Here is a 144,179-nt window from a genome sequence, read left to right as displayed (position 1 = left end):
GTATATCCACCCCTCCTCTACCCCCCCCCTCCCCCTCTCAGCTTGTGATGTCCTTCACTCTGCTACAAACAGGCTACAGACACAACATCCACAGGCCCTCTTTCTCATCGCTGGTGACTTTAACCATGCCTCTCCATCTTCCACTCTGCCTACATTCACCCAGTATGTGACATGCCACACCAAAGACAATAAAACACTGGATTTATTTTTTGCCAACACTAAGAAGGCATATGACCTATCTCTTCTCCCTCCACCTAAGAAGATCAGACCAAAACCTGATTCACCTCCTACCTGTGTACAAGGCCCTGGTCTTGTCGGCAGCCAGCTGTCAAGTAAAGAGATGGTCTGATGAGGCTTGTGAAGCCTTGAAAGACTGCTTCAACACAACTATGTGGGATATACTCTGTGACGCTCATGGGGAGGACATTGGCAGTCTCACACATTGTATAACGGACTACATCAACGTCTGTGTGAAAAATGTCGTACCGACCAGGACTGTACAGTGTTTTCCCAACAATAAACCCTGGATTACTCCTGACATAGAGACTCTCTTAAGAAAAAAAGGAAGGTTTTGGGTTCAGGAAATAAAGCGGAGCTCAAGAATGTATAGAGGGAAGAAAAAAAACACTACAGGAGGAAGATGGAGGATCAACTGCAGCGTAAGAACATCAGGGAGGTCTGGAAAAGCCTTAAATCCATCTCAGGCCACAGAGAACCGAAACCTCAGACTGTGGGGGGCACAAAGTGGTCGAATGATCTGAATATTTTCTTCAACCGATTTGATGGATCATTTACCCCTCCCCTTGTCCAGTCCTCCCTGCTGCAGCAAACACCACTGTCTGCACCCCCTGGGGTTTGTCACACCCACACTATCACTTCCCCACCTACAACCTCCATCAAACAACCCCCCTCCTCCAACACACAGCCCCCCTCCACCAACCTGTCCTTCACAATAAACCAAGTGAGGCGTGAGCTAAGGGGGATCAAGAGGAGGCAAGCAGTGGGTCCCGATGGTCTCAGCTCTAGGCATTTTAAATCCTGTGCAGATCAGCTGTGCAGGATAATTGGACACATGCTCAACCTGAACCTGAAGGTAGGGAGGGTGCCACAGCTCTGGAAGAGATCCTGTGGTGCCTGTGCCAAAGACCCCGCATTCCAAGGATCTCAACCCTAACAAGCTGGTGGCACTTACATCTCTCCTTATGAAAAAGCTGGTCCTGGTCCATCTTCACCCCCTGGTGAGCCCATTCATGGAACCATTTCCGTTTGCAACCACCTAACACTGGGGTGGATGACGCCATCTTATACCTTCTCCACAAATCTCCGGCCCACCTGGAAAAGGCTGGAAGCACTGTAAGAATAATTTTATATGATTTCTCCAGCGCTTTCAGCACCATCCTGCCAACGCTCCTTAGTGACAAGTTGGAGGCAGACGGGGGTGGACCTCCACCTCACTGGATGGATATTGGACTACCTCACCAACCACACGCTTCTCCTCTACCGGTGAACATTCTAGGTACAGACAACAATATTATTCAATTATATAAGGACCTGGGTGAATAAACTGGATTGGACTGACAACACCACAGCACTTTACAAAAAAGCCCAGAGCAGACTGTATCTGCTTAGGAGACTCAGGTCTTTTGGGGTGCAGGGACATTTATGACTCTCTGGGGGCATCGGCCATTCTCTATAGAGTGGTCTGCTGGGGCTGTGGCATTGTGGTGGCAGACAGGAGAAAACTGGACAGGCTTATTAAGAAGGCCAGCTCTGTTCTTGATGCCCACTTGACGCCATGGAGGTGGTGGGAGACAGGAGGGTAGTGTCTAAATTATCCTCCATGATGGACGAGTCCTCCCACCCATGGATGTTGTAAGAAATAAAAATAATCAGTCAAGCTGGCTATGCTTTATGAGGATACAAATTATAATTGAATAGTATTGTGTGTTTAGTGTTTTTAGTGGAAGAGCACTGTGACAGCTTAGTCATGCAAAATGAGAAAAGGATACTGTTGTACGTGCAGAAACGACCTGGCAAATCTGGTAATATCTACAGCCATACTCGTTATGTTGTTATTTTGGTTCATAGATACCAAATATGACAGAGGAAGAAGGGAGGTTCAGGTGACTAAAACAAAGGGACAGATCACATTGTCATTTATTAGGGGAACCACAGGCACAGCCCTATTAGACCTATGCGACATAGTGCCATGCACCAACAAAGACAGAAGAGAGGATGTCATATACATGCGTCATGACCAACTCAGACAAGTGGTGTGGCATTTGGAAGTGTGCCATAGCTAACACAGGCTCAGATTGGGGAAATGTGGGATGTGAACCATATGATACAATGCACCTTACGATAACACGTAGGGACCTGAAATCCAGACTGAGTGTCGGTAGAAAGCAGGAAGGACGATGCCAGGAACGGAAATGTAATACTATATATGTGACGTTGAAGGATCCAAAACCAGAGGATGCAGGGACTTATGTTATGGGATTGTATGTTGAAGGGAAAGATACATTAGGACAGTTCATCATTCAAGTCACAGACCCATGGAGTAATAGTACACTGTCCACATCCATTAATGTACAGGTTGACGCAATGAACACAGGTATGGGTGTCCTGAAAGACTGTAAAGGGCCATTAGTAAAATATTTGAACCTAGAGGACTTTACCATTGAGGAAAGGTTGGAGATGGAAACTGGTTTCACACCCTCAGGTAACACGTGGCTCAAAATGATGAAATATACTGCTAGAACGCATAAAATGTCTGACTGTGTTATCTGTGCTAAAGCAAGACCTCATTTGGGGACAGTACCATTCCCACTCTCAACGGTGGACGACCCTGTTGGTTATAATTGTATGTTAAGTCTTTGCAGTGATATGACCGTGAAAAGTGATGTCTGCAGGACCCTGTCTCTCCTGTATCCCAGAGTGCGTGCAATACAACCGCCTCCAGGAGTGGTCGCCTACCCTGGTAACTATACTTGCATCACACAATCCAACAGCTCTACCATGAATGTGGGACACCTACCTAAGAAGTTTTGAATGTACACCTACAACACATCTTCGTTCGTTCCCAATGTCACACAGCCGATGTTTAACATTCAAAGCAATTGTGCTCTGCCATGCTTATGTCCGTGGCAGTGTTTCTGGGCATATTGGTGTGTTGTGGATGCTGTTGCATCCCTTGTTGTCGCTCTCTGGTGAACAGATGGATTGATGTGGCTCTGACCAAAAAAGAGCCCCAGAAAGATGCTCCTCCAGCCTACTCCATGCTATGCTATTTTAATCTTGCTTCTTCTTCCCCTAGTGCGGCCAATTGTTTACCAGTTTGAGGGCCATATAATCCTAAACTTAGTAGTATTCACACCTGAGGTGTGAAAAGGGGGATCTGTAAGAAATAAAAATAATCAGTCAAGCTGGCTATGCTTTATGAGCATACAAATTATAGTTGAATAGTATTGTGTGTTTTGTGTGTTTAGTGGAAGAGCACTGTGACAGCTTAGTCAGGCAAAATGAGAAAAGGATACTGTTGTACGTGCAGAAAGCAGCACTGTATGACGGTGGTCAGAAAGCAACAAGAGTGCAGCAACGAAGTTAATATCAGTTTGATATCAGTTTGACCATGAAAGTAAGTTACTTCTCAATCTGTGACGGACAACAGTGGCGCATTGTTCTTCTGACCATCAGCATAGTTAAAGTCTGTCTAACAACTTATGAAGAGGGCGTGTGCCAAAAGACTAGGACCAGTCTGTGCACCAACCAGGGGAGGCTAAGTCTAAACCACGGTACTCCTCCAACTTCTAATAAACAAATCAAAATGCACTTAGAGACTGATATATGAATTCATGTATAAGCCAGAAAAGTTCAGTCTGATGAGAGAAGCCTGTGTACCTGCTCAACTTGGACCCATGTACACGTTTATGCTCTTATGATTTTACTTAAATAAATACTTGTTAAACTTTTAAATCTTCTCCTTGCCTACTTAGTGGATTTTGAACCGCACAATGTATTAAGAGAACTGGATACAGTGGTCGGCGGGAAGCCCCGTACGTTCCAATGAGAGTGCTCAAAAGCGCATAAAGCAAACATGGAGCTCGGATCTTTCGCATTGTTGGCCCATGACGTCACGATGGACACGCGCACTAGCAACAATTTCTTTGTGTTGTCTTAGCAACCGGTAGCAACATGCTCGTTCGTGAGCTTCTCTCTCATGTCTCGCTTACAAGTGAACTCATGAACTCGCTGTTTTCATTGTCTAAAATATTCACTAACGTTAAACATTGTGTTTTCGTTGTTCCCGATCGTTTACATGCTTAGCTAAATAAATGAAAGATGTATTTAGCTAGACAACCAAGGAGATTTAATATTTATGTTGTGCTACTAGCTAGCTACTACTAGCTACTACTTTGTGTTTGGACTATTAATTGGGGAATCAGGAAGAGGCAAGCACTAGGGGTGGGTCTTGAAACAAAGTTCTATTAGGACCCGGTTCCAAAATTCTCAAAATTATTAAAACTGGTAAACCTTGATGCATTTATAGTTATCGTAAAATACCCTTTTCTCATCTGTTATTGTCACTTAACAGCAATCTAATGGTGAAATAAGTTATTATTGTTAAATGTTATTGTTATTACATTTTTAATAAATCATTTCAATTTCTTTTCTTCTACTGGTCTGAAAATTTGACAGATCTGGGACTCAAAACCGTGATCTGAACTGTGAGTTTTTTGATCCGTTACACCCCTAGTTCTGTTAAGATTAAGAATTTGTTGTCTCGTTTTTTACCAAATAATAGAAAAGTATTGATAATGGTATCGATAAAGACTTGGATCGTTAAACAGTCTCTAAAATGGTATCAATATCAATAAAAATTAACAATCCCCATCCCTAGCAAGCACAAACCATTTATGAAGTGGAGCATGTATTGGAAGCATGAATTTCACTTGTAAATGTATACAAATGCCTGTATGTATTGGACACATTTACATAGATCCCCACTACCCCTCAGCTTCCAAAAAATACCAGTATTGATAGATACATTTTTCTTACCTCCAACTTTTGCTTTTGGACCAGAAAGGCGTCCACAAACCCTCTGCACATCTGTGGATTGAGGGTCTCTTTCAAACGATTTAACAGTTGTAAATTCTGTCTTATACTGGCAGCACCCAATCTGAGGAAGGACCTCCGGTTAGCAGTCCATTTGCAGAACCATGGGAACATGTTGTATACCTGTCAAAATATAAATATTGCCTATATGTATACATTTTCATATTGAAATTTAACACACATTATAGAGATGTCAATCAACAATAACGACCCATACATATACTGGCCCTCATTTATGAAACGTGCGTACGACCTAAAACAGGTGTAGGACGGGTGTGTAGAACTCGTGTACGCAAGTTTTCAAGTCAGTGTGGACTTGCGGTGCAGCATATAATCAGTTTAACAGGAGAAGGAGAAGTCATCATTTGATCACTTATCAGCAATGGCAGATCTGGCTCTTTTAGAAGACCTCTATGCGCCGGTACAACAGTGCACACGTACGCACACTGGCCGCGGTGCAGCACTCTTTCGGATTGATTAAGGGCAGATGGCTCTGTCTTGCATCAGCGGGGGGGATCCTACTATGCACGGCAGAAAAAGTCTACAACATTGTTTTAGCCTGTGGGATTCTGCACAACATCCCCTAGGAAAACTGGGTGCCATAAATGTAGTGATGGAGCCAGATGACCAGAGGCCCCGGAGCAGGGTCCAGCACAGCCCCAACTGGAGGCTACACGAAGGAGACAGGATATTATTCCTCGCTTTTAAAAGGTATAGTGTTATGTTTGGCAATGATACTAAATACAGGAAACATGACGATGCACAACATTATTATTTATTCTTCAGATTTTTCGTTTCTCTTTTAAAGTGTCGTTAATGGCCACAAGTGAACGATGAAAAAAATATGAGTAAAATAAAAGACACTGCATAAACCCCGCTACTGTGTGTTTATTTAAATATAGGTTCACCATGTAGGCCTAAGAGTTTGCAAGATAATCCTGTATATTACTATTACTATAGACTATAGCATACATCACAGCTGTATAAATTAAATAAACTTCAGCTGGAGTCCGATTTACTAGGGCAACACTGCTGACAGCATCAGTGATCTCTTTCCATTCCACATTCTTTCTACAGCCTTTAATAACAGTTGGCTGACAAATAATACACACGTTAGTGCAAAGGAACCTGATATATCAAGGTTTTAATCTCCACCTCTGAAAAGTGCCGCTTCTTTGCCGGATTACTTGTCGCCATGTCGTAATTTGTAGGGGCGAGGCCTGAAAACCGAGAATATATAGGGGCGTGATATTTAAATTACGATCGTTTCCAGCCGCTGCATTTATGAATCACACGTGAAGCCTGTCGTTAGATGATTTCTGCGCTCATATCTGCGCTGGTTTCTACGTTAACTTGATAAATGAGGGCCACTGTACAATATATATAAATATATATATATATATATATATATATATATATATAGTACAGGCCAAAAGTTTGGACACACCTTCTCATTCAATGCGTTTCCTTTTTATTTTCATGACTATTTACATTGTAGATTCTCACTGAAGGCATCAAAACTATGAATGAACACATATGGAATTATGTACTTAACAAAAAAGTGTAAAATAAATGAAAACATGTCTTATATTTTAGATTCTTCAAAGTACTCACCCTTTGCTTTTTTTATTAACAAGGGGAAAAATTCCACTAATTAACCCTGACAAAGCACACCTGTGAAGGTAAAACCATTTCAGGTGACTACCTCATGAAGCTCATTGAGAGAACACCAAGGGTTTGCAGAGTTATCAAAAAAAAGCAAAGGGTGGCTACTTTGACCAATCTAAAATATAAGACATGTTTTCAGTTATTTCACACTTTTTTGTTAAGTACATAATTCCATATGTGTTCATTCATAGTTTTGATGCCTTCAGTGAGAATCTACAATGTAAATAGTCATGAAAATAAAGAAACACATTGAATGAGAAGGTGTGGGTAGCACTTTATAATAACTATCCATAATTCATCATTTATTAAGCATTAGTTAACTATTAGTTAATGGTTTGTTCATTATTACTTATTAATTGTTCATACATCGTTCATAATGAGTAAAGTATTTGTTCACACAGTTATGAATGGTTTGTTCATAGTAAACAAGCCTATTAGTTAATGGTTTGTTCATCATTATTAATTAATTGTTCTTACATAATTCATCATCAGTAAAGCATTTCTTCACATAGTTATAAATGGTTTGTTCATATTAAATAAGCCTATCTTGAAAAATATGTTTGTAAGTACATGATTTATACTTAACAAATAATGAAACAACCATTTGTAAATGAAATAATTTTCCCATTATAAACCAGTTACTAACTATTGCTAAATGCTTTGTTCATCATTTGTAAAGCACTGCTCCTATGTTACTTCTCATAAACAAAGCATTTGTATACACACTCATAAATGGTTTGTTCATAGTAAATAAGGCTCTCGAAAATTATGTTAAAAATAGAAGTTTGACACTTTCTAAGTATTGCAAAAACCATTAGTAAATTAAATAATTTTCCCTTTATAAACTATCTACAAACTAGTAGTAATTTATTTGTTTCTCATTTGTAAAGCATAGTTGTAAAATGTTTGTCAGTATATTTTTTAATAATTCCTACATGATGCATTAAACCTTTGGTAAATTAAGTAATTTTACCATTATCAACTAGGTACTCAGGAACGTAAAAGGTTGTTTAAAACTAGGAAGTTAATGATTAACAGACTATCTAGACCTACATTTGTTCATGTCTTAAATAAAATGTTATGATTTAGAAAAAGGCAAACAAGTAACATAATGGCTGTGTAACACATTGTTACAAATACTTACAAATAATAATCCACGATTAACTCATGAGTTACTACTGGTTAGTTAAGTATACTGTGTGAGCCGATCTAAAGTGAGTATTAGTTCTCTGCAAAGCATTTATAAATGAGTTCCTGCAAAGGCTAACAGACACTGACACACACATGTATTGCTCTATTTGGACATGCCTTCAGAAATATGCCTACGGATAGTTAGTGTTAATACATCTTTAACAAGCACTTACCAACACATCAATCCATGATTAACTCATGAGTTACTGCTGGTTAGTTGACTACATGATGTGAGCCCATCTAAAGTGAGGACTTGCTATGCTTTACAAATCATTTATAAATGAGTTGCAAATACAACAGAAAATAAAAGTAAAAAGTATTTGTAAACTCTTATTACGATGTAGTAAGAATGTACATTTATGAAATAGCTCGTGGGGGGGTTGATATCAGTGTGAATTTGGATCAGAACCAGAAAACTAGATTAGTTAAGAGCCAGAGAATAACAGATTGAGAAGTGTATAATATACAAATATAGCATACAATAAAACACAGGTATGAAAAATAACAACCAAAAATAATAAAGTGCTCTCATAAAAGAAACCCTTTTCAGTTCTATGAGCTCAATTGTGGGCCCCAACGTTGAACATCTCTGAACTCTTGTCATCAAAGAACAATTGAGCTCACTAGTGTTTTATCTGTATATGTGTATGCCATGTTTCTGTGTATATTAATACACTTCTCAAACTTGATCCTGGTTTCCTAGTCTCTTTATTGATGTTCAATTCTCTGGCTCTTAACAATCTAGTTTTCTACTGGTTCTGGTCCAAATTCACACTGATATCAACTACATAACACTACTACGAGCTATTTCATAAATGTACATTCTTACTACATCGTAATAAGGGTTACAAATACTTTTTTGACTTGTGTTTCTGTTGTATCTGCTAGCCTTTGCAACTCATTTATAAATGCTTTGTAAAGCATAGCAAGTCCTCACTTTAGATGGGCTCACATCATGTAGTCAACTAATCAGTAGTAACTCAAGAGTTAATCATGGATTGATGTGTTGGTAAGTGCTTGTTAAAGATGCATTAACACTAACTATCCGTAGGCATATTTCTGAAGGCATGTCCAAATAGAACAATACATGTGTGTGTCCAGGTTCTGTTAGCCTTTGGAACTCATTTATAAATGCTTTGTAAAGCATAGAAAGTACTCACTTTAGATGGGCTCACACAGTATACTTAACTAACCAGTAGTAACTCATGAGTTAATCATGGATTACATTATTGGTAAGTATTTGTAACAGATGTGTTAACACCCCAGCTATTAGTTTAGGCCTTTTTCTAAATCATAACATTTTATTTAAGACATGAACAAATGTAGGTCTAGATAGTCTGTTAATCATTAACTTCCTAGCTATAAACAACCGTTTACGTTCCTGAGTACTGTTAGAATATATTTGTGAGAGTAAGCTAACAGGTTTGTAGAGTTCATGATTTTGACTTGTTGTCTCGTTTCCCTGGGTTTTGAGAGGCCATCTGGTTTTACAATGATTTGACATTACAAAAGTAGGGTGAGATAATGCCTGAAATGAAAAGGTCTTCTCTGATCAAGGGGGGAACAGGCAACAAGGTCAAGGTTTTGTAAGCGCATGATGTGTGACACAAAGTATAGTGGAATGACCTGACTCTTGGAGAACTCCGTAAGTTTGAAGGAGATACAAAAACACAGAGGTTCAAATTCAACAATAGCAGCTTGTCTTTATGAGCTGAGAATGAGAAGTCGAGGTCATGTTTTTATACAATGTGTTACATATTGTTAGCCGGCTGTAGCCAGAAGATCTTGACTATATCCAACTGATAACAGCACCATGGATGAGGCAGAGAAAGTGAATAAAAAGTGAAGGTTCTGGGTTAGCCGGCATCAGATGCTGGGGGAAACTCTGTCTGTTTGCTAGGTTGTAGCAATAGGCTGTTTTGTCTTGAAGTAATCTGATCCGTATGCATACGCTTTTGTATTTTGCATTATCATTCACTAAAGCTTGTTATTAACTTTAACTGGACGAATCTTGAGTCTTATTTTGAATCCTGAGTCAATTTCTCTGATCTACCAGTAAACGAACACTATTCAGTGACCATAGAATTGGAATCAGATTAAGTCTGGCCTTTTTAGGGCCAGACTGGTCATCGGTCACATTTTAGAATACCAAATCTAACAGTACCTAGTTGATAATGGTAAAATTACTTAATTTACAAATGGTTAATGCATCATGTAGGAATTATTAAAAAATATACTGACAAACATTTTACATGGGCTTACTTACTATGGACCAACCATTTACTAACTGCATTTACAAATGCTTTACTGATTAGAATGAATGTAGGAACTATGCTTTACAAATGATAAACAAATAAATTACTACTAGTTTGTAGATAGTTATAAGGGAAAATTATTTAATTTACTAATGGTTGTTTCATTATTTGTTAAGTTTAAATCATGTACTTACAAACATATTTTTCAAGATAGGCTTATTTACTATGAACAAACCATGTATAACTATGTGAACAAATGCTTTACTGATGATGAATTATGTAAGAACAATTAATTAATAATGATGAACAAACCATTAACTAATAGGCTTGTTTACTATGAACAAACCATTTATAATTGTGTGAACAAATACTTTACTCATGATGAACTATGTATGAACAATTAATAAGTAATAATGAACAAACCATTAACTAATAGTTAACTAATGATTAATAAATGATGAATTATGGATAGTTATTATAAAGCTACCGGTGTGTCCAAACTTTTGGCCTGTACTATACATATATATATATATATATATATATACTATACTGAAATTAGAAGTTTCACAAATATGATAAAATACCTGTATTGAAGGGGAGCCCAAAAGTTGAAGACGTGCACTAATGGAATCTACCAGGGATGTAAACTCTGGATCATCATATTCAAATCTGCTGCCATAAATAATGGAGCAGATAATATTACAGACTGCATATTTTATCGGTAGGGTCGTATCAAAAGCTTCACCTGTAACAAAGGAAACAGGAAAACATTTAAATCTTGCTCACATAATAACTTTAGTTTTTTTTTTACAATCGCTAACATTCTTTTGTCCAATCTGTAGTCACATTTTCAAAACTCTTAACCCACTGCCAACATTGATCTATTCAGGCCATACCATTAACACAATTCATGTCATTTCCACAAAATATGCTGTCAATTAACCCTTTTCTAAAATGTTAAATTCTTCTTTACATACACGATTGCCCAATACCAAAATTATGGATCTTTCCAAACTGTTGCACACAAAACATCAAAATTGAAGACATAATATATATATATATATATATATATATACAGTACATGAAAATAAAGAAACACATTGAATGAGAAGGTGTGTCCAAACTTTTGGCCTGTACTGTAGTTTGTTGCCGAAAATGCACACATTTCACCCTCAAGCCAAGAATATAAGGTGGTTTAAAGTAAAAGGAAAGTTAATTACAAAAAACAATGGATTTCACATTGTAACTGGTGTATGCAGGTGGAACTAAAACATGAAAAGTAATACCGTTTTTTGTAATGTCAGCAACTGTTTGTATTTTATATTTTTAGTATTTATAAAGTTGTGCTATGATTGACTGATCTGCCCTTTTGGAAAAAAAAGTGTGCAAATGTTTTGACCGTATGATTTGATTTTCAGTCAGGTTTGTCATGTTTTGATAGAGTTAGTGTAGGAAGAGAATGGTTTTTTTTGCACTTTGAAATGTAGAGTTGATGTTTAATTAACAAAATGTAGTTTTGAGCAGAAAATGCACTATTTGGCTAATTGTGTGAAGTAGGTGGGTTGCTGTGTTAAGAGTTTTGAAAAAGTATCTTAAGTAGGCTATAGTTAAATGCTTGGTAGAAATTGAATAATAAATTGTAATAAGGTATTTAGACCTACCTTTGAATTTCTTAAGCACTCCAATGAGGTGTTCACATTCCTCAATGATTTTGTCCTCACTCGCCTTCTTGCCCATCCCAAAGTCTCTCAGGTTAGTCAAAGCAAAGCGCCTCATCTCTTTCCACGAATCACCATTGGACCATGTAATACCTGAATGGTTCAACAAAAATATATGTTAAATACAAAACGGAGGGTTGAAGGCTGTAAAAAAATGAGACAATGTTTGGGAAAATATTTTTTTATTTTCTTTCCTTACCATGTCCTTTTTCATATTCATGCATAATTTGCACTGGATCTCTTTCTCCGAACTCTTCAGCATGATTGACAAGTGCCCCCTTCACCGTCTTGTATCCTGCCAGGACCACCACTTTCTTTGGTCCCAAATAGACAGTGAACACTGATCCATATTTCTTGGAAAGCTGAGAACAGCAACATCATGTCAAGACACATACGGATATAAGACACACACAGGAAAAAGAAAACAAGATGAGAGACCTACCGGAGGAGCAGAAACAACAAACTACTTGACAAGAAAGCTAAGTTACTCTTACAGCACTTTCTCACCTTCACTAATGTGTGGTAGGGTCTCTTGAGGTCAAGTTGCAGCAGGTTCCCGAGTACTGGAAGCGGTCTTGGTCCTGGAGGTTCCTTCCTGTCCTCCTTGGAGCTGAAGCTGGAGGAGAAGACAAGGTAGAAGAGTAGCAGGAACACCAGAGCCCCCAACAGGGAGATAGAGCTGGAGGACTGGAGAAAGAAATCTAATATCCCCATGGCTTTAAAAAGGTGTCCTAAAATTCCTACTTCACAGACAAAATACGTTTCCTTCTGGAGCCTTTACTTCTGTGAGTGTTCTGTAAAGAGGGATGCCAAAACTAACCCTAAGTAAACCGCAGTAATCTCCCCACTCCCTGCTGTACTGTGATTGGTGCTTCCTTGTGGGAGTGAAAGTGAAGAAGTAGAAAGAAATTCTAATAGTAATTGTGAGTCACAAAGAAGAAGTGACACATTGCTCATCCCAGGAAGAAGCACACAACCTGTTTAACCCCCTCCCCTCCAGCATGAGGCTGCACAGCCTTAATGCTAGGACCACAAGGCTAAAGCGCAGCTTCTACTCAGAGGCGGTGAGGCTTGTGAACTCAAGGACTGTCAATTAAAATGTCTACTGTGTGCTGCTGCCATCCCTTTCCCCTAAAGAACTGTATGCATTTTATTGAACTGTATGTACTTTACCTTATAGACCGCTGATGCACTTTATGGACTGCTGATGCCCTGAAATACTTGTCGCTTTGATTGTTTTTAAAGAACTGATTTTATTTCTTATCCTATTTATTCTATATTTAAACCTTATTTTTGTAATCATAGGCTAAATAATTACTGCCACTGTCATATTGCTGGTCCTGAGAGCAAATTTTGTTCTCCGTGACAATAAAATTAAATTGAAAAAAAATTGAATTGAAAGATTTTTCTTTTCTCTTTAACACATATCAGTTCAGAGACTCTGACAGTGAAAAGCTGAGAAAGGACAGAGAAAAAGCCTCAAGATGGTTGAATTCAGAGGGATTAAAGTGTTTTTATTTCTAATAAAGATGCTTCAGTTTACAGGTAAGAGTACATATAAAATATAGAAATTCCAGAAACAAAAACTAACTTTACAAATGCTACAATTTTGCATACAGTCACTTTTATTTAAAGGAGACTCATTTTTAGGTTTATACTTGTATTTTGGGTTTCTACTAGAACATGTTTACATGCTTTAATATTTAAAAAAACACGTTATTTTACTCCTACTGTCTGTCTGAATATACCTGTATTCACTCTCTGTCTATAATGCTCCGTTTTAGTCTCTTTAAGCCCCTCGCCCCAAAAAAACTGTCTGCTCTGATTGGCTTGTGAAAGTAGATAGAGAGCGAGAGATACTGGGCGATGTATTGTAATGAGTCTGCATGTGTGATATATGAAGGGGAGCCAAATCTAAATGGGTTGTTTTGTTGTTTTCTGATGGAGCCAGCCGTCAAACAACTGACCGGGTCATCTTATTTCATAGTTTGTGGGTCGGTAGGCACTACTGATACCCAAATGTTTGTGAACAAGCACTCAAAAAGTGAGTTTCACAATGCCGATCAAACGGTTCCACGCGTACTGGAGATTACTGCGATTCGACGACCTGCTAGACGAGCCTCGGACAAACTGGGCCCCGACGTGACCGTGGATGAGCAGCTGGTCCCCTTTCGTGGATGTTATTCATTTGTTCTTAGTGTTGTTTAATTGTTGTCTTTTATTGTTTTATTATGTTATTGTTTTTTTTCTTCTATTTTTACTAAGCATAATTTCCCCCAATGCACTTGGGTTTATTCTTATTATTCTTATTAAAAAAAAACAACGTCAACGCCCCTTCCGCCAGTACATGCCCAGCAAGCCTGCGAGGTACGGCATCAAGTCGTGGGTGGCCTGCGACGCCGAGTCCAGCTACGCATGGAGGATGCAGGTCTACACGGGCAAGCCCGTCACCGGGGCCCCCGAGAATCAGGGTGCCAGGGTGGTGCTAGACGTGACCGAGGGGCTGAGGGGCCGCAACGTGACGTGCGACAACTTCTTCACCTCCTACGAACTGGCCCAGCGGCTCCACCTTGAGAGGGACCTCACCGTGGTCCACACTATGCGGAAAAACAAGCCCAAGCTGCCAACCGCGTTGCTCGCGACCAAGGGGAGGGAGGTCTTCTCGTCCAACTTCACCTTCATGTCAACGACTGCCCTGGTGTCTCTTCATCCCGAAGAGAAACAAGACTGTGCTGCTGCTGTGCACCCTGCACACCAAGGACGCGCGAGACAGCGACAGCAGGAACGTGAAACCCGAAATTATCTTCCACTACAACCACACCAAGGGAGGTGTGGACAACTGTAATTGTAATTCAACTGTAATTCGTGTAAAATGAACAGAATAGCAGCTTTTTCAGTTTAGTGTTAATGATTAGGATTTTTTTTTACTTGAGCCTGTCACGTAAAAATGTCTGTACACGTTGCTGATGTCACTGTAAGACTTTTTTGCTGCCGAAGCTAATGAAGCGTTTGTGAATATGAAACTGGCTTCCCCGACGCTATGACTGCCAGATCCCTAAAAACAGTTTATGCACCGTTGATGAGCACAAGAGCTGCGTGGCCCTGTGTTGCTGCAACACCACGGCGACAAAACTCCGTCCGGTCGCAAATTTCTCTGCTAAACTTGATTCTGCCACTCGAAGCATTAAATACGCCCTGTTCCACATTCTGTGTCACACATTTTGGGGGAACAGAATGAAAAACTCTATTTATCTGTGGCCAGGTACCTTAGATATTACTACTCTGTTAGATTGCAAAATGTCACTCTAACAGATGCACTGTTCTTAACCCTGATTTTCTTCTCCACACACCAGTTGACAGAGAGAAACAATGGTGTTGCAGAGCTACAGGTGGTACCATGACCTGACCTCTCTGACACACCTCTCACTAACCCTGATTTCATTTTTTTTAGGTTAACAGTTCTTCTTCCAGAGACTCTAGAAGTGGCCTAACCGTGTGGGCATCTCTGTTGTAGGTGTTTCTGATGCTATCCGATTTGGACCTCTGCCATCTCATCTCTCAGTACAAGCAGTAGAGCTCATTCTTCCTAACAGAAAGCTATCCAGCTTTTTCTTTCCTAAATTTTGCAAAGTTGACACATGGGTTAAAAACCAGGTGTAAAAAGTATGATTAGTATGATGGAAATCACAATGGTGAAACAACATAGGTTCACAAATGATTATTGTTTTTTTGGATCAAGACTACTGTCAGCCAGTGTAGGAGCCAAAGCCCTACTCACTGAAATAATTCCAAAATGGAGAATTAGAAGTATAGTGGTTTGCATTCAAAATGCAACATGCCTACATTTGACAAAAGCTCTGCTTATTGTACTGAGGTATAGAATGTGCACGCACAAGCGACTTAACCTGTCACCTTTTTGAGATTTTGTTTACAGCACCTCCACACATTGGACTTGGGTAAAGAGGACACCCACCAGACACACCACTGTGTGAGGACCAACTGGTAACGTATTATGTATTATGTAAAAGGCACAAATTCCTGATGACATGCTAACAAACACAATGAGAGCAGTAGAGCCACTCAGTGAGGTAATTGGTTAACCCTCACTGTAGACTAAGCTTACAGAGCAGCAAGGCCATAGCAACACACACACATAGTCAGAGATAAGAGAGAAACAGGAGTTGTGCATGTACAGTAAATGGTTCAGCAATGATTTGTGATATAGTTTTTGTCATAAATTATAGAATGTGATATGTTTCCCATATCAGGTAACAAATTGGATGAATAGATGTCAAATTAGAAGTACTTAGCTTTGTTCTATAGGCCTAAAAACTTTAATTTATAATGATTTTTAGAACTACCAGACAGCGAGTAGTATAACTTTGGGTTGCAAACTAAAGATAAAAAGAAAATAAACAACATATGTTTGTTTAATTCGTCTTAGTTTATTGGTTATATTGAAACCAATACAGGTTGATGTGAGATTTCAGCCTGAAAACAATTAATTTTAATATTGTACTTTTTTTTATTTTATTTTTTTTCAGTAAAGCTGCACTAAAGACTTTGGTTGTATTTTGATTTGCTATATCACAAATAGGTTAAAACTAAATTATTAAGTTGATGTTGAAAACATTTTCTTTTAAAAGAAATGATTCATTGAACTTGAAGGTTTATTCAGGTTTTGCTGTGTAACACAGGACAGTGTTAATGACTAAACCACTGAACAGATTATTTATATGTGCTGCGTTTTTTGAGTCATGAGCTTGTCATGCCTCAAATAGAAGGGATAACAATTCAGTCAGGAAAAGCTTAGAGGAAACAAGAGCTTTAGAGAGAAGTGCACTGGATGAGCGTCTATGAGAGACTGGCTCAGGTTACAGCAGGCGTGTCCAGCGAGGAGGAGTCTGCCACAAGACCTTCTGCTCTGAGCTTTCAGCACACCAACAAAAAAAACTTGAATTGACTCAAATGCCTAAAAGTTTAGAAAAAACAAGAAGTTGCCTTCCAGGCCAGTTCCTGCTGGTGCCAGAGAGCTAAATGTACTTTTGAATTAGGACAATGGGTTTCCTATTGATGGATTGTATAGGAGTTAAATTTAACAGTTACTTTCAATCGGAAGTCCATTATATTTGACCTACTTCTTGCTTTTATCTGAGGGAATTTCCCCAGTGGGGGCTAAATGAAATCTTTATGTCATATAGGTGATGAACAAACAGTTGGTTTTTGATTTCAAAGACAAAAGAGTTAGTAGCAGAGTTTTGTCAAATGCTTACAGAAGCTATTGTAATCTGACATATTTGGGTTATGAAGAATTAGTTTATGAAATATAATGTTTTATTGTCATCAAACTGCCCGACAAATATATAATTGATTAACACCAATGTAGCAATATTTTTGAATCAATGATGACATAGATCAAACTTTGAAAAGCAGTGTGTTTAAATGCTCCTTTTTACAGAGGCTCAGAACAGCCGAGAAGGGGACTTCACTCACACACCCACACACACACACACACACACACACACACACACACACACACACACACACACACACACACACACCCGAAACAATGGTAAAGATTGTTTCCTACGATTTGTCAAGTGCTAGTGGACAAACCTCTGACAATAAGAAGAAAACGGAAGACGCTATTTGCAAAAATATATGTAATCATAAAAGTAATTTGTGTATTGTGATTAAGTTGTAATCAAAAGAGTGGAGTGTAATGGCAAAATTGCACTTAAGCATAATTCCTTATATTTTCATGTTTTATTTCTACTTTAATTCATCCACGAATGCTGTGAAAGAGTCTATCACATTTTCCACATGTAGATTTTGATTCTAACTTTGTGAGACATCCAGTCTGGAACATTATGTGAGCACTGTTTGCCTGAACCGATAAAGGTACAAGGTCACCCTAGAAACTATCTCTAGTTTTCCCATGCCAGTTAAGATGTAACTGGGGGGTGAAAGTCATACAGGGAGGAGGAGGTGAGATGGCTCCAAGATGTCTCTTGTATTTCTCTGATTGTCTTCATGTGTATCAGATTGCATGTAAAAATTGTAGCGTCATAATAATCTAAGTGCGTGTGTGCTGTCACTCTGAAGATGCATAAAAGCCTGGTGTTCTGTTCACTCATTTGAGAAACTGACTCCACACTGGGCTGCGGCCTTTTGTGAAATCATGTTGATCCTATTTGCAAATATATCTTTTTTAATAAAATATAAAAACCCGACTTGGTTTTAGTCTCAGACTGTCTTATTTGTTTCAATTTACTAAACTCTTCCCCCTGCTGTAAAGGAAACTTCCACCACACAACCTAGACAAGGTCATTGGCACGTCCAGTTGCAGGAGGAAAACCGCGCGCTGGCCCCTCGCCGTCTTCCACAACATCCTCGATGTGTCCGCAACAACGCCTTCGTGATATGGAGAGAGCTCAGGCCCAAGTGGATGCGCGGCAAGCTGAATAGGAGGAGGGCGTTCCTCGAGCAGCTGGGAAGGGCGCAGGCAAGAGGAAGAGGAGTCAGCTCTGTCCAAAGAATAAGGACCGCAAAACACACACTGTGTGCTGTGGCTGCAAGAGATACATCTGCGGGAGCTGTACATGGGCCTACTGTCTGGAACGTGTGAGACCGTAGCCTCTTCGCTTGGATGACAGCATGGACGCGCTCACAGAAACACACACTAACTCCACTCAAGTAAAAAAAAAGAAAAAAGAATTGCATCAAACGCCAATAGGACATTTTAGACTTTTCATCTTTATAGTTTGAACAATTTTAGTGGCTTCACATCAATCAATACTTGCTGTAAAGAAGGATATGTATGTCATAATAATAATATTTATAATAGTTATTTATTATTATTATTATTATAATAGTGTTTTAGGTAAACAAGAAGAAATGACAATCAGCAATTTGCTTCAATATATGTTTTTATTGTATCTAGTAATTCATAGCATCACTGGAAAAAACTAAAGGTACATAACAGAATCAACGAATAGTGTGACTAATCCTGCCTCTCTACAGCATCATGTGACAGGTTTTCTTCATCACATTGGATGTCTGCATCATCTCTAAATACAAATGAAGGTTGCATTTCCATTACTTTCATCTTTATTACTTTCTACAGTGTTTTCACCAGACTGAAATCCATTCTGTTTTGAATGTGTCGCTAACCGTTTTGCCAGCAGCGTGTTAGCATTTCAACAAAGTGCTGTGTGTCCACAGTGTTTGCAGACTGTAGTTACAGTTTTGCCTGAGGCCTCTTGGAGGAGCCACACTTAAGTTTTAGTTTGTGGACTCCTTGCAAGGGAAACGGCCTCTAACGTGTTCCGTTTGAGCTTCAACTTTACTCTGCAAACAAAAGTGTATTGGGAGTTGCACCCTTCTCAGTGTCCTGCTTGGAAACTTGTCACTCATCTGGATTATGTCAACCTGGAATTGCCTCCAGCCTGAAAATAAAGAACTTTGCTATCAAAATGTGAAAAGGTGAAGTGAAAAACATGCAGTCGCTGCATCTATTTTGAGGCCCCCCTGTCAGAAGAAACAATGTCTACTCTAATGGGCTTGACCACGGCTGATAGTCCGTCCACGGTTTATCCGAGCACTGCTAAGGCATCAGACTGAAGGATGTGGCCTTGAATGTGGCTGTGGCCTCTAATGTGAAAAGGTTGAGAGTTGATTTTCACCCCTCTCTCAAAAAGAGTCTCACAACAGCACACAACACACACAAGCACACACACTAATGTAGCCAGGAGGCAGCTTTAGCATGCACGAACGAATGTAAACCTTACACACAGTGACACTATTATCCCCTGGCCTTGGATGCCAAAATGAGTACAAGGGAAAGTGTGTGTGTGTGTGTGTGTGTGTGTGTGTGTGTGTGTGTGTGTGTGTGTGTGTGTGTGTGTGTGTGTGTCTGACTGTCTAATGTGGAAATGTTGAGAGTTGATTTTCACCCCTCTCTCAACAAGAGTCTCAGGAGATGGAACATGGTGCTGCAGTGAGGAGCGCACGCTTCAAGAAGGGAACCCACCTACACACGCACACATACATGCACGCAAACACTAGGGCTCAGGTGTTTCTGGGACTTGCTTACACACTTACCATGTATTTGGGTGGCTTCATATGAATCAATACTCGCTGTAAAGAAGGATATGGGTGTTATAATAATAATAATATTTATAATAGATATTATTATTACTATTATTATTATTATTATTATAGTCTGACAATCAGCAGTTTGCTTCAATACTCAGGTCAAAGGTCATTTCAGCCTGTCAACATTTTGTCCCTGAGCTCTCTTCACACATTAGCCACAATTTCCACTAATTCCCTCTGAAGCAAATTACAATCAGAGGTGTTGACCAGTGAGACCAATCAGCACGGTCCTCAGAAACTGGCTGATAATGACCTCCAATCAGACAGCTCTGTTACAACTTGGAGACGGACAGACGCGCATTAGAAAATATGAGTTTTACAGATTGATTATAAAAAACTATATATAATAAACAAAATTATGTATTATTTTAGATAAACTACCCAGCAGTCAATTATATAAATTAATCACTGTGTGTATTGTCTGGCTGTGTTAGGAGTTTAGCACCGCCTAATTAGTTTAAAGAAATGCCATTAAACCAGAGCACGTGTTCCTCCCACCCCTGAATGCTATGTGGAGTAGCCAGACCCTCCTTCAGCACGCTTTGGAGGATGGTCTGGCAAAGTGAGACTACTGATAATATAATGCAGTTTGGTAACAAAAGTTGTAAAACTGTATTAATTGTATGTTTTTGGAACCGAAAACAAGATTCTAAATAAAGTTTCTGTCATGGACATAAATGTGAAGCCTTTTTGTAAAATATATTATGTTTTGTCAGATATAAACTAAAAAGTGTCGGTTCTTGGGCCTCTCCTATTTAATCTCTAAATGCACAACAAATGTTCAGACATTTAAGGAAATTAAAAGCTGAACGAGAGATGCTGATATGCTCCTCCTACAAACATTCAGCAAATTGCAAAAGAGAGACTTTGAGGACGTAACAGGAAGTAGATTCTTTATTTTTTAACCTGCATCTGTTCAGTGTCAAAAATTATGTAGGCTGAGCATCCGGCAACATAATATAAAACATATATAAACATAAATTTAGCAACTTACGAAAGTAAGTGTGAGTCACAAAGAGGAAGTGACACATTACTCATCCCAGGAAGAAGATTCTTCTTTCACATACACATGAGTTCAGAGCAGAGAATGTCTAATAAGGGGAGAACTTCCACTCTCGGGAAAATTCCGGGTTGGTACAATGGGGCTAATAGGGCGTGAGATAGGGAGTGAACAGGCCCTCCATAGACAGGCTCTGGTTCAGAGACTCTGACAGTGAAAAACTGAGAAAGGACAGAGAAAAAGCCTCCAATGGTTGAATTCAGATGGATTTAAAGTGTTTTTATTTCTAATAAAGATGCTTCAGGTACTACTTACAGGTAAGAGTACATATAAAATATAGAAATACCAGAAACTGTTATGGTTTCAGTATTTTGCCTTGTGTTTTGTGCTACTTCTTTGTAGTTTTCTGTGTTTCCTGTTTTTGTTGGTTATTCTGAATTGTGTATGTTTTGGTTAATTCCTGTGTTCTCTGTTCTCCCCTTGTGTTGTGTCAAGTTTCTGTGTTTAGTTGATTTCATGTTTCCTGTCTGTTTTTCCTGTTTCCTGTTTTATTTTGATAGTCTGGTTTTCTGTCTTGTCCAGTTTACTTGTCAGTTTGTATCCTTGCCCTGTTAGTTTGTGTCTTTATCTTGTCAAGTGATTTTTGGGATTTTCTAAGTCAGTGGATTTTCCCCTGTATTTTTCCAGTCTCTGAGCTGCCGCTTTTTGTTGTCATTAAACCTTCGAGCTCAAACCTGCAGCCTGCCTGCTTCTCTCTCTGCATTTGGGTCCTTTAATCCCCTGCACCCGTCACAAGAACAAAAACTAACTTTACAAATGTTAAAATTTTTCACACAGTGATTTTTATTTAAAGGAGACAGATTTTCAGGTTTATAGTTGGATTTCTACTAGAACATGTATACATGCTTTAATATAAAAAAAAATAAATAAAACTTATTTTACTCCTGTCTGTCTGTCTGTCTGTCTGTATATACCTGTATTCACTCTCCGTCTATAATGCTTTGTTTTAGCCCCTGTCTCTTTAAGCCCCTCTCCCCAAAAAAAAACACTCTGCTCTGATTGGCTTGTGAAAGTAGTTCTCAAGCTGTGGGTGGAGATACTCAGATGCTGGGCGACGTATTGTAATGAGTCTGCATGTGATATAAGAAGGGGAGCTAAATCTGAATGGTTTATCAAATCCCATGTTTTCTGATGGAGGCAGCCCGCAAACAACTGACCGGGTCATCTTATTTTCCATTGTTTGTGGGTCGGTAGGCACTCCAGATACCCAAATGTTTGTGGACAAGCACTGAAAAAGTGAGTTTTTGATAATATGCCCCCTTTAAGTAAGACAGCAGAATTTTGTGAAATTTGGAAAACAAAGGATGAAACACATTTGCAAACTCAAAATGCATCTTTGCCTCTGATCATAGGCAGCTGGAGGGCCACTGGAGGGCTCCATACTGGCTAGACTTTCTCTGAGACAAGTTCTACTTGACATGTCATTATCACCTTGGTTAAATGTTGAAAAGTATTTTTTGGGTGAATATTTAACCAAAACTACATTCTTTCCCTTAAAGTTAAAGCCCTTTGTTTTGCATACCCATTAACCCCAACCCCCTTCTTACGACTTTTTTTTGTGGTAAAGATAAAATGTCATGGACTGGAAAAAAACACTAGCAGTTGATATTATGAACACAGCAGTTATGTTTCTTTTGAGACACATTTGTCAAAAAACATGTCAAAACATACAGTATACATTTCATTTCTATTAGATTTGCAACAAAACGATTTGCAGCTTTGAGTTTGAAGCAGTTGGGAAGGGTGAACACCTCCAAGATTAATGCTGAGGTACTCTGTTAGAAAACTTTAGGCTGACAGAGAGTTACTGCCACAGATTTCCGATATCTTGGTTCTGTTTCTGTACCTCAAAATGTTAAGTCAAGTTACAACACAGCCTTTTTTGTAATAGTTGTTAGATGCTTGTGTTCTGCTGGCATACATAGTAAGCAGCTAATGAAGAAAGTCCAATGCTGGGACATGAGCGCTTCTAAAGCAAACATTAAACAAACAATGTATTAATTACATCACTGGTGTTGAACATTTTAATTATTTTTAAACTACTTTTTAAATTCTCAAGCCCTCCTCTTCCTCATGTACAGGGGCAGCACACAATTTGTGAGGTAAGGGTTCGAGGGCGAAGCGCACACGTGGAGTCAGATCCAGCTCATCCTCTGAAACTCCAGCAGGAGGAGTGAAACGAAAGTGCTGCAGGAGTGTGGTGAAGAAGATGAAGAGCTCCATCCTGGCCAGACTCTCTCCGGGACAAGCTCTAGGACCTGCAAGAGAGCGTGATGGAAAAGCTTCCTGTCATCTGCCGGTAAACAAGTACAGTGCCTTGCGAAAGTATTCGGCCCCCTTGAACTTTTCGACCTTTTGCCACATTTCAGGCCTCAAACATAAAGATATAAAACTGTAATTTTTTGTGAAGAATCAACAACAAGTGGGACACAATCATGAAGTGGAACGAAATTTATTGGATATTTCAAACCTTTTAAACAAATAAAAAACTGAAATATTGGGCGTGCAAAATTATTCAGCCCCCTTAAGTTAATACTTTGTAGCGCCACCTTTTGCTGTGATTACAGCTGTAAGTCGCTTGGGGTATGTCTCTATCAGTTTTGCACATCGAGAGACTGACATTTTTGCCCATTCCTCCTTGCAAAACAGCTCGAGCTCAGTGAGGTTGGATGGAGAGCGTGTCAGAAGCAGTTTTCAGTTCTTTCCACAGATTCTCGATTGGATTCAGGTCTGACTTTGACTTGGCCATTCTAAACACCGGATATGTTTATTTGTGAACCATTCCATTGTAGATTTTGCTTTATGTTTTGGATCATTGTCTTGTTGGAAGACAAATCTCCCACCCGTCTCAGGTCTTTGCAGACTCCATCAGGTTCTTCCAGAATGGTCCTGTATTTGTCTCCATCCATCTTCCCATCAATTTTAACCATCTTCCCTGTCCCTGCTGAAGAAAAGCAGGCCCAAACCATGATGCTGCCACCACCATGTTTGACAGTGGGGATGGTGTGTTCAGGGTGATGAGCTGTGTTGCTTTTTACGCCAAACATAACGTTTTGCATTGTTGCCAAAAGTTCGATTTTGGTTTCATCTGACCACAGCACCTTCTTCCACATGTTTGGTGTGTCTCCCAGGTGGCTTTTGGCAAACTTTAAACGACACTTTTATGGATATCTTTAAGAAATGGCTTTCTTCTTGCCACTCTTCCATAACGGCCAGATTTGTGCAGTATACCGATTGATTGTTGTCCTATGGACAGAGTCTCCCAGCTCAGCTGTAGATCTCTGCAGTTCATCCAGAGTGATCATGGGCCTCTTGGCTGCATCTCTGATCAGTCGTCTCATTGTATGAGCTGAAAGTTTAGAGGGGCGTGCCGGGTCTTCGAGATTTGTATTGGTCTGATACTCCTTCCATTTCAATATTATCGCTTGCACAGTGCTCCTTGGGATGTTTAAAGCTTGGGAAATCTTTTTGTATCCAACCGGCTTTAAACTCTCCACAACAGTATCTCGGACCTGCCTGGTGTGTTCATTGTTCTTCATGATGCTCTCTGCGCTTACACGGACCTCTGAGACTATCACAGAGCAGGTGCATTTATACAGAGACTTGATTACACACAGCTGGATTCTATTTATCATCATTAGTCATTTAGGTCAACATTGGATCATTCAGAGATCCTCACTGAACTTCTGGAGAGAGTTTGCTGCACTGAAAGTAAAGGGGCTGAATAATTTTGCAACGCCCACTTTTTCAGTTTTTTATTTGTTAAAAAAGTTTGAAATAGCCAATGAATTTCGTTCCACTTCATAATTGGGACCCACTTGTTGTTGATTCTTCACAAAAAATTACAGTTTTATATCTTTATGTTTGAGGCCTGAAATGTGGCAAAAGGTCGAAACGTTCAAGGGGGCCGAATACTTTCGCAAGGCACTGTAATTAACAAGAAGTGATGCCTCTTGCTTGTCTTTTGTGTAGACCCCAGGAAAAATTGTCGGCAACAAAACAGTCCCGCTTAGGGCTATACTGTGTAGATAGGTCTGGCAAATCGAGCCTACTGGGATTTTAGGAATAATGAGGATCCTAAATAAAGAATAATGGTATAGTCACACATGCGCAAAATTAACCAGTGATTAATCAGTGATTACCTGCCTCCCATTGTCTTCCATTCTATGCTAACGAAATATTTTTATAAGCATCCAGTTTTGGAAGCGCAATCCAAGTTCAATTACTGTAAAGTTAACAAGTGAAATCGCAGCCTATAGCAAAGCAATGTCTGTGGTTGATCGGGTTGACCCTGATTGGCTTGTAGTTTTAGGAAAGCTGAGCTTGTTGCTGTGCCTAACCAGCAGGTATCGCATCGATGGTCCCTCGCCTGCATTCACGTCAGTGTGACCCTGGTTTAAAGCTCACCAACCTGCAGAAAAAGGCATGAAGGCTTCTCTTGACAAACTTCCCGTCTTTGTCCAGGAAGTGAGCAGGATAAAAGCTGTGTGGCTCTCCCACTCACTCTCATCATACAGGACAGATGTCAGAAGAGGAGTTACTGCGGTCCCCTGTGGACAATACAGAAATTGAAAATATTTTTTGATAGGTTAGTAGCATTGTTTTAAAACTCCTTAAAAATGTCTCACATCCAGAAAATACTTTCTACATGTAACAAATGTCACATTGAAAAATGACTATGGAGGGCATATTATGTGTTTTATTCAGTCTGACCTTCTTAATGACGTAACCCTGAAAGGTGACATCTTGGGTAGTTCTGTGAGGAAGTGCCATTGGGGCGATGTTGGCCAGTCTCTGTGTCTCATGGATGACAGCAGCAGTGCAGGTTCTTCCCCTGCTCGACCTGCACTTGACGACTTCCTATCTCCCTGCTCACCTCTTCCTGGACCTGGTCTGAAGATGAAAAGCTTTTGTTTTAATGAAAACAATTTACTCACATAGTTTGAGTTGGACTGAATGCTTTTCTGTGAAAGCTCTTTATCTTGTATTTTTAGATACTCTGGCAATAAGCAGAAGTTAGCATTATCTTGTAAGCATTTAGCTGAAATTACTGCTGTGCCAAAGTCATTTTCATATGTGAACTCTTGACAGTGTCTCATGCAGAAGACAGGACAGGACAGGCAAGCCCGTAGGCGCAAAGGTCCATAATAGAATTTAATTTTCTTTGTTGTGAACTTTTTTGTGGGCACACAAAAAAAGTATGAAGATTGCGGTGTTTGCTCTTTCGGCAGAATTGTTCCTTACCTTCAGATGTTTGTTTTCTTTCAGTTTAGCTTGAGTCGACAGAAACGTCATCAAACACGCCCACCCACTTACTGTGAGTTCTCACACTTTGAGCTCAATCGGCCATTACCCAGATTTTGTACTAGGGAGCTGGCTGGGTACAGACCGTTTGGTGTCCAGTCCAACGGATTCAGATATTTGAGATTTCACATACAGCTCCGCTGGGTAACGTCTAGGTAATTTCAGGTTTGCATGTGTGAAAGGGTCTTCATAGTAGGGCAGTTTAGTGTAACAATTGGGTATTTTGCGATAAAAGCAAAAATCTCAGCCAGGAAAAACCCTGTTCTATTTATTATGATGGCGATTTGTGTTGATAATGTGATGGTTGGGGTCGGCTGGGGTCCGTTTCAGGAAGGATGTTTAACAAACTCTGAGTGTAACCCTGATGTCTGAGTTGATTTACCCTGAGATGGGAAACTCTGAGTTTTCGGTTCCAGAACAGCTGATTTGACTTGGTTCAATCAACTCGGTGTATGTACGTTGCGTAACGACCACTATAAAAGGCAGCATGAATGGAGCCATGATTCTACGATTCACCATGGTAAAACCACAAACAAATGGGTCGGCGGGAATACTCATGCGCAAAAACAGCGAGTGTGAACATACATTTTGTTTAAAAAGCTGCTGCAACAGAGAGAGAATTGGTGTGGGAGATAATTGCTGCTCGAGTCAATGCGTAAGCATTAACAGTGTATTAATTTCATATTTAATCACAGGTAACTTATAATATTAATGGTGAAAACTGAGTCACACTTTTCTGATTGCTCTGCATACAGTGGCTTTACTATTACAGTATGATCCGCTGCTGTTATAAAGAAAACTGCCGTTTGCAAAAAAACGTAATGCAATACAAATAATCTGCTGGGATGTTAAAGCCTGTCCACGATGGTTGATGTTAGTGAGGACGGATAAGGTATCTACATATCTGATGGTCTGTGATAAAAAATACCTCTCAAATCGGTTATGTGGAAATGAAAATACAACTATAATTGGGACTCAATATCATCTCCCGACATAAACTCTCTGTGAATTAATACAACTTTTTCTAACGGGATCGTCGACAAAAGGACATGACATGTTTGAGAATATAAGTTTTATAATCTGCCTAACATAAACCAATACGTTTTTTATTCATGCAGATAACAAACTGCATTGAAATGCGCCTCGATACAGACTGAATGAATGAATGAGGAATGAGTGAGGAGAAACCTCAAGGGTTTCTTGAAGAAAACCTGCTCCCGACCAGGTTAGGTTCACAGACTCAGTTACCATAGTAACTGAGGTTTAAGTTTTTCTACACCTGAAGTATGTACAGGAGTTACCCTCTCTCTCTGGTTTGATTAACACTCTCTTTCTGAAACAGAAAACCCAGAGTTTCCCTCATCTCAGGGTTAACAAACTCTGAGTTTTCACTAAACCTGCTTTCTGAAATGGGCCCCTGGCTGTGAGTTTTTGTTTATTTTCTCTAGTTTTTTCTGTTAGCTCTATCTCTCCCCCTGTGTCTCTTTTGCTTTCCCTCCTCCCCTCCTGTCTTCTGCCTGCCAGCTGACAACACACACCTGCTGCCAATCCACCATCACCGCTCTCCCGCCACGTACACCTGCCAGCCATCTACAATCAAGTCCAGTACTTCAACCCCGGCTCAACAGACCATCTCCGCTGAATAGTTGTCTCAGCTTCACCGGAGACACTCGCTGCTACCTACCTGAAAAATCCTTTGCACTTAGCTGTCCCTGTGTGTTTCCTTGTCTTACCCTTCTTTGTGTTTGCTTTCACAGTGTTCACTTCCAAGCTTTCCATATCCAGTCAGCTGGCCTCCCCATTCAGTCCTCCTCCCACGGCATCCTGCTTCATCCTGCCTCCGTCCCCGCGTCCAGCCAGCCCCTCCTCGGCTCCTCTGCTTCCCTTCTCTTGTGTCACCTCCTCGGATCTTCGGCCCCGGTTTCCCCGCGCTCCCCTGAGTCCTTCGCCATCCTAGCTTTTGCCCCTGATTTCCTCGCCCTCCTAGGTTTTGCCTCTGAGTCCCACCCCATCCTAGTTTCTGCTCCTGAGTTACTCCCCGATCTATGTTCAAGTTTTCTTGTCAATAAATCTGTTCACTTTTGAGCCTTGCGTTTGAGTCCGCTCTGTCCATCGTAACAGATAAAGTACAATAGCTTGACCTGAATGTTTAATGTAAGCGGTGCACATCTACAGTATAACTCCTTACCCTGTATTTTTGGATACTTGGCCATGAACAGAAGTCCCCATCTCAGTGTAGTTCCAGATGTGTCCGTGCCAGCAGAAAACAGATTCTGAACTGTTATCATGAGGTTTTCATCGTGGAAATGACTGTTGGTAATCCCAGATTTCTGCAGGTAAAGATCAGCACATTTATTCAAACAAATCTCGAACCTAAATATTTTTTTTGTTTTTGAAAAAGCCTCTTGGAAAAATATCCTAAACCCAACATGGCCATTTGTAATTAATTATGCATTTTTCATCATTTCAAGATGTCGTACTTTCCAAACTCCTCTTAGAAATGTAATCTGATCGACTCCGATTTTTTTGTCTGTGATCTAAACATCTTACTGATTAAAAGGTGAGTATTCATCAAACAATGCGAGTTTGAGGAAGCTGTCAGACGAAGGGAATCGTACTACTGCAAAGGTTGTGGTTTGCATGGTTAAAATAATAAATAATTAATTGATATCTGGCGAATGTAAGACTTCTGCCAACTTGGAACAAGCAGAACAATATGTTAATATGTAGAGTTTGTAAGAAAGCAATTACTACGGGAGAAAAGCTGTGGGGTGCCTTACCATTTTTGGGGAATATTACACAAGTATTTAAACAGAATAAAAAAAAAAAGATATATATTTTTTTCTTTCTTTCTTTAAAGCAAGAAATGTACTTGTAAATGTATACAAATGCCTGTATTTATTGACCTGCATCTTTTCCTGTAGTGATAACTAAGACATTTAGCCTATGTTTATGCTTATTGCATTTGTACTCTTACTTAGAAATGTGGCTGCTAAAGAACACAATGCAACTGGATGCTGTTTACATTCAGCACAATATTTACACAGATTCCCACTACCCGTCAGCAGAGATGGCAAAAGTACTCACTTCCCGTACTTAAGTAAAAGTACAGACACTTGTGTTAAAAAATACTCTGGTAAAAGTAGAAGTACTGATTTAACTTCTTTACTTAAGTAAAAGTAACAAAGTACAGGCTTTGAAATGTACTTAAAGTATAAAAGTAAAAGTAGCCTTGCGAATGACAACCACTTTTTATGCAAAGCTACCTGGACCACACACGTTACTAGAGTGCAAGATGAGAAACTTCAGTGGACATAAAAACCAGGCTCTTTATATGCCATCCATCCATCCATCCATCCATCTTCGTCCGCTTATCCGGTGTCGGGTCGCGGGGGGAGCAGCTCCAGCAGGGGACCCCAAACTTCCCTTTCCCGAGCAACATTAACCAGCTCCGACTGGGGGATCCCGAGGCGTTCCCAGGCCAGGTTGGAGATATAATCCCTCCACCTAGTCCTGGGTCTTCCCCGAGGCCTCCTCCCAGCTGGACGTGCCTGGAACACCTCCCTAGGGAGGCGCCCCAGGGGGCATCCTCACCAGATGCCCGAACCACCTCAACTGGCTCCTTTCGGACGCAAAGGGCAGTGGCTCTACCCGAGCTCCTCACGGATGATTGAGCTTCTCACCCTATCTCTAAGGGGAGACGCCAGCCACCCTCCTGAGGAAACCCATTTCGGCCGCTTGCACCCTGGATCTCGTTCTTTTCGGTCATGACCCAGCCTTCATGACCATAGGTGAGGGTAGGAACGAAAACTGACCGGTAGATCGAGAGCTTTGCCTTCTGGCTCAGCTCTCTTTTCGTCACAACGGTGCGATAGATGGAAGTGTAATACACGCACCCGCTAACCGATTCTCCGACCAATCTCCCGCTCCATTGTCCCCTCACTCGAACAAAACCCCAAGGTACTTGAACTCCTTCACTTGGGGTAAGGACTCATTCCCTACCTGGAGAAGGCATTCCACCGGTTTCCTGCTGAGAACCATGGCCTCCAATTTAGAGGTGCTGATCCTCATCCCAACCGCTTCACATTCGGCTCGCGAACCGATCCAGTGAGTGCTGAAGGTTGCCGAGGCCGATGATGCCATCAGGACCACATCATCTGCAAAGAGTAGCGATGAGATCCCCAGCCAACCGAACCCCAACCCCTCCCCACCCGACTACGCTACCGATATCCTGCCAGCCATATTACAAACAGGATTGGTGACAAAGCGTAGCCCTGGCGGAGGCCAACCCTCACCTGAAACAAGTCCGACTTACTGCCGAGACCCGGACACAGCTCTCACTTTGGTCGTTACAGAGATTGGATGGCCCTGGGTAGAGACCCCTCACCCCATACTCCCGCAGCACCTCCCACGAGTATCTCCCGGGGGACCCGGTCAACTTCTTCTCCAAATCCACAAAACACATGTAGACCGGTTGGGCATACTCCCAGGCCCCCCCCAGGATCCTTGCGGAGTGAAGAGCTGGTCCGTTGTTCCACGACCAGGGACGGAATCCGCGATTGTTCCTCCTCAACCTGAGGTTTGACTATCGGCCGAACCCTCCCTTTCCAGCACCTTGGAGTAGACTTTACCAGGGAGGCTGAGAAGTGTGATACCCTGTAATTGGCAACACCCTCTGGTCCCCCTTTTAAAAGGGGGAACCACCACCCCAGTCTGCCACTCCTTTGGCACTGTTCCCGAACTTCCACGCCAATGTTGAAGAGACGTGTCAACCAGGACAGCCCTCCACACCCAGAGCCTTGAGCATTTCTGGGACGGATCTCATCAATCCCGGGGCTTTGCCACTGTGGAGTTGTTTGACTACATCAGTGACTTCCCACCCGGAAATCGACGACAATCCCCGTCATCCTCCAGCTCTGCCTCTAACATAGAGGGGGTATTAGGTCGGATTCAGGAGTTCCCTCAAAATGCTCCTTCCACCGCCTATTACCTCCTCAGTTGAGGGTCAACACTGTCCCATCCTTACTGTACACAGCTTGGACGGTTCCCCGCTCCCCTCCTGAGGTGGCGAACAGTTTTCCCAAGCACTTTGGTGCCGGCCGAAAGTCCTTCTCCATGTCTTCTCCAAACTTCTCCCACACCCGCTGCTTTGCCTCTTTCACGGCAGAGGCTGCAGCCCTTCGGGCCCTTGGTTTCCCTGCAACTGCCTCCGAGTCCTCTGGGATAACATATCCCGGAAAGACTCCTTCTTCAGTCGGGACGGCTTCCCTGACCACCGGTGTCCACCACGGTGTTACCGTGGGTTACCGCCCTTGAGGCACCTAAGACCCTAAGACCACAGCTCCCTCGCGCAGCTTCCAAGAATGGAAACTTTGAACATTGTCCACTCTGGTTCAATGCCCCCAGCCTCCACAGGGATGCACACAAAAGCTCCACCCGGAGGTGCGGAGTTGAAGAGATCCGTTGGACAGGGGCCTCCTCTCAGACGTTCCCAATTTACCCGCATACTACGTTTGGGCTTACCAGGTCTGTCCAGAGTCTTCCCCCACCCCTGACCCAACTCACCACCAGATGGTGATCGGTTGACAGCTCTGCCCTCTCTTCACCCGAAAGTGGCCAAAACATACGGCCTCAGATCAGATGAAACGATTATAAAATCGATCATTGACCTTCGCCTAGGGTGCTCTGGTACCAGGTACACTTATGAGCATCCCTATGTTTCGAACATGGTGTTAGGTTATAGACAATCCATGACTAGCACAGAAGTCCAACAACAAACAACCACTCTGGTTTAGATCAGGGAGGCCTTCTCTCCCCAATACGCCTCTCCAGGTGTCTCCATCATTTTGCACGTGTCGTTGAAGTCCCCCAGCAGAACAATGGAGTCCCCACTGGCGTCCCATGCAGGACTCCACTCAAGGTCTCCAAGAAGGCCGAATACTCGAACTCCTGTTTGGTGCATATGCACAAACAACAGTCAGAGTTTTCCCCCAAAACCCGCAGGCGTGAGGGAGGCGACCCTCTGTCCACGGGGTAAACTCCAACGCAGCGGCGCTCAGCCGGGGGCTTGTTAGTATCCCACACACCGCCGGGCGCCGCACACCCTGAGCAACTCCGGAGAAGAAAAGAGTCCAACCCTATCCAGGAGTACAGTTCCAGAACCGAGACTGTGCGTAGAGGTAAGCCCCACCAGATCTAACCCGGTAGCGCTCCACCTCCCGCACCAGTTCCGGCTCCTTCCTCCACAGAGAGATGACGTTCCACGTCCCAGAGCCAGCGTCTGCTGCCCGGGTCTGGTCCGTCGAGGCCCCTGACCTTCACTGCCACCCATGTGGCAGCGCACCCGACCCCAGCGGTTCCTCCCACAGGTGGTGGGCCCATGGGCTGGAGATTTATATGCCATTGTCTACATTTTAAATGGATGTCTGCCAAACATCACATATATGATTATTGTGACAGAGACTGGGACTCCAGCTTAATAAGATTCTGACTGAGTAGCAAGATATGGATTCAATTGTGATTCTGTGAGAATTCACAGATCCAGTTTCTCTTTTTAATCGTCCCCTTAACATGTAAAGGAATCTACATGTATGTGTGTGTGCTCAAATATAGAAAGAAAATAAAGGATACAATATGAATTACTAAACATAGATTAATTAAGAAGTTCCCCATACTTTTAGAGTTACACAGCACATTGGCCAGAGTCATACCTGATGCCTCCTAGCCTTTCTCAAACATCTCTCTCAGATAAGGCCAGGGATGATTGGGAATGTCTTGCTGCTTGTCTGCCTAATCTCTGGGATCTCTGTTTTTCTTCATTTTCAATCTGCTGCCGTCCATACTACTAGTGCTAACGTTACCACCATCAAGCTGCAATTATTTGCCGCAAATGAATGCAGAATGCGGCCGAATCTGTCGAGTCGTCTTGTAGTGAGTGCGTTACATGCAACGTAACCTACAGTATATTCCCATCCAATTAGATTGAATTCGGTATTGATCACGTGAAAAATAATAACGGTAACTCCAGTGAAATTATTTGAAACTTGCTAGTGAGGATTAGATTAGGACCGCGCATTTTAAAGCTGATGCTGGTTTCAAACTTCGCCCCAGGTGTGTCTGTAAAACACGGACAGAGACAACTTCTCTCTTTTGATGCTTTACAAGCAACGTGAAACCTAGCTAACAGGTGAAGAACACAAACAACTAGCTAACCTACTTTAACTGTACATGAACTATAGACCAATACAACAACAGGCTTAAATGAACTGACAACATAAGTTATACGACTTACAGTTCTCAAGGACGCACACACACCATCTCAACTGATTATCCTCCGGACAGCTATATTACTATCACTATATATAATATTACTATAATACTAGTCTCTCTTTCTTTTTTCTCACTTTTTTCTGTGTGGCGCCCGCTCCGCAGTGTGGTCGCGTGTCCGCTTATTCTTCGACATTACGACCTCTTGTACCAAATTAAAGTAACGAGCCAATTTTTTAATTGTAAGGAGTAGAAAGTACCGATATTCGTGTTAAAATGTAAGGAGTAAAAGTAAAAAGTCGCCACAAAAAAAAATAGTAAAGTAAAGTAGAAATATCCGAAAAATCTACTTAAGTACAGTAACGAAGTATTTGTACTTTGTTACTTCCCATCTCTGCCCGTCAGCTTCATAAACCAAAATATCAATATTGATAGATATGTTTTTCTAACCTCCAACTTTTGCTTTCGGACCAGAAAGGCGTCCACAAACCCTCTGCACATCTGTGGATTGAGGGTCTCTTTCAACCGATTTAACAGCTGTAAGTTCTGTCTTATACTTTCAGCACCCAATCTGAGGAAGGACCTCCGGTTAGCAGTCCATTTGCAGAACCGTGGGAACATGTTGTACACCTGTCAAAATATAAATATAGCCTATATGTATCATTTTTTATAATCAAATTTAACATGCAGTACATTATAGAGACACTCTGCAATAACGACCCATATTTACATTTGATTTGTAGGTGACTATATCGTCGTATGGATTGGAGGACTTGTTGACATTTTATTAGGCAACATAATATTATACAATTTCTTCAGGTGCAATAGTTATTTATATTACTATACTGAAATTAGAAGTTTCACAAAAATATAAAATACCTGTATTGAAGGGGAACCCAAAAGATAAACACGTGCGCTAATGGACTCTACCAGTGATGTAAACTCTGGATCATCATATTCAAATCTGCTGCCATAAACAATGGAGCAGATAATATTAGAGACTGCATACTGTATTGGTAGGGTTGTATCAAAAGCTTCACCTGTGACAAGGGAAACAGGAAAAAATTAAAATCCTTGCTCACATAATTGGTTATAATACTAAAGTATTTAGACCGACCTTTGAATTTCTTGAGCACTCCAATAAGGTGGTCACATTCCTCAATGATTTTGTCCTCACTCGCCTTCTTGCCCATCCCAAAGTCTCTCAGGTTAGTCAGAGCAAAGCGCCTCATCTCTTTCCACGAATCACCATTGGACCATATAATGCCTGTATGGTTCAACAAAATATGTTAAATACACAACTGAGGGCTGAAGGCTAAACAAAATAAGACAATGTTTAGGGAAAATATATTTTTCCTTTCTTTCCTTACCATGTCCTTTATTATATTCATGCATAATCAGCATTGGATCTCTTTGTCCAAACTCTTCAGCATGATTGACAAGTGCCTCCTTCACCGTCTTGTACCCAGCCAGGACCACCACTTTCTTTGGTCCCAAATAAATGGTGAACACTGATCCATATTTCTTGGAAAGCTGAGAACAGCAGCATAATGTCATGACACGTTTGGATATAGGACACACACAGGAGAAAGAAAACAAGATGAGAGACCTACCGGAGGAGCAGAAACAAGAAACTACCTAACAAGAAAGCTAAGTTACTCTTATGGCACTTTCTCACCTTCAGTAATGTGTGGTAGGGTCTCTTGAGGTCAAGCTGCAGCAGGTTCCCGAGTACTGGAAGCGGTCTTGGTCCTGGAGGTTCCTTTCCCTCCTTCTGGGAGCTGAAGCTGGAGGAGGAGACGAGGTAGACCAGCAGCAGGACCAGCAGAGCCCCCAACAGGGAGATAGAGCTGGAGGACTGGAGAAAGAAATCTAATATCCCCATGGCTTTAAAAACGTGTCCTAAAATTCCTACTTCACAGACAAAATATGTTTCCTTCTGGAGCCTTTACTTCTGTGAGTGTTCTGTAAAGAGGGATACCAAAACTAAGCATAAATAAAGCGCAGTAACCTCCCCACTCCCTGCTGTACTGTGATTGGTCCTTCCTTGTGGGAGTGAAAGAGAAGAAGTAGAAAGAATGCTGCTGCTTTTGCCTCTGAGTGTTTGAGTGTGAGTCCTCCTTTTGTAGGTGCAGGTAAGGGAAACAGCCCCCCCAAAAGAAAGGGAAAAGTTCACCGACAGAAACTAGTAAACCACTGTCTTTATCAGCACCATTTTCAGAGTAGAGGGCTTTTTGTTGTTTGAGATTAATGAGATAGGTTTGCACTTTTGTTATCTTTACTGCCATATCTTAACGTTGGCATGTGATCAGAAACGGTTGAGTAAGTCAGTCTGTACACAGGTTGAAGGAACAAGTGAGATAAAGTTTCACCCAGAGAGGTAACACTGACCCAGTTCAGTTTCTATGCACCACATCTGGAACAAACTCCCAGAAAACTGCAGGTCTGCTGCAACTCTGTTCTTTTAAGTCAACGCTATAGACTTTTCTTTTTTAAATCAAGTAATTGCCAATTCTTCTTGCACTGTAACTTTTATTCTTATTTAATTACCGTCTTATTCTATATTAGCTAAATGTTTTTCAGTGTTTTAACTGCTGTTGATTGTTTAATAATAAAAATGTGTGTGTGTGTGTGTGTGTGTGTGTGTGTGTGTGGGGGGGGTTAATGTTTTACCAGAAAGGAGGATTTGTGTGTGTGTGGGTTTAATCTTTTACCAGAAAGGAGGATTTGATATTTTGCTTGCTGTTCTTTCAATTGCACAATTATTTCAGTGTTTGAAAGAAGTTATTAAGAACTTACAGTAACATAAAGTATTACCAAAACCCCCTCTACTTTTCTCCCCTGCCTATCTCCATAGGACCGTTCACTCACAAATTTAAGGTTTATTCTAATTCGGGACGTAACGGTATGAACATTTTACATCACGGTTATAGTGACCAAAATTATCGCGGCATTTTTAAAAGTGTGTTCAATATCTTCAGAAAGCACTGATAGGCCTACACAAGCTGAAATACTTTCAAAAGGTGTAACAGTGTTTATTATATTACAAAAATATAGGCAAAAGTGCAACTTTTTAACTCCAAAGGAACAAGGGTTCAGCATGTAAACAACTTATTTGGTTCGGAACATTTCCAGTAGTGCAGGTTTAAATTATACAAATCCAAACATTCAAGCTAAGACATAAAGAACAATATGTAAACAAATCAAAGAACAACCACTAATTATATACTTGTTTTCTTCATCAAAATTAAAATGTAAAAACTGTGCACATGAACACTTTAAAGTAAACCTTAAATAAATAAGACAAAAGTGCATTATGCATTTAAAATAGATAGCCACTATAAACAAATTACAAAAATAACTACAATCATATGTAATCAAATCCAAATGTTCAAGTGTTGATGACATTAAAATAAAAATAATTAAATATGTAAACAAATCAATGGATCAGAACTGATTGTATAATTCTTTCCATCATCAACAAATAAGATGCTGCTGACCTAGCATAATTTATGTACGCATCTCTATTCACTTGAGATTAAAATGTAAAAATGTTTGGTTTAAGTAGTGATCTGAGAGGGGAAACAATGTACCCGCTTGGCATTGAATAGTCTCTCAGATGGAACACTGGTTGCTGGGATACACAAAACCTTTCTTCCAATCCTGGCAAGATGAGGCAGCTCTGATGCCCGGCCCCTCCACCACACCAGTGGATCATCCCTCGGCTGGAATGGATGGCAGAAACATGTAAACCCTTGATTTCCTCCTTTACTGTATTTTTGGGCGTTGGCTGGATACTGAACCATCTTCAGATCTCTGCTGCCTTGTTGAGAGTAATCTTTTTTTTAGCAACCCAGCCAAGCCCTTTTCCTTCTGATGCTGCTGTGGAGGTACTGCTGGTGCTTTGTGGTTCCTGCCCGACTTGTGCAGTTGTCAGCTTCAAGGCTTCCTGGGCACAGCTGTCGACACAGCGTATTCGGAGTTGTCATCTAAAAGTTAGTTTAAACCTGGGGTCAATGAAACAAGCCATCTGCATGACATCCTTTGCCTTCTCTGTCTACCTCTTGTTTAAGTCTTCTCTCATTACCTGCTTCATCTGCTTGGTCAGGGCTGGATCCTCGTCATTTTTCTCCAGGACGTCACACCAGTGATGTGGTCAAGGACTGGCTTAATGGCTGATGAAGTTGCTTCCGTGTAGCGCACCATTGAGCAAACCCCATGACTTAGAGGTTCAAGGAGCTGGGGCCCGTTTCAGAAAGAGCAGGTTTAGTGAAAACTGACTTTGTACAAAGGCGGGGACACTCCGGGTTTTACACGCGAATTTCAGGGAGGTTAATCAAACCTGAGAGAGAGAGGGGTAACTCCAGCCTGTTTCAGAAAGAGAGGGAGCTTAACCTCAGAGTCAGTTACTATGGTCGTAACTGAGCCTGGGAACCTAACCTGGTCCGAAGAAGGCGTTTTCTTCAGAAACCTTGAGTTTCTCCCAGTCTCCTCCCCATGGATGTATTAAGAGAGCGTTTCTCCCCTCTGACACAGCGCACTTCATTTCAGTTTGTATCAGGGGCGGCGATTTTAAGCGCGTTTGCTATCTGCTTAAATAAAAAATAAAAAGTGATTATAAAAAATTTTGTTCGAACACGGCATTTCTTTGTGTAAGACGATCCCGTTGATGAAGAAGCTGTATGTTATTACACCGTTAGTTAAACATGTATGGGGAGATGATATTGAGGCTCAACTATAGATGTATTTTTCATTTCCAGATAACTACATATTTGGCGGTATAGTTTTCTTCCCAATCTATCAGTTATGTAGCCTACATAACCTTATCCGTCATCACTAACCGAACTTACCCGCATTGGCGGACATGCTCTACATCCCAGCACAATCTTTGTGGCGGCTTTTGTGCTTTTGCGACAGTTTTCTTTACAACATAGGCTATATACAGACCACTCACACAGAGCCGTCAGAAGAGTGTGACTCGCTCTGAAGCGATGTTTTAAAGCGTTTTGTAGCGTTCCCGATACACAAACCGATAAGAGCTAAAGAAATAAATGATTGTAAATCATATTTCTGTTAATGATGGGATTAGTAGTAGTTTACTTTTCGCCCTTCAGGATTGAACTTTAGATGTAATTTAGCTTGGACTTTGCACTACCATTTCGTATGCGAATATTATAGCTGGTGATTAAATATGAAATTAATACACTATATTAGAGCTTATGCATGGACCTCGAGCAGCAATTTTCTCCCACACCAATTCTCAGCTATTTTACTGCAGCCGGCTGTGATGCTTTTAAAATCTAAATACATGTTCAAGTCTATGGTTCCAAACTCGCAGTATGTGCGTGGGCGCATGAGTATTTCTGCCGAACAGTTTGTTTGTGGTTGTTGCCATGGTGAATCGTAGTATCCTTGGCTCCATTCATGCTGCTTTTTATAGTGGTGGTACACGTGCTGAACTCTGAGTGAACCTACTCAAATCACCTTTTCTGGAACCGAAACCTCAGTTTCCCATCTCAGGGGTAAATCAACTCAGACATCAGGATTAGACTCAGAGTTTGTTAAACCTCCTTCCGGAACGGACCCCTGGCAGAGTTGCTCCATAACAACTATGTCAGCATCCTTGGGCATCAGATGCCAAACTCCCCTTTCTGCAACTAGTGTCGCTGGACTGCCCTGCTGCTGCGGGGGGGCGCTAGGAAACGCAAGCATCTTGTATGTAGATCCCCATCCAGGTCACTACATCATGGATGAGAACCTTCTGTGTAAGTTGAGGGCAGCTTGCTCTCGTCCTCACCTTCTCTTTCTAGCTCCATTTAGCCCGAAGCCGACCAGATGGCGACAGGCCTGACTGCGTTTCGACTCGTCTGAATTTTCAGAGCATTTTGAGATGGCCAGGTTCAAATTGTGACCAAATCATCCAAGCCACAGATCTGGGACGTTGGCAAAGGTTGTTTGCATTATCTGTGGTTATGGAGACCGATGGTTTTATCACCCACTCATCATCAAAAAACTCTCTAATATTTTGGGAGACTGAGTGAGCATTTTCGGAAAAACGCTTGGTTAAGCTAACGATTCCATGACGTAGTCTTAGGTGACATAATGAATTGTAAAGCATGATGTATATGGTAGACCAGCCCCACTTTCACTGGTCCAGAGGTCAGTAGTTGCAGCAAAGAACTTCACCCTGAGCCGAAACCTTTACCTAACCCCTAACATCCTAAGCTTGGGACTGCGTTGTACATATTTGGTATTTCGTCTTTTGAAAATAAAAATGCGTTAAGGGCACTTTGTAACGGGGAACACGGCAACCTTCATCCCCTCAGGGAAGCGAGGCCTTGCAACCATCTGGGAAAGGGCATCGTAATGTCTTTTATGCAATAGGAGTTATTGCTGCATTTAGGTTTTGAGGAATTTTGGATGCAGGCGACAGCAAAGCAGACTGTGTATCTGCAAGGTATGTATCGTCCCTGATGAACCAGTAGCAAGTACTTGGTTTGCCCCCCATTGCATGTCCTCTATGTAAAAAAATAATAGCCGTCATTATTGTTGTTAATTTAATATTATCATTAGGCACCATTCCATAAATATTTAGTGGATTTTGCCTATTGCTGTTTTTTGCTTAAGCATCAAAAGAAAAGATTGGCTAGTAACGAATTATCTTTACAGGACAAATAATGTGTGCGGTTCAAGACACTGTACCGGGAGACAGTAACCGCCGTGACTAAGCCATGCTTGGGAACATAAAAGTTTTCCAACTTCCGACTAAAATTAAACGATTTACTGAACTTCGGACAAATATAAATTAGGCATTTTATGCTTAAGGAAATCAAGAAATGCATGCAATGAAATATGTGTGATCTACTACTGTTTAATAAACGCATAACTCAAATGTGCATCCGCATTTAGCTCTAGGTAAGGTTAAGAAAGAAGTTTAGATTAGCACCATATTCCATCACGTGAACGAAAATGTGTTTTAGGTAGATACTGCTTCTGGTAAGGCTTCTGTTTTACAGTTTAAAGTTATCAATGAGTAAGACAGAAGGATCATTGCATTCTCCCCTCAACTGAAGTCCCCACACCATGCATTTGAGCTAAACGCGTTAACGTTAACTTTCCCTTTGCATGTGCTATAAAGATGTGGATGGATGCGGATAGAGTCAGAGAGAATATTGCCGAGCATATTCTGCCTTAGCGCGCTTTTCCTGCGTTCTGCAGACAGGACTTCTTTTGCTGTCCTTCCAGTTCTTGCGGCTGCTTCGGCGTGTTCTCTTAGGGGCTGCATCTTTCTTCTCCTGCACGCCTCTCAGACAGATAACCATCTAATAACTTCCCAAGTACATAATAACCCAAATAGCCACCACGAAGCAGAGGGAAAAGCTCCTTCCGCCATGATTCCAACTTTCACGAAATGCGTTTTGGGGGCAGTGCTCCTCCATGCTTTTAACTTCAGAACTTCCGGATGAAGCAACATAAATGTAGCAACTGGCAAAGTAAGTGTGAGTCACAAAGAGGGTGACACATTGCTCATCCCCCAGGAAGAATATTCTTCTTTCTCTTTAACACAACATCAGTTCAGAGACTCTGACAGGTGAAAGGAGGAGAAAAAGCCTAAGATGGTTGAATTCAGATGGATTAAAGTGTTTTATTTCTAATAAAGAGCCCATACTAATATAAATAGAAACAAACAATTAAAGCATTTTTAAGCTTTTATATATATATATTTTTATGCCGCCGCCATATATATATATATATATAAAACACACACACATTATTTTAGTCCCTACTGTTGTCTGAATATACCTGCATTTACTCTCTGTCTATAATGCTCCATTTTAGCACCTGTCTCTTTAAGACCCTCTCCCAAAAACCCCAATACCCACCTCTGTGAGGGCTTGAAAAGTAGTTCTTAAGCGCGTGGGTGGAGATACTTTCGATGCTGGGCGATATATTGTAATGAGTCTGCATGTGTGATATATGAAGAGGGAGCCAAATCTGAATGGTTTGTCAAATCCCATGTTTTCTGATGGAGCTTGGATGCAGCCCTCAAACAACTGACCGGGTCATCTTATTTCACAGTTTGTGGGTTGGTAGAGCACTCCAGATACCCAAATGTTTGTGAACAAGCACTGAAAAAGTGGGAGTTTAATACAGCAGGAATTTTGGTGAAATTTCAAAACAAAGGATGAAACATATTTGCAAACTCCGAAATGCATCTAAAACAAGTTCTCCTAACCATCCACTACATTATGCGTTTTACTCCTACCCTCTACTTGGAGCATTTCCATAAATTAGGGGTGTCCTTAGCGGGAGAAATATGACCCACTGGAGCTTTGTTGTTTATGGCAAAACGTTATGGTTGCAGTTTTAAAATACATCACTACCTTGTGTAGAAACACCATCCAGTTTGGTTAAGGTTTAGGCACAAAAACTCACCCGGTTAGTTGTAAAGGATTGGGTGGGTTTTGGTTAAATCCCGTATATTTGTTCACGTTAGCCCTCTCACGCGGTTACGCATTACATGCAGAACGCATTGATGTAGTTTTGTTTGTTTCCAGGTAAAGAACATAAATGGCGTTTGAACTTCTTTTCAAACTGGACAACGAACCCGGTCTCCTACCTCCTTACACACAGAGTTTGAAAGCTGCATCGTTCGGTCCACTTACTTTCTTATTTGCTCCTGTCATAGACGACGCAGTGACCACTGGGCGCCATCAACAATAACAGTATAAATATATGTCATAAATGCTGCTTGAACAAACAACTTGTTGGGATGTTTTTCAGAGGACAGTCATCTACAAACTACTCTCTCACACCAACTGTCACAGTAAATTTTCCATTTCATTTCATTTCAACAGCAGTGAATGTACAATCTTCCCCACTTTGTTGTCAGAGTTGGAGATGAAGTCACCTTGCCTTGTGAAAATGGGAGACATGATCAGGACAAATGGTAACGGTACTTACTGGATCTTCAGTGATTCAGGAGCAGACGTTATGCCTAACTGGGCGGACTGCGTGGAAGATTGGTAGAAAACGCTAAAGCTAAGTCAGACAGACTGGAGTGTTACAGAAGATGTTCTCTGGTTGTAAAGAAGGTCACAGAGGAGGATGTCGGCCGTTACACCTGCAGAACAGTTGGAATAGACCGAAGAAATCCTAACGAAACTTTTTCCTGTCTACCGTTATCCACAGTGGGTATTTATATCATGATTTAACCGCTCAAACTGTCTGTTTAGAAACAATATACTGAAACAATACAATAATTATAATGCAATGATGAAGTTAATTTAACTTTCTCTAATTTGCTCTCCGTATTGCACAAGTGACTGAACAGAAGGACTGATGAGGTGATGTTACACTGCTCCCATGTGGTAGACAGATGATAAGGAGGGCGTTTGGTGAACAATGGAGTGGCTGTAGGGGGAAAGATGGAGATATAAGATACAACAGATATGCAGAAATCACACTCTGGAGTGCTCTGTTAATTTGACGACATTTCGGACAACTCCTCTCAAACTGAAGCCAAAGTATCATAAATTGTTCAAGTGTGAAGTGACAGATGCTGAGACTAAAAAGTGAAGCTGTTTCCTTTCAGCCCTCGGTCTCTAGGGTGCGAAACCAGGTGAGATTATAATCACTTTAATCTGACAGCTCATAATAACGACAATCTTATCTTCATAGGTTAACCATGATATCCTTTCAATTTACTTACTGCAGATGATGAACCTGAAATATTCTTTCTCACCACACAGTTTGTTTGCTTTTGTCATTGCTTTGTCCGGCGCACGGACGCAGCATCTGCAACAACTTCATTACTATTAACAATTGAAAGTGAGAGCAACAAAACAGAGCCTGATATCAGTGATACTTCAACAACAACACAAAGTAGCAACTCAAAATCTTTTCCTTGTCTCGGGAAGTATGAATGTCAAACCACCACATAGCTTTAAATGAAGACACTTTCGTGTAAGGAAAAGAACAGAAAGTATTAAATATATCTTTATTTTAATGCCCAGGTTGGTTGAGGTTCATCATTGTGGCTGGTCCGTGGGTTTAACAGTACTCATAATAACTGTTGTGGTGGTGGGCTATATATGGACAAAGAGCCAAAGGTGAGAAGATTCACAGATTTCATTTTTATAAACAAGAACATTTTAAAACGTGGATTACAGTATGGAAACTAAAGTCAGCTCTTTTTTTGTCTTTTCAGGCAACAAAGCCAGATGGATGGCAATGATGTGAGTTTGAAACTGAATAATCAAACGGCTTGTGTTCAGGCTGTTCCCACGAACCATTCATTCATATAGCTACAAAAAATAATGCACTGTAATTGTGCGGTATGTACGCCGCACCTTTTTGTAACTTTGGCGTAGCCCAACATTGACTTCGCGCGTATAAGACTGCGCCGGTCCCGCACGGGGGGAGGGAGGAGATCAGGGTGGATGGCTGGGTTCTAAAACACAAGGCTTTCAAGTGGGGGGTGGGTTAAAGGGAAGCACAAGACATTCACCAGGGGAAACGGTTGTTCTTGTCTGAAATTACTACTTAAAGGGGCTTTCACACCTGAAAGTCAAGTTGCGGCACAAGCCGCAAAGATCTAACGCGACAAAACTACGTTCTGTTGTCAGTACATACGTGAGTTGTGTCTCCCGACAGTTGTTAACTGATTGGGTGGGAGCATCCCGTCCTTTCGTATTCTCTTGTGTCAGAGTTTTCCAGCTGGCCGTTGCCCTCCACCGTGCTGCCACGGCTGTTTTTGTTTTTTTTGTAGCGTCTGCTCTGACTGACACCGCTATTTCTCCCCTCCCCCTCATGTACACATAAGCACTGAGCTATTCCTTAAAGGAGCTTCCCCTGGTCTTATAACACGATGATAGCCTGCCAGAGCTTTCTGTATTTGGGTCCGAAAGTCCGAACCATCCGAAAAATGCTTTCACACTAGGAAACAGCGAACCGACCAAGTTCAGTTTGATCCTGAGCAAGACTACTCTTTGGTTGGACCAAATTTCTGCCCGTTTGGTCCGGACTGGGGTCCAGGGGAGTTTTCACACCTGTAATTTTGGGATCAAACCGAAAGTCCGAAGTCCGGACCAAACCAGGTAGGTGTCTTTTGGTGTCCTACGGGACGTCTACATTGAATTCAATTCAATTCAATTTTATTTATAGTATCAAATCACAACATAAGTTATCTCGAGACACTTTACAGATAGAGTAGGTCTAGACCACACTCTATAATTTACAAAGCCCCCAACAATTCCAACAATTCCAAGTAATTCCCTCAAGAGCAAGCAGTCCGCACAGGTGGCGGGAAAAACTCCCTCTTGGGAAGAAAACAGACGACAGACCCAGGCTCTTGGTGGCGCGGTGTCTGACGAGCGGTTAGGGGTGTGATGAACAGTGGCGATAGTAGTCACATTAATAATGGAACAGTGACTGGATGTAGCGGGAAGCTGCAAGGTTTAGGCGGACGCAGCATGACATTGCAGGGCATCGCTGGCGGAGCTAAGCAGCCCGCGCAGCAGCAACGAGTATCTTCGAGTATCTGCAACGTTCTCCAAGAAAGATACGCTGGGGGAAAAAGCATAAGGACTGCCCTATGAACTCCCCAGAAGCTAGGATTAGTAACAAAGCATTTCTGGGACGGGCTGCACACAAATAGTAATAGTAATAGTAACAGTAATAGAAAAGGAGAGGAGAGAGCAGCTCAGTGTGTCAAAGGAAGGAAGTCCCATTGCAAGTGTAACATATGCAGAGCAGATGTTCCAAACTACTCTTCCACTATAATCAATGAAACTGGCTCACACCGAATACCAGGGCAGCAGCTTGGGTGCGCGTATGCTCCGTGGAGATCCACTCTACAAGCGGTAAAAATAGGACAGTTTTATTTTTTTATTTTAACGGGAGGTGTGTTCTATTTATATATTTAGCCTTTAAGAGAAGGTCTTTTTAATAAATAGAAATTAATTATAAAGTGTATTATTTATTTAAATTAAAACCACCGATATACAAAAAACAACTTAATGACTGTCATGAGCGCGTTTCGTTTTGAGAGTTTTGTGTTTGTGTGTTGTTTCCTGCCCCCCCCCTGCATCCTTTAAATAACAGCTGACAGTAGATTGACATTTCCCAGCGCGCTAGCCGGCTCCAAAGACTGAAGAAACAACAACAATCCCAGAGGGAAAGCTTCGCCATGTCTCTTGTGAATCAAACAATCCTACTGCGGGGTGCAGGTTTAGCCCGTTATAAAATACACTCTGCTGCAGTTACAATCTGCAAACTGTCAAACAGCGTCTCCGTCAATGCTTAATGTAGCAAATGTTCTGGAGCCGCGGAAATTCCACCCGAGTACCTACCTTCCTCTTTCTTTGTGTTGCCGTTTTAAACTTTGTGGGTTTGGAGGGACTATGGTTAACGCTTCTCAGATCTCTGCAGGGTAAAATCCAGACAGCTAGCTGACTATCTGTCCAATCTGAGTTTGTGTGGATTTGCCAGGTCTGCCAAAGCAAGACTATGGCTCACATTATGATCACATTTTTGCCGGCTAAATCAACTGCTACGCCTCCCTCTGAAAAGACCAGTAGTCATATGACCGCCGGCGGTCGCCCGTGCTTTCTTTGGATATCACACAAATTGTTGTGCATACCTTTCCTTAAAATATCAAACAAACCTGTTTATGAGAAACCGTTGTTGTGTTTATGGTATTTCACTGTTTATTATAAGAATAATTAGTACTGACTGTATTGTTTTGATTGTTTTTCTAGTGGCTGCAGCAACAAAGGAGATTTATTTGTTCCATTTGATCTCAGAATCTCCAGTGTGTTATGTTATTTTCACAGGAGCATCATGATGAAGATGAAGGTACAGTGACCTATGAAAACATTGGAGAACCTTCTGTTTCTATCAGACTCCACTGATCAACAACTTCAACATCAACTCACCAGAAAAACGAGTCCACTGCACTGAAACACCATCTCAAGATCATGTTGGGTTTTATATGGCTGAATGTTTTTTAAAACTGCAGATGTGAAAAGCAAAAAATGTTTCTTATCATATTTCATGTCATAGCTTTTCCTAGTTTGCCTTAGTTGTATCAATGTTTGTACAGAAGAACTAATCTTTAAGTAACTTTTTTCGGTATACAGGTTGATTTAAACAGTTTGCTGAAAGTCGAATATGTTTTTCTAGATTTTGTAGACTAAACTTGAAAAGCTGAGTTTTAATCAAGTCAGTAAGTGTCTTCTCTTTACTGTCAGTGATAATACAATGCAGTCTGGTAATAAATATGTTTTTGGTACCGAAAACAAGTTTCTACATAGACTTTCTGGCACAGACATACTATAAACGTGAAGCCTTTTTGTAAAATAAATTATGTTCTGTCAGATAGAAACTAACTGGGCCTCTCCTAAAGGTACAGAAATTCAAGGAAATCAAAAGCTGAAAGAGAGATGGTGATCTGCTCCTCCTACAAACATTCAGCTACTTGCAAAAGAGAGACTTTGAGGAAGTAACACGTCACTCATTACAGGAAGTAGATTCTTTATTTTAACATGCATCAGTTCAGTGTCTCTGACAGTTGACAGCTGAGAAAGGGACAGAGAGAGAGAGAAGCACGATGGCTGAATTCAAATGGATTAAAATGTCTTTATTTGGGATACTGTTTCAGTTTACAGGTAAGAATACATATAATATACACAAATACCAGAAACTTTACAAAATATAACTATAAATATTAGAAATGGTAAGATATTACACATAGTACATTTTATTTAACTAAGAAAGACAGGTCTGCAGTTTGTTTTAAACATGCTGAGTTTTGTGAAATTTGTCAACAGAATGAAACACATTTACAAACTTCCGATGTATCTAAAACTGTCCTCACACTAACTGTCAGCATGAGAGCATATTCATATTTCAATTTACTTTTCATGTTTCTCATCTCATTCACAGCTGTTACTGGAACTTCCCTCTCCACTGTCAGAGATGGTGATGATGTCACTTTGACTTGTGATGGTCAGGTTAACTGTGAGTGGACTAGCTGGTTCTTCACTGATTCAAGAAGCAGCGTAGCAGATCTGGTTACTGATGGTCAGATTGTTGAAAGAGACAAAGCTAAATCAGACAGACTGAATATTACAAAGAACTGTTCTCTGGTTATAAAGAAGGTCACAGTTCAGGATGTTGGTGTTTACCTCTGTCGACAGCTCAAACCAGGACAAGAAGCTGCAGACACTCAGATTGAACTATCTGTTATTAACAGTGAGTATTTACATCCTTATATTTTCAGATCAAACTGTCTTGCCTGGTTCGACTTCGAATCTCACAGTCAAATCATCACAGTGTCTGAAAATGTGGATATTAAACAAAGAATCATTCTAGTTGTTTTTTTTCCCCCAATAAATCATTACATATAGCCTATTTTTGTACAAACAAATAATATACAAATAGAAGAAAGTGTACTCATGGGGACAACAACCAGAAGTGCCGGTACTGGCCCATTTCAGACACTGCTTATTAGAAAAATAGACTAAGTAAGGGTTAATGACGACGACGAGGTGTCCAATCGACGGTTCACGCCTCGCCGTCGTCCATTAATACCTGACAATGGACACCTCGAAGGGCATTAACCCGCTTATACCATGGTCACTTGCCATATAACATATTTTTAAAACATTAGTTCATATTTTAATTAGTTTTACAATCGAAATCTAAAGTTTATCCAAACAATAACTCCGTTTCCCTGGTTACGCCTGACGGTTTGACTAATACCTGGAACAATCATTCCCATCCATCAGTTTCTTATGCAATCCAAACGTTGTTCTCTCCACCAGGAATTAGGAAGAACCTTAGATACGACTTGCCTCCCTTAGCAACCGGAGATATTTATATAGTCCGCTCAGCTGATAGAACCCTTCAGTTTAGCTACGAGACAGAAAGCTAATGCTATGCTAGCAAGATCCAAAGTCAATAACATTGTGTACAGTTGGCAATCAGTAAAAATAATTTGACAGTATTGAACAACAAGACAAGCTAGCTATCCAGCCATGTCATTGTCCCCAAAACAATATAATGACTTTTACGAAGAATTTGATCCGCGATGTGTAACGTTACTGTCGGCTGCAGCGGCGCAGCCTGAAGCAGCGAGCTGAACAGTGAACAGGATGTGAGATAACGTTATTCGCTGTGAAACTGAGTCAGTCCAGAGGGCCAGTAGAACTTACTTGCTGCAGCCTGTGTGTTTTAGCGCCATCCTGTGGTGTTCAGAGGACGATTTGGAAATAATAAATCCACATTTCCTTTTTGATTTAATGTAGCGCATTCATATAGAACAGTAAACAGTCAGTTTCCCCGAACTCCTTTAGTAGGTGTCCTATATCACTTTTCAATGGACACCCTGCAGCCAATCAGAATCGAGTATTCACCCAGACCATGGTATAAAACATAATAATTGATGAAGTAACTTTGTCTTTATGTTCTTTATCAGTGAAGGAACATGAAGATGGTGAGAAGGTGACGCTGTCCTGCTCTGTTTCGACACATGTGTGGTGTACACACACAGTGAAATGGCTGTATGAGGGGATAGATGCAGATGGAGCTACATCACAGTCTAAGTGCTCAGTTACTGTGATATTTCCTATTTCTAATCTCAAGCAGAAGTCAAAGTATCAAGAGTTGTTCAAGTGTGAAGTGACAGATGATTACACTGGAAAAGTGCTGCTGTTTCCCTTCATACCTCAGTCCTCAGGTAAGAAACCAGGTGAGAATATGATGAGCTGTTTACAATCAATTTTAATTGATGTGTGGCATTGGTGCAGATGGTAAATCAGGAGGTATTTTATTGACATATGGTTTGTTTGTTGTGTTATTTCTTTTGTCTAGGGGAGGATGCAACAACATCAACCACGAGGAGAACAATTGAAAGTGGCAGAAAACCCAGAATCACCTCAACAACGCCTGCTGTTAGTGTTACTTCAACATCGTCACAAGGTACTGACTCCAAAGTTTAGTGTATTATTTTTCTCTCCGCTTTGGAAGCTAAAAGCAAGATGCACTCTTGGCTTTGGGTGGAGATATTCTCGTCTGTATTCTCTAAACATTTTTTCTCCTCTCTTTTAGCTACATGGTTATAAAACTAACCGAAAGCTGCAGCCAAAATGTTTTGCACATTTTAATTTGTTGTTCTTCCAGTGTGGTGGCCGTACCTCATTGCGGTCATAGGTTTACTGGCTCTCGTAATCATCACTGTGGCTGTCATCAGACGGAAGATGACTAAAGGTGACAACATTCACAGATTCAACTTTTAATAACAAGAAGTTTTGATAAAGCTGGGTGTTCAATGTGGAAGCTTAACCCGACTCTTGTGTTTTCAGGGGAGAAACGACGGATGGATGACCACGCGGTGAGTTTTAAAACTGAAGAATAAAATGTTTACACACATTTTTACTAGTAGCTCAGTACAACTTACTGTGGTTCTGTAGTTCACAGAGAACAATACGTTGTGATTGTGATGTGCTGAAGGTTAAGTTTTTGAGTGGAAGTGGAAGGATCTGTTTAACCCTGTGTTGTCTCCCCATCGACTTTTTGTTTTTCTGGGTCAAAATTGAAACTTTTTTTCAACGTTTTGGACATCTTTTTCGACACTTGTGTTGTTTTTGACGTTTTTTCTGCACCTTTTAACTTTTTTGTGTGTTTTTTTTCCCCCCGTTTTTGGTAGCTTTTCCCAAAGAAAATTTCACTTTTTGAGCCGAGGACAACAGGAGGGTTAAGGAATAGTTCATTTTGGTGAATCCACTATTTCACTTTCTTCCTAATATCTCTGAGGTCTGACGGGCAGTTTTACATTTCTTTTTAAATTCACCTTTTTTATTATATTTTTGTATTACTGATCTCATATGAAAACGTTCCAAAGAAACTCAGCTTTTTGTGTATGGAGGAAATATTTATTCATAATTAAAATTGAAAGTCCAAAGAGAAATTGAAAGTCCAAAGAGAAAACAAAGCGAGATGAAATTAAAAATATCATTTTTTTTTCATTTGGCTTTGGCTTTTGAATTTAATATTTGGCTTTTGAATTTCAATTTATCATTGGCTTTTAATTTTCATTTAATATTTGGCTTTTGAATTTCAATTTAACATTGGCTTTTAATTTTCATTTAATATTTGGCTTTTGAATTTCAATTTAACATTGGCTTTTAATTTTCATTTAATATTTGACTTTTGAATTTCAATTTAACATTGGCTTTTAATTTTCACTTAATATTTTGCTTTTGAATTTCCATTTAACATTGCCTTTTCATTTGGACATGACACATGTCAATGTAAATGAGGAGGCGTGGCCCAAAGGCTGGTGGGAGGGTCTGAAACGAAAGGGGTGCAGAGGCACCTTATGAACAGCAGGGGGAGCTGACTGTTGGGGAGCATCTGTCTGCAGCTGAAGTTGGAAACCAGAATCAGCTTTAAATACAGTCCTAATGTAGTCCTCACTAACACGGCCCCAATTATAGTAACTACATGAAAACTTCACGGTTGTTGCATGAAATGTTGTTTGTGTTTAGCCTACATCATCATTTTCTATCATGTGAAATAAGAGGCCAAACCAGCCTGGTGGTGAAGCTGCAGACAGATGCTCCCCAACAGTCAGCTCCCCTGGTGTTCATAAGGTGCCTCTGCACCCTTTCGTTTCAGACCCTCCCACCAGCCTTTGGGCCACGCATCCTCATTTACATTGACATGTGTCAAGTCCAATTGAAAAGGCAATGTTAAATGGAAATTCAAAAGCCCAAATATTAAATGAAAATTAAAGCCAATGTTAAATTGAAATCCAAAAGCCAAATATTAAATGAAAATTAAAAGCCAATGTTAAATTGAAATTCAAAGCCAAATATTAAATGAAAATTAAAAAGCCAATTTAATAAAAATAAAGCCAATGATAAATTGAAATTCAAAAGCAAATATTAAATTCAAAAAGCCAAAACAAAATAAAAAATTATAATATTTTAATTTCTCATCTGAACTTTCAATTTCTCTTTGGACTTTCAATTTTAATTATGAATAAATATTTCCTCCATATTTGTGAACTAGGCCCAAATGTGTTCCAGAGCAATGTTCAAAGAGATAATTTGGCCCTAAAGCTGAAAAGTTGATGTTCGCTTTTTAAAATTTCTTAAATCTCTTGAGAAGACATACCTACACTCAATTGTTTCGGTGCTTAAAATGAGTTTACAAATGTCTTGGGTTCACTAAAGTAGCTTAATATATTAATAAAATAGTAATTAAATGTATAAAATGAAATTTTGCAATATTGCTTTTTGAATAGGAGTGTTGTCAAACATGCTTGGACTCGCCGGTGCGTCTTTTGTACTCAGAGGGTTAAAAACAACAAATCACAACCTGCAATTATGTTACAGGAGCTAATAAGCTTAGCTCAGCATAAAGACTGGAAGCATGGAGAAACAGCTAGCCTGGTTCGGTCCATTGTTAACAAAAGCTCATTAATTAACATGTGGTATCTTGTTTGTTTAATCCATTTACAACTACTTCTTGATGAACACCAGTCTATCCATCTGCCCAGCATGTGAGCCTGGTGCAGTGATGACACGACTCCAGGAAGTTACTGCACCCAGCTGTTGTTGACCAAGAAATAGTTACAACATGCTACATAGCGCTACACAAAAGCAACAAAACTGTAGTTTTTATTTCCAGAAATGTGAACTGTAACCAGACTGTGTTTGTCCAGGGACAGAGCTTAAACTCGGCGGTGACTCAGCCCGGTCCAGAAACCAGTCAGGACACGGTGAGATCACACACACGAAACCCCCAGTACAAAGATACACTCACTGCTCTGTGTGTTTGTTCTCTAAATACTGTGAGAGAGAAGAAAAGGGAAGGAAGAGGATGCAGCGTCATTATACCAGAATAGAATAGAAAAAAAAAGAAGTGTGAAGCAAGAAGTAAGGAGAAGTGTGTGGTGACATGAGGAGAAAAACTCACGCTGTCTTGTCTTCTCTGTGCAGGCTGATCCTGAAGATGGTGTTTCCTACGCCTCCATCAGCTACACCAAGAAGACCAACAGCAGAGCCCAGGTCAGCTGTCTTTGGGTATACTCAGTAGGGCTGGGACGATTAGTCGACGTAGTAGACGTAATCGATTACGTAAATGCGTCAACAACAATAATTTGCGTCGATGCGTCACCCGTAGAAATCTAAAAATAACATGGCTGCCTCCAGCAACAGCAGTAAGGATTCCTCGCAAGTTCAACAACACGTTGAGAAAAAGGCTCGCACATGGTCTTTTAAAGTGTGGGAGTATTTTACTCTTAATGCCAACAACAACGTGGTAGCCTGTAGACTTTGTAAAATACATCCCTGAGTCAGGATAACAGCAGCAAAAACACCGTAAGTTCTGCTCACCTTTTTGTCCCTTTCCCTCCCAAGTAGAGTTTAGATTCTCTGCCCGAGCCCGAACTTGAACCACGGGCCGGGTCGGGCCGATATGTCCCGCCACTATCCTCGGGCCGGGACGGGCCGGACCCTTGATCAAGCATTTGTGTTTTTTTAATCATTACTTTATTAGCCTAATTGGGTGGGGAGAAAGCTATGCCTCTCCAGCTTCTCCCGTAGCTCTGGGTAGATGTCCTGCACTGACTTGAGTGGGAGGTAAACTGGGCTAAAATCGTGTCCCCCCCATCTGTAGCACTGGCTTCCGTAATTGCGAAACCAGGCCAGATTGTTTCAGAGATCTCACGAGTCCTTTATAATGTCAGCTTTAACGGCCCACGTATTAAAAAATTGTCTGGTTTAAATCGGGCTCTAGCTCATAATTCCAGTTAATATGCCGGGCTCGGACACAACATGAACGGGCACGGGTAGGGTCAGGCTTGATTTTTTGGGGCTGATCTAAGCTTTACTTCCAAGCATGTACAATTATCAACATAGTGACACGGAATGTGTTCCCAGTAGTAGCCCAACAGTACGTTAGTCCGTTGATTCGTTTTAATGCCCCGCTGTGACGTAACATTAAGCAACATCAAACGCTGTCAGTCTGCAGTGTGATTTTTTTGGTTTACCATCATCATGAGTGACATCAATCGATTACAGACTGTTATATTAGACACTCTGCAACTTGCCTTATGTTGGATTTATTTGATACATCTGATTTCATATGTTGCTAAAATTGCACTTTGTTTACTGTAAGATTAAAGGGAGAAGAGCTTGGATGTTAAACAAGAGCTTATTCGTAAAAAAAAAGCAAAGACAGGCTACTCTTTTTGCACTTGCTCTGTTTACTTTAAGTTTTTATTTTTGTATTCCTCCTGAAAGTGACTTTATTTTGTTGATGGATTGATAGCCTACATCTGGCTTCAGGTTGCTCTAAAAATTAATTTTACTTGAACAGTGCAGTGTTAAACAATTTTTATAAATAGAGACTTGAACCTTATTGAAATTTGTTTTGTGTAAATTGTAAATAATTGGGAAATGGGAAAATAATCGCTAATCGAAAAATGTATCGTTACATTAGTCGACTTTTGATTAGTCTATTACGACGACGCTTTTGAACTTTTGAACGTACACATGTTCCACCAAAACAAGTTTTTTCCCGAGGTTATTTTTCAGAGGCACCGTGGCTCCATCCTGTGCTTAGCACCGCCCAAGACAATTGTAATTGGTTTAAAGAAATGCCAATAAACCAGAGCATGTTTTTCTCCTATCCCAGAATGCTATGTGCACTAGCCAGAACCTCCTCTGCAGCGCTGTGCAGGAAGGTCTGGCAAAGTGAGACTATCTTTTGATCTATCAATGCCAGTCCGTGGTTCTGAAGTAGCAGATGGATTTCTTTGTTTTTGTTTTTAAGATAGTTTTTTGGGCTTTTTTTGCCTTTTAAAGTGGCTACAATCAATGTGCCTATGGTAACAATATATGTTAATGACAATGTGGCAATGAAAAGGGACTGCTCATTGTGATCCACCTACAAAGAATTATCAGCTGAATCTGCTGCTCCCTTCTGCCAGAGCTTCATAGTGAGTTTCAGCTCATTGTTTTGCTGTCTGGCCAAAAACTTTACTGTTCTGTTTCACACTCAGCAATCTCAGAGCCTCAGATAGATAGACACAGATAGAGACTAGCTGGTGAACAGCTGGATGTGTAAATCAGCAACTGATTGCTAACAAGTTCACCATCATACTCATAGATTTAGTCCTGGTGATTGGTGATTCCTTCACTTGTCCTCTATCGCCACCATCAGACCAACATGTCAACTTCACTCACAAGACTTTTCATAATCTAATGAGCAGATAAAAGCTGCAGCAAAGTGAACATGTCAGTTGTTACATGGCTGCAAAATCTGCACTTTCACAACCAGGTTACTTTGTTTCACAATTTAATATTATCCATGTTGAGTTGAATTTACTGTACAGTAAAGGCTGATTTATGCTTCTGCGTCGAATTGACGGCGTACCCCCGAAGACCCCTCTACGTCGCTGGGAACCCCCCTCCAAGCCCTCCGCCGTAGCTCGACGTGCACCTCCAAAAATGTGTAAATTTGCGTCGAGGCAACGCAGACCACGAGGAATGTGATTGGTCAACTGGTCCTGTGTGTTGATAGTCAGTGTTTTAAAGGTCCCATGACATGGTGCTCTTTTGGATTTTATATAGACCTTAGTGGTCCCCTAATACTGTATCTGAAGTCTCTTTTATATAGACCTTAGTGGTCCCCTAATACTGTATCTGAAGTCTCTTTTATATAGACCTTTGTGGTCCCCTAATACTGTATCTGAAGTCTCTTTTATATAGGCCTTAGTGGTCCCCTAATACTGTATCTGAAGTCTCTTTTATATAGGCCTTAGTGGTCCCCTAATACTGTATCTGAAGTCTCTTTTATATAGACCTTAGTGGTCCCCTAATACTGTATCTGAAGTCTCTTTCCCAAAATTCAGCTTTGGTGCAGAACTACAGCCACTAGAGCCAGTCCTACAATGAGCTTTCCTTAGGATGTGCCATTTCTGTGTCTGAAGCTATTGAGGAGGACAGTGGGAGTGGCAAGGTCAGTGGCCACTTTTCTCGTTTGAAAGCCATGATGTCTCTCTCTCATGGGTGGGCCAAATTCTCTGGGTGGGCAAAGCAGAGAAAGGGGAGGTAACCTTGCTTGTTATGACCTCATAAAAAGCAGATTCCAAAACGGCTCATCTGAGCTTTCATTTTCTCAAAGGCAGAGCAGGATACCCAGCGCTCGGTTTACACCTATCACCATTTCTAGCCACTGGGGGACCATAGGCAGGCTGGGGGAAATCATATTAATGTTAAAAAAAATGTCATGCCATGGGACCTTTAAGCAGCCTACTGTGGGGAGTAGCAACATGCTAGTTCACTAATATAAGCTTTGCAAATAAACTCAGACATAATTTGGTTACAATGACGGAGTTATCCGTTTGTAAACTGCTTGATAACATTACATAAACTGGCTGGCAGACACCTCGCAAAAGCCACACACCCCCTAGCGTTCTGGTGGTGAAATTCACCGCGATGCAAAGCAACCGCAACGCAGAACTCTGAAAGGGTCACGACGCCGTAGGAGCAACAGTGTAGCTATGACATGGAGTTGACGCAGAAGCATAAAATAGCCTTAAGTTGGGTGCTGTTTCCTTCTTACTTCTCAGGTACGGGTTAGAAATGATGATGATGATGATGATGAAGGTGATTCAGTGACCTACAGCTCTGTGAAAGCTTCCTCCTCTCCTGCCGGAGCCTCTGCTGATCCCAGCACCCTCTACGCCGCCGTTATCAGAGCAAACAAATAAGAGACCACAGCACCAGAGAGACATTTTAAAGCTTTGGATATTCACTGGTGTTTTGGAGTAAATATTGGAATCTTCACCTGTCAGCTTAACTCATAATGAACAGATCCCTAAAAACTTCACCAACCAGGGAAATCCTCAAAGATCAGCAATCTCCAAAGTTTATTTTCATAAACCTATTTCTTTTCAGTAACAATCCTTTAAGCTGGAAGCTCTGACTGTTGACCACGATTAGAACTAAACTGTGATCGTTCTAACTGCTGAACATGATTCTGTTGTCCTCTGTTTTCTGTTGTGTTGTTGTTTTTAAATCATGCTTTGTATTTTCTGTGAAAATATTTTGTTAACAGAAGGTAATGCTTACACCTGAGGCCTGTACTACAAAGCAGGATTTGGCGTTAGTGAGCTAACTTCAGGTTCAACCCAGGATTTTCTGTATCACGAAGGTGGATTACTTGTTATCGGGTTCAATCGCCATGGTAACTCATGCTGAATGCCTAACCTGGTCGGGAGGAGGTTAAGTTGGAGATCAGAGATCAACCGGTGTAAAAGCACCGCCTACTGACCAATCAATAGATCAGGCGGTGGTGCATAGAAAAAAAAAAAAAAAAAAAAAAAAAAAAAAAAAAAAAAAAAGAGAGAGAGAGATTCACTCATAAAAGTTAAAACATTTAGAGACCGACAACCCCGTTAACATTCCCTGATGGATATTTTTATGAAATATATATATATATATTTTAATGGGAGGGAATTAAATATCGGCTTCTTGAGCCGTGTGTCGCCAATGTGCACATCGGTTTAAATTATGTTTTTATATTTTTTATTTGCTCTCACGATCGCTTCCCACTGTCAGGGTTGCAACTGAAATAAAAGGCTAAAGCAATGACACTTTATGGAAAGAACAAGTGTAATTATGGTCAGATCTTGGTCCTGACTGATGGGGAAGTGATATTGGAGTTGTGATTTAAACATCTACAGCGTCGGCTATTTTTTTTTTTTGCCAGCTTTCCTTCCTGTTTTAGGAAGCAGCGACTGTATTGCGTTTTCCCTGTAAAACCGTGTCTGTGTTCTTCATATTTATGTAGAATTATAATTTGCTCTTCTTATATATAACATGAGGCTCTGCTAGATGTTTGCAATTGGTCGTGGCGCGCAAACACCGCCTCTTTTATGTGAACCCGCACGCCGCTGGATTGGGAAACCCTGAGTTGACTGAACTAGTTGATAACCAGCGTCGTGATACAGGTTATGCGGGACCGTGGTTGTTAGGTTAGGTGAAGCCAGATAACTGAAAGAGATCCAGGGCTGGTTGATCTTGCTTCGTAGTACAGGCCTCAGCTCACTTTAGCAAATAAACATTGAGCCAAACTGCTAAATCTCTCACTACAATTACGCAGATGCCCCAAATTCCATCCAGTTAAACACAACTAAAAGAGGGAATAATTGATTTAAAGTCAATTGTCACAGTTCGGCCCAGAATCCCCTCTTCTTAGCCTGTGACCTGTCATGCCTCTGCTGTTCTTGGACTCCGATCCGGGTTTTCCCTCTATCCTCCCGGTTGTCTACAAGGGAGTTGCCAATCATTAGCGCGTGCACTGCCACACCACACCTGTTGCCACTCTCCCACACCTGTTGCCACTGTACCACACTTGTTGCTACTCTCCCACACTTGTTGCCACTCTCCCACACCTGTTGCCACTCTCCCACACTTGTTGCAACTCTCCTTGTCAGCCATAGTTGTTTTAAGCAGTGCCAGGAGGAACACTTTTTGCCAGATTGTCATTGTCACGTCTTTCAGTGTGGATTCTAATGTTTGTTCTTGTTCTATTGGATTTACCAATTTTCCCTGCCTACCTGTGTACTGAACTCTGCCTGTTTTTGCCACCTTGGTTATCTGACTGAACCCTGCCTGTACTACTGCCTGTGTTTTTGCCTGACAAACTGTGTACCGAACTCTACCTGTTTTTGGCAATTTGGATATTGGACTGAGCCCTGCCTGATACCTCTTCCATGTTTTTGACCTTTTTGAGTATATGCTGCCTACCAAGTTGCTCTGCCTGGCTGCCTATTCCTGTGTGTTCTTAATTACAACCTACATAATCTACTCTCTGCCTCCGGGGCTTGTCTGCTTTTGGTTCCACAATTTAGTACCTGGCATCAATGAAAAGTAGACAGCCACGTGCTCACCGTTTATTCTCTCTCTTAAAGGTAAAAAACTTTGGTCAGGTCTTGAACTGTGACCCAAATTCAAATTACAAAATAAGCCTACTACCTCTTTTAAAATATAGTGAGTTAAAACATTTCTCTCTGCCACCAATACAAATGGGTCCATACCTTCATATTTAGGGAGGAGTACTGTAAAAGAGACAGATGCTTATCATCAGAGTAAAACCTGCAGAGCTCTGCTGCTGCTCTTACCTCACCAAACACTTCCCCTTCAGTTCTCAGGAAACAACACTAAGCTGTATCAGGAACCAACAAACCACTAACATTTCATCATTATCCCCTGTATGGACATATTGCACAAGGGGTACATTTCTGGTGTACGAGCAGATTGACTAATTTCAGCATTTTAATTGATTCTATAAACATTCCTTCTGTGTGAGGAGTTTACATTTTGACCTGAAGCTTCTCCTGTTGAACTTTGAATGAAAAGGGGTTTGGTCCAACAGACAACAGATTATCTCCTCATCATCTGTGGGGCTGAGAACTCGTCCTGAAAGCTCATCAGTGGCTCAAATTACTATATCTATCTCGCTGAACCACATCTGGCTTTTTGGCTGTTAAGATATCGTCAAGAAATTAATTAGATGAAAAGTTGATCTGTGAATTCAGCAGCTGAAAGGAAGATACACTTTACTCAGAAGGGGAAGTAACCGCTGTATCTCTCCTAAAGAAGTCAGAAACGTTGACAGTCGAGGGCGAGAGAACAAGAGAGAGAGACGGAGAGGAACGATGGCTGAATTCAGACGGATTCAAATAACTTTATTTGTGATTCTGCTGCTTCAGTTTACAGGTAAGGACCCAACACACATTCATGACTAAAAGAAATGTTAATGATAGTATTTACTTGACTAACATTGATATAAATGAAACAGCCAAGTTTGCTATTTGTTTTGAAAATGGTGTGTCAAGTGGATGTTGATTAAGGCAAGTTTGCTGATCTCTGTTGTAATTAATAATCATCCTCTCACATAACCTACCTAACTATACACATAAATGCCAAATTCTTATCTCAGTTATGTTTGTCTCATCTTCAACAGCAGTAGCTGGACAAAACACCCTCTCTGTCATTGTCAGAGCTGGAGATGAAGTCACTCTGCCTTGTGAAAATGTGATAATTCAGGACTGTAGTACCACTACTTGGCTTTTTCGTCATGAACGGGAAGCATCAGTAGAGCTGATAGAGCATGGGCAGATTAAAGATGGGATTCCCAAATCAAAATCAGACAGACTGAGTGTTAGAGAGAAATGTTCTCAGGTTATAAAGAATGTCACAGAGGAGGATGTTAGTCGTTACACCTGCAGACAGATCAACAGATATGGACAACAACAAGATCCAGATGCTGTGGTTTTTCTGTCTGTTGTCAACAGTGAGTTTTTACATCATAATGTTTACTAACTGTCTTGTTAGAACAATATACTGAAACATTACAATAATTATGATTATAGTGATGAAGTTAATTTAACTCTTGTTGTCTTTCTCTCTCAATATCTCCATCTTCACCAGTGGAAGAACAGAAGAACACTGATGATAGAGTCACCTTGATTTGCTCTGTGTTGACTGATGCTGGGTGTGAACACACAGTGAAGTGGCTGTATGAGGGGAATGAGACTGTTGTGGAGATAACACCTCATACCTGTTCAGCCTGTGTGATATTTCCTCCTCATCTTAATCAGAAGTTACTGAAGTGTAACGTGACAGATAAGAAGAATGGAAACACGCTGCTGTGTAATGTCGGCCCCCAGTCCTCTTGTAAGAAACCAGGTATAGTTGGTTTTAATTGATGGATTTAGACTTTTAAGATGATTATTCTTTCTTGTTTAGTCTCTTCAGATAGTAAATATGAAGTATTTTAACACCATTTGTTGTGTTTTGTTGTTTTATAACAAAATCAAAAGGAAACACAACAGTGGGAACAGATAACACATCAACAAAAGGTAGTTACTTAATATCATACTCTCTGTCTGTCTGTCTGTCTGTCTGTCTGTCTGTCTGTCTCTCTCTCTCTCTCTTTCTCTCTCTTTCTCTATTTATTTCTCTCTCTCATGAACCTTCAAATAGAACTGAATGTTAAATAGTTTAAATATTCTCTTATCTACACAAGTATCAAACCTTGCAGTTGGGATTTTTTAATTCCTCGTAATGTGGTGTAGAAAAAAATAGATGAAAGCAACCATTTTTCATTAGAGGTTGATGAATTTTCTCAAAACACAAACAAGACAATGTAGCAACGGATTCATTAGATGGTTAACTTGCTTAAAGACACAATTTCGGCATATCGATAGTGTGGACAAAACATGAAGTGGCTGTATCAGGGTAGAGATGTGGGTAAAGAGAACAAAGACCTGAAGACATCACAGTTTCACTGCTGGACCAGTGTGACCTTCATGATTTTTCATTTAATTTACACGTCAGAGGATTATTATAAGATGTTGAAGTGTAACGTGATGGATGGTCACACTGGAAAAGTGATCACCTTCGGCCTTCAGTCTTCAGGTGAGAAAACAGGCGAGATGAGCTGTTTAAAATTACTTCAAACTGACGTGGAAATTACAAACTATGCAATGATTCAACCACAATTTGCAGGAACCAATCACAAACTGGCTTATCCATCTGGTGTGCTATTGGCGGGTTTAACACGATGATGATAGAGAAGCGACTAAGCAATGTCCTCTGCCAGTGCCTCTGCAGCGCTGCGTTAGATCCACAACTCCCTCTCCATTGTCCCATATACTCGTTCTAAACCCTTTTCTCTGGGCCAGTAGGCTATTCCATTGTACAGTCTGGAACACTGCATTTACGACCGTGGTTCATTTTCAATATCCTTGAAAAACTTCCAATTTTCTTCTTTTCTAAAGTACAGTGTGCAGCTCGTGTGTGAGATCCTGACAGAGCTCCAGCTCAGCGGGTCTGTGAAGGGGGAGAGGCTGACAGAGAAGGCAACAAACCCGACCAGCAGCTGCCGCCTGTCCCGGCAGATTGTGGAGCTCATGAAGTCTGATACCGTCTTACCAAATTTGCAATTAGCCATCAATGTTCGTAAAACGGCCCATATTTGAGCTTTACATAGTTGATTTCTCGCATAAAAAAAGTCTCAGAAGTGAATTCAGTGGTAAAACAGCAGATGAACAATGTGTACAATTTCAGAGATCTGCGTGACCTAGATTAAGAGTACTAGCTGACCTCAGGTCAGTTGTGTAGCCTATGTAAATGTTGGGGTGTGAGAAAGACTAGAGACTAGAGCCAGATGAGGATTTGAGAAGTTGATGTTAACTTTTAGCTTTGTTCAGATTCGCCCGTTTTCAGCAGCAGTTTCAAATTGTGAGATTTGCAGAGGAAAGAGGTGTCAATGAGATTTAGAGGTTCTATGTACGTCCTATTTACCCACCAAACTGTCGTTTTTCAACTATGAAATCAGTTTTGCATTCTATCACCCCTTTAATAGATTGGTGATAGCCAGACTACATCATTGTGCCTGTGGGTTCAGCAGCACTCTTTATAACGTGGCACTCTTCAGATACACTCTCTCTCTCTCTCTCTCTCTCTTTCTCTCTCTCTCTCTCTCTCTCTCTCTCTCTTTCTCTCTCTTCCTCTCTCTCTCCTTATGAAGCCTAAAGTATGAATGTCAGATTGACACATGGCAGCAAATGGAGATATTCACGTTGGAGAAAGCACATTTGTTCTCTTTGAGCTACAGGATTTTGAATAGAACAGAAAGCTGCAGCCCAAATATATTTCATGTTTTTATTGTCTTCAGACTGGTGGAGGGTCATCATGGTGTCTGTGGGTTTAGCAGCACTCATAATAACTGTTGTGGCGGTCAACATATGGATGAGAACTAAAGGTGAGAACATTCACAGATGTCATTTTAAGAAGAAGATTTAATGAATGTCTAATGAACAAGAACAATTGATGAACGTAGATTTACAGCGTGGAAACTAAAGTCTGCTCTTTTTTTGTCTTTTCAGGAAACAGAACCCAGATGGATGGCAATGCTGTGAGTTTTAAAACTGAATAATCAAACGCTTGTGTTTACAATTTACAATAAGAATAAACAGTGCTGACAGGATTGTTTTGAGTCTAAGTGGCTGCAGCAACAAAGGAGATTTATTTGTTCCATTTGATCTCAGAATCTCCAGTGTGTTGTGTTGTTTTTCACAGGAGCATCATGATGAAGATGAAGGTACAGTGACCTATGAAAACGTTGGAGAACCTTCTGTTTCTATCAGACTCCACTGATCAACAACTTCAACATCAACTCACCAGAAAAAAGAAAAACTGTAACATCATTTGAGTCATATCTAAAAACTGAAGTGTAACTTGTACTTCAGTTTAACAATGATGTCTTGATGTTAGGATTTGACTCATTGCTTTTAAAGGTAAATCTTTGCTCAAGTTTTTAAATCTCTGTGTATATATGTATTAGAAATTAAGATAGGAGAAACTTTATTGTCATCCTTTTATATACAATGCAGTAGCCTAGAAATCTAGATGCACCCTAGCAGCAGCAAATGTAATTTGCAGCCAGGGTCAGTCTAGCAACTCTCCGTTGGCTTGCGAGCTGGAAAAAACAAATTCTGACCGGGCCAATCACATCGTGTATAGAGTCAGTGGGTGGGCTTATGGCCGCTGCTGTTGGCGAACAGCGGTCTTTCGAATCGGCTTTGGCCGTGACTCTGGAAGACTTGGAGTTAAGCTTTTCTTTGAGAAAAGAACAAAGAATGGCACTGAAATAATTCTTGTTTATTTCTGGGGTCCTGCTGCACTCCAGATGGTTTCTGTTTGAAATTTCTGACACATTCCCAATTTGGTTCAAATCTAATTTTTCAATATAGAGTACACATTGTGTTGGTTCAACATAAAAAGACGGTTATTGAGCGTTTTCTTTTCAAACTCTACATGCTCACACCTGCTCAATTTGGCAAAACAGTTCAATCTCTCACTATAATTATACAGAGGCCCCAAATTCCATTCAATTAAACAGAAGTAAAAGCAGCCAGAGCTTGCGCTAAAACCCTTTCTGTCAACCCTGTGAAAACCAAGCCATTTCTGAGCAGTTTTTGCTCCTGTCACATTATGACTCACTGTGGGCTCAATTTTCACTCTATCTGCAAGTCCGGAATCTCAGATTAACAAGCACAACCATGGCCAGAAGCAGGAAGAGCTCCTAAATGTCTTTTGAGCATCTATACTATATTTTGATCTATCAATGCAGCTGTCCATGGTTCTGAAGTAGCAGATGGATTTCTTTGTTTTTAGGATTATTTTTGGGGCTTTTTTTGCCTTTTAAAGTGGCTACAATCAATATTCCTATGGTAACAATGTTTATGACAATGACAATGTGGCAATGAAAAGGTGTTGATCTTTGTGATGAACCTACAAAGAATTATCAGCTGAATCTGCTGCTCCCTTCAGCTTTACAGAGCTTCATAGTGAGTTTCAGCTCATTGTTTTGCTGTCCGGCCAAAAACTTTACTGTTCTGTTTCACACTCAACACTCTCAGAGCCTCATTTGCCAACACAAAAGGCTTTAAAAAGCCATTGTACACTCCCTGCTCAGCAACAAACAGCAGACAGACACAGATAGAGACTAGCTGGTGAACAAAGTGGAGAATTGAGCAGCCAAAGAAACACCACTCCAAAAGCTTCTGTGTCTCGGCGTCTGCTGGATGTGTAAATCAGCAACTGATTGGCTAACAAGTTCACCATCATACTCACAGATTTAGTCCTGGTGATTGGTGATTCCTTCACTTGTCCTCTATCGCCACCATCAGACCAAAATGTCAACTTCACTCACAAGACTTTTCATAATCTAATGAGCAGATAAAAGCTGCAGCAAAGTGAACATGTCAGTTGTTACATGGCTGCAAAATCTGCACTTTCACAACCAGGTTACTTTGTTTCACAATTTAATATTATCCATGTTGTGTTGAATTTACTGTACAGTAAAGGCTGATTTATGCTTCTGCGTCGAATTGACGGCGTACCCCCGAAGACCCCTCTACGTCGCTGCAAACCCCCCTCCAAGCCCTCCGCCGTAGCTCGACGTGCATCTCCAACAATGTGTAACTTTGCGTCGAGGCAACGCAGACCACGAGGACTGTGATTGGTCAACTGGTCCTGTGTGTTGATAGTCAGTGTTTTAAGCAGCCTACTGTGGGGAGTAGCAACATGCTAGTTCACTAATATAAGCTTTGCAAATAAACTCAGACATATTTTGGTTACAATGACGCTGTTATCCGTTTGTAAACTGCTTTCTAACATAACATAAACTGGCTGGCAGACACCTCGCAAAAGCCACACACCCCCTAGCGTTCTGGTGGTGAAATTCACAGCGATGCAAAGCAACCGCAACGCAGAACTCTGACAGGGCCACAACGCCGTAGGAGCGACAGTGTAGCTATGTCATAGAGTTGACGCAGAAGCATAAAACAGCCTTAAGTTGGGTGCTGTTTCCTTCTTACTTCTCAGGTACGGGTTAGAAATGATGATGATGAGGATGATGAAGGTGATTCAGTGACCTACAGCTCTGTGAACGCTTCCTCCTCTCCTGCCGGAGCCTCTGCTGATCCCAGCGACCTCTATGCCGCCGTTAACAAAGCAAACAAATAAGACACCACAGCACCGAGAGACATTTTAAAGCTTTGGATATTCACTGGTGTTTTGGAGTAAATATTGGAATCTTCACCTGTCAGCTTAACTCATAATGAACAGATCCCTAAAAACTTCACCAACCAGGGAAATCCTCAAAGATCAGCAATCTCCAAAGTTTATTTTCGTAAACCTATTTCTTTTCAGTAACAATCCTTTAAGCTGGAAGCTCTGACTGTTGACCACGATTAGAACTAAACTGTGATCGTTCTAACTGCTGAACATGATTCTGTTGTCGTCTGTTCTCTGTTGTGTTGTTGTTTTTAAATCATGCTTTGTATTTTCTGTGAAAATATTTTGAATACATTACACGGCTTTGAATTGGTGAAGTGACTCCAAGTGAATTCATCATCCATTTCAGCACCATGGACAGCAACATTACAAACCTCATAATAAATGAGCTTCTGAACTCAATCAATGTTTTGGGACACCTGTAAAGAACATATTTTATTTATATATTTTTATTTTGTGGTGTTGAACAAGCGTGCTGCAGGAAGGTGTCTGATCGTCATGCTTTTTATAGTGGAAAGGAAATTGTCTTTGCGACAAATACAAATGGGTCCTTGCCTTTATCTTTAAGGAGGAGTACTGTAAAAGAGACAGATGCTTATCATCAGAGAGTAAAACCTGTAGAGCTCTGCTGCTGGTGTTAACCACATTCTCACCAAACACTTCCCCTTCAGTTCTCAAAAAACAACACTACACTGCATGAGGAACCAACAAACATATTGCACCGGAGGTACATTTCTGGTTTGCGAGCAGATTGACTAATTTTAACATTTTAATTGATTCTATAAAGATTCCTTCTGTGTTACATTTTGACCTCAAGCTTCTCTTGATGAACTGTGAAAGAAAAGGGGTTTGGGAAAAAGACACAGTAAAAGATTCTCTCCACATCATCTTTATCTCCACACTGAACCACATCTGGCTTTTTGGCTGTTTAGATATTGTCAAGAAATTAAAAAGATGAAAAGTTGATCTGTGAAATCAAAAGCTGAAAGAGAGATGGTGATCTGCTCCTCCTATAAACATTCAGCAACTTGCAAAAGAGAGACTTTGAGGAAGTAACACGTCACTCATCACAGGAAGTAGATTCTTTATTTATAACATGCATCAGTTCAGTGTCTCTGACAGTTGACAGCTGAGAAAGGGACAGAAAGAGAGAGAGAAGCACGATGGCTGAATTCAAATGGATTAAAATGTCTTTATTTGGGATACTGCTTCAGTTTACAGGTAAGAATACATATAATATACACAAATACCAGAAACATTACAAAATATAATTATAAATATTAGAAATGATAAGTTATTATACAAAGTACATTTTATTTAACTAAGACAGACAGGTCTGCAGTTTGTTTTAAACATGCTGAGTTTTGTGAAATTTGTTAACAGAATGAAACACATTTGCAAACTTCCAATGTATCTAAAACTTTCCTCACACTTACTGTCTGTATGAGAGCATATTAATATTTCAGTTTACCTTTCATATTCATATTTCAGTTTAATTTTCATGTTTCTCTCTTCTCTTTCACAGCTGTTACTGGACAACACCTCTCCTTCACTGTCAGAGATGGCGATGATGTCACTTTGACTTGTGAAAATGTGGTAGATGGTCAGGTTAACTGTGACTGGACTAACTGGGTCTTCAGAGGTTCAAGAAGTGAGGAAGTAGATCTGGTTACTCGTGGGAAGATTGTTGAAAGAGACAAAGCTAAATCAGACAGACTGAGTGTTACAGAGACATGCTCTCTGGTTATAAAGAAGGTCACAGTTCAGGATGTTGGTCTTTACTACTGTCGACAGCTCAAACCAGGACAAGAAGTTGCAGACACTCAGATTGAACTATCTGTTATTAACAGTGAGTATTTACATCATTATAATTTCAGATCAACCTGTCTTGCCTGGTTTGACTTCCAATCTCACCGTCAAATCATCACAGTGTCTGAAATGTGGATATGAAACAAAGAATCATTCTAGTTGGGTTTTTTTTCCCCGATACATCATTACATATAGCCTATTTTCATACAAACAAATAATATACAAATAGAAGTAAGTGTACTCATGGGGACAACAACCACAATTGCTGGTATTGGCCCATTTTAGACACTGCTTGTTAGAACAATAAACTGAAACATTATAATAATCAATGAAGTAATTTTGTCTTTATGTTCTTTATCAGTGAAGGAACATGAACATGAAGATGGTGGGCGGGTGGAGCTGTCCTGCTCTGTGTCAACACGTGAAGTGTGTAGACACACAGTGAAGTGGCTGTATGAGGGGAAAGATGCAGATGGAGATATAAGATCCACGGATATGCAGACTTCACAGTCTAAGTGCTCAGTTACTGGGACTTTTTTTATTTCTAATCTCAAGCAGAAGTATCAAGAGTTGTTCAAGTGTGAAGTGACAGATGGTTACACTGGAAAAGTGCTGCTGTTTCCCTTCATCCCTCAGTCCTCAGGTAAGAAACCAGGTGAGAATATAGTGAAGTGTTTAAAATCAGCTTGAACTGAAATCATGGGATATTTTCTCCACGTAGTTTGTTGAGTTTTGTTATTTCTTTTGTCCAGGGGAGGATGCAACAACATTAACCACGATGAGAACAATTGAAAACGGCAGAAAATCCAGAATCACCTCAACAACGCCTGCTGTCAGTGTTACTTCATCATCACCACAAGGTACTGACTCCAAAGTTTAGTGTATTATTCAGTCTTTCTCTCCACTTTGGAAGCTAAATGTATAAATGCCATTTCATTTGTCTGGGTGAGCACACAGCATCAACAACAACTTTATTAACAAGCACAAATGAATGTAAGACCAACAAAACAGTACCTGTTTTCAGTGATACACTAAGAACATCAGGTAAGGTAGCACTCAAAATAGTCGTGAAGTCTGAATCTCAGACCGACACATGGCTGCAAATGGAGATAATCATGTCGGGAAAAGCAATTTTATTCTCTATGACTACAGGATTTTTGAATAGAACAGAAAGCTGCAGCCAAAACATATTTCATGTTTTCATTTTTATCTTCAGGCTGGTGGAGGATCATCATGGTGTCTGTGGGTTTAGCAGCACTCGTAATAACTGTTGTGGTGGTCAACATATGGATGAGAACTAAAGGTGAGAACATTCACAGATTTCATTTTTATAAAAAAGAACATTTTAAAACATGGATTACGCTGTGGAAACTGAAGTCGGCTGTTTTTTGTCTTTCAGGGAACAAAAGCCAGATGGATGGCGATGCTGTGAGTTTTCAAACTGAATAATCAAACGCTTGTGTTCAGGCTGTTCTCACGAACCATTCGTGCATATAGCTACAAAAAGTAATGCACATATTTCTAGCTGTAAGCCCCACATTAACTTCAGCTGTATGAGACTGCTCCGGTCCGTGGGGGAGGAGAGGGAGGAGATCAGGGTGGAGGGGCTGGGTCCTAAAACACAAAGTGGGGGAGTGGAGTTTAAGTTAAAGGAAGCACAAGACTTTCACCCAGGAAACAGTTGTTTGTGTCCGAGGAATTACTACTTAAGGGGCCAGCGTTTTAATCCAAACCACAGTCTTTTTGTAAGCTTATCTTAACTTGGCCGTTTTGATGCATAACGGGCCGTCTACATTTTCAAGTGTAACTTATGGGAGCAGATGTTCCAATCCGTCTCCACTATAATCAGTGAAAGTGGCTACACCGGACACCAGAGCAGCGTGTAAGTGGTGTGTATTCTCTGCAGAGATCGCTCTACAAAGCGTAAAAACAGGAAAGTCTTCTATTTCTATTTTTACGCGATGTGTGTGCAGCCTTTTACACAGAAATGGATCATAAAGTGTCCATATTTCTTTTAAATTAAACTACCGATGTACAGGAAACAACTTAATGACTGTCAATGAGCGTTTTCGATTTGAGAGTCTCTGTTTTTATTTCGCGTTTCCTGTCCCCTGCATCCTTTAAATAACAGCTGACAGTAGATGGACATTTCTCCGCGCTGTGCCGGCTCCAAAAAACTGAAGAAACAACAACAATCCCAGAGGGAAAGCTCGCCGTGTCTCCTGTCAATCACGTAATACTACGCCGTGTGTGCGCTGCAGCTGTAGCTAGTTACAAAATACACTCTGCGGCACTTCCAGTTTGCGATCTGTCCACAACATAACACGTTCAGTGTAGCCAAAATGTAAACTAAAGTGTCTATCTCCACGACGTTTCGCTTCCGGGATTGTTCCGGAGCCACCGGAAATTCCACCGGATGTCCGTTACCTTCCTCTTTCTCTGTGTTGGCGTTCTAAACTCCGGTGGATTTCTGAGGACTACGGCAACAAAGGAGATTTATTTGTTCCATTTGATCTCAGAATCTCCAGTGTGTTGTGTTGTTTTTTTCACAGGAGCATCATGATGAAGATGAAGGTACAGTGACCTATGAAAACGTTGGAGAACCTTCTGTTTCTATCAGACTCCACTGATCAACAACTTCAACATCAATTCACCAGAAAAAATGTACATAATATCTGCTAGCTGCCTGTCCCCTGAACACACTGTAAAAAAACACGGTCTCTGTAGACAGCCCAGGCTCCACAAACGGCAACAAAAACAAACTGTGCCAACCTGCACCACCAAACATGACAAACAGTGTTCCAGACAATAATGACAAGAAGGGTTTGGGGGTGGGGTTGGGTTAGTGCACGGAAGGGAGGGGAGCGGGATGAGGATGAGGGAGGGGCGAGCTAGACTCATTTTGTTTGACAATACTGAAATTTATGCCGTTATATATGTATCACATTCCTGAGCAAGTAATTGTATGTTTTGAGCGCAGAGAACTATATTTTGCAAGCACATTACATTACATTTTGAACAGAAATTAACACTTCGCAAAAAATAATTTAGTTTGACTAAACAAAAACCTATTTCGGGCACAATAAATGTATTTGCATGTCTTTCTCTGCTCGCAGGTAAAAGCTGCTGCGCCCTCGTCCTGTCTCCCTCGCACTCAACCTCTTCTCTCTGCGCTCCAACTCTAGAGCACACACTCCGCCAGATTTTCACCGCGTTAAAGTGTGCCACAAAACCAACCAATCGCAGAATCAAAAGGTCAATTCTGATTGGCTGTTCACCTCCAATTAGATCGCAAGTAGCAGGAAAGACATATCTACAGGGAAACAGTTTTGACACAACACCTGCAGTGATTCCCCAGCAGGGTATCTCTGCAGTAGCTAGTGGGTACTTGGAAAGATTGTGGAGCAGCTTAACTAATCAAAATAATTTAATTATGATTGATTTAAAACAATATATCAGCTGAAACAGCTCAACACATATGTTTAAACATATAGCGAAGTAATCAATGGTAGAAATAAAAAGCTAAAAGTGGCCTACTGACTTAGCTAACAGTTTAAATGATTAGTTAAAAGTAATGTATGACTTTTAAAACATTAACCACACTTCAAGTAAAAGGCCAAGCTAGTAAAATTTCTGACCAAACCAACCTAAATGTCTATAGTTCAATTGCATGAAAATGTAAGAATATTCACTTTAATAGGATAGTGTGAACACATTGGGAATTGACTGGGTGGGTATGTGAGTTAATATGACAGGGATGTGGGGGAACCTCAGACCAGAAGTTGGAAAGCACTGATCTACAGTATTTTATATTATTGACCGGTATATTACAGACATGCCTTAATAGTTGTGTTAATCACAACACCGTTTTTTGAATTACATATCTCCGTGTGTGACTAACATCATCCTTCACAAGAAATCTAACAGCTAGCCCAGCATGGATACAGTCTATGCATCCAACATATTCATCTGAACAAACCTAAAATGTCACAATACAGGCACTTAAAAGAAGTTTGTAATACTGGTTACATCGATGTGGTGTTTTATTAACCTTAATTCTTTAAGGTTGGTTCAATTGACTTGCAAAGTAGCTATCCGTTGCTAACATTAGCTAGCTAGCTTATTTATGTCAAAAAGCAGTAGCTAACGAACGTCACTGCCAAGATATGATTTCATTTTAAGACAGATGACAAAACTTGACGAGTCTTATAACACCTCTCTGGTCTCTCGTGAAATCATATCTTGGCAGTAGTTAGCTAACGTTTCTGCTTTTTGAGATAAATTAGCATTAGCAACGGATAGCTCATTCGCAAGCTAATATAGCAACATAATTCAGGTTAATAAAATACGGTAATGTAACCAAAAGTATTAAAAACTACTTACATGTGGCTATACAGGCCTACTGCTGTTCAGTCTCGCATTGCGAGACCTAACTTAGCTAGTTAACAGGTCGCGAGGCCTGTTCAGATGACATGTCGGCTGCTGTGTGTGAGCTAGCTAGATTGCTTGTGAAGGATGAGTCAAACATAAGGAGATATGAGTCAAACAAAACAACGGCATTATAGTACACACAAATATTAAGACATTTCTGTGATATAGCTATGTCAATAATACAAAATACTGACCGAAATGTGTTTTAATCCAGTAACATTAGTGAAACAGCTCCACTGTAGACGGTATTTGCCGTACCAACAAGTGTTGACTGAAAAAGACGGTTCCTCCTAGATTTTTGTTTCCTGATATTGCGATCTAATTGGAGACCAACAGCCAATCAGAATTGACCTTTTGATTCTGCGATTGGTTGGTTTTGTGGCACACTTGTAACGTTGTGAAAATCTGAGCGCGTGTCTAGAGTTAGTAGCGCAGAGAAAAGGTTGAGGCGAGGGAGACAGTACCGGGCGCAGCAGCTTACATTTATTGTGCCCGAAATAGGTTTTTGTTTACTCAAACTAAATAATTTTTGCGAGTGTAAATTTCTGTTCAAAATGTAATGGTAATGTGCTTTCAAATATAATTTTTAACTGCGCTTTAATTTTTAATTTTTTTAACGAGGTTTTCAAATTCAACAAAGTGCACATCACTAACGTGCTGACGCTTAGAACACCTTTATGTAACTTTTCATTTAGGGTTGATTTAAATATGTTTGCCAAAAGTCAAATATATTTTTCTAGATTTTGTAGACTAAAGTTGAATAAGCAGAGAGTTTTAATTGAGTCAGTAACTGTCTTCTCTTTACTGTTACTGATGATACAATGCAGTCTGTTAATAAATGTTTTAAAACTGCATTCATTGTATGTTTTTGGTACCGAAAATAAGTTTCTACATAGACTTTCTGGCACAGACATAGTATAAATATGAACCCTTTTTGTAAAATAGAGAATGTTCTGTCAGATAGGAACTAAAAATTCTCGGTTCTTGGGCCTCTTCTAAAGGTTCAGAAAGTCAAGGAACTCAAAAGCTGAAAGAGAGATGGTGATATGCTCCTCCTACAAACATTAAGGAACTTGCAAAAGAGAGACTTTGAGGAAGTAACACATCTCTCATCACAGGAAGTAGATTCTTTATTTTTAACATGCATCAGTTCAGAGTCTCTGACAGTTGACAGCTGAGAAAGGGACAGAGAGAGAGAAGCACGATGGCTGAATTCAAATGGATTAAAATGTCTTTATTTGGGATACTGCTTCAGTTTACAGGTAAGAATACATATAATATACACAAATACCAGAAACATTACAAATATACTATAAATATTATAAATGATAAGTTATTATACAAAGTACATTTTATTTAACTAAGAAAGACAAGTCTACAGTTTGTTTTAAACCTGAAATTTGGAAACCGAATTAAACACATTTACAAATTTCCGATGTATCTAAAACTGTCCTCACACTAACTGTCAGCATGAGAGCATATTCATATTTGGGGAATGCTGTTCTACAGCATTCCACCTATTGTTATTCGGTTCTTTATTGGGGGAATGCTGTTCTACAGCATTCCACCTATTGTTATTCGGTTCTTTATTTATTGGGGGAATGCTGTTCTACAGCATTCCACCTATTGTTATTCGGTTTTATTTATTATTCCGTCTTCCGTACGTTTTTTGGCTCTCTGTAACTTCTGCATACTTTCACCTATTTAAACCATTCAACTTTTCAAATGTTCAGCTCTTTCAGCTAATGATGGGACTTCTTCAACTTTTTTTCTACTATTTATACTTTTTCAAATTTTAAGCTTTTTAACACTTTTTTTTAACATTAAAGTCAATGAGAGCAGCCTTCAAATCCTTCAAATCCTCTTCTGCTTCAAAATGTATCTCCTCCTACATTCTTCCACCTACAGACGTGATTCAAAATTGAAAATGTTCACAAAATATTCAGCTATTCGGGGTCTACTTTTCAGGTTGATATCTTTTACAGTTTTAGTGAAAAAGCCTTTTAAGTTTAGTGATTATTTCAGGAAATTTTATCGATTAAACAGGGTGTGTATTGCGTTTGCTAGAGTGGATGACATCACAGCTAGAGGGTGAAGCTTCGAAAAAATTATCTTAGTTCCTTGTCTGTAAACTGCTCTCACGCCCACAATATCTACTTGTCATACACAATTTATACATCAAAACGTAGGTATTTTTGTCTAGTTTCAGAAGATCTGCTCAGTTTTGTGATACGCCTTTTACTTTTGGCTGGTTGAGCTTCCAAATGACAAGATGTCCAAATCTTTCTCCATTGGCTCCAATGTTAAAACTCGTGGATATTTCCCAGCGAAACACTGAACGAACCACTTTTTTAAATCGCTGACATGCCCACATTTTTATGTTTATCCATATAAATTTTATACCGATACGTTCACAAAGGCCTTGTGTCTCTAACGGTCAAGTCGCTGTTTTGATAGCATGTACTGTTGTGGATTTATTAAGGATTGTTTGAAGGGTTCTCTCACACTGTCTCTCACTAATCAGGTGTGGGGATTAATGATCCAAGAGATGCTTTATAAATACTAAAGGAACAATGTTTGTCTGTTCTGCTTCAGGGGCCACTATGCCTCAGTGTCCATTTCCTTCCTTCTTTCATTCCATGTCCATGTTCCTTCCTTCCCTTCTTTCCTTCCCCTACCACATATACACACACAAAAACAGACACATAAACACACACACACACACACACCTAAACCACACACACACACAAGACAGACCACCACCGTAACAAACCACCTACCCCTGAAACCACCACCACCACCACCCCACCACTATCTCTGTTTCCTTTTCTTTCCTGTTTCCTCCATCCCTCTGTCCTCTCTTTCCTTCTCCATCCTCTGTTTCCTCTTTCTCCTCTCCCTGTTCCTCCTCTTTCTGTCCTCCATCCCTCATCTCTCTTTTCTCATTATCTCGTCCATTCCCCTTTCCTTCCATCTCCTGATGTCTTTTCTCCATCTCCTCGGCCTGTTTCCATCCCGTCCATTATTCTCCACTCCTCTAATGGACGATATCGCATGGACGTATGAAACAATAATATCACGCAGTCATCATTTAATGCATGTGGCGTTAAATAATGTGAAGGTCATCCATGTAATATCGCTTGTGATGTAATAATGAACAATAATGCGCGGACGCGTAAACATGTCGGTCATCATAATGGCGATTAATAATGGCAATAATAATAATTTTTAATGATAAAGTCGTTATCATCATCACCGTGGCGAGCAATAATAATATTGTCGCCAGCAATATGGCGATTAATCCGTCCATCCGTCATATGCGATTAATAATATTAATATTATGTCATTTTAATGTCCGTGACTGTCATCATGTCATGATGTTAATGAAAAGCAATAATATGTCAGTCATTATCATCACGGTTTTATCGGCGATAATAATATCTTTAATAATAGTGAAACGACAATACGATCATCATTTAATGCATCTGGTAAATAATAGCGTCCATAACAATAATAGCGATGTGGTAATATCGACAATCACGTCCGTTATGCATCATAAATGGACGTAACGGTAATAATAACGACCATCGGCAATAATATGCCGGTCATATCCGTGCATCATTTATCATCATGGTTCAATAATATCGTCCGTTTATCATCATGTCACGATGTGAAGCAATAATGTGTCCATCCCTCCTCCCTCCCTCTCTTACTTTCTTTAACTTATTGAACCAATTTCCACACACCAGCTATTCAGCCAGCTTCAGCTAAGGACTTCACAATGTTCTACATATTTTGTCATATTTCAGCTTTTAAAGTAACCAACAATTTAGCGTCAGCTTTTGAACTTCTTACGCTTGATTTCCACTTTTTCAGCTATTATATACACTTCCAACTTCAACTTCTTACAGATTTCAGCTATTCCAACCAGTTAGCTTTTAGCAGTTCAGCTATTCAGCATTCCGCGCAATTTTCCGCGGGAAATGCGTTTTCTAAGCCAATTTCAACTTTATTCCGTGACGTTTTTGCGGCTCTCCGTAACTTCTGCATACTTTTCAGCTATTTAAACCATTCAACTTTTCAAATGTTTTCAGCTCTTTTCAGCTAATGATGGGACTTCTTCAACTTTTTGTTCTACTATTTATACTTTTTTAATATTTTAAGCTTTTTTTAACACTTTTTTTTACATTGAAGTCAATGAGCAGACTTTCACCCTTAAAATCTTCTTCTGCTCCCAAAAGTTTCAACTCCTTCATACTTTCACCTACAGACGCCAAACAAACTTTAAAATGTTCCACAAAATATTCAGCTATCCGGGGTCTACTTTCAGTTTGATATCTTTTACGGTTTTTGTGAAAAAGCTGTTTAAGTTCGTGATTATTTCAGGAAATTTTATCGATTAAACAGGGTGTGTATTGCTGCTGCTTAGGTGGATGACATCACAGCTAGAGGGGTGAAGCTTGAAAAAATTATCTTTAGTTCCTTGTCATGTATGAACTTCCTCTCACGCATACAATATCTACTTTTGTCATACACTATTTTATACATCAAAACGTAGGGTATTTTTTGTCTAGTTTCAGAAAATCTGCTCAGTGTTGTGATACGCCTTTTTACTTTTGGCTGGTTGAGCTTCCAAATGACAAGAGGTCCAGGATCTATCTCCATTGGCTCAATGTTCAAACTCTTGGATAATTTCCAGTGAAACGCCGGGAGCGAACCCACTTTTTTTAAATCGCTGACATGCCCACATTTTTATGTTTATCCATATAAATTTTTATACGAATCGTTCACAAAAAGGCCCATTGGTCTCTAACGGTTAAAGTCAGCTGTTCCAGATAGACAATGTACTGTTGAGGATTTATTAAGGCTTGTTGAAGGGTTCTCTCACACTGTCTCTCACTAATAATCAGGTGGGGATTAATGATCAGAGATCCTTTATAAATACTAAAGGAACAATGTTTGTTCTGTTCTGAAGATAGTACTGGTGCACGTTGCTAGCTTATGGCGCTAGGGTGTGGGGGCCCCGGGTTCAAATCCACTGTGGCATATCAATCAATTATTATCCCTGGCTAAGGTGTTATCCTGACTTTTCAACTACTCTCACTATACTTCAACTTTACATTTTTACGGTTTAAGCTTACACGTTAGGCCTTTTACTTTTTGGCTGGTTGAGCTTTTCAGATGACAAGATGTCCATATCGTTCTCCATTGAGCTGTGATCAAACTCCTAGATATTTCCCAGCGAAACACTGAACGAACCACTTTTGTGGCTCGCTGATACTTGACCACATTTTTCACGTTTATCCATATAGAATTTTATACCGATACCGTTCACAAAAGGCCTTGGATGGTGCTCAGGATCACCGTCATTTGACTGATAGCAGTTATGGTGTTGCCACAGTGAGGCTTTGTTTGGGAGCCCGCTCTCAGGGACTCTGAATAGCTGCAGCACAGCACAGCTGACAGATTCAGCAGGTACGACGGCTTCCGTTAGCTTGATTACAGACATCAAAGCAAGTGTACACATTCCCAGGCCATGGTTACCCATGACAACACTTTCACGACACACACCCAGATACTACAGGAAAATAAAAAAAGCAGTAATATGAACGGTAGTCTAACGAACGAACATGGCGATACTACAGGCAGTAATATGAACAGTGGTCTATACAGTGCCTGTTTCCAGCTTCTCTTCCCGCCTATCCGTCTATCTGTCCTTCTTCCTCTTTCCGCGCTCCTCTTTCTTCTTTCCTCTTTCTTCTTCTTCCTCTTTCCTGTCCTCTGTTCTCTTTCTGCTCCCTCAGGCTCTGCTTGTTCTCTTTCCCTCTTTTTCTCCTCTGTTCTCTTTCCTCTTCCTACCTCTTCCCCCCGTTCCTCTCTGTCCTCTTTCTTCTGCCGTCTTCTTTCTGTCCTCTTTCTGTCCTTTCTTCTTTTCCCTCTTTCCTGTTCCTCTTGCTCTCTCGTTCTCTTTCCTCTTTCTGTCCCTCTTTCTTCCCCTCTTTATTCTTCCTCTTGTCCTCCTCTGTTCCCTTTCCTCTTTCCTCTTTCTGTCCTCCTCTTTCCTTTCCGCCTCTGTCCCTTCCTTCCCTGTCCTCCTTCTTTCCTTGTCTTTCTTCTTCCACTCTGTCCTCCTGTCATCTTTCCTCTTTCTCCTCTTTTCTTCATTCCATCTTTCTCTCTTTCTTCTTTCCTGTCCCTCTTTCCTTCCCTCTTCCCTCTTTCTTCCTCTTTTGTCCTCTTCTTCTTCCCTCTTTCTGTCCATCTTTCTTCCATCCTCTTTCCTCTTTCCTGTCCTCTTTCTTCTTCCCTCTTTCTTCTTTCTGTCCTCTTTCTTTTCATCTTCTTTCCTCTTTCTGTTCCTCTTTTTCTTCTTTCCTTTCCACCAATCTTCTCAAACTCTCTGTTGTCTTTCCTTTCTGTCATCTTCTTTTCCTCTTTCTTCTTTCCTCTTTCTTTCTTCTTTCTTTCCATCTTTCATCTCTTTCTTTCCTCTTTCGATCTCTTTCTTTCCTTTCCTTCCTCTTTCCTCCTCTTTCTTCTTTCCTTCCATCCATCCCTCTTTCTTCCTCTTTCTGTCCCTCTTTCTTCCTCTTTCTTTCCACTGTCTTCTTTCCTCTTTCTGTTCTCTTTCTTCTTTCCTTTCCTCCATCCTCATTTTTCAACTCCTTTCTGTCATCTTCTTTTCCTCTTTCATTCAGCTCATCTTTCCATGATCCTCCTTCTTTCCTCTTTCCTCCTTCCTCTTTCTGTCCCTTCCTCTGTCCTTTCTTCCTTTCCTCTTTCTTCTTTCTTTCCTCTTTCCTTCCTCTTTCTGTCCCTCTTTCCTTCTTTCCTCTTTCTTCCTCTTTCATCCCTGTTCTCTTTCCTCTTTTTCTCTTTCCTCTCCCAATCCTCATTCCTCTTTCCCTCTTTCCTTTCCTCTTCAAACAATGCCAATGGAAATCACAATAGTTAGATTGACAGCACTTCAGCCCAATGGATTTGGGGTGGGATCATAATATTAGGCAGGAAGCACTCTGCCCCCTTCTAGCCTCGCCTGCAACCCATTCTCCCCAAAAGAGGTAAAAATAACTGTACATGTTACTCAGCATACCTATATCGTTTCCTACCTGTAAAATGTATGTTTCCAACAAATTCAGTAGTACACCCCTCTAGTGGAACATACCATCTTAATCTCGTCCAGAATTCAGCTGCTCTATCATAAATCCAAACCCTCCATCCACCCACATCACTCCTCTGTCCTCCAACAGCTCCACTCCCGTCCAGTTCCTCCGTGATCCAATTCTAAAGTCCTGTTTACTTCTCTCAAGTTGATCCACAACCTCGCCTAATTTAGTCTTTCGATCTCCTGGTTCCCACTCCCTCCCTGCTCCCCCAGATCCTCTCCTTCCTCCATACACCTGTTCGTCCCTCCGCCTTCACCGTCACCATGGGGAGCGGTGAGCGTCGAGCCACTCAAAATGCATCCTCCCAAAGCATCTGTTTAAAACTGCCTATTCCAATTTGATGTCAATTGCTCTGTGTCTTCTTGTTGTTTCTATTTTTTTGCTGCTGTTAAATGTCTTATGTATCCCTGTATGGTGTCCCCGGAGTGCCGAGAAAGGCACTTTTAAATAAAATGTAATATTATTATTATTAACCTTGAGGTGTATGTCTTTTCTCCCGTGAAATAAAGCTGCATTCAAGTTCGGCTGGAAATGATATCTGTAGAACGATCTGACGGAAAAACCGTAACAGAAAATAAAGTCTACTTCTGCTACACAAATTGTTGCATAATAAAAACACCAGAATTCAGGAAGTTAAGGGTCTGACGATCAAATGTTGGTGGGGGAGTTATTATCCCACGCCCTTACCACAGCTGTATCCTTTGCAGAAGTATTTTCAGCACCTGTGACGTATAAAAGAGGCGTGACACACAGCTGGAACATGAGAGAAACTATCAGCTGTGCCACAACGTCATATTTACTTGATGTCAGTCTTGTATAAAGTATGCTTTGGAAAGCTATACGTGAGTAGTGCATGTTACCAGAAAATTACTTTGGTAGAAGTTAAAGTCACCTTTGTGAATATTACTTGAGTAAAAGTCTTAAAGTATCTGATACTAATTGTGCTTAAGTATCAAAAAGTAATTTTCTGATATTACATTTTACTAAGTATTAGAAGTAAAAGTAAAAAAAGAACTTTGATTATGAACTTTATGGCCAAAGGTGTGTAACGTTATCTTCATCACCGCTGTCGTCCGAGGTGGTCATCGCGTGTCTATACAGTAGGCAGAGCTCTGCACAAGGTACGCTTCCATGACACTAACACAGTCATTCTGCTTCCTCCTCTTCTTCTTCTTTTTCTTCTTTAGTTTTGCCCTATGGTTGTTTTTTTTGCCGCTGGGCAACAAACAGACATTAGGTCACCAACTGAAATGGAGAGTGCATTATCTTGGCAATTTAGAGCAATGATTCCCCAAACCTGCTTATTTCCAGTGTAACAAATTTCTTCTTCGATTTTATTTTGTAATAAGGAGTAACAAGATGCTGAGGGGAAATGTAGTGGAGTAAAAGTATATAATTTTTTTAGGAAATGTAGGGTATTAAATTTAAAAGTTTCCAGAAATATACAGTAAATAACGGCAGCTCTGAAACAGGGATGTCTGGACTTTACTTTGAAGGCCTGTTGCCTCTATCAGCCTGTTCCGTATCTGTTAGAAACCCCTGCCTCCTCAGCTCCAAAATAAATGTCAGCTGGGAGGGGGCTAAGACGAGGAGAGGAGTACAGGATGTACAAACTGAGAAATGAGAGGAGTTATTATTGTAATGCTGTTGTTGTATGTTACCTCCTCTTTTGATCACCACTAAAATGACATGTTAATAACATTTTCCATTACTCAGTACTCTGAGGAAATGCATCGATCAATAGAAATAAAAGTTAGGTTTTATTTAAGGTGGAAACACTGCTAATGTTATATAAACTAGGATAGATTGATCATGTTTTTGTTGTTTTTTTTTTTTTTAAATTTCAGGCTAATAGAAAACAATTAGATCTTTTAGATGATACCAAAATGCACAATCACCCTACCATAAAGGTTTAACATTTTATTTCTCTGTAATTTTGTGCACAGAAGTGATGCAAATTTTAACTCTCTGGGGCTTACAACAGGCTGGTTGGTGGGTGAGGCTATTTCTCAACTCATTTCTTTCTAAATTAGCTCTGGTTGACCAAAAGAGGAAACAGATTGCATACAGATCAGCAGCAGAGGAGAACAGTCTCACACGACGTCTTGTCTGCTGACAGAGAATGGACGCAAACGTCTACTGGAATTAATCCTTATTTTAGTGCTTCACTTTCCAAGGTAAACCTCTGTTTTCTTATTTAAATGTTAATCATAATTTAACAGAAATGTGAGGCTTTTATTACTGTTAAATAAAGGCCAATGGAGTAAACTGCTACCAGGAACAAGCCGCTATGTTCCTGCCTTAGTGAGCAGTAAAAACAGGATTGAAATTATGAGTTGGGTATTTTTTTTAGATAGATTCTGAAATATATATATATATATATATATATATATAGTATATTGTGTCAGTGTGTGCAGATGTCAAGGACAGAAAAGTTAACACAAGAAATGATCAAAAGCTTGTACACTATCTTTTTAACTCCACCGTGTAAAATATAAATATTCATGTTTTACCCATCTGATAGGAATATTTATGTATTTACATTATTAATTGATACAGTTAGTTGCACAGAGTAACACAAGACACAGAGACAATAACATCAGATTTTAATTTGATCTCAACCTCTGCTTATTGTTGGTGTGTTTTCTTATGGTTTTAACAGGATAATTAAGTTGTATATATATTTCCCAAAGAGCCTATGATTCACTAATTAACTGAGACATAAATGAAAAAGACTGTCTCCATGCAGATACTCATATGTGTCATATCTTACAGAACGTGTGTTTCTTTTTCTCTCTCCATCAGGCATCAGTGGAAGAGACCCCTTTCTCTATAAGAGACCTGGAGAAGAAGCCGTTCTGTCCTGTACCACTGAATCATCCTCCCCCCAACATGCTCCATGGTTGCTACGGCTTTTACAACAGAGATCATGATCAGACTCTCACTGAGGTCTGGAATGGAGAAGTTATAGAGATCTCAGCCCGAGCTGCCAGGCTGAGTGTGAACACTGACTGCTCTTTGGTCGTTAACAACATCACTGCTGAGGATGCTGGTCAATACGGCTGTCGGCAGGGGGGACACTAATACAGATGTATATACATTTCTAAGTGTTCCGACAAGTGAGTATCATTTCCATAAAAAATCAAAAGGAAATTCTACTTTTGGGACATGCTTTTTGGGGACAAAATGTGCCGAGCTCAGCCTCATTCCGCTGGAACACCCTTTTCCTGTCACTTGTTGAAATATCACTGAAAGGGTTTGATTCCATTTGGTTCAGTCCACCTTCACACTTTGTTTAACTCAGTAAAACAAGGAATAGAAACATAGAAAAGAAACTGGTCCAGATCTTGTAGTAAAGTCACTGACTGTAAGATGAAACATGTTTATGCTGAGTCGACGCAGTTATCAGGGGAGGCTGTGGCTCAGGAGCTATGTGTGAATGGGGACTGTAGTGTGTAAAAGTGTTTTGAGTGTTTAAGACTAGAAAAGCGCAATATAAATAAACGCAATCCATTTACCGTCACTTGTTTTCTCTCAGTCTCTCCATCTCCACCAGACACTGATCCAAAGAGGGACGGTCAAGTCACATTAGAGTGCTCTCTGTTGAGAATAAGAGACCAACCTTGTCTAGAGAACAGCATCCGCTGGGTGGATGAGACAGGAGCTGAGCTGCTTGGTGAAGGTGATGGGTACCGTGTCCTCCAACAGACGGAACTGTGTCTCGCGCCTGACTGTGAAGCGTCAGAGTGGCCACAACAGGAAGTACACCTGCCAGTTTGTTGAGGAGAACAATGTAAAGATAGAGGCTGACTACCCACCTGACTTCAACGGTAGGAATCTGAAAAAAAAATCAAAATTTGACCCAAAATTCTATCTGATTATTTACATGTAAATCCTGTAAATTGCTTGTCATCAGGAAATGAGTCTGTGTGTTTTAAGAAGAGAGAACACATTGTCAAACGTGTGAGTTGCATATTTTGTTATGACTTACGTTTCTTTGTCTTTTCTTTGGTAAACTATCCTCTGACCACAGATCCTAATCAGATCTACATCATCACCGGGGTGGTCAGGCTGGTAGTGCTGGTCGTCATCGCCGCTGTTCTCATCATATACAGGAAGAGAGCCAATGTGACAGAGGGTCAGTGAAACATAATGCGATACACATAAGATACACTTTATGATATTTGAACAACAATGCACCCTGAGCTAAAGTTGCACTATGTGATCAAAGATCTGTATTATGATAAGTGGTCACATTGAGCCCAGTAATGTCAGATGTAAAAATAACTTTTCATTCCCTTTTCTGTGGGTTGAGCGTGTTTAATTGTGCTTAAACCATGGCCACTGTCATTTGGAATTAATTCAACCTGGCCTGTGACACTGTATGCATACATACATACATCTATTGATGCTAATAATGTGCAATAGTGCGACATTCATACAGCTATGTATGATAATTATTTTGCAATAATACATGCACACACGCATCTGTGTGTACAAAACATGTGCAATAGGGCGATGTGCAATAACACTTGCACCCTTAAAACCTTAACACTTAACCGTCCTGTTGTCCTCGGGTCAAATTTGACCCGTTTTCACAAAGTTTCTTTCAGAAATACGGGTTTCTTCTAAAACGTTATAAGAAAAGTGACAACAATGATGGAAAAAAACACAAAAACGTCAAACAAATCGACTAAAATATCAAAGAAATTGACAACTTGGAAAAAACTGACAAAAACGTCTCAAAAGAAATCCAAAACATTTTTTAAACCAAAAAACAAAACCAATTTGACCCAAAAAAGTTTCTTTATTGTCCTCTTTTACTGTTTTCCCATTGATTTATTGTGTAGAAACTTGTTATTTTAACATCAACCTGCCAAAGGGACTAAAGATGTAAATTAGCTACCGGCTATATTCTTGTATATTTACATAAATCTTCATTAATATGCACTTTTTCTGTTTTAAAATCTCAAACCAGAGTAATGTTTGAGGTGTCCGAGAAGTGACCCAAAGTGTTTTCCGCTGCCTCAGTATGAATACAATGATGTGTTTAATGTACGTAATGATTATATTTGAAGACTAATCTTTGAAATGTTACCTTTGTTCCAGATGTTCCGAAACCAACTCAACACCCTGTGAGTAAAATGTATTTTTATATGACACAATCACACAAGAAAATATGATTGGGCTACTTTCCAGACATTTTCATTTAGATTTCTTGAATATATGTACTCATACGATATTAACCATTTCAACATTTGCCACTGATAGTATTTGGTTAATTAGGACATTAGAAGAAGCCTCAGGTCAGAAAATGTACGTCAGTGGTTCACTAATCTTTGGCTCATGATGCAGAAATACAAATTCATCCAGTGAAATCCTGCTCAATTAATTTGAGGGAAATATTTGCAATCGGCATATTCGATTTCTTTAATACAATAAAAGACAATCACAAAGGTTGGAAAACACAAGGCAGGAAGTAAAATCAAGACATGACAAGGGAGACAAACCGACTGCAAAATAAAACAGGAAACTGAAACACATGCACAACCATAACACCCTTTTTGTGAAGTAAATCCACATATTTGGAGTTTAGTTTGCATATATCTTAGCTCTGTTGCCGGACCTTCATTTTATATATCCTGGTCCTGGATAGATGTGAGAATGAGGCACCATCTCTGGCATTTCATTTTCATCAAGTTTCACTGCAAAATGGATACTGAAAAAAATAAAAACAAAATACCAACGAGAAAAATGAACTTAACTTAAAAGGTCTAGGATTGTAAATCGATGTGGGTACATATTAAATAACAAAAAGCATACTTACTTACACTGAGAAGTTCAGATTAATTACACTAAACCCAATTAAGGTCATGTAAAATCCAAAAGTGGCCCATGGCAACAATGAATATCTGTGCTCACTGCTGCCACTGGAGGCCAGAAGCTGTATTACAACAACAAGGATGTAGAAGGTCTGTTTGTCTTCACTGTAAAGGCAAAGTTAAGTTGTATTTTGTTGTGAACCACTGTGTTGTTTGTACTCAGGGCGAGCCAGAGAGCAATCTGACCTATGTCACTGTAAACCATGCTAATCAGCAGGCCTCTTCTTACAAAAAGGTGAGTGGCACGGTGATACACCTCTATTCTATTCATTCAGCTATGATTGATTTTTAACTTCTGTAATGACTTAAAGGAGCAGACTGTAGGATTTAGGGAGATCTGTTGGCAGACATGGAATACAATATTCCAGGGTTTTTCTTAGGTTTGTGGTAGACTTAGGTGCATGTATTCGGAGAGGATTTAGGGGTCCTCCCTCAAGAAAAAAAATTTCTTAAATGTTGGAAAAGCTAGAGCAGATAATACATAAATAACACTCAAAAAGCTTGAAGGAACACACCGACTTATTGGCACTTTGTCTTATTCACTGTATCCCCCAGAGTTAAATAAGTCCATACCTACCCTTCTCATCTCCATGGTCGTTACTCTGTCTGACGCCCCCACCGCTAGCCTAGCTTAGCACAGATCGTGGAGGTAACCGGCTCCATCTAGCCTACTGCTCTGAATAAAGTGACAAAATAACGCCAACATGTTCCTATTAACATGTTGTGATTTGTATAGTCACAGGGTGTACAAATAACAAGGTCATTTGAGACACAGCTCTCTTCTAACCGTATACATACTGGGGACTATATATTCTCAGAAAGGCAAAGCACTGCTACTTCTGCTACTTTGGTGGAGTGATTTGTTTGCAGCACACGAGGGAGCAGAGAGTTCCGTGGACCAGAATCTGCCAATCAGGCCCACTGGATGACTTTGCAAAGTGTGAAAATTGTGGAAGTAATTCATTCCAATTACAAATTTACCTCTTTAATATCAGACAGTTAATCCAAGTTCTCTTTCCGTAAATTAACGACTTTAATCTTAGAAATTCCTTTTTTTTTTCTCAGAATATTAGCCCTCACTCCTGGGTCCCTACATTATTCTTTTTCCTACAATGGCCTTAGAACGCTGTCGTAGCAGAAGCAACATCGTGTACGCAACATCAAGCTGACAAGAAACTCGGTTGGCAGATACAGTTTCTGATCTTTCTGGAGTGGTTAACTGGACAAATTAGGGGTATGTGGCCCAGGGACTAAAATGAGTTTGACACCCCTGGTTTAGGTGTTACCTAAAACTGCTTGGGTGCTGTGCCTAAGCCCTAGGGAACCCCCTGTATTCATTTTGTTTTTATTAGTATATAATCTTTTTTTGTAAGCTGTGAATGAGACCTTCATATCTGCAAAGGGAACAGGTCCTCTTTCCTGGAGCCCGCCATGGTGTACCACCATAGCTTACAGCAACCCATAGGCATAATTTACAGGGGGATGGAATGTAACCAGGCCGGTGCCCTTAAAACCTATTATAATTTCCCTTACATGAATAAAGACATTTGCACCACAAATTGATGCAGACAAATTTCCCAGAATGCAGGAAATTAAGTTACGCTTGTAGTAACCTATAATACTACATCATAACTTATTAGTCGATTATATTTTGTATCAATCAAAATCTTCCCTCTGACATTTAATGGAGTAGAATTATACATTAGCATAAAATGGAAATACTAGTACTTTAAAATTGTAATTAAGTACTGTACTTGAATGAATGTATTTAATTCCATTCCACCACTGGCGTTTTTACGTTACCCAAAGACAAATCATAGATTCTTCTTCACACTTGGAAAGGGAGAGGTAATCAGTTGGTTGCAATCTGCAACCTCCCCACTAGATGCCTCTAAATTCTACACACTGTTCCTTTAAACTTAAATTAGCTTGCACTGCAATTATGGAATGTATTTATCATACTGATTACACTATACGGCCAAAACTATGTGCACACATATTTTTTAGTTCAACTTAAACCTTAATGCTACAGCCTTAATTGATATTTCAGACAATTGTGTGTTTATAGTTTGGTTGCAACAGTTCGGGGAAGACTCTTTTTCTGTTTCATGATACTGCCCCCGTGCACAAAACCAGAGTTCTGACCCTAACCCCATCCATGGCCCATCGTTCCAGCAATTCCCCCAAGAGCAAGCATTTAGTGTGAAAGTGGTGAGAAAAAACTTCCTTTTAGGAAGAAACCATGAATTTAAAAAAACAAATGTAAAACTAGTGCTATTAAATAGATGTTAGTGGTGAAACTGGTGGTAGGGAAAGAAAGCAGAAAAAAGCGACAGAAACCTTGAAGAAAAGCGTCTAAAAAGGGTTAACCGGGAGGACAAGTTGTATGGTCAACAGGAAGGCAACACAAGGGATGAACTTTTGGCAGTGGAGAGTATCTTTTCATTTCCAAGCCTGAAACCTTTTTCCATATACTGAAAGAAAGCAAATGACTTACCAGAAAATAGAGCTCACTATAAGGTTTGGTAAATATAGATCATATTGTAGTTACTAGCGGTGAATCATGTAACACCTCCTGTTTGTGTCATACAGGTCAAAAGGAGGAGGTGACGTATTCTACAGTCAGAAGTCAGAAGACAGAAGCAGACGAATCTCCCAGCAGTCTCTACAGCAATGTCAGAAACCCCAAATAAATCAGAGGAAATGGGACTTCTCACAATGACCTGTTCATAGATCCTGCCGTCAGAGTGTTTTCTGTCTGTTGAGGAGTGGACAGTTGGATTTGTGCTTTGTTTTTTTCTAGTTTTGTGTTGTACTGGCTTTGCTGAGCACCTGGTAGGGAGGGCGCCCCGGCGCCTGCCTAGGGAGGTTTTTCCAGGATCATCCAGCTGGTAATAGGCCTCAGGAAGACCCAGGACTAGGTGGAGAGATTAGATGTCCACTCAGGCCTGGGAACACCTCGGGATCCCCAGTGTCCTGATCTCCCAGACCCGATAAGCAGATGGATGGATGGATGCTTTGCTTAGCATTAAGATAACTGTTGTATTATACAGCACACTGTTGGTCCTACTTGGTATTCTTTTTACTTAGCTGGTTTATGATTTTAAAACAAAACCCATTAAACAGAATTGTCAGCTTGGTTGTTCCTTATCACAAATATATGTTTTTATTGCTATGGATTGCAATTTTGTCGCTACAAAACAGATGGTTTTGACAGAGAATTTTTCAAACATTTAAGTCCAGATGTTCAGTTTTGCAACAAAAAATAAATAATTGTAATTTACTTGTTCTCTAACGTACTTGCTGCAACATATATTTTAATTTAATTTAATAATTTTAGCATCCAAAAATGGGATTTAGCATCATATGCTGCACGCGTCACGGGTTCACGCCTACCGGCCGTCCATTAATACCTGACAATGGACACCTCGTCGGGCATTAACCCTTACATATTCTTCATTACAGCAGCTGATTATCCACTTTACATTTAAACGTACACTAGTTAGGAAATCCACCACTCTTCACATCGCCATGAATTGGATCCACTGCACAGCTCTTATTTAAAGGTCCCATGGCATGAAAATTTCACTTTACACATTAATATGAGTTCCCCCAGCCTGCCTACGGTCCCCCAGTGGCTAGAAATGGTGATTGGTGTAAACCGAGCCCTGGGTATCCTGCTCTGCCTTTGAGAAAATGAAAGCTCAGATGGGCCGATCTGGAATCTTCTCCTTATGAGGTCATAAGGAGCAAGGTTACCTCCCCTTTCTCCAATTCAAAGTCCTCCTGTTTACTTTCAAGTTGATCCACAACCTCGCCCCCCCCCCCCAATTTAGTCTGATCTCCTCCTGGTTCCCACTCCCTCCTGCTCCCTCAGATCCTCTTCCTCCATACACCTGTCTGTCCCCTCCGCCCTTCTCACCACCATGGGGAGCAGAGCGTTCAGCCACTAAAATTGCATCTCAAAGCGCATCTGTTTAAAACTGCCTATTCCACTTGATGTCAATTGCTCTGTGTCTTTCTGTTGTTTCTATTATTTTTAATTTTTTTTTGCTGCTGTTAAATGTCTTATGTATCCCTGTATGGTGTCCTTGAGTGCCGAGAAAGGCGCCTTTAAATAAAATGTAATATTATTATTATTAACCTTGAGGTGCATGTCTTTCTCCGTGAAATAAAGCTGCATTCAAGTTCGGTCGGAAATGTCGACATCTGTAAACGATCTGACGGAAAACCGTAACAGAAAATAAAGTCTACTTCTGCTACACAAATTGTTGCATAATAAAAACACCAGAATTCAGGAAGTTAAGGGTCTGACGCTCAAATGTTGGTGGGGGAGTTATTATCCCACGCCCTTACACAGCTGTATCCTTTGCAGAAGTATTTTCAGCACCTGTGACGTATAAAAGAGGCGTGACACACAGCTGGAACATAGAAACTATCAGCTGTGCCACAACGTCATATTTACTTGATGTCAGTCTTGTATAAAGTACTTGAAAGCTATACTTGAGTAAAAGTACAAGTATGTTACCAGAAAATTACTTTGGTAGAAGTTAAAGTCACCTTTTAGAATATTACTTGAGTAAAAGTCTTAAAGTATCTGATATTAACTGTACTTAAGTATCAAAAGTAATTTTCTGATATTACATTTACTTAAGTATTAGAAGTAAAAGTAAAAAACAACTTTGATTATGAACTTTATGGCCAAAGGTGTGTAACGTTATCTTCATCACCGCTGTCGTCCGAGGTGGTCATCGCTGACCGTGGGCGGCAGAGCCTGCACAAGGTGCTTCCATGACACTAACACAGTCATTCTGCTTCCTCCTCTTCTTCTTCTTCTTCTTTAGTTTTGGCCTATGGTTGTTTTTTTTGGCTGCGGGCAACAAACAGACATTAGGTCACCAACTGGAATGGAGAGTGCATTATCTTGGCAATTTAGGAGCAATGATTCCCCAAACCTGCTTATTTCCAGTGTAACAAATTTCTTCTGATTTTATTTTGTAATAAGGAGTAACAAGATGCTGAGGGGAAATGTAGTGGAGTAAAAGTATATATTTTTTTAGGAAATGTAGTGGCGTAAATTTAAAAGTTTCCAGAAATATACAATAAATAACGGCAGCTCTGAAACAGGGATGTCTGACTTTGCTGATGGCTTGTTGCCTCATCGCCTGTTCCTGTATCCTCGCGTGTCTTCCTCGCCTCCTCCGCTCAAAATAAATGTCAGCTGGGAGGGGGGGCTAAGACGCGAGGAGAGGAGGCGAGGATGTACAAACTGAGAAATGAGAGGAGTTATTATTGTAATGCTGTTGTTGTATGTTACCTCCTCTTTTGATCACCACCAAAATGACTGAATGGAAATGACATGTTAATAACATCTTCCATTACTCAGTACTCTGAGGAAATGCGTCGATCAATAGAAATAAAAGTTAGAGTTTTATTTAAGTGGAAAGACTGCTAATGTTATATAAACTAGGATAGATTGATCATGTTTTTGTTGTTTTTGTTTTTTTTACATTTCAGGCTAATAGAAAACAAATAGATCTTTTAGATGATACCAAAATGCACAATCACCCTACCATAAAAGGTTTAACATTTTATTTCTCTGTAATTTTGTGCACAGAAGTGATGCAATTTTAACTCTCTGGGGCTTACAACAGGCTGGTTGGTGGGTGGTGGTCTTTCTCAACTCATTTCTTTCTAAATTAGCTCAAGTTGACCAAAAAGAGGAAACAGATTGCATACAGATCAGCAGCAGAGGAGAAAAGTCTCACACGACGTCTTGTCTGCTGACAGAGAATGGACGCCAAACGTCTACTGGAATTAATCCTTATTTTAGTGCTTCACTTTCAAGGTAAACCTCTGTTTTCTTATTTAAATGTTAATCATAATTTAACAGAAATGTGAGGCTTTTATTACTGTTAAATAAAGGCCAGTGTGACAAACTGCTACCAGGAACAAGCCGCTATGTTCCTGCTTTAGTGTGAGTAAAAAACAGGATTGAAATTATGAGTTGTGAGTTTATTTTTTTAGATAGATTCTGAAATATATATATATATATATATATATATATATATATATATATATATATATATATATATATATATATATATTATATTGTGTTCAGTGTGTGCAGATGTCAAGGACAGAAAAGTTAACACAAGAAATGATCAAAGCTTGTACACTATCTTTTTAAACTCCACCAATGTAAAATATAAATATTCATGTTTTACCCATCTGATAGGAATATTTATGTATTTACATTATTAATTGATACAGTTAGTGCACAGAGTAACACAAGACACAGAGACAATAACATCAGATTTAATTTGATCTCAACCTCTGCTTATTGTTGGTGCTTTTCTTATGGTTTTAACAGCAGAAGTAAAGTTGTATATATTTCCCAAAGAGCCTATGATTCACTAATTAACTGAGACATAAATGAAAAAGACTGTCTCCATGCAGATACTCATATGTTTCATATCTTACAGAACTTGTGTTCTTTTTCTCTCCATCAGGCATCAGTGGAAGAGAATTCTTTCTCTATAAGAGACCTGGAGAAGAAGCCGTTCTGTCCTGTACCACTGAATCATCCTCCCCCCCAACATGCTCCATGGTTACATGGCTTTACAACAGAGATCGAGTTCAGACTCTCACTGAGGTCAGGAATGGAAATGTTGGACAGAGCTCAGCCCGAGCTGCCAGGCTGAGTGTGAACACTGACTGCTCTTTGGTCATTAACAACATCACTGCTGAGGATGCTGGTCTATACACCTGTCGGCAGGGGAGAGACACTAGTACAGATGTAGATACATATCTAAGTGTTATGACAAGTGAGTATCATTTCCATAAAAATCTCAAAAGGAAATTCTACTTTTGGGACATGCTTTTTTGGGGACAAAATATGTGCCGAGCTCAGTCTCATTCCAGCTGAACACCCTTTTCCTGTCACTTGTTGAAATGCCACTGAAAGGGTTTGAGTCCATTTGGTTCAGTCCACCTTCACACTTTGTTTAACTCAGTAAAACAAGGAATAGAAACATAGAAAAGAAACTGGTCCAGATCTTGTAGTAAAGTCGCTGACTGTAAGATGAAACATGTTTATGCTGAGTCAGCAGTTATCAGGGGAGGCTGTGACTCAGGAGCTATGTGTGAATGGGGACTGTAGTGTGTAAAGTGTTTTGAGTGTTTAAGACTAGAAAAGCGCAATATAAATAAACGCAATCCATTTACCATCACTTGTTTTCTCTCAGTCTCTCCATCTCCACCAGACGCTGATCCAAAGAGGGACGGTCAAGTCACATTAGAGTGCTCTCTGATTAGAATAAGAGACCGTCCTTGTCTAGAGAACAGCATCCGCTGGGTGGATGAGACAGGAGCTGAGCTGCTTGGTGAAGGTGATGGGTACCGTGTCCTCCAACAGACGGACTGTGTCTCTCGTCTGATTGTGAAGCGTCAGAGTGGCCCCAACAGGAAGTACACCTGCCAGGTTGTTGAGGAGAAGAATGTAAAGATAGAGGCTGACTACCCACCTGACTTCAACGGTAGGAATCTGAAAAAAAAATCTAAATTTGACCCAAAACTCTATCTGATTATTTACATGTAAATCCTGTAAATTGCTTGTCATCAGGAAATGAGTCTGTGTGTTTTAAGAAGAGAGAACACATTGTCAAACGTGTGAGTTGCATATTTAGTTATGACTTACGTTTCTTTGTCTTTTCTTTGGTAAACTATCCTCTGACCACAGATCCTAATCAGATCTACATCATCATCGGGGGTGTGGTCGGGGCGCTGGTAGTGCTGGTCGTCATCGCCGCTGTTCTCATCATATACAGGAAGAGAGCCAACGTGACAGAGGGTCAGTGAAACATAATGCAATACACATAGGATACACTTTATGATATTTGAACAACAATGTACCCTGAGCTAAAGTTGCACTATGTGATCAAAGATCTGTATTATGATAAGTGGTCACATTGAGCCCAGTAATGTCAGATGTAAGAATAACTTTTCATTCACTTTTCTGTGGGTTGAGCGTGTTTAATTGTGCTTAAACCATGGCCACTGTCATTTGGAATTAATTCAACCTGGCCTGTTAACCTGTATGCATACATACATACATCTATGGATGCTAATAATGTGCAATAGTGCGACATTCTTACAGCTATGTATGATAATTATTTTGCAATAATACATGCACACACGCATCTGTGTGTACAAAACATGTGCAATAGGGCGATGTGCAATAACACTTGCACCCTTAAAACCTTAACACTTAACCGTCCTGTTGTCCTCGGGTCAAATTTGACCCGTTTTCACAAAATTTCTTTCAGAAATATGGGTTTCTTCTAAAAACGTTATAAGAAAAGTGACAAAAATTATGGAAAAAAAACACAAAAACGTCAAACAAATTGACTAAAATATCAAAGAAATTGACAACTTGGAAAAAACTGACAAAAACGTCTCAAAAGAAATCCAAAACATTTTTCAAACCAAAAAACAAAACCAATTTGACCCAAAAAAGTTTCTTTATTGTACTCTTTTATGGTTTTCCCATTGATTTATTGTGTAGAAACTTGTTATTTTAACATCAACCTGCCAAAGGGACTAAAGATGTAAATTAGCTACCGGCTATATTCTTGTATATTTACATAAATCTTCATTAATATGCACTTTTTCTGTTTTAAAATCTCAAACCAGAGTAATGTTTGAGGTGTCCGAGAAGTGACCCAAAGTGTTTTCCGCTGCCTCAGTATGAATACAATGATGTGTTTAATGTACGTAATGATTATATTTGAAGACTAATCTTTGAAATGTTACCTTTGTTCCAGATGTTCGAAACCAACTCAACACCCTGTGAGTAAAATGTATTTTTATATGACACAATCACACAACAAGAAAATATGATTGGGCTACTTTCCAGACATTTTCATTTAGATTTCTTGAATATATGTACTCATACGATATTAACCATTTCAACATTTGCCACTGATAGTATTTGGTTAATTAGGACATTAGAAGAAGCCTCAGGTCAGAAAATGTACGTCAGTGGTTCACTAATCTTTGGCTCATGATGCAGAAATACAAATTCATCCAGTGAAATCCTGCTCAATTAATTTGAGGGAAATATTTGCAATCGGCATATTCGATTTCTTTAATACAATAAAAGACAATCACAAAGGTTGGAAAACACAAGGCAGGAAGTAAAATCAAGACATGACAAGGGAGACAAACCGACTGCAAAATAAAACAGGAAACTGAAACACATGCACAACCATAACACCCTTTTTGTGAAGTAAATCCACATATTTGGAGTTTAGTTTGCATATATCTTAGCTCTGTTGCCGGACCTTCATTTTATATATCCTGGTCCTGGATAGATGTGAGAATGAGGCACCATCTCTGGCATTTCATTTTCATCAAGTTTCACTGCAAAATGGATACTGAAAAAAATAAAAACAAAATACCAACGAGAAAAATGAACTTAACTTAAAAGGTCTAGGATTGTAAATCGATGTGGGTACATATTAAATAACAAAAAGCATACTTACTTACACTGAGAAGTTCAGATTAATTACACTAAACCCAATTAAGGTCATGTAAAATCCAAAAGTGGCCCATGGCAACAATGAATATCTGTGCTCACTGCTGCCACTGGAGGCCAGAAGCTGTATTACAACAACAAGGATGTAGAAGGTCTGTTTGTCTTCACTGTAAAGGCAAAGTTAAGTTGTATTTTGTTGTGAACCACTGTGTTGTTTGTACTCAGGGCGAGCCAGAGAGCAATCTGACCTATGTCACTGTAAACCATGCTAATCAGCAGGCCTCTTCTTACAAAAAGGTGAGTGGCACGGTGATACACCTCTATTCTATTCATTCAGCTATGATTGATTTTTAACTTCTGTAATGACTTAAAGGAGCAGACTGTAGGATTTAGGGAGATCTGTTGGCAGACATGGAATACAATATTCCAGGGTTTTTCTTAGGTTTGTGGTAGACTTAGGTGCATGTATTCGGAGAGGATTTAGGGGTCCTCCCTCAAGAAAAAAAATTTCTTAAATGTTGGAAAAGCTAGAGCAGATAATACATAAATAACACTCAAAAAGCTTGAAGGAACACACCGACTTATTGGCACTTTGTCTTATTCACTGTATCCCCCAGAGTTAAATAAGTCCATACCTACCCTTCTCATCTCCATGCGTGTCGTTACTCTGTCTGACGCTCCCACCGCTAGCCTAGCTTAGCACAGATCGTGGAGGTAACCGGCTCCAACTAGCCTACTGCTCTGAATAAGTGACAAAATAACGCCAACATGTTCCTATTAACATGTTGTGATTTGTATAGTCACAGGGTGTACAAATAACAAGGTCATTTGAGACACAGCTCTCTTCTAACCGTATACATACTGGGGACTATATTCTCAGAAAGGCAAAGCACTGCTACTTCTGCTACTTTGGTGGAGTGATTTGCTTGCAGCACACGAGGAGCAGAGAGTTCCGTGGACCAGAATCTGCCAATCAGGCCCACTGGATGACTTTGCAAAGTGTGAAAATTGTGGAAGTAATTCATTCCAATTACAAATTTACCTCTTTAATATCAGACACTTAATCCAAGTTCTCTTTCTGTAAATTAACGACTTTAATCTTAGAAATTCAGTTTTTTTTTCTCAGAATATTAGCCCTCACTCCCGGGTCCGTAACATTATTCTTTTTCCTACAATAGCCTTAGAACGCTGTCGTAGCAGAAGCAACATGCGTTCGCCAACATCAAGCTGACAAGAAACTCGGTGGCAGATACAGTTTCTGATCTTTCTGGAGTGGTTAACTGGACAAATTAGGGGTATGTGGCCCAGGAACTAAAATGAGTTTGACACCCCTGGTTTAGGTGTTACCTAAAACTGCTTGGGTGCTGTGCCTAAGCCCTAGGGAACCCCCTGTATTCATTTTGTTTTTATTAGTATATAATCTTTTTTTGTAAGCTGTGAATGAGACCTTCATATCTGCAAAGGGAACAGGTCCTCTTTCCTGGAGCCCGCCATGGTGTACCACCATAGCTTACAGCAACCCATAGGCATAATTTACAGGGGGGATGGAATAATCAAAACTGGCCGGTGCCCCTAAAACCTATTATAATTTCCCTTACATGAATAAAGACATTTGCACCACAAATTGATGCAGACAAATTTCCCAGAATGCAGGAAATTAAGTTACGCCCTTGTAGTAACCTATAATACTACATCATAACTTATTAGTCGATTATATTTTGTATCAATCAAAATCTTCCCTCTGACATTTAATGGAGTAGAATTATACATTAGCATAAAATGGAAATACTAGTACTTTAAAATTGTAATTAAGTACTGTACTTGAATGAATGTATTTAATTCCATTCCACCACTGGCGTTTTTACGTTACCCAAAGACAAATCATAGATTCTTCTTCACACTTGGAAAGGGAGAGGTAATCAGTTGGTTGCAATCTGCAACCTCCCCACTAGATGCCTCTAAATTCTACACACTGTTCCTTTAAACTTAAATTAGCTTGCACTGCAATTATGGAATGTATTTATCATACTGATTACACTATACGGCCAAAACTATGTGCACACATATTTTTAGTTCAACTTAACCTTAATGCTACAGCCTTAATTGATATTTCAGACAATTGTGTGTTTATAGTTTGGTTGCAACAGTTCGGGGAAGACTCTTTTTTCTGTTTCATGATACTGCCCCTGCACAAAACCAGAGTTCTGACCCTAACCCCATCCATGGCCCATCGTTCCAGCAATTCCCCAAGAGCAAGCATTTAGTGTGAAAGTGGTGAGAAAAAACTTCCTTTTAGGAAGAAACCATGAATTTAAAAAAAAAATGTAAAACTAGTGCTATTAAATAGATGTTAGTGGTGAAACTGGTGGTAGGGAAAGAAAGCGCAGAAAAAAGCGACAGAAACCTTGAAGAAAAGCGTCTAAAAAAGGGTTAACCCGGGAGGACAAGTTGCATGGTCAACAGGAAGGCAACACAAGGGATGAACTTTTGGCAGTGGAGAGTATCTTTTCATTTCCAAGCCTGAAACCTTTTTACATATACTGAAAGAAAGCAAATGACTTACCAGAAAATAGAGCTCACTATAAGGTTTGGTAAATATAGATCATATTGTAGTTACTAGCGTGAATCATGTAACACCTCCTGTTTGTGTCATACAGGTCAAAAAGGAGGAGGTGACGTATTCTACAGTCAGAAGTCAGAAGACAGAAGCAGACGAGGATCCCAGCAGTCTCTACAGCAATGTCAGAAACCCAAAATAAATCAGAGGAAATGGGACTTCTCACAATGACCTGTTCATAGATCCTGCCGTCAGAGTGTTTTCTGTCTGTTGAGGAGTGGACAGTTGGATTTGTGCTTTGTTTTTTTTCTAGTTTTGTGTTGTACTGGCTTTGCTGAGCACCTGGTAAGGACGCCCCCCCGGGCGCCTGCCTAGGGAGGTTTTTCCAGGTTCGTCCAGCTGGTAATAGGCCTCAGGAAGACCCAGGACTAGGTGGAGAGATTAGATGTCCACTCTGGCCTGGGAACACCTCGGGATCCCCCAGTGTCCTGATGTCCCAGACCTGATAAACAGATGGATGGATGGATGGATGGATGGATGGATGGCTTTGCTTAGCATTAAGATAACTGTTGTATTATACAGCACACTGTTGGTCCTACTTGGTGTTCTATTACTTAGCTGGTTTATGACTTTTAAAAACAAAACCCATTAAACAGAATTGTCAGCTTGGTTGTTCCTTATCACAAATATATGTTTTTATTGCTATGGATTGCAATTTTATCGCTACAAAACAGATGGTTTTGACAGAGAATTTTTCAAACATGTAAGTCCAGATGTTGAGTTTTGCAAAAAAAATTAAATAATTGTAATTCACTTGTTCTCTAACGTACTTGCTGCAACATATATTTTAATTTAATTTAATAATTTTAGCATCCAAAAATGGGATTTAGCATCATATGCTGCGCGTCGGACGGTTCACGCCTCACCGTCGTCCATTAATACCTGACAATGGACACCTCGTCGGGCATTAACCCTTACATATTCTTCATTACAGCAGCTGATTATCCACTTTACATTTAAACATACACTAGTTAGGAAATCCACCACTCTTCACATCGCCATGAATTGGATCCGCTGCACAGCTCTTATTTAAAGGTCCCATGGCATGAAAATTTCACTTTACACATTAATATGAGTTCCCCCAGCCTGCCTACGGTCCCCCAGTGGCTAGAAATGGTGATAGGTGTAAACCGAGCCCTGGGTATCCTGCTCTGTCTTTGAGAAAATGAAAGCTCAGATGGGCCGATCTGGAATCTTCTCCTTATGAGGTCATAAGGAGCAAGGTTACCTCCCCTTTCTCTGCTTTGCCCGCCCAGAGAATTTGGCCCCCCCATGAGAGAGAGAGACATCATGGCTTTCAAATAAACAAAGTGGCAGTTGGTCAAGGCTGCACCCCCACCTTCCACCTTGCCCCCCACTCTCCTCCTCAATAGCTACAGACACAGAAATGGCACATCCTAAGGAAAGCTCATTGTGGGACTGGCTCTAGTGGCTGTAATTCTACACCAAGGCTGAATTTCAGGAAAGAGACTTCAGATACAGTATTAGAGGACCACTAAGGTCTATATAAAAGAGACTTCAGATACAGTATTAGGGGACCACTAAGGTCTATATAAAAGAGACTTCAGATACAGTATTAGGGGACCACTCAGGTCTATATAAAAGAGACTTCAGATACAGTATTAGGGGACCACTAAGGTCTATATAAAAGAGACTTCAGATACAGTATTAGGGGACCACTAAGGTCTATATAAAAGAGACTTCAGATACAGTATTAGGGGACCACTCAGGTCTATATAAAAGAGACTTCAGATACAGTATTAGGGGACCACTAAGGTCTATATAAAAGAGACTTCAGATACAGTATTAGGGGACCACTAAGGTCTATATAAAAGAGACTTCAGATACAGTATTAGGGGACCACTCAGGTCTATATAAAAGAGACTTCAGATAAAACTTCAGATCATAATTTAGTAGAAGTTTTAATATAAAATCATATATTCAGAATCTTAATTATACTGTTTTATTATTCTTTTCCCAGGGAACACAAAACCACTTGAAAATGTGAGTTAAAAACTGTACTACTGCTTTTACTACTGTGACAGAGTTTCCCAGCTACATTACTGTTACACCAAATTGCCTTCCTGTTCAACTGAAATCCTCTCACACGCAATACTGAAAGGGGCTCTGAAACGCTTTCATGAACACCACTGAAACAGATTTGTGCACTATACTGAAACATTCTCATATACACTATTGAAAGTGAATTCCCGTTTCAGTTGTGTATATGAGAGTGATTCAGTATTGCGTGTGAGAGGGTTTCAGTAACGTTTATGAGAGCATTTCAGTGTTGCACATGAGAGCGTTTCAGTAGCATTTATGAAAGCGTTTCAGTAGCGTTTAAGAGAACGTTTCAGTAGCGTTTATGAGAGCGTTTCAGTAGTGTCAATAAGAGCGCTTCAGTATTGCGTGTGAGAGCGTTTCAGTTGAATGTATGAGAGCTTTTCAGTAGCATTTATGAGAGCATTTCAGTAGCGTTTATGAGAGAGTTTCAGTAGTGTTTATGAGAGTTTCAGTAGTGTTTATGAGAGAGTTTCAGTAGTGTTTATGAGAGTCTGAGGGTTTATGAGAGAGTTCAGTGTTTATGAAAGTTTCAGTAGTGTTGAGAGATCAGTGGATTGTAACGTTGGAGTTTGAGAGTTTCAGTAGTGTTTATGAGAGATTCAGTAGTGTTTATGAGAGTTTCAGTAGTGTTTATGAGAGTTTCAGTAGTGTTTATGAGAGTTTCAGTAGTGTTTATGAGAGTTTCAGTAGTGTTTATGAGAGTTTCAGTAGTGTTTATGAGAGTTTCAGTAGTGTTTATGAGAGTTTCAGTAGTGTTTATGAGAGTTTCAGTAGTGTTTATGAGAGATTCAGTAGTGTTTAGAGTTCAGTGTTTATGAGAGTAGTAGGTTTATGAGAGTCAGTAGTGTATGGAGTTCAGTTTGAGTGCAGTAGGGTTATGAGAGCAGTAGGTATGAGAGTTCAGTAGTGTTTATGAGAGTTTCAGTAGTGTTATGAGAGATTCAGAGGTATGAAGTTCAGAGGTTTATGAGGTTTCGTAGTGTTTATGAGAGTTCAGTGTGTATGAAGTCAGTAGTGTTTATGAGAGTTTCAGTAGTGTTTATGAGAGTTTCAGTAGGGTTATGAGAGTTTCAGTAGTGTTTATGAGAATTCAGTAGGTTTATGAGAGTTTAGTAGGTTTGGAGATTCAGTAGGTTTATAGAGTTTGTGGTTTATAGAGTTTCAGTAGGTTTATGGTTTCAGTAGGTTTATGAGAGAGTTCGTAGGTATAGGGTTAGTGGTTTATGAGAGATTAGTAGTGCTATAGAGTAGTGTTTATGAGGTTCAGTAGGGTTATGAGAGGTTCAGTAGGTTTATGAAGAGTTTCAGTAGCGTAGAGGGTTTAGTAGTGTTTATGGAGAGTTTCAGTAGTGTTTATGAGAGTCAGGGTTGAGAGGTTCAGTGTTTGAGGGGTTCAGTAGGTATGGAGATTCAGTAGCGTTAGAGGCGTTTCAGTAGTGTTTATGGGGGTTTCAGTAGTGTTTATGAGCGTTTCAGTAGTGTTTATGAGAGAGTTTCAGTAGTGTTTATGAGAGTTTCCTTGTATGTGTGAGAGCGTTTAATCTTCCAGTTGTTTATGGAGAGTGTTTCAGTAGTGTATGTAAGAGCATTTCACATGTGTTTGTGAGAGGTAATTCTGAATAATGTCCCTTGACGGCCCTTCATAGCTGTGGGTAAAATATCACCCAGGGCTGTGGGAAGGTTTCATCGAGCCCACTAGCTTAATGATGTCATTCAGGGAAATGGGGCAGAATGAGGACAGAAATTGAAAGTCTCTGATGTGTAATATGTATGTATATGGGTTTACTGAAGGTACAATGCCTGCGCGCGACAGCTCTAACCTTGTCCACAAAATGAGACAAAAATTGGTTTCAGTCAACATTTGAACGCAACGGGGACAATACATTCAGCAGGGGAAACAATGTTGTTAATAGTCTCAAACATAACTTTAGGATTGTTTTTACAGGCAGATATCAGATTAGGAAAATAAGAGGCTCTAGCATCCTTGATCATTTAATTCAGGTCTACTAAGAGCCCTTTAAGATGCAGGCGATGGACTTGGAGCTGAGTCGCTTTCCATAAACGCTCAGTTCTCCGACAGACACGCCTCAAGCTGGAATAACAACAAGGGTTAAAGGATGCGCACATTCTGACATCTATAACCTCCCATATATTATTTAGTTAATTTTGAGAGGCTGTGGTGACTAATGCCATTTCAAATGATGTTTTTACTCAGAAACTCAAAGAGGAAGTTTTATCATCAGCTGCACCGGCCAGACACAAAAAGTCTCAGAGATCATCGGCTGTCTCCAGAGAACACACAGAGAATGGCTCGACTGGAATTAATCCTCATTTTTGTGCTTCAGTTTGAAGGTGATTGCTCTGATTTTATTTCATTATTTCATTATTTATGTGTTTAAAACAATAGGCTTTTTTGAAATAACATAATGTATCGTATAGCAGTACTGAAATAACAACATCTTCTACACTGCAACCATAGCGTCTTAAAACAGTTGTTGGCTTTGCATTAGACAGTGCAGCTGAAAAAATAGCCCAACATGCACTATTTTCTTCTGCTTGCTAAAAACTATAAATCCCAGGCGACTTAGGAAGTTGCTGTGCCTTTTCAAAACATATGTGTTACCTGTTATCAAAGATTTAAGACTCCGTTAGGAAGCAGTGAGTTTGGGCCTGAGAGACAGAGACAGAGTGGGGAAGTCAGAAAAATCATTCAAATATGTACTGTATTCAGATAATTGAATGTATAAATTGTCACTAACAAAAAAAAAAATACTTTTCTGTCCATCAGGCATCAGTGGAAGGTTCTTTCTCTATAAGAGACCTGGACAAGAAGCAGTTATGTCCTGTAGGCCTACCACTGAATCATCCTCCCCCCCAACATGCTCCATCGTTGAATGGCTTTACAACAGAGATCTGACTGAGACTCTCACTGAGGTCAGGAATGGAAATGTTACAGAGATCTCAGCCCAAGCTGCCAGGCTGATGGTGAACACTGATTGCTCTTTGGTCATTAACAACATCACTGCTGAGGATGCTGGTCGATACACCTGTCGGCAGGGGGGAGACACTAATACAGATAAAGTTACATATCTAAGTGTTATGACAAGTGAGTATCATTTCCATAAAAAACTCAAAAGGAAATTCTACTTTTGGGACATGCTTTTTTGGGGACAAAATGTGTGCCGAGCTCAGCCTCATTCCAGCTGAACACCCTTTTCCTGTCACTTGTTGAAATGCCACTGAAAGGGTTTGAGTCCATTTGGTTCAGTCCACCTTCACACTTTGTTTAACTCAGTAAAACAAGGAATAGAAACATAGAAAAGAAAAAAATCTAACATGTTTATGCTGAGTCAGCAGTTATCAGGGGGGGCTGTGGCTCAGGAGCTATGTGTGAATGGGGACTGTAGTGTGTAAAGTGTTTTGAGTGTTTAAGACTAGAAAAGCGCAATATAAATAAACGCAATCCATTTACCATCACTTGTTTTCTCTCAGTCTCTCCATCTCCACCAGACGCTGATCCAAAGAGGGACGGTCAAGTCACATTAGAGTGCTCTCTGATTAGAATAAGCGACCCTCCTTGGTTAGAGAACAGCATCCGCTGGGTGGATGAGACAGGAGCTGAGCTGCTTGGTGAAGGTGATGGGTACCGTGTCCTCCAACAGACGGACTGTGTCTCCTTTCTGACTGTGAAGCGTCAGAGTGGCCACAACAGGAAGTACACCTGCCAATTTGTTGATAAGCAGAATAATGTAAAGATAGAGGCTGACTACACACCTGACTTCAACGGTAGGAATCAGAAAAAATCAAAATTTAAACACCTGACCTTACAGGAGAGATAACACATAATCAGACAGAAACATCTAACCCAGGGAAGAGAATATGCAGCCCGACCAGATACAAAGCTTCGGAAACAAAGTGTCACGCGTTTAAAGATTCTAACATTGTGGTTTTCATGTCCTTGGATTAAAGGTATAGTAGGTGATGCTAATCCAATACACTTTTTTCAAATTCGGTGAATATCTTCTCACCTAGGTCTCTATTTTCTGAGTACTCTGGACCCCCCGCTGTTAATCTGTTAATAAATGGAAAACAAACAGAAAGGAGTGCACAAGCCACAAAGCGGTATTCCAGCCAATTGGCAACAGGCGGCGACAGTTGATGGTAGGGGGAGAGGGGGAGGCAGCAAATGAATGTGCCGGCCAGCCAGTAGTTATATGTCCGATGAATCTGGGGAGCTTCTGTAGAGGGTGTGGGGGTTGTTGCCTATTTGTATTTGTTTGGCAGTTGAGTTCAAATATCAAAAATGTTTGCACAGCATCACTTACTGCACCGTAAACTATTGCTAGTTCTTATTTATGAACTGATGTGTGTTGAACAGATCCCACAGGTGTGTCTCCTCTGAGCTACGTCATGTGGACTGTGCGTGTTGCCGGACTGATCCTCATGGTTGGCATCACCGTTCTTGTCATCAGAAACAAAAGTGAGAAAAAATTCTGATCATAATTTAGTAGAAGTGTTAATATAAAGTCATAAATTCAGAATCTTAATGTTACTTTTTATTATTCTTTTCCCAGGGAACACAAAACCACTTGAAAATGACAATAATGTGAGTTAACAGTTTTTTATGTGAGTCTGTTGTTACTACTGTGACTCAGAGGCTGCAGTCTCTCGGTTCGTCCCTTGAAACAGTTTTTCAGGATCTCATGTGTGGTGTTGTATTTCACAGGTGAATGATAGGCCGACGTCCAGTATGAAAACGTGGAAACACGTCCTGCTGCTGCTCGACCGCAGTGATCGACAACTTCAGATCATCAGAAAGTCAAATACCATCAGTCATTGGACACATGTGATCAAAGCTTTCAGTGGAAATGATTGGTTTATATTTAGGATGCAAATAGCTTGCTCTTTAAAGGCTTCAAGTAATGTAAAGTATAACCAGTGGTGGAAGAAGTATTGAGATCCATTACATTTACTTTTGTTGTACAGCTGAAGCAACCATGTTCTTCAAACTTTAACATCTTGGAGATGCAAGCTTTTCAAGCTACAGTGTTGATGGGTGTAAAATCTGCTACATGTGTGTTTAGTAAAATGAAATGACTCCAGGTTACTCAGATCTGACCTGAAATCATAACAAATGTGGTAGAGTATGCATAATTACTATAACTGACTAACGTTCATATATATATATATATATATATATATATATATAATTACATATTTATCAAGCAATTCTAATTCTATTATGTTTAAATTATTGTCTTTTCATAGTCATAGTTAATATTTAATAATAAGTTATTGCACTGTTCAATCCCTGCACTGTTCACTATTGCACTACCACCATTGCACACAGTCTACCATGGCACCTTTAACTCTTTAAATTTATGTGAGGGATTTTTATAACTTTTTATAACACTTTACATTTCTGTAATTGATTTTTATGTATGTGAGATATATGTGTGTATGTGTGTTTGTTGTGTTATGGTTGTCTAAGCTACTGGATGCCTCTAATTTCCCTCGGGATGAATAAAGTATCTATCTATCTATGTATCTATGTATCTATCTATCTATCTATCTATCTATCTATCTATCTATCTATCTATCTATCTATCTATCTATCTATCTATCTATCTATCTATGTATCTATCTAAATCATGCGCCAAGATGCAGGGGGGGTAATGATTAATGATTGATCAACCCACAACTTCTTCAAAAAAAATCCCTATGCTGTGTGGAGTGTTGCTTAAAGGATGTACACATTCTGACACCTATGACCTCCCACATATTATTTAGTTAATTTTGAGAGGCTGTGGTGACTGATGCCATTTCAAATGATGTTTTTACTCAGAAACTCAAAGAGGAAGTTTCATCATCAGCTGCATCGGCCGGACAAAAAGTCTCAGAGATCATCGGCTGTCTCCAGAGAACACACAGAGAATGGCTCGACTGGAATTAATCCTCATTTTGTGCTTCAGTTTGAAGGTAATTGCTCTGATTTTCATTATTTATGTGTTTATCTTTGTACAAAATGTAAACTTTCTTTATCATCAGTACAGCCTGAAACAATTAAACCAGCACAGGAAACAAAAATATCTTTGGGGGTTCTTTTATCTCTGAATGTTAAATTGATGATGTCTGTCAATAACATAACAAAACAAAAGGCTTTTTGAAATAACATAATGTATCATATAGCAGTACTTAAATTAACAACATCTTACACTGCAACCATAGCAACCCTTTCCTGTCCGCCAAAACAGTCGTTGGCTTTGCATTGGACAGTGCAGCTGAAAAAATAGCCCAACATGCACTATTTTCTTCTGCTGCTAAAAGCTACAATTCCCAGTTGATTTAGGAAGTTGCTGTGCCTTTTCTAAACATATGTGTTACCTGTTTTCAAAGATTTAAGACTCTGTTAGGAAGCAGTGAGTTTGGGACTGAAAGACAGAGACAGAGTGGGGAAGTCAGAAAATCATCAAAACATTTACTGTATTCAGAAAATGTAATGTATAAATTGTCACTAACCATTATTTTTTTCCTTTTCTGTCCATCAGGCATCAGTGGAAGGTTCTTTCTCTATAAGAGACCTGGACAAGAAGCCGTTCTGCCCTGTACCACTGAATCATCCTCCCCCCAACATGCTCCATGGTTACATGGCTTTACAACAGAGATCGAGACTCTCATTGAGGTCTGGAATGGAAATGTTACACAGATCTCAGCCCGAGCTGCCAGGCTGAGTGTGAACACTGACTGCTCTTTGGTCATTAACAACATCACTGCTGAGGATGCTGGTCATATACACCTGTCGGCAGGGGGAGAGACACTAATACAGATGTATATACATTTCTAAGTGTTCTGACAAGTGAGTATCATTTCCAAAAAACTCCAAAAGGAAATTCTACTTTTGGGGAGATGCTTTTTGGGGGACAAAATGTGTGCCGAGCTCAGCCTCATTCCAGCTGAACACCCTTTTCCTGTCACTTGTTGAAATATCACTGAAAGGGTTTGAGTCCATTTGGTTCAGTCCACCTTCACACTTGGTTTAACTCAGTAAAACAAGGAATAGAAACATAGAAAAGAAACTGGTCCAGATCTTGTAGGTAAGTCGCTGCTGACTGTAAGATGAAACATGTTTATGCTGAGTCAGCAGTTATCAGGGGAGGCTGTGGCTCAGGAGCTATGTGTGAATGGGGACTGTAGTGTGTAAAGTGCTTTGAGTGTTTAAGACTAGAAAAGGCAATATAAATAAATGCAATCCATTTACCATCACTTGTTTTCTCTCAGTCTCTCCATCTCCACCAGACGCTGATCCAAAGAGGGACGGTCAAGTCACATTAGAGTGCTCTCTGTTTAGAATAAGAGACCAACCTTGTCTAGAGAACAGCATCCGCTGGGTGGATGAGACAGGAGCTGAGCTGCTTGGTGAAGGTGATGGGTACCGTGTCCTCCAACAGACGGACTGTGTCTCTCGTCTGACTGTGAAGCGTCAGAGTGGCCACAACAGGAAGTACACCTGCCAGGTTGTTGAGGAGAAGAATGTAAAGATAGAGGCTGACTACCCACCTGACTTCAACGGTAGGAATCAGAATAAAAATCTAAATTTACACACTTGACCTTCCAGGAGAGATAACACATAATCAGACAGAAACATCTAACCCAGGGAAGAGAATATGCAGCCGACCAGATACAAAGCTTCAGAGACAAAATGTCACTTTTAAAAGATTCTAACATTGTGGTTTTCATGTCCTTGGATTAAAGGTATAGTAGGTGATGTTAATCCAAAACACTTTTTGTCAAATTCTGTGAATATCTCTCCACGGTCACCTAGGTCTCTATTTTCTGAGTACTCTGATAAAAGAAAACTGGTGTTAATACACAGCCCGGTGGTGTTTAAAGCCCTCAACGTCTCCTTCCAGGCAAGGGTGCAACTGTTGACTTCAAGACACCTAACCCTAACCATAACCATAACCATAACCATAACCATAACCATAACCATAACCATTGCCTAATCCTAGTGCCTTCCAGGCAGCGCTGCCTTGAAGGAGATGTTGGGGGCTTAAAACACTGATAAACTAATACACAGCCCTGGCTGTGTAAATGGAAAACAAACAGAAAGGAGTGCACGAGCCACAAAACACTGTTCCAACCAATTGGCAACAGTTTGGCAGTTGAGTTCAAGTATCATCAATCTTTGCGCAGCATCACTTACTGCACCTTAAACTATCGTTCTTATTTATGAACTGATGTGTGTTGAACAGATCCCACAGGTGTGTCTCCTCTGAGCTACGTCATGTTGGCTGTGCGTGTTGCCGGACTGATCCTCATGGTTGTCATCACTGTTCTTGTCATCAGAAACAAAAGTGAGAAAAAATTCAGATCATAATTCAGTAGAAGTGTTAATATAAAGTCAAACATTCAGATTCTTAATGCTACTTTTTTATTATTCTTTTCCCAGGGAACACAAAACCACTTGAAAATGACAACAATGTGAGTTAGAAACTGTACTTTTTTATGTGAGTCTGTTGTTACTACTGTGACTCAGAGGCTGCAGTCTCTCCGGTTCGGTCCCTTGAAACAGTTTTTCAGGATCTCATGTGTGGTGTTGTATTTCACAGGTGAATGATGCTGCTCGACCGCAGTGATCGACAACTTCAGATCATCAGAAAGTCAAATACCATCAGTCATTGGACACATGTGATCAAAGCTTTCAGTGTAAATGATTGGTTTATACTGTATTTAGGATGCATAGCTTACTCTTCATAGGCCTCAAGTACTGCAAATATATCCTGTGGTGGAAGAAGTATTCAGATCATTAACTTAAGTAAAGTACTAATACCACACTGTAAGAATACTCTGTTACAAGTAACTGTCCTGCATTGAAAATGTTACCAAAGTAAACATATGTAAGTATAATCTTAAAAAGTGTACTTAAAGTATTAAAAGTAAAAGTACTTAATGCAGAAAAATCCTCCCATTTTAGAAATTGGAAATGATTCAAACAGTTTTGTCAATCAACTGAAAGTGTTTAATCTGCTAATCATTTTAGCTGGACTTGTAGGTCCATATATTGTTTCTCAATTTGTAGAGTGACTAAAGCTGTCAGATGAATGTAGTGGAGTAAAAAGTACAATAAGCCAACCTGCTTGCTGCCCCCCCTCACAGCGAGGGACAACTAATCACTCAACAAAATCCCGACTGTTTGCTGTCCTGGCTCCTGAATGGTGGAACAAGCTCGCCATTGACATCAGGACGGCTGAAAGCATCTTCCGCCGAAGGCTAAAACATCATCTCTTCAGACTACACCTCGGATGTGTAAAAAATGTCTCTTTGTAGTTTCACTTATTTCTAAAGCTAATGTACTTGCAATACTTGTTGTCTGGAGTTTGTACCTTCAGGGTTGAAAGCATTTAATTGGAAATCACTCTGGATAAAAGTGTCAGCTAAATGACATCATGTGGACACAACTTGAATGAAGGTCTATTGGATGTGTAATACAGAAGGCAATATTTGCATATACATATATATATATATATACTTTGATAATATGTCAGATGTATTTTTCCGCTTGTTAGAGTTGTATTTCTGTCTTGAAGAAACCAAATAAATTGATTAACTGCGCTTTAAATGATTTTGAATAATTGTCTGACAACCTGCTTTTTATACAGCATTAAAAATCTGCTTAGAAAATTTGGATAGAATATAACAATGTAATTCAGCTAAATAAAAGAAAAATCATTATTTCACTTGTTTCCAATTTGAAAAGATTGTATATCGGAATACAATACACATTTTCTACAGGCTCAGTCTGCCTTTAAATAATTCCAGTGCTAGTTCTGTGGTATCAGAATTTTGGATGGTAGTCATGGAAACTGTTACGGTCCGGCACTGTTGTTCCTGTCCCCATTTGTTTTCCTTTTCCCTTTTTCCCTGTGTGTGTTGTCTGTGTCTGTCTCCTCCTGCTGTGCAGCCCAGTCAGAGGATCTAGGTCAGGGGGCGTGGCCATTACCTCCAGCTGCAGCTCATTGTCACCAATCAACCAGCAGTTATCTACCCGGGCTGGCCACCTCTCCAGCGCCAGTTCGTTCCTACACCACCTGTGGTAACTTGGCTCCGTACTGCGATCTCAGTTCAGTTGTTACCCTCTCTACATTGTAGTTGTCTCTGCCACGTTTGTAACCTGTCTCTCCTTCAATCAGATCCCGTCTGTTCCTGCTGCCTGCCTGCCTGCCACTTCCACGCCGCAACCTGCTCATCTGTTGTCTGATATCCTCGTCATCCAGCTCTCAGTGCTACTGGCTCTCCACCCCACTCAGCTCCTATCCCGGTCTGAAGCTGCTCCACCCTGAACTGTTTTCTCTCTGCCAAAACACGCAGAATAAACAACATCTTTAATCACCCTCTTTGTCCGTGTGTCCGTCTCTGCGCCTGAGTCCCCACCAAGCTTAACAGAAACATTAATTGTTCATGTGACAAGGGCTGGGAAGATTAGCAAAACAGGAAACCAAGTGACTGTACTCTGATCCAATGGAAATCACAATAGTCAGATTGCACTCTAGCCCAATGGATTTGGGGGGGGATCATAATATTTCAGGGGGGGCATGTGCCACCCCTTGCTCCCCTTCTAGCCTCGCCCCTGCAACCCAAAAGATGTAAAAAATAACCGTCTATATCCTTCTTACCTGTAAATGTTAGCCTGACGTGGTCATACTCAGATTCTAGTCAGAATATGAGTCTGAAACCGCTCCATTGGGCTGTGATTATGGGGCGTGTTCCAACCGAACCAGGAAAAAAAATGCCTCTGCATTCATTGGATAGACCTACAACCAATCAGAGCAACGGAACTCAACTCAGCTGTTAACAGAACTCAACACTGTGTATCGTCTCCATAGCAACCACTCTTTGCACAATGCATTCGTTCTAACTTCCGACTTTTAGACCTTTTTGAAGCTGGATATATCATTTGTTGCGTGTAAATATAAATGTGGGTAACGTTAGTGATGGTGACATGCTTGCTACAGTCGCATTTCTAGAGATGAATCGGCGAAAACACGTTTTATTTCTCTGATTCACGGCTTTGTTCTAGCGCCGCTGGGCGCTCCCTCTCTTCAGTCTCTCTCTATGTCTCTCCACCATATAACGCTCCCTCTCTTCAGTCTCTCTCTATGTCTCTCCACCATATAACGCTCTCTCTCTTCAGTCTCTCTCTATCTCGCTCCACCATATAACGCTACCATGCTTTCGGGCAGTTGTTGAGGCTCCTCCACTGAGGATTTTAAAATGAATGCGCTGTCGATATCTTCTGTAACAGACGCGATGGTGGAATCTACACATCTCAACAAATCCAACCCAAGCGTTCTTTGCTGACGTGGTTGATTCTGTTATTGTTGATCATCTTTCCGACAATCTGATTGGTCCGAACAGATCCTGTTCGGGCAATAATTTCTCAACGGAGTGACTCCAGACCGAACTTCCCGACCTCGAATTTTGTGGGCGGGGCTAAGTTCGGCTGGCATCCAGGCTATGTAAATGTATGAATTCCCAACAAATTCAGACCCCCCTCTAGTGGAACATACCATCTTATCTGGTACAGAATTCAGCTGCCCGCATCATAACCCGAGCCCCCTCCATCCACCACATCACTCCTGTCCTCCAACAGCTCCACTGGCTCCCGGTCCAGTTCTGTATCTAATTCAAAGTCCTCCTGTTTACATTCAAAACCATCCACAACCTCGCCCCCCCCCCCAATATTTGTCTGATCTCCTCCAGGTTCCAACTCCCTCCCGCTCCCTCAGATCCTCTTCCTCCATACACCTGTCTGTTGTTTTAATTTTAATTTATATAATATATTATATTATATTATTTATATAATTTATATAATTATATAATTTTTTTTTTGCTGCTTTTAAATGTCTTGTGTATCCCTTTATGGTGTCATTGAGTGCTGAGAAAGGTGCCTTTAAATAAAATGTATTATTATTATTATTATTATTATTATTAATAACCTTGAGGTGCACGTCTCTTTTCTTTCTGTCTTTCTGCCGTTGATTTCTGTTGGACTAAACACGTTCTTTTATCAATCGTTCATTTTACATTTTTTCTCATATAAATTCATGTCTTGTTGGACTTCCTGCCTTGTGTGTTTTCCCGCCTTTGTGAGGGTCTGCCCCACCCTGACGCATAATCACTCAGTTGCGGTTTCCTGGTTGAACGACATGTTCCCTCGGAATGGTTTACAACGCTTTGAAACGGTGTTCAACGGTGTGCAATATTGCAATATTTCAGGGGGGGTAGGTGCCACCCCCTGTCCCCGTTCTAGCCCCGCCCCTGCAACCCATTCCCCAAAAGAGGTAAAAAATAACCGTTCATGTTGCTCAAAACGTGTATACATCCTTCTTACCTGTAAATGTATGTTTCCCAACAATCTCAGACGCCCCTCTAGTGGAACATACCATCTTAACCTCGGAGGCGACGTCTTTTCTCTCTTTCATGTCTTCCTCCGTGAAATGAAGCTGCATTCAAGTGCGGTCGGAAATGTTGACATCTGTAAACGATCTGACGGAAAACCATAACAGAAAAATAAAGTCTACTTCTGCTACACAAATTGTTGCACAATAAAAAAACACCAGAATTCAGGAAGTTAAGTGTCTGACGCTCAAATGTTGGTGGGGGAGTTATTATCCCACGCCCTTACACAGCTGTATCCTTTGCAGAAGTATTTTCAGCACCTGTGTGAAGAGGCGTGACACACAGCTGGAACATAGAAACTATCAGCTGTGCCACAACGTCATATTTACTTGATGTCAGTCTTGTATAAAGTACTTGAAAGCAATACTTGAGTAAAAGTACAAGTATGTTACCAGAAAATTACTTTGGTAGAAGTTAAAGTCACCTTTTAGAATATTACTTGAGTAAAAGTCTTAAAGTATCTGATATTAACTGTACTTAAGTATCAAAAGTAAAAGTAAAAAAAAATATCTTTGATTATGAACTTTATGGCCAAAGGTGTGTAACGTTATCTTCATCACCGCTGTCGTCGAGGTGGTCATGTTACCGTGGCGGCAGAGCCTGCACCAGGTGCTTCCATGACACTAACACAGTCATTCTGCTTCCTCCTCTTCTTCTTCTTCTTCTTTAGTTTTGCCCTATGGTTGTTTTTTTTTGCCGCTGGGCAACAAACAGACATTAGGTCACCAACTGGAATGGAGAGTGCATTATCTTGGCAATTTAGGAGCAACGATTCCCCAAACCTGCTTATTTCCAGTGTAACAAATTTATTCTGATTTTATTTTGTAGTAACGAGTAACAAGATGCTGAGGGGAAATGTAGAGGAGTAAAAGTATACAATTTTCCGGAAATATAAATAATGAAGTAAAGTACAGATACGTGATAATTCTACTTAAGTACAGTAGCAAAGTATTTGTACTTCGTCACATTCCAACACTGCTTGATGTCACTTAGTAATGGCGGCTCTGAAACAGGGATGTCTGACTTTGCTGAAGGCCTGTTGCCTCTTCGCCTGTTCCTGTATCCTCGCGTCGCTTCCTCGCCTCCTCCGCTCAAAATAAATGTCAGCTGGGAGGGGGGGCTAAGACGCGAGGAGAGGAGGCGAGGATGTACAAACTGAGAAATGAGAGGAGGAGTTATCATTGTAATGCTGTTGTTGTATGTTACCTCCTCTTTTGATCACCGCTGAAATGACTGAATGGAAATTACATGTTAATAACATTTTCCATTACTCGGTACTCTGAGGAAATGCATCGATCAACAGAAATACAAGTTAGAGTTTTATTTCAGTGGAAACACTGCTAGTGTTATATAAACCATGATAGATTTATAATGTTTTTTTTTACATTTCAGGCTAATAGAAAACTAATAGAGCCTTTAGATGATACTAAAATGCACAATCACCCCACCATAAAAGGCTTAACATTTAATTTCTCTGTAATGTTGTGCAATTTCTGTTTAATATGCACACTGAAGTAATGCAATTTTAACTCTCTGGGGCTTACAACAGGCTGGTTGGTGGGTGGTGGTATTTCTCAACTCATTTCTTTCTAAATTAGCTCAAGTTGACCAAAAAGAGGAAACAGATTGCATACAGATCAGCAGCAGAGGAGAACAGTCTCACACAACGTCTTGTCTGCTGACAGAGAATGGACGCCAAACGTCTACTGGAATTAATCCTTATTTTAGTGCTTCACTTTCAAGGTAAACCTCTGTTTTCTTATTTAAATGTTAATCATAATTTAACACGGCTTTTATTACTGTTAAATAAAGGCCAGTGTGACAAACTGCTACCAGGAACAAGCCGCTATGTTCCTGCTTTAGTGTAAGTAAAAAACAGGATTGAAATTATGAGTTGTGAGTTTATTTTTTTAGATAGATTGTGAAATGTATATTGTGTTCAGTGTGTGTAGATGTCAAGGACGGAAAAGTTAACAGTAGTTATAAAGTAATGATCAAAGCTTGTCCACTATCTGCTCTCTTTGTGGTTTCTTTAAACTCCACCAATGTGATATGAATATTCATGTTTTTTACCCAAGTGTTATGAATATTTATGTATTTACATTATGAATTGATGCAGTTAGTGCACAGAGGAACACAAGACACAAATACAATAACATCAGCTGTGCAGATTTAATTTGATCTCAACCTCTGCTTATTGTTGGTGTTTTTCTTATGGTTTTAACAGGATAATTAAGTTGTATATATTTCCCAAAGAGCCTATGATTCAATAATTAACTGAGACATAAATGAAAAAGTCTGTCTGAAAAAGACTGTCTCTGTGCAGATACTCGTATGTGTCAAATCTTACACGTGTGTTCTTTTCTGTCCATCAGGCATCAGTGGAAGAGAATTCTTTCTCTATAAGAGACTTGGAGAAGAAGCCATTCTGTCCTGTACCACTGAATCATCCTCCCCCCCAACATGCTCCATGGTTACATGGCTTTACAACAGAGATCGAGTTCAGACTCTCATTGAGGTCAGGAATGGAAAAGTTAGAGAGATCTCAGCCCGAGCTGCCAGGCTGAGTGTGAACACTGACTGCTCTTTGGTCATTAACAACATCACTGCTGAGGATGCTGGTCTATACACCTGTCGGCAGGGGAGAGACACTAGTACAGATGTATATACATATCTAAGTGTTCTGACAAGTGAGTATCATTTCCATAAAAATCTCAAAAGGAAATTCTACTTTTGGGACATGCTTTTTTGGGGACAAAATGTGTGCCGAGCTCAGCCTCATTCCAGCTGAACACCCTTTTCCTGTCACTTGTTGAAATATCACTGAAAGGCTTTGATTCCATTTGGTTCAGTCCACCTTCACACTTTGTTTAACTCAGTAAAACAAGGAATAGAAACATAGAAAAGAAACTGGTCCAGATCTTGTAGTAAAGTCGCTGACTGTAAGAGGAAACATGTTTATGCTGAGTCAGCAGTTATCAGGGGAGGCTGTGGCTCAGGAGCTATGTGTGAATGGGGACTGTAGTGTGTAGAAGTGCTTTGAGTGTTTAAGACTAGAAAAACGCCAATATAAATAAATGCAATCCATTTACCATCACTTGTTTTCTCTCCAGTCTCCCACCAGACGCTCGATCCAAAGAGGAGGAAGGTCAAGTCACATTAGAGTGTTCTCTGTTTAGAATAAGCGACCGTCCTTGTCTAGAGAACAGCATCCGCTGGGTGGATGAGACAGGAGCTGAGCTGCTTGGTGAAGGTGATGGGTACCGTGTCCTCCAACAGACGGACTGTGTCTCCTTTCTGACTGTGAGTAAGGGCCGCACGATAAAGGAAGTACACCTGCCAGTTTGTTGAGGAGAAGAATGTAAAGATAGAGGCTGACTACACACCTGACTTCAACGGTAGGAATCAGAAAAAAAATAAAAGAATTTGACCCAAAACTCTATCTGATTATTTACATGTAAATCCTGTAAATTGCTTGTCATCAGGAAATGAGTCTGTGTTTTAAGAAGAGAGGTCACATTGTCAAACGTGTGAGTTGCATATTTAGTTATGACTTACGTTTCTTTGTCTTTTCTTTGGTAAACCATCCTCTGACCACAGATCCTAATCAGATCTACATCATCATCGGGGGTGTGGTCGGGGCGCTGGTAGTGCTGGTCGTCATCGCCGCTGTTCTCATCATATACAGGAAGAGAGCCAACGTGACAGAGGGTCAGTGAAACATAATGTGATACACATAAGATACACTTTATGATATTTGAACAACAATGCACCCTGAGCTAAAGTTGATCAAAGATCTGTATTATGATAAGTGGTCACATTGAGCCCAGTAATGTCAGATGTAAAAATAACTTTTCATTCCCTTTTCTGTGGGTTGAGCGTGTTTAATTGTGCTTAAACCATGGCCACTGTCATTTGCAAGTAATTAAACCTGGCCTGTGACCCTGTATGCATACATACATACATCTATGGATGCTAATAATGTGCAATAGTGCGACATTCATACAGCTATGTATGCTAATTATTTTGCCATAATACATGCACACACGCGTCTGTGTGAACAAAACGTGCAATAGGGTGATGTGCAATAACACTAGCACCCTTAAAACCTTAAAGGCCCGGACACAATAGAGCCAATAATCGGCCGTCGGACAGTCTGGCGAGATCGGTGACTCGAGTCTGTTCGGTGTGTTCCGTGCCGTCGTCTGTCCGAGGGGCCGTCGTCCTTCATTTTAGCCGATTTGACATGTATAATCAGCGGGGCGGGCACTGTCGGCAGTTGGACTCAAATGACCCATCTGACTGGTGGAGTGCTAACCTGGAAACGGGGAGCGGAATCAGCTTGACTAAAGTCTCTCAAAATCAGACGAAAATCTTTTAAACTGACCTTTGTCGATGTGAAATGAAGACAGATTCAGCAACTGCACGGCCTACTTCTCACTTAAAATGTTTTCAGAAACACGTTTCGGTGAACTATTTAGTACAATATGAGATTTGAATTCTGAACAAGCCGCAATGAGAGTCTGGCTTTGAATTTCCGGAGAAACCAGACCCACGTGACGCATTCGTCCAATCAGCTGCCGGTTTTCATTTGTGGGCGACAATACAGATTAGCGCCGCCTACTGTCATGGAGACGTATTACGTCTCGTCGTTTTGGTGTGTTCCGAGGCACTTTTTTGACCAATTTGGGGAGACTGATCAGCCCAGCTGCCTTTTCTGCCGACGTTTGGCCGTCGGCTCTGTGTGTCCAGGCCTTAACACTTAACCGTCCTGTTGTCCTCGGGTCAAATTTCACCCGTTTTCAAAAAATTTCTATCAGAAATTTGGGTTTCTTGCAACCAAATTGTCAAAAGAAATAATGTGGATGGTTCTTACAACGCTGTTTATTAGTAAAATAAATGATCGGTTCACTACTCTTATTCAATTTTATAGCATTTGAAGAAAAATGTGATGATCATCAAAAGAAAAGTGACAAAAATGACAGAAAAAACAACAAAAACTTCAAAAAAATCTACTAAAATAACGAAAAATTGACAACTTGGAAAAAAACGACAAAAACGTTGCAAAAGAAAACCAAAACATTTTAAATTTTGACCCAAAAAAACGACACTAAGTTTGTCTGTTGTTTATTGTCCTCTTTTACTGTTTTCCCATTGATTTATTGTGTAGAAACTTGTTATTTTAACATCAACCTGCCAAAGGGACTATTATAATTAGCTACCGGCTATATTCTTGTATATTTACATAAATCTTCATTAATATGCACTTTTTCTGTTTTAAAATCTCAAACCAGATTAATGTTTGAGGTGTCCGAGAAGTGACCCAAAGTGTTTTCCGCTGCCTCAGTATGAATACAATGATGTGTTTAATGTACAATGATTATCTTTGAAGATTAATCTTTGAAATGTTACCTTTGTTCCAGATGTTCAGAAACCAACTCAACACCCTGTGAGTAAAATGTATTTTTATATGACACAATTACGCAAGAAAATATGATTGGGCTACTTTCCAGATATTTTCATTCAGATTTCTTGAATATATGTACTCGATATTAACCATTTCAACATTTGCCACTGATAGAATTTGGTTACTTCTCCGTGAACCATCACCTTATCGTGGTGGAGAGGTTTGTGTGTCTCTGTGAACCTGAGGGCTGTGTTGTCTGGAGCTTTGTGCTCCTGGTAGGGTCTCCCAAGGCAAAGTGGTCTCAGGTGAGGGGCCAGACAAAGAATGGTTCAAAAACCCCAATGGAAAAACAAGGTAGAAATGGAGTGACCCTGCCCGAGGGGAAGCCCCGGGCCCCCGTCTGGAGCCAGGCCCAGACGGCGGGCTCGTCGGGCGAGCCTGGTGGCCGGGTTTGCCACGGAGGCCCGGCCGGGCACAGCCCGAACAAGCTACGTGGCTCCCATCTCTCCAGCCCATGGGCCCACCACCTGTGGGAGGAACCGCTGTCGGGTGCGCTGCCACATGGGTGGCAGTGAAGGTCAGGGGCCTCGACGGACCAGACCCGGGCAGCAGACGCTGGCTCTGGGGACGTGGAACGTCACCTCTCTGTGGGGAAGGAGCCGGAACTGGTGCGGGAGGTGGAGCGCCACCGGGTTAGATCTGGTGGGGCTTACCTTACGCACAGTCTCGGTTCTGGAACTGTACTCCCTGGATAGGGGTTGGACTCTTTTCTTCTCCGGAGTTGCTCAGGGTGCGGCGCCGGGCGGGTGTGGGGATACTAACAAGCCCCCGGGCTGACGGCGCTGCGTTGGAGTTTACCCCGGTGGACGAGGGTCGCCTCCCTACGCCTGCGGGGTTGTGGGGGAAAAACTCTGACTGTTGTTTGTGCATATGCACCAAACAAGAGTTCGAGTATTCGGCCTTCTTGGAGACCTTGAGTGGAGTCCTGCATGGGGCCAGTGGGGAATCCATTGTTCTGCTGGGGGACTTCAACGCACACGTAAGCAATGATGGAGACACCTGGAGAGGAGTGATTGGGAGGAACGGCCTCCCTGATCTAAACCAGAGTGGTTGTTTGTTGTTGGACTTCTGTGCTAGTCATGGATTGTCTATAACGAACACCATGTTCGAACATAGGGATGCTCATAAGTGTACCTGGTACCAGAGCACCCTTGGCCGAAGGTCAATGATCGATTTTATAATCGTTTCATCTGATCTGAGGCCGGTATGTTTTGGGACACTCGGGTGAAGAGAGGGGCAGAGCTGTCAACCGATCACCATCTGGTGGTGAGTTGGGGGGGGGGGGGGGGGGGGGGAGGACGGCAGAGGGGGGCGCGCGCGGGTGGTTTGGGGGGGGGTTGGGGGGCGTCGGGGGGAGGGGGGGGGGGAAGAAGAGGGACAGAAAGGGGAAAAAAAAGAGGGAAAAGGGGGAAAAGGGGAACGCCTGGAGAGACCCTGTCCAACGGACTTTCAACTTGCGCACCTCCGGTGAGCTTTTTTTCGTGCATCCCTGTGGAGGCTGGGGGCATTGAACCAGAGTGGACAATGTTCAAAGTTTCCATTGCTGAAGCTGCGGCGAGGGCTGTGGTCTTAGGGTCTTAGGTGCCTCAAGGCGGTAAACCCACCGAACACCGTGGTGGACAACGGTGGTCAGGGAAGCCGTCCGACTGAAGAAGGAGTCTTTCCGGGATATGTTATCCCAGAGGACTCGGGAGGCAGTTACAGGGTACCGAAGGGCCCGAAGGGCTACAGCCTCTGCCGTGAAAGAGGCAAAGCAGCGGGTGTGGGAGAAGTTTGGAGAAGACATGGAGAAGGACTTTCGGTCGGCACCAAAGTGCTTCTGGAAAACTGTTCGCCACCTCAGGAGGGGAAGAGGGGAACCATCCAAGCTGTGTACAGTAAGGATGGGACACTGTTGACCTCAACTGAGGAGGTAATAGAGGCGGTGGAAGGAGCATTTTGAGGAACTCCTGAATCGACTAATACCCTCTATGTTAGAGGCAGAGCTGGAGGATGACGGGGATTGTCGTTGATTTCCGGGCGGAAGTCACTGATGTAGTCAAACAACTCCACAGTGGCAAAGCCCGGGGATTGATGAGATCCGTCCAGAAATGCTCAAGGCTCTGGGTGTGGAGGGGCTGTCCTGGTTGACACGTCTCTTCAACATTGCGTGGAAGTCTGGAACAGTGCCAAAGGAGTGGCAGACTGGGGTGGTGGTTCCCCTTTTTAAAAAGGGGGACCAGAGGGTGTGTGCCAATTACAGGGGTATCACACTTCTCAGCCTCCCTGGTAAAGTCTACTCCAAGGTGCTGGAAAGGAGGGTTCGGCCGATAGTCGAACCTCAGGTTGAGGAGGAACAATGCGGATTCCGTCCTGGTGGGTGGAACAAGGACCAGCTCTTCACTCGCAAGGATCCTGGAGGGGCCTGGGGTATGCTCAACCGGTCTACATGTGTTTTGTGGATTTGGAGAGAGCGTTATGACCGGGTCCCCGGGGAGATACTGTGGGAGGTGCTGCGGGAGTATGGGGTGACGGGGTCTCTACTCAGGGCCATCCAATCTCTGTACGACCAAAGTGAGAGCTGTGTCCGGGTTCTCGGCAGTAAGTCGGACTCGTTTCAGGTGAGGGTTGGCCTCCCGCCAGGGCTGCAAGCTTTGTCACCAATCCTGTTTGTAATATTTATGGACAGGATATCGAGGCGTAGTCGGGGTGGGGAGGGGTTGCGGTTCGGTGGGCTGGGGATCTCATCGCTGCTTTTTGCAGATGATGTGGTCCTGATGGCATCATCGGCCTGCGACCTTCAGCACTCACTGGATCGGTTCGCAGCCGAGTGTGAAGCGGTTGGGATGAGGATCAGCACCTCTAAATCGGAGGCCATGGTTCTCAGCAGGAAACCGATGGAATGCCTTCTCCAGGTAGGGAATGAGTCCTTACCCCAAGTGAAGGAGTTCAAGTACCTTGGGGTTTTGTTCGCGAGTGAGGGGACAATGGAGCGGGAGATTGGTCGGAGAATCGGCGCAGCGGGTGCGTGTATACATTCCATCTATCGCACCGTTGTGACAAAGAGAGCTGAGCCAGAAGGCAAAGCTCTCGATCTACTGGTCAGTTTTCGTTCCTACCCTCACCTATGGTCATGAAGGCTGGGTCATGACCGAAAGAACGAGATCCAGGGTACAAGCGGCCGAAATGGGTTTCCTCAGGAGGGTGGCTGGCGTCTCCCTTAGAGATAGGGTGAGAAGCTCAGTCATCCGTGAGGAGCTCGGAGTAGAGCCACTGCTCCGCACCGTCGAAAGGAGCCAGTTGAGGTGGTTCGGGCATCTGGTGAGGATGCCCCCTGAGGCCTCCCTAGGGAGGTGTTCCAGGCACGTCCAGCTGGGAGGAGGCCTCGGGGAAAACCCAGGACTAGATGGAGGGATTATATCTCCAACCTGGCCTGGGAACGCCTCGGGATCCCCCAGTCGGAGCTGGTTAATGTTGCTCGGGAAAGGGAAGTTTGGGGTCCCCTGCTGGAGCTGCTCCCCCCGCGACCCGACACCGGATAAGCGGACGAAGATGGATGGATGGATGGATGGATGGATGGATGGAAGAATTTGGTTAATTAGGACATTAGAAGAAGCCTCAGGTCAGCAAATGTCCGTCAGTGGTTCACTAATCTTTGGCTTGTTTCATGATCCAGAAATACAAATTCACCCAGTGAAATCCTGCTCAATTCGTTTGAGGGAAATATTTGCAATCAGCATATTCACTTCCTTTGTTATGGGATTCAGAGAATGTCGGACCTAAATGCAGAGACAGCAGGCAGTGGTGAGCTTGACGATTTAATACAATAAAATCCATACAAACAAAAGGAGTCCAAAACGTAGTGGAAGTCAAAAAACAGGAATCACAAGAAACAGGAACACAGAGACAAAGGGGTAGACCACACACACACACACACACACACACACACACACACACACACACACACACACACACACACACACACACACACACACACACACACAGACACACACAATCACAATCACACAATCCAATACAGAACAATGATCTGACACTAGACAAAGACAACACAGAGACTAAATACAAGAGGTAACGAGGGTGAAACAAGGAAGAGGTGACACAAGGGCTCAGGAACAGGTGAAACACATCAGGGTGGGGCAGACAACAACATAGGCGGGAAAACACAAGGCAGGAAGTAAAAACAAGACATGACAAGGGGGACAAACCGACTGCAAAATAAAACAGGAAACTGAAACACATGCACATACCACATACCAACGAGAAAAATGAACTTAACTTAAAAGGTCTAGGATTGTAAATCGATGTGGGTACATATTAAGTAACAAAAAGCATACTTACTTACACTGAGAAGTTCAGATTAATTCCACTAAACCCAATTAAGGTCATGTAAAATCCAAAAGTGGCACATGGCAACAATGAATATCTGTGCTCACTGCTGCCACTGGAGGCCAGAAGCTGGATTACAACAACAAGGATGTAGAGGTCTGTTTGTCTTCACTGTAAAGGAAAAGTTAAGTTGTATTTTGTTGTGAAGCACTGTGTTGTTTGTACTCAGGGCGAGCCAGAGAGCAATCTGACCTATGTCACTGTAAACCATGCTAATCAGCAGGCCTCTTCTTATAAAAAGGTGAGTGACACATTCTATTCATTCAGCTATGATTGATTTTTAACTTCTGTAAAGGCTTAAAGGAGCAGACTGTATGATTTAGGGAGATCTGTTGGCAGACATGGAACACAATATTCCAGGGTTTTTCTTAGGTTTGTGGAAGACTTAGGTGCATGTATTTGGATTCAAGGGTCCTCCCTCAATTTCACATAATCGCATAATAATAACACTCAAAAAGCTTAAAGACAAAACTTGCTAAAGAAGTCCACTGGAGAAACTTCTACATTCATTACATCTTAGAAAAGTTATTTAGTTAGTTTTGATCCTTACACTGAGTTTACATTCATTCGGTTTAAGGTCAGGGGTGTCAAACATATGGCCCGTGGACCAGAATCGGTCCACCAAAGGGTCCAATCAGGCCCACTGGATGACTTTGCAAAGTGTGAAAATTGTAGAGAAGTAATTAATTGCAATTGCAAGTTCTCTTTCCATAAATTAACGACTTTAATCTTAGAAATTCTGATTCTATTCCTACAATGGCCTTAGAACGCCGTCGTAGCAGAACCAGCACGCTTTCACCAACATCAAGCTGACAAGAAACTCGGTGGCAGATACAGTTTCTGATCTTTCTGGAGTGGTTAACTGGTCAAATTAGGGGTATGTGGCCCAGGAACTAAAATGAGTTTGACACCCCTGGTTTAGGTGTTACCTAAAACTGCTTGGGTGCTGTGCCTAAGCCCTAGGGAACCCCCTGTATTCATTTTGTTTTTATTAGTGTAAAATCTTTTTTTGTAAGCTGAGAATGAGCCCTTCATATCTGCATATGGAACAGGTCCTCTTTCCTGGATCCATAGTTTACAGCAACCCATAGGCATAATTTACAGGGGGGACAATAAAAACTGGCCAGTGCCCCCCTTCAAAACCCATTATAATTTCCTTTAGGTTTTTTTTCTTTTTTTTCTTGGTTTAGCAAGAACGGATTGTTGGGTTCAGGAAATACCATCGGATCAGTTCACTAAAAAGCAGTCTATAAAACCTTGGGAGCATTACGCACGATCACACGTGTGGTCAAAAGGTTGCGAAAAACTGGGAACATTTTCACGCATGGAAATTCTTTATAAATCCCGACTATTGCGAGGAATGTTGCTACGACAAATTTCACCCTGCTTCACGCAACTCCACAGTCTCCACCGCAGCGCTGTTAATCTGGACCGGTATGTGCGTAGGCCGAATCCTCCTAGCAGGGCACGGAGCAGGCCCATGGCGGCAGCTGCAACCATGATTTAGCTGCCACCCTAATACAAGGAAAACTGCGAGGCAAGAAAACATAAAGACTCCGGGGGAATAAGATCCCGAGAGCGAACTTAACTATTTATCGAACTAATTCATAATTTTAGCTATTTTTAACACAAAAAATTAAGTATAATTTCATAGAAATGAGGTTTATTGACCATGAATTTAAAAAACAAATGTAAAACTAGCGGCAATAAGTTGATGTTAGTGGTGAAACTAGTGGTAGGGAAAGAAAGCGCAGAAAAAAGCGACACAAAAAAAAAAAAAACGAGTTGCATGGTCAACGGGAGGGCAACACAAGGGATGAACTTTTGGCAGTGGAGAGTATCTTTTCATTTCCAAGCCTGAAACCTTTTTCCATATACTGAAAGAACACAAAATGACTTACCAGAAAATAGAGCTCACTATAAGGTTTGGTAAATATAGATCATATTGTAGTTACTAAGCGTGAATCATGTAACACCTCCTGTTTGTGTCAACAGGTCAAAAGGAGGAGGTGACGTATTCTACAGTCAGAAGTCAGAAGACAGAAGCAGACGAGGATCCCAGCAGTCTCTACAGCAATGTCAGAAACCCAAAATAAATCAGAGGAAATGGGACTTCTCACAATGACCTGTTCATAGATCCTGCCGTCAGAGTGTTTTCTGTCTGTTGAGGAGTGGACAGTTGGATTTGTGCTTTGTTTTTTTTTCTAGTTTTGTGTTGTACTGACTTTGCTGAGCACCTGGTAAGGACGCCCCCCAGGGAGGTTTTTCCAGGATCATCCAGCTGGTAATAGGCCTCAGGAAGACCCAGGACTAGGTGGAGAGATTAGATGTCCACTCAGGCCTGGGAACACCTCGGGATCCCCCAGTGTCCTGATCTCCCAGACCCGATAAGCAGATGGATGGATGGATGGATGGATGGATGGCTTTGCTTAGCATTAAGATAACTGTTGTATTATTCTGCACACTGTTGGTCTGACTTGGTGTTCTATTACTTAGCTGGTTTATTATTTTGTAAAACAAAACCCATTAAACAGAATTTGCAGCTTTGTTGTTCCTTATCACAAATAGAAGTTTTTATTGTTATGGATTGCAACTTTGTCGCTACAAAACAGATGGTTTTGACAAAGAGGAAAGGCTACCAAGCATTACAGTCCTTATTGTGTTTCAGTTTTTCCAATATTTATGTCCAGATGTTCAGTTTTGCAACAAAAAATAATTTTAATTTATTTGTACTCTAATGTAGTTGCTGCAACGTCCATTTTAATTTGCACTTTTTTTGTGAACATAATTTAGCATCCAAAGATGGGATTTAGCATCCTATGGGGCATGAACTGCGAGCCTCACTGTTTTATGTCATTTTGGCAGTTGAGGTATTTTATTATGTTGTAATTTTGTGTCATATTGCATTAGCACTGCTACGATACTCAGTAAAAAGATTTAAATTGATGTTGTCTGCAGTGTTTAGCTTGTCAGTAATTCATAAATGAAATACAAGTCGGACTCACTTGACAGCATTTCTTCTAGGAGTGGGGGAAAAAATCGATACAGCATAGTATCGCAATATTTTCCGTAGCAATACTGTATCGATACACAGACGCCAAGTATCGATCTTTTATGATATATGTGTTGGTCAGTTTGTCTGCTTGACAATCCCATTTTGCAGCAATAAAATTGAAGTGAGATGAACAAACTGTAAGGTATCTTTTTAGATAAAACAGATGTTGATAAAGTTTCCTTTTGGGGACATAATTTGAAATTGGGAAAAATTTGAAGTTGGAAAAAAGGTAATAAATTGCAATATATCGCAGAATATTGCAATATCTTTAAAATCGCAATAATATTGTATCGTGACATAAGTATCGTGATGATATCATATCGTGAGGCCTCTGGGGATTCCCACCCCTAATTTCTTCCTGCCTCATCTTTCAGATTCAAGCCTGAACTTGTCTGAATCTTGCTCCCACACAACTGATTAAAGAGATCAACGCTGCATCATTTTAAAGCGTTATACCTGCCCTGTTGCATGTTTCAGCTCGTTAACTGCCAATCCCATTTTCTAAAACATTCACAAGCGTTTGGAGTTCATCACAGCTTCTAATCTAACGCATGAAAATCGACTCACCGAGACTTTAATCTTTATTTCGGTCCTCCCACAGTTGTATGTGATAAGTGAATTGGTTGCCTTCATCTTTTTAACATTGATTTATTTTTAGCCAAAGTTATGTTACCATATTTGGCGATGCATCTGAGAACAGGGACGGTGTTGAATCTCCTTACTGCTGAGTGCAATAACACTCTAACATCCAAGACAATCTGTAAGAAAATGCAGATTCCAAAAATAATCCATGCTCAATATTGTATTGCGATGTGACCATAAAGTGACTTTGACGAAATAATAAAGGTGACTAAATGTTGACTGTGATAGACCACTATATCTAGAGAACATTTGTAAGCATTTGTGGGTTGATTTTCATGGTCAAATTAACTTTTTGAATAGTCGGTGCTTTCTTTCGCAAATAATTGTGACTTCAGCTGCTTACAGAGAGCTTTGTGTGTGTGTGTGTGTGTGTGTCTACACAGGAACCTAGTCGACCAGTAGTGACTGTTGATGATTCACCTCCTGGTAATTGGTCACTCAGCAGAATGACATCCCTGTTTTCTGGAGCGTAAATATCTTAAAAGGATGACAAAAGCCTGTTCAAAGTTTTTTTCAAATGGAAATCATTTATGCTTTCCTGACCTCAGTAGTCCCAGACAACGTTTAACCCCTGTGTTGTCTTCCCATCAACCATGAAGTTGTTGTCTTTCCTTTAATAAAGTAAAAAAAATATTCCATTTGTATCTGTGGGCGTCAGTAATTTACAGTAGGCCAATATCATAACATAAAGAAGACCCATGCAACAAGCCACTGCAGAAGTTGTGCAGTTTGTTCTCCATAAATGTTGTTAATCACTGCATAATAAAAGCTAAAGCCAGAGTCTATCCATAGTTTTTACACTTTGGAACCTTGACTTTTTTTTTTCTTTACTTTATTATTTGAGGATGAGTACCTGTCGAGTATTTCCATGGTGCATACATTGATTTAGTTATAAGTCTAAAAGAAACGGTCTGTCTCAGATGTTCTCAGCTGACCTAAGACAAGGTTTAAGTCAACAACTGGAAACGGCACAGCAGGTCAAACTGATCCAAATGCAGCATCTATGTTATTCTTGTTATCTGCAGTGTTGTTTGTTAGGCTACTTCTATTTTGTAAGAATAGCCCTTTTCTGCCCTTTGACTTGGAGTCCCACTTTCCTCTTTTTATTTGCATTTCACAATGATATGATAACATACAGTACAGTGGTGACTGGCGTGACAAATAAGGCATAATACTGGGCAACAGCATGTCAGTGACCAGCATGTCCCTTGCTCACCCAAAACCAACGCCGGTCAGTCAGGGATCAGACAGGGACGAACGGCAGGGACGCGCGACGCACGCACACCCACACTCACACACACACACACACACACACACACACACACACACACACACACACACACACACACACACACACACACACACACACACAATACCATACAACCACCAACAAACAGAAAAGGGAATGAAATAAAGTAAGATAAACTGAAATACACAAAGACTCAAATAAGGACAGAAGAGAAGGAATACATAAATAGACATTACTAACATAAATAGCTGGTTGGTTACCAGAGTTATACTGTCTTGTCTGTATGCCTACACTCTCAGGACAGATGTGTGAAAAATAACACATAATGTATACACACTTTTGGACAATATTTTGACTTTTTGTCTGTGTTGTTGGTAGGGTGAAATATATGATTTTTCAAAATGCATTTATTGAACAATTCAATACATCATGTTTCAAAATAGTGTGTGGACATTGACACATCCATTCTGAGAGTGTGTTTTAATTCGGCCTCACCTATGCCATGCGCACCCGTTTATCTAAAAACATTTTCTGATAAAAGATAAAAATACAGATTTGTTTTGCATTTTGTGTTTACATTTGAGATTATACAAATACCAAAAACATCTTTGCGGGCATACTTCATTTGTGGATGTAGCATCCTAATTTAGGAGGAAGGCGGTCAACCATTAAATCTCGCACATTAACTGTGAGACTAACGATGACCCGCGAGGTCAGGGTTAAAACGCGCAGTCCCAGAGAATATTGGGAGCTAGCATTAGACAAATAGTAATGCATGTTTTGGTAATTATGGATATAAGAAGGTGGCTTAATGGAAAAGTAAATTCAACAGACAAGAATAAAGATACATCCATGCACGTAATGTTAACACGCAGCTGGAGCTGCTGGCTTTCCGGAGGGACCGACAGCACACGACAGGAGATCCCGACTGAGACGCGTCGTTGGCGGCTTCAACGGTGAGTCCAGTGTTGCTGACTGTTGTAGTTTTTTAACGCAAATTAGCGTACTGGCTGTATGCCAAACGATTAAAAGTTGGCAGTTGTGGGTAAACTCAGGGTTGTACGTTATGTTGCTGGCATTTTGGTGAAGTTAATCAGCTTTTTGCTTTCCTTGGAAAATTCACTGTGACGCAGTCATCCAGTGAGTGAGTTTTTTCTGTTAGTGTGATTAGCAATTTTTGTAACATGTTTTTGTATCAAAACAAGGGCTTGTTAGGCACTACCTTAATACATAATTAATTTTTCTTATTAATTAATTCATTATCAGCAGTGTGAACTTGTCATTATGTAGTGGTGCTTGCATTTTATCACGTTTCCAACCATGTTTAAAGTCCAGACACTCCCCTTCAATCTGTTCTGTTCTGGCTACGGGCTTGTGTTTATGCATGGAAACTGCACATCTTTGCTCCACCTTGAATTTTGGCCCTCAAATAAGCAGCTGTTGGGACAATGCCATGCTTCTCCTCACTGGGGAAAAGTTCATTCACTGAAACTAGAAATATTGTAAGCCATATGTTCAGCACCCAATCATTTTTGGGCACCACACATATCAAATCAACATGAGCATTAAAACTAACTAAACTAACTTCTAAGATCTAATGATTGTAGTTGGACTTCTTTAGCAGGTTTTGTCTTTAAGCTTTTTGAGGGTTATTTGTGTATTATCTGCTCTAGCTTTTCCAAAATGTTGGACTCAGATATGGTTTAAACATCTACTTCTTTTACTCATTGTTTGTTTTATTTGGATCAGAAAAAAAAGAGTACAGTACAAATGTTAAATGAATAACTGATGTTAAAGATTCATCTTGACAGTAAAGTAGTAAATATAGTAAATCTTTAAAATATCCAAAGGGAATGGAATAATCTAGTTTGAGGGGCAGTTTGCAGTTCAGTTGCAATATGCATTGGACCTGGAACTAGTTTTTCCGAGGTTAGCACGTAACACGTAAGCAGTAATTTTGTACTGTGCTATTGAAATTTAAACGAAAGAAAAGATGCAAGATAGTTTGGAAGCTTTTAATTATTATTCCTTCTCGTTGGTAGTCCATTTGTGATACAAAGAGCAGTGTGCTTTTATCACTAATGCCACATTTTCATAAACAGGGTTTAACTGCTGACGTAGTAGTCTGGATCAACGTACTACATGCATTTCCTGGATAATTGCCAGACATCTGTAATCTGTGTTGCCATTTTCAAACTCTGTTCGCTTTGGGAAACAACAATAAACTTTGAGCTAGCGAGCTATACGCTGAAAATGGCAAGTTTAGAAGAAAAATATGGATCGTGCAACAAGGCAGGCCTACTTGGTTCCTTCGGGGAATGATTGTAAAGATTTACAAAGAATATGTTTTCTGCATTTACTCTCTAACTGGGACGTTTTCATTTGTGGAAATGGGCAAATGTTACACCAAACAAGTTCCATTCTGCAGAGCAGCCGTGTCTGCGTCCAGAGCTTAGCGCCGTCCAAGCCGATTGTAATTAGTTTAAAGAAGTGCAAACGACCCAGAGTGTTTTTTTCCCTCTTGATATTAATCAATTCTGTTGCACTACTATTACTACTACTATGGAATATAATGCTGTACAAAATAGTTTCTACTCTCTTGAACTGAGTTGAAGTTAGGGCTGCCCGATATTTTGTTTCATCGTCTACATCGCGATGTGCGTATGCGCGATAGTCACATGGCATGACGTGCGATGTTTACGCTACAACTTTTTTGCTGCTGGATTGAAAAGTAATCTTTCACCGTTCTCTTTTTAAATGATTGTAAGCCGCTGACCCTTCCCCTTTTAAGACAGGTGGCTATGTGGGCAACGTGTGTATGTGACGTAACGTTAGTCCGACGGCATTTGTTATAGCCGTGTGTACCGTAAGCGGCAGCTGCCACAAACACAGTGATGCACATCCTTTCCCATGGGTAGTGAACATGCAGTAGTCAATGTTTTATGTTATCTGCAATGACGAAATAAATCGCCCTATTAATGCTACGTTATTACAACGTCTCCCGGCCATTTTGAAGTGTGGAGTTACCAGAAAGCTGCTATACCAGCCAGGCTAAAGCTAATATAGTTATCCTAAAGAATCAAGGGGTCTGACCCAACTAACGTAACGGTTTAGAGCCGCGAAGCTGGAAACGTAACACTTATCTACAACAGCAGCGTGTGTCTGATATAATGTAATTTACAATGATTGAAGTGTTCTTGGATATACAGTTGCTAGTCTGTGACATGCAGGCTCTGCATGTGCAGCGAACCACCAATCACAATCAATGTTGATCAATTTATCCAACAACCACAACCTAAAATTTAGAGGAAGCAACATGCATGCATTATTAATGTAATTGACATGTGCCTGGATTGATAGTATTATAAAAATACAATGGTGTCATGTGAGTCAACCATTGTATTTAACTACCTTATTTCTAGTGCTGGACGACTAAACGAAAATGTATCGATATCGAAATTCTGGTGCTGGTATCACCGTATTTTTCCCAAGCAGATCATTTTGATAATTTATTACTGTTGATAGGTGTACTTTGTCCTTTAAACCATTCTACTGCGTGTGTAGTCACGTGACTTCGCCCGGAGCAGTCAGCCGCATGGAAAGCATAATGGAGGATAACTCAAACACGGAGTCCGAGTCAACTGAGCAACTTGTGCCCAAAAAAACCCCCGCAGTGTACGTCGCCTGGAAACATTTTGGCTTCAGAAAAGAGGATTTAGAACAAGGTGATTTTTTATTTATTTTTTTCTCTCTCTCTCTCTCTACACACACACACGGTCCGGTTCTGGCGTTTGTTTTTATTTTTTTTTTTATTTTTATTTAGAATCTAATACATCGAACAAATTAAGAATTACAAAGACAAAACAAGCTTCAAACACCCCCACCCACCCCCTACCACCCTCCCCATGTATTCACACCACAATCGCCACCACATTCAACTCCACATTTCGTAGTGTTTTAACAAAAAAAAAAAAAAGCACAAAGCAAACAAAATAAAGAAACAACAAAGAAAAGAAAAAAAAAAAAAATTATATAAATCAATCCTCTAATTCAAGTAAACAAACATTCCATTTCTTTTCATGTTCAATTATTCTGTTGTTATTCGTTGCTATGATTGTTTCCAGCATATGCTGATGATAAACTCTATTCTTAAAGTGTTTTATACATAAATTTAATGTAGTTTTAGCTTTAAAAATAAACATTTTACCTATCAAAACAATCATATTCAAAAGTGATTACATTTACCCTCATATACACATAACAAAACATTCTGAGGTGTGATTCGCAAAACAATATCCATAGACCTTAACCATATCTGTATCTTGGTCCAAAATTTAGCCACATGCAGGCAAAAATAAAACAAATGCACTCCCGTCTTCCTCCTCATCCCCACAGAACCTGCAACAAGGGTCTTTTTCTATCTGCCACTTAACCAGAGACTTTTTTGTTGCAATAATTTTATAAAAGATTTTAAGTTGAAATATTCTGGAATATGAATCAATTGTAGTTCTATAAATTGTTTTAAAGTAATCTTTCCACAAAATTGGTTCATTAAATTCGTCTTCCCAAAACAAGCAGGTTCTGTGTGGAAAAAGTGCAGTGCCTGTGATATTTAATTTCCAAATATACAGTGCCTTGCGAAAGTATTCGGCCCCCTTGAACGTTTCGACCTTTTGCCACATTTCAGGCCTCAAACATAAAGATATAAAACTGGAATTTTTTGTGAAGAATCAACAACAAGTGGGTCCCAATTATGAAGTGGAACGAAATTCATTGGCTATTTCAAAATTTTTTAACAAATAAAAACCTAAAAAGTGGGCGTGCAAAATTATTCAGCCCCTTTTACTTTCAGTGCAGCAAACTCTCTCAGAAGTTCAGTGAGGATCTCTGAATGATCCAATGTTGACCTAAATGACTAATGATGATAAATAGAATCCAGCTGTGTGTAATCAAGTCTCCGTATAAATGCACCTGCTCTGTGATAGTCTCAGAGGTCCGTGTAAAGCGCAGAGAGCATCATGAAGAACAAGGAACACACCAGGCAGGTCCGAGATACTGTTGTGAGAAGTTTAAAGCCGGATTTGGATACAAAAGATTTCCCAAGCTTTAAACATCCCAAGGAGCACTGTGCAAGCGATAATATTGAAATGGAAGGAGTATCAGACCACTACAAATCTACGAAGACCCGGCCGTCCCTTCTAAACTTTCAGCTCATACAATGAGAAGACTGATCAGAGATGCAGCCAAGAGGCCCATGATCCCTCTGGATGAACTGCAGAGATCTACAGCTGAGGTGGGAGACTCTGTCCATAGGGACAACAATCAGTCGTATACTGCACATATCTGGCCTTTATGGAAGAGTGGCAAGAAGAAAGCCATTTCTTAAAGATATCCATAAAAATGTCGTGTTTAAAGTTTGCCCAAAAGCCACCTGGGAGACACACCAAACATGTGGAAGAAGGTGCTGTGGTCAGATGAAACCAAAATCGAACTTTTTGGCAACAATGCAAAACGTTATGTTTGGCGTAAAAGCAACACAGCTCATCACCCTGAACACACCATCCCCACTGTCCAACATGGTGGTGGCAGCATCATGGAAGACGGAGATTTGTCTTCCAACAAGACAATGATCCAAAACATAAAGCAAAATCTACAATGGAATGGTTCACAAATAAACATATCCAGGTGTTAGAATGGCCAAGTCAAAGTCCAGACCTGAATCAATCGAGAATCTGTGGAAAGAACTGAAAACTGCTGTTCACAAACGCTCTCCATCCAACCTCACTGAGCTCGAGCTGTTTTGCAAGGAGGAATGGGCAAAAATGTCAGTCTCTCGATGTGCAAAACTGATAGAGATACACCCCAAGCGTACTTACAGCTGTAATCGCAGCAAAGGTGTCGCTACAAAGTATTAACTTAAGGGGGCGGAATAATTTTGCACGCCCAATATTTCAATTTTTTATTTGTTTAAAAGGTTTGAAATATCCAATAAATTTCGTTCCACTTCATGATTGGGACCCACTTGTTGTTGATTCTTCACAAAAAATTACAGTTTTATATCTTTATGTTTGAGGCCTGAAATGTGGCAAGAGGTCAAAAAGTTCAAGGGGGCCGAATACTTTCGCAAGGCACTGTATATTATTTTATTTATCTTTGCACCAGATAACCATTTTAAACATCTTATTGGTGGGAGACAAACCATTAATTTATTCTTCTTATCATTTTGCAATTTCTTTTTCCAAATTTGGGGAATTGCAGAAATTAACTGGTTAAATTGCAACCAATCGAGAGAAATGCTAAAAAATGTTTTCAAGTTTTCATAAGAAATAAAATCTCCAGATAAGTCTAAAAGGTCATTGACAAAAATTAACCCATTTTTAACACATTCCTCCCACAACAATGGCCTGTCTCCAACCATAATTTTGGAATTCATCCATAGCAACTGTGTCTGAATATCTTGAATTGTATCTGGAGGGTAGTACTGGAAATTCAACCAAGCCTTCAGTGCATCCTTGAAGAATGGTGATAATTCTTTTAAACTAGAACAAGGTGATTAATTTTTGTTCATATGTCGTTATCGAGGTAGAGTGCAACTAATCGTGATTTGGATTTTAGGTCATATCGTGCAGCCCTACTTATTTCCTTCTCCAAAATAACTTCAGAAGAGTAGTCACTGCGCTTACTTGCTTTGGTGTTTGTAAAGTATTAAAATTCAACAAGAAATGATTCACATAAGAAAAGTTAATTATTTTTTGCACATTTTTTTATGCACTCCCCTACAAAATTACCACAGTAGTCGAGAATGATTTATTATTACCAAAAAGAGCTATTTTTTGTCATCTTGTAAAAATTTGTCTGTAGTCTTTTTTCATAGATATATATCGCAGGAAAGTTTTTTCCAATATCGTGCAGCCCTAGCATTTTCAAGCCCTACTGCTCACATACAGGAAACAGCACACAGTTTATGGAGTGAAGGGCTGAGGGTGAAGCCCACACGTGGAGTCAGATCCAGTTCATCCTCTGAAACTCCAGGAGGAGGAGTGAAACGAAAGTGCTGCAGGAGGCTGGTGAAGAAGATGAAGAGCTCCGTCCTAGCCAGACTCTCTCCAGGACAAATCCTGCGACCTGTGAGAGAGAGAGAACAAAGGAAAATGTTCATCTCATATGCAAGTAAGTGATGGTTAAATAACCACCACTTGTTCATTTACTTGCATATGTGAATTTAATAAATTCACCAACCTGCAGAAAAAGGCATGAAGGCGTCCCGCTTGACAAACTTCCCGTCTTTGTCCAGGAAGTGAGCAGGATAGAAGCTGTGTGGTCTCTCCCACTCACTCTCATCATACAGGACAGATGTCAACAGAGGAAATACTGTGGTACCCTGCGGACAATACAGAAAAACATTCTCTATGAGCAATAATATTTTACTACTATTTAACTACATAAAAAAAGTCACAAAGCACAGAAAGGAATTGCTACATCTTAAATTATTGTCACATTTTGTTTCCTGAAGATGCAGCTACTGTGTACGAAGGACCAAACGGTACTTGTTTGAACGGCGTATTGCATTGTTTCCGGTTGACAGTGCTTATGTTTTGCTGATGGCATCTTGCTCGGGTAGCTCGACGCAGTTAATGCTGTCATATTCTTCATTACAGCAGCTCATTATCCACTTTACATTTAAACCTCAAGCACTCGTATCTCTTTCAGTCTTTTAACGACTTTCTCGCAAATCCCACAGTTGTTTACCTGCTATTAGCTCTGTTAGCTGCTTTAGCATAGTTAACGATGGCTACTTTTTTTTTGATAACAAAGATTTTGACAACGTTTTGCTTTGGGGACATATGAAATTGGAAAAAGGGTGATGAATTGCAATATATTGCAGAATATTGCAGTATTTTTAAAATCGCAATAATATCGTATCATTGTGATATCGTTTTTTTTTTTTTTTTTGGGCCTGGCAGTGGTTCCTGTTGGCCTGGCTGCCTACCAGGCTCGTACCCTTATAGGTGAAACACTGCTAGGTGTTTTATTCAGTCTGACCTTCTTAATGAAGTGACCCTGGAAGGTGATGTCTTGGCTCGTTTTGTGAGGCACTGCCATTGGGGCGATGTTGGCCAGTCTCTGTGTCTCATGGATGACAGCGTCGGTGAAGGGCAGGTTCTTCCTGTCCTCAACCTGCACTTGACGACTTCCTATCTCCCTGCTCAGCTCCTCCTGGACCTGGTCTGGGAGAGGAAAATTTATATATTTTTTTTTTTCATGAAGACGATTTGTAAACCTTATTTGCTACTTTCAAATCTTGCTAGCTTTTCAACATTACCAACCCTGCCTTTAAGTTTCTTACCTTGTATTTTGGGATTCTTGGCCATAAACAGAAGTCCCCATCTCAGAGTAGTTGCTGTTGTGTCAGTGCCAGCAGCAAAGAGATTAAAAACTGTCTGCATAAGGTTGCGTTCGTTGAAGTAACTGTTAGCAATCCCAGATTCCTGCAGATAAAAATAAATTGGTCCAGTTATATAGTCAAATATGATCCAAAACTTTGTTACAAATGAAGGATTGTGATGTAGTGATGCTGCTGTGGATTGCACTTTCTTTTCATTCCCTTCCCTCCATTCCTTCTTACTGATAACTACTGTTGGCCAGGGAAGGTAGATAGACAAAGACATCATACCTTGATCATCTACGCATCCAGGACATCCCATTGTTCTGATGGCTCGTTATTGCAAAACACCAATAGTCTGAAAAATTTGCCTTTGGACCGACAGATCATTATCCCAAAAACAAATGCCCATTGTTCCGAAAATACCCACTCTTCCTGCATTTGAAAACACGATTTGTGGCCTGCAGTAAGTCCATAAAGTGCAGGTCTACAGACTCTACAGCTAACATAGTTGGTACCAATAGATACTTTAGGTCTTTTAGGAATTTATAATACAGACATAGATCGATACTTGATTTTGAATTGATATTGGATTAAATGAAAATCTTTTTTTTTTAAACCCATCCCTATTCATAAAGCAAATTTAAATCCAACCCAAGTTGACCAAAGTGCTAAAATAACTAAAATAGCATAACATGGTAACAGAAAGAAAGCAGTAGAGATAACATAGCAATACTATCCCATGCTCAAATGGATAAGTAACAGAACAGATAGAAAATATAAAACATAGAAGAGTTAAAAGTGAGGAATAAATATCTTAATTATTAATAGTGATAAGCTTCCCGACCTCCAGATTTTGCTTTCGGACCAGAAAGGCGTCCACAAAGCCTCTGCACATCTGTGGATTGAGGGTCTCTTTCAAACGACTGAACAGCTGTAAGTTCTGTTTCTTGTTGAAAGCGAATATCGCCTCTATTTCCTTCTTCCCTCCAAACCATTTACCGATCCATGGAAACATGTTATACAACTGTTAACAAAAATATAGATGCATCAGTATGTACAAAGAGTATTTAACAGGCAAGTAAAGAATCCCATCATTTCTTAAATTCAGTTCAGTATTATGTATTTGAAAATCACAATGCTTAAAAAAGTGTAAACTGAATAAACATGAAATGTCACCTGTACTGACGGGGAGCCCACAAGTTGAACATATCTGTTGGTTTGATCTACCAGGGATGTAAACTCTGGATCATCATATTCAAATCTGCTGCCATAAACAATGGAGCAGATAATATTAGAGACCGCATAGTTCATTGATTGGGTCGTATCAAAAGCTTCACCTGTAACAAGGGAAACAGGGAAAAATTCCAAATCATGAGTGTTGGAAATATGTCGTGTGCCATTTTGTGATAAGTGAACAAAGCCTCTCATCAAATCAGAACCAACCTTGAACCAATCCTCCTTTTCCCTGTTGCCCATTTCTTATCTATCAGCTCTCACATCATCAAAGTGAATCAAGCGATTATTAGAAAATGTATATATTCTTGTCTCATAAAACATTGTGGAACTGAACCCTGCGTGTCACTATCTCTGAGCACTTCTAACTGCTTTAAGAGTCAACTCACAAAGGTCAAGCCAGTGGATGATAAGATACAAATCACCAACAATTGTGAATGGATTGTTTCATTAAAAGAGGATTGACGAAACATTGTTCATCATGCAGTAGGTTAAAAGTCACTTACCTTTAAATGTCTTAAAAACGTCAATGAGGTGTTCACATTCCTCAATGATTTTGTCCTCACTCGCCTTCTTGCCCATCCCAAAGTCTCTCAGGTTAGTCAAAGCAAAGCGCCTCATCTCTTTCCACGAATCACCATTGGCCCATATAAGCCCTGAGATTAAATTAGTTTTTTTTAACTTAAAAAACTTGGAATGGGTAAAAGACAATAAGACCTGTCCTCGACTAAATACATTCTTATTTTTACATTAGTCGATTTTAATGGACAGATCAGTAAAACCAGAGTTTCTCAAGAAAGAGTAAATGTTTTGACCAGAGATGTGCTAATAAGCTTCTTGGAAATAAGTAATTCAGCATGAAAAATGCAAATGACTGATAGACTTAAGAAATCTTAGTTTCCGAAGACCAAAACGGCCGATGAGTTAACAATCTTAAAGACACATTTACTGGAAAATTAAAAGAACAGAAAAATTATTTCTAAAAAGCTCTTTCCTTACCATGCCCTTCATTATATTCCTGCATTATTAACATTGGATCTCTTTCACCAAACTCATCAGCATAGTTCACAAGTGCCTCTTTCACCGTCTTGTACCCAGCCAGGACCACCACTTTTTGGGGTCCCAAATACACAGTGAACACTGATCCATATGTCTTGGAAAGCTAAGAACAGGGGCATAATGTCATGATGTATTTATTATAAAACAAACATTTTAAAAAGAAGGCAATGAAGATGTGATTGTTGTAACAGTGTTGTTGCCTGGAGAGGACACACAACAAATCCCCCTAAAAGAACAGCAATTTATTCCTCACCTTCAGTAATGTGTTGTAGAGTCTCTTAAGGTCAAGCTGCAGCAGGTTCCCGATTAGGGGAAATGGTTTTGGTCCTGGAGGTTCCTTACTGTCTTCTTTGGAGCTGAAGCTGGAGGAGGAGATGAGGTAGACGAGTAGCAGGACCAACAGACCCCCCAACAGGGAGATAGAGCTGGAGGACTGGAGAAAAAGTTCTAATACCCCCATGACTTGTCTGAAGTTGCTTCCTAACTGAGAAAATATGTTTCCTCCTGGATCCTATAGTTTTGTGAGTGTTCTGGTTAATAGGGATTTCACAACTAACCCTAAACTGCTGTAATGTCCCAACTTCCTGCTGTACATTTATTGGTGCTTACTTGTGGGAGTGACTTCCACAAAACTCACATGAAAGCTTTTCTGACCTTTGCTACTACTTCTCTTTTGACTACTGCTGCTGATGCTGCTGCTCATATGGCATTCCAAAAACCTCACGTCCAGTCCAGCATTAACCTAAAGTCTCTTAAACTTCAACTTTCAGCTGTATTTTGTCCCCGGAGGGCAATTGGTCATGCAGCAAGTTATACAATACATGAAAAACAACATAGTCATACAATTGAAATATACCAGTGTGCTGGAAGACCAACACTAGCCACTGGTGACTGACTTTGACATTTCCAAGTGTACAAAGCACAGCATCAATAACATCTAAAAAAAGTGGCAAAGGTACAAAAATACAAATACCCCCAATAAAGTGCAAAGTGACCTGGCATGTTGAATACATGATCAACATCTCTTCCATCATAACACAAATTGTCTACATCAGTGGCATAGACATCATCATTATCCTAATCATCATCACCATCACCAACACGAACCCCATCATATCGCTAAGTAAACTACACACTTTGCCAAGTGAATTGGGAGTTATTACCTCCTCCCCCGGCCTGATTTAACAAGTGAAATGGCTGTGGGGATAAAGAAGTGCTTGTACCTGTTACTCTTAATCATAGGGAATCTGAACCTAGAGCCAGAAGGCAAAATCTGAAATTCAGAATAAAGAGTGTGGGTGCTGGTGGACAGCATGGCTTCAGCTAGTGCTGGCGGTATAATGGTTCACACCGAATACCGGTGTATATTTTCGTTATGATATACATTTTTAATATACCGCCACTAGCGGTGTTGAAATTAATCAAATAATTGATGCATCGAATTGTGGACATGGACGATGCTGCATCCATAATCGATTGGGCCATAATTGATTATTTCTGTTTACAATTTAATGTAGGTCTAACAGCATTTCTGTTTACATATTCTGGTATGTTTTCCACATTCAGGAAGTGCCATGTGCTCAGTGCTGTAGTTTTATGTATCCAATTTATTTAGTATTAGAGCACTGCAGAATGTTTTTTTTTTAAGCTTGAAAAGCTATGAATTAAATATCCTATATGGCTTTACTAGAAAAATGTATTTGACGCTGACAAAAAGAGGAGCTGTGTGTGTCGTTTGGAGGTTTTGGGGTTTTAAATAATTGTGCTTAATGTACTCGTCACACTAACGTTGGTCGGCCGTGCTAGACCTGTCACCTCAAGCATGCAGCGGAGCAACATAATGAACACAATAACAATCCACCAATGGTCCCACTACAGACCGTCAAGAAAGACGGGTTCAGAGCAATGATTTAAAACACTGGATTTAAGATGTCTTGCCTCACTGAAATACTTCCGCCAAACCACTAACGTTATTCAAACAACACCAAAGCAGCTGACAGCGGAGCTATGCCCACTTTTCTACAACAACCTAACGTTACCTGTGGTCAAGGTAGTGTTTAAACAGCAATCTTACAACTTTTTGGTTTTGAAAAGGAAGCATGTTAAAGTTGTTGGTATGTGTATTTATTTAATTTAAGTTTATTTTACTACTTTGTATTTTGCACAATAAAAAAATAGTTTAGATTTTGTAACTGTTTCATGCATTTTCCTTCATATAACGTTATATAATGTTGTGGAGCCAAGCAAACCCTTTAGTAATCAAAACTTTTTTTTTTTTTAGTAAACATGATGACATTGAAACTTTTCTTTTTATATTCTGACAGTACTGAATACTGACAGTATAATAAGCCATTATAAACCTATATAAAGACCCAGTCAAGCAAAAGAAAGAAAATACCATGATATACCGTGAAACCGCCAGAATCTTAAAAAATACCATGACACAAATTTTTGGTCATACCGCCCAGCACTAGCTTCAGCCTTCCTCCCTACTTGTCTGTTGAACAGATCAGATAGCATACTCTGCTGTATCCCCAAGATCTTGCTGCTCACTTTCCCAATCCTGGATAGTGCGTTTTTGGCCTTGATGCTGAGGTTCCTGTATCAACAAATTAAAGAAAAGGTTAAAACGCATGATATAACATCTGTAAAATAGGATCATGAGGGTCTTATCAACATGAAACTGAGATAACTTCTAGAAGCAGAAGACGTTGCTCACCCTTCTTACACAGCATCTCAGTGTTATAATTAAAATTCAGCTTGTCATCAATGAAAATCCCCAAGTACTTGTAGTTATCTACAAAGTCTACCACCTGTTCCTTGATTATACTACTCTCAGGGATTAATGGCTTTTACCTAAAATTGATACTCATATCCTTAGTTTTTGTTATATTCAGTTGAAGGAATGCACACCACTGTACAAACTCATCAACAATGGGACCATAGCTGTTTTCACCAGCATGAAGAAGACTAACTATGACAGAGTCGTCTGCAAACTTTAAAATGAATCTGTTGTCGCAACTAGGGATGTTACGAGAACCGATACTTTACTTCTAAAATGACAAAACGCAGACAATGCCCATTTTTTTTAAAGCACCGTAGGCACCGTTAGAGACAATGCGACATCTTAGCAGCATCAGTGCTGCGCCTCTTCCTGGAACTGATGGGGGAAGTATATGCTTCAGAGTGTTCCAGTCAATATATTCAGAAGTAGGAGGTCACGAGCAAGTGGCCAAAGTCACGCCCTTCTACTTCCAGTACATATATTTCGAAAGTCAACGGAGATACTGTAGATTCTACCCGACCTAAAAAACGGAATGTTCACTGTAAACTCACGGTTATTATATTTATTTTTACAAAAACGGTTGTAATGGAGCCTTTTATACATGTCGTGTTTCTTTAGAAATAAATAATGGACAAATAGAGTCTTTAAATGTAAAGTTATTCACTGTCAAAGTGACGCAAAAATGAATGGGAGTCAATGGAATGCTGGCAGAAGGTGATGGCTTGTTAGCCTCAGAATAATTTTTTTCAACCATTATCCAGGTAAGTCAATTGAGAACAATTTCTCATTTGCAATGACAACCTGTCACATTCAGACAGTTACACATTCATACCTGGAAGCTGCCCAGTACAACCGCAGTCTGATGGCCACTGAGGGCTTAAGGGCCTTGCTCAAGGGCACCTTATTGGTGGTAATGAGGGAGGGACAAGCGCTGCTCTTTCACTTTCCCACCCAGATTTTATCCTGCTGGCGACCCCCCTTAACCCCTTAAGCCACCACTGGCTCACGAATAGGACCATAGGAGGTACGCTTTCCAGATCCTCGCTTACACCCTTGTGTTCTTCAGACAATGGCTGCCAGCTACAGACTGTTGTTGGAATCCTGTACAGTGAAATACAGACAAACTTTTACACTGTTAAGCTGTCAGAATTTTAACTGTGTTTAATCCAGCTGCTAGCTAACAGTAGACTAATAATACCTGCTGCCAAGTGTAGTGTTAACTAGCATGACATGTGGCGATGTTTCAGTTGCCTCTGACGTCCATTTCGGAGCATCAGAGAGAAGTGCAGACATTTCAGTGCCACCGAAATGAGGCACCGAAATCCGCGTTGCTATTTGGTCGTTAAGGCACCAGTGCTGTATTAGCACCAGGTCTCGGTACCCAACCCTATTTTTAATACTAATACTACTACTTCTGGGGTCCTTTCTCTGAATGTGATTACAGTTGAAAGCCTGATGTATCTTGTACAGATACTCAAGGGTGCCTTGCAGACATGTTCACAAGTAATTTTTAGGAAGTCCAAGTCGAGTCTCAAGTCTTTGAGCTCAAGTCCAAGTCAAGTCTGAAGTCTCTGGCCATCTGATCTGTCCCTAACACTGTATTGTTAAATCTTATGAATTCAAAGCATGTCCTGTAGCTACCATCCATACAGTACAGTATCAAAATCAGTTGTGGGATAACTTTATGGGGTCTACTTAACACATCCTCTAGCCCTTAGACCTGGTGAAATATTAACCTAAGTCTGTGGATACAACTATAAAGATACAATTTGCCTGTTCCCAGCATTAGCACTTTTCAATGATTAGCTTGTTGTCTGTGACCATATATGCAAAATGTAACGTCTCTTTCACTCAAAAAAAATGTCTAACGTTGAAGTGGAAATCAAGAGAATAGTGGCAGCGCCACACAAGTTACAGAACAACATGCATCTCAGTGTCAGTCCAAATTATGCACAATAAGCTGTTTGAACTCATTGATGTAATGCCATTTATTTTCGAAGTGTTAGTACGCTCAGTGAAACTGAGTCCAGCATGAGGGAGATCCGACTCAGAGGAGGAGAGGTTAGTGAGGCCAGCGTCTCCATGGCAGGTGACGAAATAGTAAATAGGACTACAGTAACAGAAATATTTGCAGAATTAAGACATTCAAGACGGCCCAGTGTTTGGTGGATCAGGTACACCTTGTTCACTTAATAGCCTACAAATCATCCACAGGATCAATTACGCATCACATGAGTTTGCCTCCCCCGACACAGCGTTTGTTCCTGGGGAGATAGATCCGTGCGTCCCGCCTCCTGCAACTACTAACTATAAAGATACAATTTGCCTGTTCCCAGCATTAGCACAACACTTTGCTATGATTAACTTGTTACCTGTGACGATATATGCTACATTTAGTCTATTTCACATTAGCAAGTGACTGACTGGAAAAGGGCAGGGGACATGCAGCTCATAATACGTTTCCCCAACGTATATGAACCAAATAAAAGAAAATAGAAATACATGAATAAATTTAGATTAAAAAAGCAATAATTGCATGAAAATAGGTTGTTGACGAGTCTCGAAGCTCGAGACCGAGTCAAGCCTGAAGTCTTTTGGGTCGAGTCGCAGGTCAAGTCTGAAGTCAGCTGTTTGTGCGACTCAAGTGCGACTCGAGTCCGAGTCTCAGACTCGAGTCCCCATCTCTAATGCCTTTTGCGTAGATATCAAACGACGAAGGTTGTGACAGTGTTGGTAGTTGATCCCCTTGGAATGAGAACGTACACGTACAGCAAAACAACAAGGGACCTAGGTTGACCGTCCTTTTGAAAATTGAAGCTGACTTAACTGCAGTGTTCTGCACTGCGTGGTGTTTTAAGTGATTAAACCGATTCGTTGTACTGCTATGTTTAGCAGCAATCATTTTGTATAATTTTTTTTTGCAGAGGATAGCAGTCTGTTCCACATCTGCTTTCCCAAAACCGAACCACTTCCAGATGATTGACACGCTGTGCGAACTTTCACAGTTTTTAATGACGTCAACTCAGGATAATGACCGTCGTTAAACCGGTGGAGCCATGCATGTCGTTGGCGTGGATAACGCTATGATGGTATTAGGTCAACAAGATGGATATATGGCCATTATCATGATTTCATCACAACAGCGACACCATTATTGTTTTCACCTTGTGAGTCTGTGTGTGTGTGTGTGTGTGTGTGTGTGTCTCATCGTGGAAAAATCTGGTCCTGGAGTCATGTACTTTAGTGGAAACAGGTGTTTTTATTGTACTTTGCCAGATGTCTGCATCCAGATTTTGTTACCATGTTGGCATTGCGACCGTGCAAGATGTAGTCACGAAACTTTACAGGTGTGTAGCTGAGATCAAAATAAAGGCCAATTTTGAAAATGAGGTTTGGAGCAAGGGTATTCGAAGTAGAGGTGTTGTGAAATGTTTGTTTATAGCACTTGAATAAGCAATTCATGTTGTTTAGTTAAAAACCGTTTAAAGGAAATGTTAAATGATAGTGTTGTGAAAATTCAACATTTACATTATTTACAGTACTTGATTTACAGCTAATATGTGAAAATGTACACAACCTTATTAATTTAACAGTAATTCAGTTCTACTGTGAACCGTTACAGGAAGTGCTTTTATTTTGAAGCAGCCTACACAGAAGTTGTGATGAGATGAACATGAGACGCTAAAGTTTTTTAGATGCTTAAGTTTGTTCACTTTCTTGTTTGTAAAACTGCAGCATATTGAACAGTAAAATGTTCACAGCAAAAGACAAGCCTTTTTAGTCGTCATTTGAAGCCACTTCACTACAAGGGGGGTAGAAAGTAAACAAGGGGCCACCCCACTTAATGCCCCTGGCCTGATTTGGCATTGCAGCTGATGATCCCATAGCAAGATGATCTGTAGTTTTCTTCAATAAAATATATAACTATAACTGTGAATGACCCCCTTCTTACGACATCTGTGTGGTGCAAGAAATTAGCACTTCATAAACTGGAAAAAAACAAACACTGGCAGTGGACATAAACCACACAGCAATTATATTTCAGTTATTTTTCTTCTGAAACATATTTCTGAACAAAAAACATGTTGGAACATATACACTTAATATTTAGTAGATGTGCATCAAGAAGATTTGCAGCTTTGAGTTTAAGGCAGTTGGGATGAGGTGAGCACCTCCAACTTTTATGCTGTTGTACTCTGTTGAAACATTTCAGGCTGTAAGAGAGTTGCTGCCACAATGGTCAGAAATATTGAGGTCTTTATTGTTTACATGACAATATTAAATTTGTATTTAGCTAGTTACAAGAAAGCCATTTTTGTTAGAAGTTTCAAGATGATTGTGCTCTGCAGGTATACAGTATGTAGCTAATAAGGAAAGTCCATTGCTGGAACATCAGTACTTCTAAAGCAGACATTCAACAAACATTTTTTTTAATTACATCAGTGGTGTTTAATATTTTCATTACTGTAACTACTTTTTTAAAACTTACACTTATGAATGGTGGACAACACACACTTTATGAGGAAGCTGACACTATTTTTAGG

The 144,179-nt window shown here is 40.4% G+C and overlaps 5 protein-coding genes, 4 long non-coding RNA genes and 1 pseudogene across 14 annotated transcripts in view; 7 read left to right on the top strand and 3 right to left on the bottom strand.

The window, feature by feature from the left end:
- The window catches only part of LOC120546905 (cytochrome P450 2K1-like), an 18,234-nt gene extending 5,387 nt beyond the window's left edge, over positions 1-12,847 (bottom strand). For both annotated transcript variants that reach the window (XR_005636985.1, XM_039782159.1), the window contains exons 1-5: positions 12,455-12,847; positions 12,147-12,309; positions 11,891-12,040; positions 10,814-10,974; positions 5,059-5,238 (exon numbers count right to left, since the gene is read on the bottom strand). Coding sequence is in view for 1 of the 2 variants with exons in the window: in XM_039782159.1 (XP_039638093.1) it covers positions 5,059-5,238; positions 10,814-10,974; positions 11,891-12,040; positions 12,147-12,309; positions 12,455-12,661 (861 nt within the window). In the remaining variant the exon portion in view is untranslated. The remainder of the gene's footprint in view (positions 1-5,058; positions 5,239-10,813; positions 10,975-11,890; positions 12,041-12,146; positions 12,310-12,454) is intronic.
- A 10,340-nt stretch (positions 12,848-23,187) lies between these two features.
- On the bottom strand, positions 23,188-35,906 carry LOC120546899 (annotated as a pseudogene).
- Positions 35,907-47,265: 11,359 nt separating this feature from the next.
- On the top strand, positions 47,266-65,509 carry LOC120546910. 4 transcript variants are annotated; one of them, XM_039782163.1, is made up of 9 exons: positions 47,266-47,404; positions 47,682-47,990; positions 49,216-49,488; positions 49,611-49,718; positions 49,920-50,006; positions 50,102-50,130; positions 52,468-52,524; positions 52,745-52,813; positions 65,216-65,509. In XM_039782163.1, the coding sequence occupies exons 1-9, from the start codon at positions 47,347-47,349 to the stop codon at positions 65,354-65,356; spliced, it is 1,131 nt and encodes a 376-aa protein (XP_039638097.1). In that variant the 5' UTR covers positions 47,266-47,346; the 3' UTR covers positions 65,357-65,509. The 4 variants fall into 4 exon arrangements, with proteins under 4 accessions (XP_039638097.1, XP_039638098.1, XP_039638096.1 ...); XM_039782164.1 differs by lacking the exon at positions 65,216-65,509 and adding an exon at positions 56,383-56,874 and having other exon boundaries at positions 49,216-49,476; XM_039782162.1 differs by lacking the exon at positions 65,216-65,509 and adding an exon at positions 56,383-56,874.
- Positions 59,301-61,691, top strand: LOC120546911. Its single transcript, XM_039782166.1, has 5 exons — positions 59,301-59,536; positions 59,784-60,113; positions 60,251-60,508; positions 60,643-60,681; positions 61,603-61,691. The coding sequence occupies exons 1-5, from the start codon at positions 59,476-59,478 to the stop codon at positions 61,623-61,625; spliced, it is 711 nt and encodes a 236-aa protein (XP_039638100.1). The 5' UTR covers positions 59,301-59,475; the 3' UTR covers positions 61,626-61,691.
- On the top strand, positions 62,439-63,016 carry LOC120546917. Its single transcript, XR_005636989.1, has 3 exons — positions 62,439-62,588; positions 62,713-62,741; positions 62,906-63,016. It is a non-coding gene; the product is annotated as an uncharacterized LOC120546917 (long non-coding RNA).
- A 17,374-nt stretch (positions 65,510-82,883) lies between the features above and the next one.
- Positions 82,884-87,488, top strand: LOC120546916. Of its 2 annotated transcripts, XR_005636987.1 has the most exons (4): positions 82,884-82,951; positions 83,923-83,948; positions 84,859-84,930; positions 87,288-87,488. It is a non-coding gene; the product is annotated as an uncharacterized LOC120546916 (long non-coding RNA). The 2 variants fall into 2 exon arrangements; XR_005636988.1 differs by lacking the exon at positions 87,288-87,488 and having other exon boundaries at positions 84,859-84,932.
- A 2,958-nt stretch (positions 87,489-90,446) lies between these two features.
- LOC120546437 lies at positions 90,447-92,555 on the top strand. Its single transcript, XM_039781363.1, has 4 exons — positions 90,447-90,543; positions 91,208-91,522; positions 91,943-92,233; positions 92,437-92,555. Exons 1-4 carry the CDS (start codon positions 90,489-90,491, stop codon positions 92,553-92,555), a joined length of 780 nt encoding a protein of 259 aa, XP_039637297.1. The 5' UTR covers positions 90,447-90,488.
- Positions 92,556-93,525: 970 nt separating this feature from the next.
- Positions 93,526-97,517, top strand: LOC120546915. Its single transcript, XR_005636986.1, has 3 exons — positions 93,526-93,545; positions 94,459-94,530; positions 96,891-97,517. It is a non-coding gene; the product is annotated as an uncharacterized LOC120546915 (long non-coding RNA).
- Positions 97,518-108,819: 11,302 nt separating this feature from the next.
- On the top strand, positions 108,820-109,303 carry LOC120546918. The gene is made up of 2 exons (XR_005636990.1): positions 108,820-109,007; positions 109,105-109,303. It is a non-coding gene; the product is annotated as an uncharacterized LOC120546918 (long non-coding RNA).
- A 23,789-nt stretch (positions 109,304-133,092) lies between these two features.
- LOC120546909 (cytochrome P450 2K1-like) lies at positions 133,093-137,310 on the bottom strand. The gene is made up of 9 exons (XM_039782161.1): positions 137,104-137,310; positions 136,791-136,953; positions 136,298-136,447; positions 135,735-135,895; positions 135,403-135,582; positions 134,520-134,661; positions 134,216-134,400; positions 133,412-133,553; positions 133,093-133,297 (listed from the first exon to the last, which is right to left on the bottom strand). Exons 1-9 carry the CDS (start codon positions 137,308-137,310, stop codon positions 133,110-133,112), a joined length of 1,518 nt encoding a protein of 505 aa, XP_039638095.1. The 3' UTR covers positions 133,093-133,109.
- Positions 137,311-144,179: the final 6,869 nt, after the last annotated feature.

Source organism: Perca fluviatilis, chromosome 18 (genome assembly GCF_010015445.1).
Source record: "Perca fluviatilis chromosome 18, GENO_Pfluv_1.0, whole genome shotgun sequence".
NCBI classification, from domain to species: Eukaryota; Metazoa; Chordata; class Actinopteri; order Perciformes; family Percidae; genus Perca; species Perca fluviatilis.
The sequence above is the reverse complement of the archived record's forward strand: the minus strand, read 5'-3'. Positions and strand labels throughout refer to the sequence as shown.

Bases quoted from the DNA above. Each gene is read 5' to 3' on its own strand.
- LOC120546910 (XM_039782163.1), top strand. From the start codon at position 47,347: ATGGCTGAATTCAAATGGATTAAAATGTCTTTATTTGGGATACTGTTT. The intron at 47,405-47,681 runs GTAAGAATACAT...TCTCATTCACAG, and splicing joins GATACTGTTTCAGTTTACAG to CTGTTACTGGAACTTCCCTC. The intron at 52,814-65,215 runs GTCAGCTGTCTT...CTTACTTCTCAG, and splicing joins AGACCAACAGCAGAGCCCAG to GTACGGGTTAGAAATGATGA.
- LOC120546437 (XM_039781363.1), top strand. From the start codon at position 90,489: ATGGACGCCAAACGTCTACTGGAATTAATCCTTATTTTAGTGCTTCAC. The intron at 90,544-91,207 runs GTAAACCTCTGT...TCTCTCCATCAG, and splicing joins TTTAGTGCTTCACTTTCAAG to GCATCAGTGGAAGAGAATTC. The intron at 91,523-91,942 runs GTGAGTATCATT...GTTTTCTCTCAG, and splicing joins ATATCTAAGTGTTATGACAA to TCTCTCCATCTCCACCAGAC.
- LOC120546911 (XM_039782166.1), top strand. From the start codon at position 59,476: ATGGCTGAATTCAGACGGATTCAAATAACTTTATTTGTGATTCTGCTG. The intron at 59,537-59,783 runs GTAAGGACCCAA...CATCTTCAACAG, and splicing joins TCTGCTGCTTCAGTTTACAG to CAGTAGCTGGACAAAACACC. The intron at 60,509-60,642 runs GTATAGTTGGTT...CAAAATCAAAAG, and splicing joins GTCCTCTTGTAAGAAACCAG to GAAACACAACAGTGGGAACA.
- LOC120546909 (XM_039782161.1), bottom strand. From the start codon at position 137,310: ATGGGGGTATTAGAACTTTTTCTCCAGTCCTCCAGCTCTATCTCCCTG. The intron at 136,448-136,790 runs GTAAGGAAAGAG...ATTTAATCTCAG, and splicing joins GGAATATAATGAAGGGCATG to GGCTTATATGGGCCAATGGT. The intron at 134,401-134,519 runs GTAAGAAACTTA...TTCCTCTCCCAG, and splicing joins CAAGAATCCCAAAATACAAG to ACCAGGTCCAGGAGGAGCTG.